Consider the following 121,896-nt stretch of genomic DNA (forward strand, 5'->3'; position numbering starts at 1 on the left):
AAAATTAATTCATTTGTAAAATAATGACGTATATTCAACAAGATTTCTTGACAAACCTTGTTGTTACAGTAAACCAGGACGAGTTCCTGTCCATCATGACTGGAGACTCCTGACCTCTGACCCTCTGTGACTGGAGGGAAGCGAGGACCGCCGACTGACCTTCTGCCTCGGTCGGTGTCTCCTGGGGATTCTGAGCGTTCCCTGGAGGAGGAGGAGTCCAAGTTCAGTTATCTGCTATGTCAATGTTTGAGTGTTCCATTTTGTACAAAAATAAACCAGGAAGTCTTTCCTTCACACTTTATTCCTCCGTGTTTTTGAGTCCGTTTGGACCCGAGCAGAGTTACCGGAGTCCGAGTTGGACACAAAGGGTCATGTGACACGTCATCGTTTATAGTTTCAGGGAGAACATCACAACGACTGATAGCTGGATCTTAATTTAATATTCATGGTCCCCTCAGGATGAAGCGTTGGAGACGTTCATCCCACTCAGGCTTTTTGTTGTTGGCAGGTTTGTTTTTTTTTGTTGTTTGTCTGGACATTAGAATTCTATTATTATTATATTGTTTTTTTGCAGTTTTTCAGACTATAAGTGTAGTGAAGATGATAAACGTATGTATGTCCTTCATGTCCTTCATGTTCTACAGTTCTTCATCAAAGCAGCAGAGGGAGCCTCAATGCGTCCTGATGTCCCCTCCAGCTGATCAGACAGCTGTTCTCCATCAAAGTGTCCACGTCGAGATTTATAATTTAGTTAAAAGTTACAGAAGTAATAACAACAAACAGGAGCACAAGGAGCACTTCAGTTTATCACGTTCCAACACATCTAGAGGTACGTGCTTTTCACTGTGTGTGTGTGTGTGTGTGTGTGTGTGTGTGTGTGTGTGTGTGTGTGTGTGTGTGTGTGTGTGTGTGTGTGTGTGTGTGTGTGTGTGTGTGTGTGTGTGTTTTTGCGCTGAAGGTCGTCGATGGTCAGGACCTGGATCTGGTCTGGGATCAGGGACAGACTTCTCTCTGGCAGATACTCAGCTGTCGGGTCTCTGGACCGGAGAGCCGCTCCAGAAATAACCCTGGCCCGGTTCCTCCCCAGTTACTACCCCCCCCTCCCCCCCCCACACACACACACACACACTAGCAGCAGACAGTGGAGGGAAGATTGAGAGCTTATATAAATATATGTAAATCTATCAGGAGGACTTTCATATCAAATACCTGCATTCTGTGCAGTGACCAGCAGGGGGCGACTCCTCTGCTCCCATAGACGTCTATGAGGAAATGACTCTACTTCTCTGTAGTGACCAGCAGGGGGCGACTCCTCTGCTCCCATAGACGTCTATGAGGAAATGACTCTACTTCTCTGTAGTGACCAGCAGGGGGCGACTCCTCTGCTCCCATAGACGTCTATGAGGAAATGACTCTACTTCTCTGTAGTGACCAGCAGGGGGCGACTCCTCTGCTCCCATAGACGTCTATGAGGAAATGACTCTACTTCTCTGTAGTGACCAGCAGGGGGCGACTCCTCTGCTCCCATAGACGTCTATGAGGAAATGACTCTACTTCTCTGTAGTGACCAGCAGGGGGCGACTCCTCTGCTCCCATAGACGTCTATGAGGAAATGACTCTACTTCTCTGTAGTGACCAGCAGGGGGCGACTCCTCTGCTCCCATAGACGTCTATGAGGAAATGACTCTACTTCTCTGTAGTGACCAGCAGGGGGCGACTCCTCTGCTCCCATAGACGTCTATGAGGAAATGACTCTACTTCTCTGTAGTGACCAGCAGGGGGCGACTCCTCTGCTCCCATAGACGTCTATGAGGAAATGACTCTACTTCTCTCTTGATTTATTCCCTCAGTAAACGTTGTAAACATGAGTTTATTTTCATTCATTGAAATTTAGTGACTTATGGTCCATTTAACGTCAAACAGACCATAAAGAGGAGACGCTTTAGGGCGGGGCTACACGCTGATTGACGGGTCTCTAACTGCTGTGTGAGTCTCGTTGGTAACAAGAGTCAGTGAGCGGCTCCTTGTCCACCTGTCCGTCAGTAGGCCGGCTATGCCGACCATGTGACGACACGGGGGGGCCGGGGGTCAGTCAGGTCTGTCCGGTCATCTCAGCCACAAGCTCTAAAAGCCTGTCATTATCTTTGGGTTCTCATTATTCCAATGGTCCTTGAACGCATCGTATGTGAAGAAGACCAAAAACAAGCAGCCAAAGCCAACTTAAAGTTATATTTCATTAAAAACATTTGATGTCTTATTAAAAGTGTCGCCTCAAATAAACCGTTTATGTGACCACGAATCAGAGAAGCTACGCGTGAACACCGAGCAGAGAGCGGCTGTTAATACGCAGATAGATTTAAATATGAAACATGACTTTTATCAAATAGTGTTGACACTTTTTATACCAATTTCAAATGTTGTAAATGATACAGCACTGGTTTCCATAGCAACAGGATGAGGAAGATGCCAGCGTTTCATGCCATCTTTGACCCCCCAGTGGGCGTGACCTCAGTCACAGTGGGAGGAGCCAGGTCGCCATAAACTCCTTAGAATCCAAATTCACCTCACGAAAATAAATAGAAAAGGCCAACAACATAAAACCTCATGAAGTAGTTCGTTGTTGTACTTTTACATATTATTACTCTCAAGAAGTAAAAAAAAACTCAACGTACATTTTTATTGTAGATTGTTGTTTGAAGTCACCAATAAAAGATGTGAACATTCTTTTAAATGTGAATATTTGGTTTGATTAATCTTCTATTTGAATCATGACATGTTTCAAACCACTTTGAGCTCGATCGTTCTGATGGAAACAAACAATTATGTGAATGTCAATAAACAGTGATTCTGATTAGAATCCATTCATAAGACTTTAAATCCATTTGGATTTAATTGTGGTGAAACATGAACTAGTTATTTCTTGAACATGAATATTCATGAACATTCAAAAAGAACATGAAGAATTGTTTAAAAAACATATCATAGACATAAAAATACTAATAATAATGTAAATAAGTATTGGACAAACCGTCTGATGTTCAATAGCAGGAATGTCCCCCCCCCATGTTACCCCCCCCCCGGCCAGCAGTTCACTGACTGAGGATCAGTTTACACTCACTCACGGATTTAAATGTAACCGCAACCAGTCCACATACATACTAGTTACTACATACTACTTTACTACATACTAGATACTACATACTGCTTACTACATACTACATTATATACTGTCTAATATATATATATACTACACTCGTGTACTTTCTTACACTATTTCTTCTCACACACACACAGTTATTTATAGTGTAAGTGACAGTGACAGGTGAGCGGCATGCTGGGACACGGGAGGTCACTGGGGGTGTGTGTGACACAGAGGGGGCGGGGTTTGAGCCTCAGGGTCCGGGGGTCGAACACTAACCTCCCCTCAGTGCGGCTGATCTCAGACCTGAACCCCTCTGAGCCAGCTGGTCTGGCTTCAGTCTCTTCTCTTTCTTCCTAAAGGAATCCTTGTTTGACACAAGTGACCCGGACCTCAGCTGGAGCTGGACCCTCCAGGTGAGTGCGGGGGGCTTATGATCCATATTCACGCTCGTATTTGCATTGATTCGAGTTTATCTCCGCTTCCTCCCACGGAAACGCCCGTGAAATCAATTATTACCAATCAGCAACCAGGAGGAGGAGCTTCTCCTCGAGGCTCCTCCTCCTGGTTCACTTCTATATGTAGATGTACTATTTAACACACCTGTTCAGGTGCTCTCTCAGAGTCACGTGGTTCTCTGTATCACCCGGAAGCTGTAACCCACCTTGCAGTGGCAGATTATTGATTATGAACTTCCGGTGTGATCCACTGGGGGGCGGCGCTGGACCGGATCTCCGGTTGATGTTTCCACAGTAAACTTTTGAAACAAAACAGATACAATTTAAATAAGTACTATTAAAGTATTATAATGAAGTATTTCTCATCCATTCACTTTGTTTCTTTTTTTCCTCAAAGTTTTTTTTTCTTTTCTTCTGTACGCGCGCGCGCGCGCGTGTGTGTGTGTGTGTGTGTAACGATGATGACGACGTCCAGGTGCGCGCTGACGAGCCCGAGGAGCGTGCGTGCCGCTGGTCGGAGTCACGCGCACAGGTGAGCTCGGCATCGTGCGTCCGGGACAGAGTGCGCGGGCTGTACGTGCGCGTGCGCGGCGCGGATCTCCTCCTCGCGGCCACACCGAGGAAGTCGTGTCCCGAACTTCTCCCCCTTTTTCTCCCCGTTTTCTCCCCGCTGCTTCCGGGCCGCTCGGCTGCGGAGCTCCACGAGGACCCGGTGCCCCGGAGACCGGCAGCTCCGCGCGGGAGAGAGAGCGCGTTTCCACGGCAACACGCGGTGAGAGGCTGAGACGTGTCATTATTATCATTATTATTAAAGTTAAGTTACTTTACTTCATTTAAAGTACATCTGTAAAGTCCGGGTGTGTTATGAGATATTTCCCTCTGAGCTCATTTATTCTAAGAAGTTATTGTGACTCATGAATGCACAGATGTCTCTGGATTACTTTAACAGTTCAAATGAAGAATCCTTCTGATGCCTCATGATCTGTGTAATATTAGTAATAATGGGGTGACTTTGCTATTGAACTACAGGAGGACAGAACTGCGTTTCTATGAAAGTAGCTGCTGTTCCTGATCAGTCCACTGGGGGCGCTGTGAGCGAGCGCATCAAGGCAACGCCGCCATATCGCCTGCTATCGAAATAAGTCCTGCTCAGTCCACTACGGGACCATACGGAACTCTTCCAGTCTTTAAGCTAAGCTAAGTTAGCTAGTTCCTCCCTCTGCTTCCAGCCTTTTAGCTGTGATGGGGGACCCTGACCCCTCCAGCCCCCCCTCCACAGAGAGGTCCAGTGTCCTGCCAAGGAGAGCAAGAGCACTGCCACCGAGAGAGAGACAGGGGGACAGAGAGACGGACAGAGAGAGACGGGGGGACAGAGAGAGATGGGGGGACAGAGAGACGGACAGACAGACAGACAGAGAGAGACAGGGGGACAGAGAGACGGGGGGACAGAGAGAGACAGGGGGACAGAGAGACAGACAGAGAGAGACAGGGGGGCAGAGAGACAGACAGAGACAGGGGGGCAGAGAGGTCTGGTCTCCATATTGTAGTTTGGGGGTGAAAAGTTCACTCTTATTTTTGGAATCTATAAATATCCTGGAGGAGGAGAGGAGGGAGCAGAGGAGGGAGGATAGGAGGGGGAGGTTTGTTCATGAAAGCGTTAATCCAGACGCATTTTTTCGCATTTTATGTGACGGTCCCTGAAGCCCTCCTGTTTTTTTTTGTGTTTTTCCTAAATTGAAACCTGCTTCTGTTTTTCTGTTTTAGAGTTTTGAATCACAGACTTCAGATGGTCACATGACGTGTTGGTCACATGACGTGATGGTCACATGACGTGATGGTCACATGACGTGACCTCAGGAGATCTCTGCTCATGTTCTCAGGCTCATTTAAATGAATAACTAAACTATGCTTATGTTAAGTAAAATATCCCAATTGGACTTATGTAGTTAAGTTATTTAATATAAATATACACATATTTATACTCATCCATTATATGTAAGACATGAGATGCACTAAAACTAATATATTTAGTTTTAAATCATGTGAATCTTTATTACACAGCTAACGATGATGAGGATGATGGTGATGATGACGGTGTTGATGATGATGGTGACGATGATGATGGTGACGATGATGATGGTGAAGGAGAAAAACTGCTCTTCCTCTCTTTAGCTTTGTGTTGCTTGCTCCTACATCTTCATCACGTCCAAAGTCCATCCTCCACTTCCTCTCACCAAGAAACCCTGCGTGTATATGCGTGTGCGTGTATATGCGTGTGCGTGTAAACGCGTGTGCGTGTAAACGCGTGTGCGTGTGACCCGAGCTCTTAAGCTTCGCTCAGCGAGCAGCACACGGGTCACGTGGTCCAGTTCTTCTGTTGGCCGCTCACGGAGAACGTCCTCCCGGCATTAGAGGGCTGAAGGGCTTTAGTGGCAACGGGTAAGAGGTCAAAGGTCAGAGACCTCGTATTAAAAGGTATTTCTTATGAACAGCTTTGGTCTGGACCAAGAGATGAAAGCTGTGAAGGTCCCGTTGCCCCTCAGAGCGTCAAACAAGAAACAAGAAGTAGCGTTTTGAGGTTCGCCATCTTTTCTTTTGCAACCAGAAGTGAAGAGAGGGGGTGGAGCTACTGAAACAACAACAGACATTGTGAAGAGACGGAGAAGGTGATGTTAGCATGAGTAGCTAACGTGTTAATGAACGTCATTAATCTAATTATGACCCGTATGCATGCACGTTGCTACTAGTAAACAGGAAGTGACCGTATAAGTAGACGCTGTATAGGTCTCTCGTAGGGACCTGTCAATCAGAGTGTAGCCCCGCCCTAAAGCATCCTCTGCTTTATGGTCTACATGGACCATCAGTCACTAAATGAACATCATGTTGTGTTGAAGAAGACTGAGACATAAACTCATGATTACAACGTTTACTGAGGGAATAACTCATAAACTCCCACAGAGGAAAATCCTCCAGATGTTTGAATATTTGCATTCTGACATCCGGTTAATTTAGTGAGTGTGAGATTGCTGCGTCCTCACGCTCGTGTTATTCGTGGGCTTTTTAAAGGAAGCGTTTGTGTGGACCAGAAACTCCAACCAAAGCACCACAGAAGAAGAAGAAGAAGTTTGCGTAGAAGCAGAAGAAGAAGCACAAACGGCAGGAAGCCAAGATGGGGAGGAAGAAGATCCAGATCGCACGAATCATGGACGAACGGAACAGACATGTAAGTGATCAGAGCCTGACGATGCCGTTGCTAGGCAACGTTGTGACGTCATCACCCCATATGACATCACATATGATGCTCATATTCAATCAGAATTAAGACATAAACTGTACATTTAACAAAACCGTCTGTAGATGCAGAAACGACCTCGTCCATCGGAATATGTATGACCATGTGGTTTGATTTTGAGAATCTGTGTTTTAATTTGAGAAACAAAACAACTCAAATTTTCTTTTCCTCCAAAGCCGTTTGAAAGTCACGTGTGTGTCACGCTGACACACACACACACAGACACACATCCACTTCCTGGAAGTGAGGTCACACGTGTCGGCGTTAATTTAAAACCAGATGAGGTGGTTTCCCTCTGAGGGGATCTTACCGGGCTGCAGGTTCAGCTCTGTGATTATGGAAGAAGTCCATTAAAACCCAAATCCTCTTCGTCCTCCGGGACCATGAATAGAAATGGTGTTCACACACATCAGCATCACACGGTACCAGATCCAGGTCCTCTGAGGACCACGAGTTCAACGGCGAAACCTTCAGTAATTATTGAAGCTGGAATATTCGGCGTCCCCCAGGTGACCTTCACCAAGCGTAAGTTCGGGCTGATGAAGAAGGCCTACGAGCTGAGCGTGCTGTGCGACTGTGAGATCGCCCTCATCATCTTCAACAGCACCAACAAGCTGTTCCAGTACGCCAACACCGACATGGACAAGGTGCTGCTCAAGTACACCGAGTACAACGAGCCGCACGAGAGCCGCACCAACGCCGACATCCTGGACGTGAGGGACGCACACACACACACACTACACGCACACACAACACACGCACACTACAACACACACTCAACACGCACACTACAACACACACACACTACAACACACACACTACAACACAGACACACACACACACACACACAGGGACATTGAATTATTCTGATTACCGACGGTGTGTGTGTGTTGTAGTGTGTGTGTATGTGTGTCTGTGTTGTAGTGTGTCTGTGTGTGTGTTTGTGTGTTGTAGTGTGTGTGTGTGTGTGTCTGTGTTGTAGTGTGTGTGTGTTGTAGTGTGTGTGTGTGTGTGTTGTAGTGTGTCTGTGTGTGTTGTAGTGTGTGTGTATGTGTGTCTGTGTTGTAGTGTGTCTGTGTGTGTGTTTGTGTGTTGTAGTGTGTGTGTGTGTGTGTGTCTGTGTTGTAGTGTGTCTGTGTGTGTGTTTGTGTGTTGTAGTGTGTGTGTGTGTGTCTGTGTTGTAGTGTGTGTGTGTGTGTGTTGTAGTGTGTGTGTGTGTGTGTGTGTTGTAGTGTGTGTGTGTTGTAGTGTGTGTGTGTGTGTGTTGTAGTGTGTGTGTGTTGTAGTGTGTGTGTGTGTGTTGTAGTGTGTGTGTGTGTTGTAGTGTGTGTGTGTGTGTGTGTTGTAGTGTGTCTGTGTGTGTGTGTTGTAGTGTGTGTGTGTGTGTGTTGTAGTGTGTGTGTGTTGTAGTGTGTCTGTGTGTGTGTGTTGTAGTGTGTCTGTGTGTGTGCGTATAGTGTGTGTGTGTTGTAGTGTGTGTGTGTGTGTGTGTGTGTTGTAGTGTGTCTGTGTGTGTGTGTTGTAGTGTGTCTGTGTGTGTGTGTTGTAGTGTGTGTGTGTTGTAGTGTGTCTGTGTGTGTGTGTTGTAGTGTGTCTGTGTGTGTGTGTTGTAGTGTGTCTGTGTGTCCTGACAACAGGGGGACGTGTCTCCGGTCACATGACCAGGGTCTCGGAGCGAGCGAGGTCATGTTAGAGGAGCACCTGTCACCTGTCAGTCAGGGACACACCTGAGCGGTTGGCCCCGGTCACATGACCCCTCAGCACCTGTAATCTCCCACAATCCCGTGTAGCTCGTTAGTTTAATCCGTCTTCTTCTCTGGATCATTTGCTGCTGAAGAGTCTTCCTCATGCAGAGTTCACAGAGGGATTGTGGGTAATGAATCCAAACATTCAACTGGTAGCATTTGAAACTCAAACATGCCGCTCCTCTGATTGGATTTTATGCTAAGCTAACTGCTACATACGAGATAGAAAGAACTCAAAGTAGATTCTTGTGACACAGAAAAATAAGAAAAAAGATGATGCATAGATTAAATAGTATTAACTACTACATTAATAATGACAATTGTTCAATAAGAGTAGTACAATAAGTAAACTGAATGACATACACGGTTAAAAGATTATTTCCAAAATGTTGATTGGCAGTTGGTTCATAATGTAAACGTGTGTAATTTTTATTCATACCTTTTTTTAAATTAATCTTGTTATTATTTTCTTATTGTCATAATATTGTGCAGCTGCTTCCTTTATTCAAACATACAATAAAAAGATATTCAGTTTATTATCACAATCATAAGAATATGTAAACGACAGACGGTTATTTTATTTATATTTAATTTCCTTTAGTCCTCATTTGTTCTCTGAAAACGATGTAACGTCGGTCTCAAATGTTTTGTACAGAAGATATTTGTCCATATTTGAAGATATTCTGTTTATTATCAAATCAAAACAACTTGCGTTCACTTTTATTATCGGTTTATTTTTAAATTTGTCATTTGCAAATAATCAGGTAATAACAATATAAATAACAATAATCGTCTGATGACTCGATGGTCTGAAATACAGATATTTCATCTTCCATCAGATAGAAAACAGTAAAATCTTCATAATCTGAGCAGAACAAAGACTTTTGAGCTGCTTTTACTACAATATTCCTCTTCTCTACTTTTAAAGTTGATATTTTGTTATTGGCACATTTTACTTTTCAGTCCGTCGATGAAAATTAAAGAAAAAAAAGAAAAAAAGAGTTTGTTGTTTTTCTGCTGAAAAATAAAAAGAGAGAAAGGAATTCAGCAGAAGAAGAAAGAATCCTTTGTTTTGCGCCTCTTTCCCTCATGTGGCGGGTTGGCAACGCTTCCTGTGTGTGTCTGTGTGCGTCTGTGCGACACACACACTCCTTTGTGCGGCTCAGATCCCTCCCAACTAAATGGCTGGAAACCGGTAGCGGTCTAAAAATAACTGGTACACAGCTAAGAATAGCCATGACGAGTGTGTGTGTGTGTGTGTGTGTGTGTGTGTGTGTGTGTGTGTGTGTGTGTGTGTGTGTGTGTGTGTGTGTGTGAGGAACATGGGGAGAAGCTACTTCACCACCAACCTCCTTCCTCTTCTCCTCCCTGAGCGGTCAGACCAGCAGAGTATTTCATTTTGAAAAAATAAATTTAACCCACTGATATTGGAGCGTCCTGCTTTAGTCTCATCACCATGTTTCAGCTGAAAGGCGACCAGGCGTCCTGCTTTAGTCTCATCACATGTTTCAGCTGAAAGGCGACCAGGCGTCCTGCTTTAGTCTCTTCACCATGTTTCAGCTGAAAGGCGACCAGGCGTCCTGCTTTAGTCTCATCACCATGTTTCAGCTGAAAGGCGACTAGGCGTCCTGCTTTAGTCTCATCACCATGTTTCAGTGAAAGGCGACCAGGCGTCCTGCTTTAGTCTCATCACCATGTTTCAGTGAAAGGCGACCAGGCGTCCTGCTTTAGTCTCATCACCATGTTTCAGCTGAAAGGCGACCAGGCGTCCTGCTTTAGTCTCATCACCATGTTTCAGTGAAAGGCGACCAGGCGTCCTGCTTTAGTCTCATCACCATGTTTCAGCTGAAAGGCGACCAGGCGTCCTGCTTTAGTCTCATCACATGTTTCAGCTGAAAGGCGACCAGGCGTCCTGCTTTAGTCTCATCACCATGTTTCAGCTGAAAGGCGACCAGGCGTCCTGCTTTAGTCTCATCACCATGTTTCAGCTGAAAGGCGACCAGGCGTCCTGCTTTAGTCTCATCACATGTTTCAGCTGAAAGGCGACCAGGCGTCCTGCTTTAGTCTCTTCACCATGTTTCAGCTGAAAGGCGACCAGGCGTCCTGCTTTAGTCTCATCACCATGTTTCAGCTGAAAGGCGACTAGGCGTCCTGCTTTAGTCTCATCACCATGTTTCAGTGAAAGGCGACCAGGCGTCCTGCTTTAGTCTCATCACCATGTTTCAGCTGAAAGGCGACCAGGCGTCCTGCTTTAGTCTCATCACATGTTTCAGCTGAAAGGCGACTAGGCGTCCTGCTTTAGTCTCTTCACCATGTTTCAGCTGAAAGGCGACCAGGCGTCCTGCTTTAGTCTCATCATCATGTTTCAGCTAAAAGGCGACCAGGCGTCCTGAAAGGCGACCAGGCGTCCTGCTTTAGTCTCATCACCATGTTTCAGCTGAAAGGCGACCAGGCGTCCTGCTTTAGTCTCATCACCATGTTTCAGCTGAAAGGCGACCAGGCGTCCTGCTTTAGTCTCATCACCATGTTTCAGTGAAAGGCGACCAGGCGTCCTGCTTTAGTCTCATCACCATGTTTCAGCTGAAAGGCGACCAGGCGTCCTGCTTTAGTCTCATCACATGTTTCAGCTGAAAGGCGACTAGGCGTCCTGCTTTAGTCTCTTCACCATGTTTCAGCTGAAAGGCGACCAGGCGTCCTGCTTTAGTCTCATCACATGTTTCAGCTGAAAGGCGACTAGGCGTCCTGCTTTAGTCTCATCACCATGTTTCAGTGAAAGGCGACCAGGCGTCCTGCTTTAGTCTCATCACCATGTTTCAGCTGAAAGGCGACCAGGCGTCCTGCTTTAGTCTCATCACATGTTTCAGCTGAAAGGCGACTAGGCGTCCTGCTTTAGTCTCTTCACCATGTTTCAGCTGAAAGGCGACCAGGCGTCCTGCTTTAGTCTCATCACATGTTTCAGCTGAAAGGCGACTAGGCGTCCTGCTTTAGTCCCATCACCATGTTTCAGCTGAAAGGCGACCAGGCGTCCTGCTTTAGTCTCATCACCATGTTTCAGCTGAAAGGCGACCAGGCGTCCTGCTTTAGTCTCATCACCATGTTTCAGTGAAAGGCGACCAGGCGTCCTGCTTTAGTCTCATCACCATGTTTCAGCTGAAAGGCGACCAGGCGTCCTGCTTTAGTCTCATCACATGTTTCAGCTGAAAGGCGACCAGGCGTCCTGCTTTAGTCTCTTCACCATGTTTCAGCTGAAAGGCGACCAGGCGTCCTGCTTTAGTCTCATCACCATGTTTCAGCTGAAAGGCGACTAGGCGTCCTGCTTTAGTCTCATCACCATGTTTCAGTGAAAGGCGACCAGGCGTCCTGCTTTAGTCTCATCACCATGTTTCAGCTGAAAGGCGACCAGGCGTCCTGCTTTAGTCTCATCACATGTTTCAGCTGAAAGGCGACTAGGCGTCCTGCTTTAGTCTCTTCACCATGTTTCAGCTGAAAGGCGACCAGGCGTCCTGCTTTAGTCTCATCATCATGTTTCAGCTAAAAGGCGACCAGGCGTCCTGAAAGGCGACCAGGCGTCCTGCTTTAGTCTCATCACCATGTTTCAGCTGAAAGGCGACCAGGCGTCCTGCTTTAGTCTCATCACCATGTTTCAGCTGAAAGGCGACCAGGCGTCCTGCTTTAGTCTCATCACCATGTTTCAGTGAAAGGCGACCAGGCGTCCTGCTTTAGTCTCATCACCATGTTTCAGCTGAAAGGCGACCAGGCGTCCTGCTTTAGTCTCATCACATGTTTCAGCTGAAAGGCGACTAGGCGTCCTGCTTTAGTCTCTTCACCATGTTTCAGCTGAAAGGCGACCAGGCGTCCTGCTTTAGTCTCATCACATGTTTCAGCTGAAAGGCGACTAGGCGTCCTGCTTTAGTCTCATCACCATGTTTCAGTGAAAGGCGACCAGGCGTCCTGCTTTAGTCTCATCACCATGTTTCAGCTGAAAGGCGACCAGGCGTCCTGCTTTAGTCTCATCACATGTTTCAGCTGAAAGGCGACTAGGCGTCCTGCTTTAGTCTCTTCACCATGTTTCAGCTGAAAGGCGACCAGGCGTCCTGCTTTAGTCTCATCACATGTTTCAGCTGAAAGGCGACTAGGCGTCCTGCTTTAGTCCCATCACCATGTTTCAGCTGAAAGGCGACCAGGCGTCCTGCTTTAGTCTCATCACCATGTTTCAGCTGAAAGGCGACCAGGCGTCCTGCTTTAGTCTCATCACCATGTTTCAGTGAAAGGCGACCAGGCGTCCTGCTTTAGTCTCATCACCATGTTTCAGCTGAAAGGCGACCAGGCGTCCTGCTTTAGTCTCATCACCATGTTTCAGTGAAAGGCGACCAGGCGTCCTGCTTTAGTCTCATCACCATGTTTCAGCTGAAAGGCGACCAGGCGTCCTGCTTTAGTCTCATCACATGTTTCAGCTGAAAGGCGACTAGGCGTCCTGCTTTAGTCTCTTCACCATGTTTCAGCTGAAAGGCGACCAGGCGTCCTGCTTTAGTCTCATCACATGTTTCAGCTGAAAGGCGACTAGGCGTCCTGCTTTAGTCTCATCACCATGTTTCAGTGAAAGGCGACCAGGCGTCCTGCTTTAGTCTCATCACCATGTTTCAGCTGAAAGGCGACCAGGCGTCCTGCTTTAGTCTCATCACATGTTTCAGCTGAAAGGCGACTAGGCGTCCTGCTTTAGTCTCTTCACCATGTTTCAGCTGAAAGGCGACCAGGCGTCCTGCTTTAGTCTCATCACATGTTTCAGCTGAAAGGCGACTAGGCGTCCTGCTTTAGTCCCATCACCATGTTTCAGCTGAAAGGCGACCAGGCGTCCTGCTTTAGTCTCATCACCATGTTTCAGCTGAAAGGCGACCAGGCGTCCTGCTTTAGTCTCATCACATGTTTCAGCTGAAAGGCGACTAGGCGTCCTGCTTTAGTCTCTTCACCATGTTTCAGCTGAAAGGCGACCAGGCGTCCTGCTTTAGTCTCATCACATGTTTCAGCTGAAAGGCGACTAGGCGTCCTGCTTTAGTCTCATCACCATGTTTCAGTGAAAGGCGACCAGGCGTCCTGCTTTAGTCTCATCACCATGTTTCAGCTGAAAGGCGACCAGGCGTCCTGCTTTAGTCTCATCACATGTTTCAGCTGAAAGGCGACTAGGCGTCCTGCTTTAGTCTCTTCACCATGTTTCAGCTGAAAGGCGACCAGGCGTCCTGCTTTAGTCTCATCACATGTTTCAGCTGAAAGGCGACTAGGCGTCCTGCTTTAGTCCCATCACCATGTTTCAGCTGAAAGGCGACCAGGCGTCCTGCTTTAGTCTCATCACCATGTTTCAGCTGAAAGGCGACCAGGCGTCCTGCTTTAGTCTCATCACCATGTTTCAGTGAAAGGCGACCAGGCGTCCTGCTTTAGTCTCATCACCATGTTTCAGCTGAAAGGCGACCAGGCGTCCTGCTTTAGTCTCATCACATGTTTCAGCTGAAAGGCGACTAGGCGTCCTGCTTTAGTCTCTTCACCATGTTTCAGCTGAAAGGCGACCAGGCGTCCTGCTTTAGTCTCATCACATGTTTCAGCTGAAAGGCGACCAGGCGTCCTGCTTTAGTCTCTTCACCATGTTTCAGCTGAAAGGCGACCAGGCGTCCTGCTTTAGTCTCTTCACCATGTTTCAGCTGAAAGGCGACCAGGCGTCCTGCTTTAGTCTCATCACCATGTTTCAGCTGAAAGGCGACCAGGCGTCCCGCTTTAGTCTCATCACCATGTTTCAGCTGAAAGGCGACCAGGCGTCCTGCTTTAGTCTCTTCACTATGTTTCAGCTGAAAGGCGACCAGGCGTCCTGCTTTAGTCTCATCACCATGTTTCAGCTGAAAGGCGACCAGGCGTCCTGCTTTAGTCTCATCACCATGTTTCAGCTGAAAGGCGACCAGGCGTCCTGCTTTAGTCTCTTCACCATGTTTCAGCTGAAAGGCGACCAGGCGTCCTGCTTTAGTCTCATCACCATGTTTCAGCTGAAAGGCGACCAGGCGTCCCGCTTTAGTCTCATCACCATGTTTCAGCTGAAAGGCGACCAGGCGTCCTGCTTTAGTCTCTTCACTATGTTTCAGCTGAAAGGCGACCAGGCGTCCTGCTTCAGTCTGATCACCATGTTTCAGCTGAAAGGCGACCAGGCGTCCTGCTTTAGTCTCTTCACCATGTTTCAGCTGAAAGGCGACCAGGCGTCCTGCTTTAGTCTCATCACCATGTTTCAGCTGAAAGGCGACCAGGCGTCCTGCTTTAGTCTCTTCACCATGTTTCAGCTGAAAGGCGACCAGGCGTCCTGCTTTAGTCTCATCACCATGTTTCAGCTGAAAGGCGACCAGGCGTCCCGCTTTAGTCTCATCACCATGTTTCAGCTGAAAGGCGACCAGGCGTCCTGCTTTAGTCTCTTCACTATGTTTCAGCTGAAAGGCGACCAGGCGTCCTGCTTCAGTCTGATCACCATGTTTCAGCTGAAAGGCGACCAGGCGTCCTGCTTTAGTCTCTTCACCATGTTTCAGCTGAAAGGCGACCAGGCGTCCTGCTTTAGTCTCTTCACCATGTTTCAGCTGAAAGGCGACCAGGCGTCCCGCTTTAGTCTCATCACCATGTTTCAGTGAAAGGCGACCAGGCGTCCTGCTTTAGTCTCATCACCATGTTTCAGCTGAAAGGCGACCAGGCGTCCTGCTTTAGTCTCATCACATGTTTCAGCTGAAAGGCGACTAGGCGTCCTGCTTTAGTCTCTTCACCATGTTTCAGCTGAAAGGCGACCAGGCGTCCTGCTTTAGTCTCATCACATGTTTCAGCTGAAAGGCGACTAGGCGTCCTGCTTTAGTCTCTTCACCACGTTTCAGCTGAAAGGCGACCAGGCGTCCTGCTTTAGTCTCATCACCACGTTTCAGTGAAAGGTGACCAGGCGTCCTGCTTTAGTCTCATCACCATGTTTCAGCTGAAAGGCGACCAGGCGTCCGGCTTTAGTCTCATCACCATGTTTCAGCTGAAAGGCGACCAGGCGTCCTGCTTTAGTCTCTTCACTATGTTTCAGCTGAAAGGCGACCAGGCGTCCTGCTTTAGTCTCATCACCATGTTTCAGCTGAAAGGCGACCAGGCGTCCTGCTTTAGTCTCTTCACTATGTTTCAGCTGAAAGGCGACCAGGCGTCCTGCTTTAGTCTCTTCACCATGTTTCAGCTGAAAGGCGACCAGGCGTCCTGCTTTAGTCTCATCACCATGTTTCAGCTGAAAGGCGACCAGGCGTCCTGCTTTAGTCTCATCACCATGTTTCAGCTGAAAGGCGACCAGGCGTCCCGCTTTAGTCTCTTCACTATGTTTCAGCTGAAAGGCGACCAGGCGTCCTGCTTTAGTCTCATCACCATGTTTCAGCTGAAAGGCGACCAGGCGTCCTGCTTTAGTCTCATCACCATGTTTCAGCTGAAAGGCGACCAGGCGTCCTGCTTTAGTCTCTTCACCATGTTTCAGCTGAAAGGCGACCAGGCGTCCTGCTTTAGTCTCATCACCATGTTTCAGCTGAAAGGCGACCAGGCGTCCCGCTTTAGTCTCATCACCATGTTTCAGCTGAAAGGCGACCAGGCGTCCTGCTTTAGTCTCTTCACTATGTTTCAGCTGAAAGGCGACCAGGCGTCCTGCTTCAGTCTGATCACCATGTTTCAGCTGAAAGGCGACCAGGCGTCCTGCTTTAGTCTCTTCACCATGTTTCAGCTGAAAGGCGACCAGGCGTCCTGTTTCAGTCTGATCACCATGTTTCAGCTGAAAGGCGACCAGGCGTCCTGCTTTAGTCTCTTCACCATGTTTCAGCTGAAAGGCGACCAGGCGTCCTGTTTCAGTCTGATCACCATGTTTCAGCTGAAAGGCGACCAGGCGTCCTGCTTCAGTCTCAGGTTTTCTCAATGAGAATCTGATCGGTGGAATCAGCTCATTTGACACATTCATGAAGGTTCTGTTGACTCAGTTTGAAGGTCACATTTACTCTGAATGAATCTCTGTAATGAGACGTGTGAAGAGTTTTGAAAGTTTGGTTTCAGTGTCGAATGTTTGTTAGCAATCGGAAAAAAACTAAACAATCGCAGCTTAGTTCAGGTTTCATCATTTTGATTCATTATTTAATGTTTTCTAAGAACAGAGAGAACATCGGACAATCATCAGGTCACCAGTCGCCATGACAACGAGTCACATGATGATCAGTCGTTTATTATAGTGTGTGTGTGTGTGTGTGTGTGTGTGTGTGTGTGTGTGTGTGAATAGACAAGTCAGATTTTGAGGCAGTGACAGAAAATGGTGCTGGAGCAAAATATATCCTTGTAGGGCATCGCTGGGGGAGCAGGGTGAGTATTGGTGGATGGACCCTCGTCCCCTCCTCCCCTCTGAAGCCAAACAGGTGGACATGACTGGGTTGAGTGGGATGTCTGCACTGGGCCAACCGCTGAGCCTTGTGTGTGTGTGCTACACACAGCGTGTGTTATACAGTGTGTGTGTGTGTGTGTGTGTGTTTTACTGTGTGTGTGTGTGTGTGTTTGGTTTCCCAAAAATACGTCCAGACGAATATTTGTACTTTTTCCTAAGTACTAGTTGTACTGTGCTTCCTGCCCGACGTCGCCCTCTGCTGGTGGAAACAGGAACACGACTGACAAGCGCACTGACTTTTTGATAATACATGATCTACATTAAGTACACAAAGTACTACATTACTACAAAGTAATACATGTGATACTATAGCGTCAAAGCTGTGCGCGTATGCACATATTTCATACGTGTTGTCTGTTGAAGGATGATATATGCAGTTAAAGCAGCGTCTCTCTCCCTGCAGACGCTGCGTAAGAAAGGCCTCAGCGGCGCCGACAGCCCCGACCTCGAGGCCGACGACTCGGCGGATCAAAGCGCCGAGGACGACGACAAGTACCGAAAAATCAGCGAGGACATCGACCTGATGATCGACAGGCAGAGGCTGTGTGTGAGTGACATCATCATGTACATACGTGTACTTATAAACGAGTCCTTGTACTTCTATATGAGCACATGTACTTGTGTACCAGCAGGGTCTGGTCCCCTCTGCATACGACCTGGGCCTCTCCGGCCCCCCCAGTGCTCTGCTGTACTCTCACCCTGGGATGGGGTGTGGTTTGCAGAGGGACGGGTCGTCCCCCCAGAGGCCGTCCAGCGCCGGGGACGCAGGTGACGCCCCTCATTTGTCCACTGATCCGCCTCAAAACCTCAACCTTACTGATTCATTCTAAAAACGCTTCCTGATTCATTTACATATGAGATGTTTGAGGTTAAACCTGTTTCATCATCGATCGGTAACTTTGACCTGTGATCAGATCAGCTGTTGTAAGAGACGGCTCAATAATAACAGCTGCAGACGGACACTATTATATAATCATTAGATCATATTCTGTCATCTCATAGTGTATTACATATATTCTATAGTATCAGATACTATGAAAAGCCTTTTACTTCACATTATAAATGTATTCAACCCCGTCCGCAGGAGACGGCGGCTACGGTAACCATGGTAACCACTGCTCGTCTCCGGGAGGCGGGGCCAGACACCTGCAGGAGAAGACTCCTCCCCCGATGAGCGTGAGCCGGAAGCCGGACCTCCGCACGCTGCTGCCCCCCCCCAACAAGTGCAGCAACCTGCCCCCCAGCGTGAGTCAGTGTGTCGTATATAATATTTATATTTATATTTATATAATAAGGGGCTGGACGTTGTGATCATTCATGGAGCATTAGATGCTTTACGTTTGGTTACAGTAACAGTTAATTAGAGACAAGTCAGGTGTATTGTAGCTCTACAGCACCTGTGCCCCCCCTCTCAGAACCACAGGCTCAGTCCCTCTCAGAGTCTGTCCTCGCCGGCCGTGTCCCTCTGCGCTCAGACGCTCCCGGGACAGCTGGTGGGGGGGTACCTGTCCTCCTCCTACGGGACAGGTGAGTACGACGAGCACAGGAGCTGTTACATATATATATATATATATAATATACATATATATATGTATATATGTATATATATATATATATATGTATAATGTGTGTACGTGTGTTTCCTCAGACTTCTCCCTCAGCGGCTTCGGAGGTTCTGGTCTCGGATCGGTAGCCAGCTGGCAGCAGCAGCAGAACCTCCAGCACTCGGCGCTCGGCCACATGGGGTGAGAGGCTTTGGGCGGGTCGGGGGGGTCGGGGGGGTCACAGAGATTTCGATGCCGAGTGTTTTCTTCGTGTTGCTGAACCGGCGCCTCCCTCTGGTCCCTCAGGACCTTCTGCCAGAACCCAAACCTGAACTCCGCTCCCCACCAGAACCTCCACATCAAGTCCGAGCCGGCCTCCCCCCCCCGGGACCGGGGGGGCCTCGCGGGGCTGGTCGGCGGGTGCGTGACCTTGGCCGGGTACTCGGTGGGCGCGGGTCGTTCCCCTGGCAACAGCGCCTCCAGCTGCGGGAGCTCGTACGAGGGCGGCGAGGATCACCACGGCAACTTCCTGCTCCAGCCGCCGGCCAATCACGAGGAGCGCCGCAGCCCGTCAGTCAAGCGCATGAGGCTATCGGAGGGGTGGGCCACATGATGGCGCCGCCCTGCAGCCGGAGGGGGGGCGCGTAGTGGTGTCGTGTTTTGAGTGGCTGTGTAGCGGTGATGGGAGGGACAGGGGGCGGAGCCTATCTGCTGAATAAGAACACAGTGGTTCAGATTCAGGGACATCAGGGAAGTATTCATCAAACTGCTGAGAGCTCCACCCAATGACACATATAATACATCATGTATGTGCTATATGAGACGTGACGGGGAAGAAGGTTCACACACATGGAAACACGTGATGGAAACACGTGATGGAAACACGTGATGGAAACGGGGAGAGAGCAAGTGGAGGAGATGGAGGAGATGGAGGAGCTGTGGTGGGCGGATGATGGATGAGGAAGTTATTTGCATAGAGAAGTTTCAGTCAGTGGATGAAAGATTAAAGCGTTGAGATCCGATCAGTGTTTGGTAACAACACTGAGAGATATTCACAAATATTTAGTATAAATATCCCTAAAAAATGATCAAATTCATTATAAATTATGAGGCATGAAAAACGACATGAGAAGAAATAAGGATTCTTAAATTCCACGTTTGAAAAACATCAAGATGCTCAAATTGGATTAAAAACTTGAATAAAATCAAATGTAGCAAAGTTAAATCCATTCATTTATTTAAGAGTTAAATTTCACAACCAGTCGACGAAAAGCAAACAAGCATCACGGCGTTTCTTCGTATATCTGAACCTCCGAGGACGCTAGCGGTTAGCTTAGCATAGTGGTCAGAGGGAGGGCCACATTAACAGGACAGCGATGCTCAGCTGTACAGCGGTTACATAGTGTTATATAATTGATATTCTTGTCTGCAGCTTTATTTAATACGATTACAGTAATATAATTAAAGGCTGGTGGTTTTCTATTTAACATTCAGGGAGATTTTAATTTAACTGGAAGTTTAAAACAATATTCCCATAAAAGGTCAAAGCTCAAAATCCGTCTCACAAAAGGACAAATTACTGTGGATTCTATAAAAGTGTTTTTGTTTCTTTCTGCCAGGGCGCAACTCTGCTGAAGTAAAAGTACAAGAAATGTAAAGAGAAAACTAAAAATCGATCTCAGTCTTTCATATCGTAGAGAAATATTTTAATTTAATAGAAGTTTAAAAGTAGCATAAAGTAGAAGTAGTAACGTAGTTGTACCTCAAAATGATTCAAGTACAGTACTTGAGTAAATGTACTTTCCACCAGTTGGGACATTTCAGATAATCCGTGCCTTGTACCTAAAACTGTCTCCACCACCCGCCACAATAAGAGCGTGGACAGAGCAGAGACGGTCGTTGACGTTTGAATATTTGGGTTTGATAGCTGTATATTTGGAGCTTGAACCTTCGGCCATTATGTTGTTTTATTCATGTCTCAGCTCATGAACAGGCAGTCGGTCCAGCTCGGGGGGGTCAGACCTGTGAATGTCCTGCACTGCACATGTTACATCTTCCCTCTTTGAACACGCTTCTAATAACCACGAGTCCAGTGTTGTAGAAGAGACGGTTTTAGCGGCATAAGCGGGTCTTTGTCGCCGCCCGGGGACGATGTTCCTCAGGGGACGTCAGAGGAACATCGTCCTTCACCGAAACATGTTTGTATTTTGCAGAAAAATATACAAAAATAAAAAACAGGCTCCGTTACCTCGAGTGTTTTTTCTTCTCCTTGTTGAAACAGAATTAGGACAGAACGTTCTGAGAGGACAGAGGACGATGTCTCAGGATATGATGCGTTATGATTAAGTCACAGGATTGACATTGAAACTAAATATAAAACGTAAACAGCATAAAAGAAACAATAATCCATTCATCCATTTTCCTCTTAATGGGGCGGAGTCACGGTGGCAGCAGGGTCTTCCCCGACGTCTCCTACCGGTCAAAGGCAACCTGAGGCCGACCCCTGACCCCATCCTTAAGACTGACCCCTGACCCCATCCTTAAGACTGACCCCTGACACCATCTATAAGGCTGACCCCTGACCCCATCCTTAAGGCCGACCCCTGACCCCATCTTTAAGACTGACCCCTGACACCATCTATAAGGCTGACCCCTGACCCCATCTTTAAGGCCGAGCCACTACTGCCATGTCAGACTTCCACAGACTGACCACCAGGGGGCGCTACGTCCTTCAGTTGGACAAAAACGTTTGTTATTAATAAATATAGAAGGAATTATTCAGCATTACGTTACAATTATCAACATGATTCACAAAGAAGGAGTAAATCTTCAGAACCTAGAAGCTTAAAAGCCTGAAATTCTATCAATTAACTAATTACTTTATAGACCAATCAGATCAGCTGGATTGCTGGACAATTTAATTCAAATTATTCTTCAAACCCTCGACACTTTTATTAGCAGAAATCTACAATGTTTAAACAAATAAAAGCTGTTAAATGAATGAACTGTAATAAAGAGAACGAATCCAGCGAGGTGATGTCATGTGATGACGGGTGATGCCAGGTGATGACAGGTGATGCCATGTGATGCCAGGTGATGACAGGTGATGACAGGTGATGACAGGTGATGACAGGTGATGACAGGTGATGCCATGTGATGACAGGTGATGTCATGTAATTCAGTGGTCCCCAACCTTTTTTACCTCACGGACCGTTTTCATGTCAGACAATATTCTGCGGCCCGGTCGAGAAGGTCCGGCAGAATAACGGGGGGGGTAATGACCGATGGGGGGGGGGGGGGGGGGGGTAGTAGTCGTGCGCTCTGTGTTCGCGGTAAGAGGACAATTGTAAACGTGAAGAACAACGGCTGGTGACGCGTGGGGAATCTGTCAGAGGGACGAGCGCACGTAATTAGGAGAAAATCCGGTCAATTTTCAAAATAAAACATTTTTCAGAAAAAAACAATATATTCTTTCTGTGGTGCGGCCCGGTACAAACGGCCCACTGCTTTGTAATGTATCAGCGTTTGGGCCAGAGGGAGACGCCTGCAGCACCGAGGGACCGTTGGCGTCTCACTCCTCCCTGCAGGACATCCACGACACCTGCCTCCCCCGCAGAGACCCCAGCCCCCCCACCGTCCATCAGCCTCCTGCACCACCAAACACACCACGTGTCAATAATACTCATGTTTATTCTATTTATCTGTACTCACTTTGACCCTCGAGCACCGTAAACGTGCTCCGTTAGATTCCACCACAAAGCCCCGAGATGTGTGTGTGTGTGTGTGTGTGTGTGTGTGTGTGCGTGTGCGTGTGTGTGTGTGTGTGTGTGTGCGTGTGTGTGTGTGTGGGGGGGGGGGGGCATCAAGGACATCCTGAGCAGAGGAACTGCCCTAAACTAACTTCAATGCACGTGTTCAACTCAATTTAAGAATCCAACAAAGAAGAAAACGAATTGTTGCTCTTTCAGAACCAGGAAGCCGTCTGAAGACGCGATGTCCATCTGTCCGTCTCTCATCCAGTTCAGACCAGTTTCTGTTTATCAGCCCGCTTGGTCGAAGCCAAAACATCAGTCATGTGACCTCGGGCCTTGTTTCCTCAGAACCCGCAGGAACCAGCAGGAACCCGCAGGAACCCGCAGGAACCAGCAGGAACCCGCAGGAACCCGCATGCCACCCTAAAGTGGAACTTCACCCACTGCGTCTGGAAAATGTTACGTTCTATAAGCATTAACATTCAAACAAGTTAAAGTAAATAAGTTATTAAAAGAAAAGCAGCATTTCTTCAAATTCGGGGAACTAATAGAGACAATTTCTTCATATGAAAAAGTACAAATAGTTGCTTACTGTATTTTGTGATTTGATTCATATTTCAAGCTGTTGACCTTTTGTGTAGTTAACACAACTCTGGTGTCACAACGACAAAAACACTACGAATGTCCCATTATTTTATAAAATAAAACTTTATTTTATCAAAAGATTGATCATGACAGCAAGAACATCATGATACTGATGCAGAGAAATGGAATAAACAGCAACAGACTATATGAAAAAAACAGGGCAAAAAAAAAGAAATCACAAATACAAAAATATATTGCACTTTGAAGTTTTAGGTGGAAGCTGTTTGAACAACATTCTCGATTTGATAATTTCATCTGTAAACATTTGTATCTTTTTTTATGGTTTGTCTTTTTATTTCGTCAGAACAAAGTTTTTAAAACGTTTGAAAAGAAATAATAATAATAATAATAATAATAATCTACAGCAAGAGAAGCTTTAGTTCAGAGCAGAAACCGACAGGCGACTTGTGGTATTTTATCTTGGTTGAGTTGTGCTTATTGACACACACACACACACACACACACACACACACACACACACACACACACACACACACACACACACGATCGACCTCAGGAATAAATAAAAAAGGCCGACCGGCTGCAGAATAGAAAAAAACACCGAAAGGAAAAACAGTGAAGACGGTTTGTGCAAAATTCCCTGTGGAGGTTCCACACGGCCCAGAACCCCCCGGTCGATTACGCCAACGGGCGCCGAATACTCCCTCAGCCGACCCCCCACCGGGGTCAGGGAGGGTCTTAGTGCGGGTACATCATCTGGCCCTGGGCCGGTCCTCAGCGGGACGGACATGTGTCTGGTCTCCTGACCTCCCCGGGGTCAGGGTAGGGGTCCACCTGGGGGGGCAGAGGGTCTTCACTCGAGGGACTACAGCAGAACACAAGAACCCTGTATTTTGAATGGTTTTAACTCTCAATAATAATAATAATAAAAGTTGATCAGTAGTAAATTCAGCTCTGTTGCAGACAGATGTTCAGGTTGATACTACTCTCACATCTGCACAGCTCAAGAGTAGCCGGTTAGCTTAGCTTAGCAAAGACTGGAAATGGAGGGGACCAGCTAGCATGGCTAAACAAAGACCTGCTATTAATCAGAACAAATCAAACTAGAGCTGTTTGACTTCCAACATCAAGTATTCTAGAGAAATACTGTATATTCTGTGTACTGTTATACTGCATCCTAACTGGATACTTTGTGTACTCTTGCTGTACGTGTGTGTGTACCGACTGTACCTCGCAGTAGAGTGGGGGGGGCAGATATCTGAACTCGGCGATGTAAGTGAGCAGAGACCCCCTGTCCGCCCCCCCGTCGCACCCGTCACAGCCCCGCAGACACTCCCTCCTGTGGGACTCCGATATCTCCAGATCGCCGTAACTCGGCGGCGCTGCGACCGACAGACGAGCAGGTTAGCGAGTCCGTGTGCGGCGACAGGAGAACAGGCGTGTGCGTGTTGCTTCTCACCCTCGGGGGACAGACCCAGCCAGCTCGCCGTGCTGCAGCAGCTGCTCACGCTGGAGGAGCGCGAGGCGCCGGCGTGCAGGGGGATGGTCCCGATCACCAACGGCAACGAGAGGGACAAGTTCAACCCGCCAGGGACGTCCACGTACACCTGGGGGGGATGAGCATTTATATATATATATATATAATAGATATGAATATTACAACGCGGTACTTTTGAACAGGGAGTAGTTTTACTTTTGACACGATATTTGATGTCATGCTTTTACTATTAATACAGAAATACTCCCGTGATGCAACCTCAACTTAAGCAGAGGATCTACGTCCTTCTGGTCTTCACCCGGGTCCGATTCTACGCACAGCGACTCACCACGAGGGTGTACTCCACCCTGATGATGGGACAGTCCAGGATGGAGGGCGACACCGGGGGGATCTTCAGCAGCTTGCCCTCCCAGCTCTGGCTCTTGCCCTGCGGAAGGGGGTCGCCCCTCAGGTTGGACACCAGCTGCTGGATCTGCTTGCCCTTGCCCTTGGCATAGAAGGTCTGGGTCTGGTACAGGGCGGCCTTGGGCACCACCACCCGGGACGAACAGTTCTCCGTCTCGGCGAAGATTTGGATGGACTCGCCTTGGAGAGAAGGGACAAGGGATCAGTCTGCCGGACTGAGAGAGAAGTGAAATGAGTGGAAGAAGAGAAAGGAGGAAGCGGGAGGCGTCCGCAGGTCCTCACCTGGAGTGTAGCCCTTCCGCTCGATCTTGGCGCTGAGGGAGATTGGGCCCGATGCGCAGAACCAGCAGCACAGCGTCTTCTCCTTGGAGCCGGCCTGAGGAGCCTGAAGCACAGCGGCGTCCGTGTTAGCGCCTCCACCACGTCACAGACGCGTCGCCTCCTCAGACGAGCGCTTTGAGAGATGAGCCGGTTCGCTTTGTAGCCGAGAGCGAGAGGAGAAGATCGATACCACACACGGCCGTGTGCAGGCAGCACGACGCTGTGGCGGGTTAGCTTAGCATAAAGACCGGGAACGGGGGGGGGGGTCAGCTAGCCTAGCTTGACAGCCTCGGCCCATCAATATCTATCTATAGATAAATAGATAAACCCGACATATCATTTTTGTTGGATAAAGGTTGGAGCACCGCAAGCTACTTTTTAACATCGTGGCGTTTGTAATGAACTAAATGATCATAATAACAACGAGTAGTAGCGGTAAGCTAAGTGGTTAGCTTAGCATAAGGCGTCTCTCTCACCAGCAGCAGCGGCGTGTTGATGTCGATGTGCTCGAACACGATCAACTCTTTCTTGACTTTGAGTGGCAGCAGCCACGGCCGGTGAAGCTCCGCCTTCACCCAGTAGCGCACGCTGCCGTGCTTCCCCTCGAAGGAGGTGGCCAGGGCCCTGGGGGGGGGGGCAAGTAGTATTAGTGTACAAGTACCATGAAAAACAAGCTCACGGTACTACATCACCAGTCAAAGAGGACTAAAAGACTGCACGTTGTACTTGTACTAGAGTACGGTACTTGGAGTACTCACATGTGGGGCAGGTTGAAGCTGAAGGCGAACTCGTGGAGGCCGGCGTGCAGAACCGTGAGAGCTTCTTCTGATCCGTCTTCATCTGAAACAGAACCTGAATCAGTTTCTTGATCAAACACCTTCTGATGTTAAAAATCAAGATTTGTTTTTATATCCTTTCAGACAAAAAACAAAGTTGTTTATTGATAAAAACACAATGAAAAGACAAAGAAAGTTCACATTTTTAAGACTAATCGTGTCACTTTATTTCAGCAGAAAGGCATCAAGCCCAAACTCCACTTCCTCCTTTTATGTGTGTGCGTGTGTGATGGCTGTCATCAACAGCCCGTGTGTGTGTGTGTGTGTGTGTGTGTGTGTGTGTGTGTGTGTGTGTGTGTGTGTGTGTGTGTGTGTGTGTGTGTGTGTGTGTGTGTTCAGATCAGGAGCAGACCAGTATGAACCAGACTCAGCAGCCTCCTTCAGCTGCCTGCATCACAGCTCGCTCCCTATTGGAGGACAGCGCGGCACGCAGAGCATGCAGGGCTCCGATTGGTCGGCCTGGACAAGCCCCTGCCCACATGAGCTCAGCCTGTGGAGTGTGGCAGGAGGAGGAAGAGGAGGAAGAGGAGGAGGAGCAGTGAACTAACAGGTAGACCTGAAACTGAGCTTCATCCCGTTGACAGGTTCTGGTGCAGAGCTTCAGAAGAACCCAAGGAACCTTCTCACGAGACCCTTCAGAAGCTGTTCTGAAGCTTTCTGGTGAATCTCACGACGTTCCTCAGCTGAGGCTTCGTGAATTATTGGATTAAAACTACAAAACAATGTGTGAGACAATGAAAAAGCTGAAGCGGCAATTTTCAAAATCAAATAAAAATGGACAAAGAAAATATAAAAAAGAGGGAAAGAGGAGCAATAAACGAAGTTTAATCCCAAACAGATGACTTCTGTTATCTTGTCAGCTGAGGACGACCACGTGACCAAAGCTGAGGAATGTGCCCCCCCCCCCCCCCCCCCCCCCCCCCCCCCGTGTCCCAGTCACAACACTGGTCCCACTGGGAGCTTCCATCTCTCTCCCGTCCTGTTTGCATCAGTGAACAACAGGTGGAGGAGGAGCCCCCGGCCTCCCCCCTCCTCCCCCTCCCCCTCCTCCCCCTCCGTCAGTTCCTGAACAGGCTTGAACCGCTTCTAACAAAGGGAGTTGCTGCGGGATGTGACCAGAAAACGAGCCTTTATTATCTGATCGGTGATAAAAACGCGTCACTTCGTTTTGTTGGATTCATCATTTCTCTCTTTTTTCTCAACTTTGTTTCATCTTCTTCTTCTTCTTCTTCTTCTTCATCTTCTTCTTCCTGCACAAAATGAGCCGCGAAGCAACAAATACATTAAAAAGCACATCTGCACCCTCAGAGCGCCGCTCGCGCTCCTGAAGCCGCCAGCTGTTGCTCCCCGCCGCGCGGCCCCGGTGGAGGTTTCCAGCGGCTCTCCGTGTTAACAGTTTTCTTAAAGTTAGTAAAAATCACAGGAATCAGCTGTTGTCAAACACGGCTGGCGGTGTAAACAACAACAACAACAACAGCGGCGGCGGCTCACCTCGCTGCTGCCCGATCAGCGTGTCCTGGTGGCGCAGGTACTCCACCTCCTCGGTGTAGTTCTGCGTGTACGCCGTGTTGGCTCCGGCGTTGCGGGACTCGGTCCAGCGCACCTTGGCGACTCCCCGCGCGGTCACGTCCAGGCTCCTCACGCGCACGTCCCCGGTAACCTCCACCACCACGCGCCCGGACACCGGGTCCCCGCCGGAGAACGCCGGCAGGTCGGTCCGCTCGGAGCCGTCCAGGAGGACCGCGAGGGCCCGCACCTTGCCCCGCAGCATGGCGGCGACGCGCGGGGAAACGAGCCACGCGTCTGTGGGAGTCCGTGGGGGGGGGGCGGCGCGCTACCCGCGGGGGCCCAGCGGGGAGCCGGGTCCGCCGCCGCGGGGTCGGTTCATCCGGGTCAGACGGAGCCGCGCTGCCGCTCTGCTCCGCGGCGTCTCTCCGGTGACTCTGCGCCGCGCGAGCGCTCCACTGAGCATGCGCGCGCCGCAGTGCTGCCGGAGGAGGAACGTCGTGTTAAAGTGAATGTTCATCCACCTGGGCTCCACCCTGCACTGTGATCCAGTAGAATACAATAAGTACCTTAAGAGACATGAGGTACTATTACAGAGTGCAAAGTACTAGAAATAGTAAACAATGCAGTGACATAAAGTACTGTAATGAGGTACTTCCTTTGAGTGAGTATTTTATGATACTTTGTATACATCGCAGAGGGAAATAACACGCTTATGTCATAACGTTTGTAGCAGTTAAGAACTTTTTTTACTTTAATAAACCAACAAAGTCACAATTTCCACTGAGGCATTAAACACAAGTTGACCTTTGACCTTTGAGAGGCGATGCAGTAGATTTGGTTTCACACAGTGTTTACAGTACTAATGCTAAGCTAAGCTAACAGCCTGTGAAGGGTAGGACACAGCACCACCAACTGGTGAGGGAACCGTTCTGCAGAGGACCTGTGCACCATCAGGTTGCAGGTGGTGCAGAAGCAGGGTTACACGGGAAAGAGGTGAGAGGCAGCGAACTAACGGGTGGTGTTGATGGAGACGACATGATGATATAGATCTACTAATCAAGTTATTGACTGCTAGCTTCACCCGTGGACATCTTCTCCACCTCTGACCTCTGACCTCTGAACATCATCCTCTGGAAAACGGCATCGTTTGTAAATTTGTCATCTTGCACAAAATGACAAAAAATCTTTTGTGCAGATCCATAATGAATTAATAAAGCTAAACTCGTAAAAACATGATTGAAAAGGTTTGAGCTCCAAACCAGGAGACAATAATCATGTAGATATAAGAAATAGCTGCTGTGGATTCAATCGGATGCTTTGAGTTTGACTCTCGGACTTAAATAAACCTCCTTAAATTCTCTCAGAGAGAAAACCAGCGAATCGGCCTGAGAATCGTCTCGGTCTGAACATCAGAGGTTCCACCGCTGATCGATACATCGGCTCATTTCAAGACACTCGAGCGCACCGAATGTCGCCGGACACACGTCAGCAAGTCACGTAGGAACCGTTAACGAAGCGACTCGGCCTCCCAGAGCATCATGGGAACTGTAGTTCGCAGTAATACGCAGAAGTAATGGACCTGCACCACCACCCAGATGTTCTCCTCCTAATCTGAAGAACCGCCGGGCCGGTTTCATTTGGCGAGGAGGAAGATGAAGACGATGCTGTTCTGAAGGAGAATATATCGACTTAACCTGTGAAACCATCCGTTGTAGAATAAAAGCACACGCGTGGATCTGTGTACAAATATATTTTCTCAGACAAACACGGCACAAACTTCAGCAGCAAATACCCATAATGCAACAGGAGACCTTCCACCGGCCGTCACATGATGGATGCACTTTGCAAAAAATTCATGTTCAGTCATGCAAAAACACTGACGCACACAAGGTGGCATGCAGGACATCCCATAATGCACCGCGTTTGAAATACTGCAGATTATACAACGAAAAACAGGAAGTTAAGAAAATGAAAATATATTGTTAGCGGTGAGAAGTCGGCAACAACTAGATTCTAGGTAAAAGTATTCTGTCTGTTTTCATTAACTAAGTAACTCTGAACATGAACATTAAAAGTATGAATAATATAAACCCTTAAAGTGCTGACTAAATGCATCTTAACGTGGAGGAAGTATTCAGATCTCTAAAATACCACAAAACTCAGGTACAAGTATACGTTGTATTAAAAGTATAAAAATGGCCGCAGAGAACATTTTATATTGTTTCATTAGATTATAATCATTGATCATGCATTCAGGTTCATGCAGGAATCAATAGAGTGCATTAAAAAGACCATAGAAATAAAATAAATACACAGCTGAGATTAATATTCAGAGAAAAACCCAGAATATCAGAAATTACATTTGGTAAATTATTGAAAAATAACTTTGTATATTCTCTGAGATTAAAATAAAAAAGTAAAAATCATGTTTCTTGTCCCTGTTGTAAAAGTCGGATGAACCTTCATGATCTCACAAGTTAAAATCTATGTTTTAAAAAAGAGAAAGAAAGAAAAGAACGAAAAATCTCAAAGTATTTTTATGAGCATAATAATGAAATAACATGAATAAAGAGCTTCATGCAGCAGCATCCTCCGAGTTACAATCATAACACACATTGAATACGCAGGGGGGGCTAACTGGGGACGGTCCTCCGGCGTTTGTTGGGACTTTGTCCAGAGTCTGTCTTCAGCTCCCGGTACTGCATCTGTCTCACACACATATTAGAATTTAGTTTAAAAATCCTTGTTTTAAAACACTAACCAAAATGTAGCATAAGTGCAATTTGATGATTCACTTATTGTAAGTCGCTTTGGATAAAAGCGTCAGCTAAATGACATGTGATGTAATGTGATTATGTAATGTGATGTAATGATGTTATGTAATGTGATGTAATGATTAGTGCGATGTAATGTGATTTAATTATGTAATGTAATTTAATGATGTAATGTAATGTGATTTAATGATGTAATGCGATGTAATGTGATGATTAATGTAATGTGATTTAATGATGTGATTTAATGATGTAATGTGATGTAATGATGTAATGTGATTTAATGATGTGGTGTGATTTAATGATGTAATGTGATGTAATGTGATTTACTGATGTAATGTAATGTGATTTAATGATGTAATGTGATGTAATGTGATTTACTGATGTAATGTAATGTGATGTGATTTACTGATGTAATGTAATGTGATTTAATGATGTAATGTGATGTAATGTGATTTACTGATGTAATGTAATGTGATGTAATGGGTCTTCAAGGGTCACTCACCACTTGGACATCAGACGGGACCCGGGACAGGAAGTCCAGGAGCTCGTTGTTGTCGATCAGGTACGGATCTCGAAGCTTCTTGGTGAACTTGTTCACACCTGAGGAGGACAAGACACACTTGTACCCACACAGAGACAGTCTTGAGTACTTGAGTACATTTATGTACGTATAAGTACTGACCCCAGGCCAGCAGCAGGTAGCGCAGGGGGACGAGGTAGAGGAGCACGGTGGCCGAGGACAAGGCGGCGATGGCCAGCCAGCTGAGGAAAGGCACGGTCCAGGTGACGGTGCTGAAGACAAGAGACAACTTCAGAGACAGTTCTTAAATCTGAGAAAACAGATAAAAGCTTAATTCAATTCCATTTTACCAAAGAACCAAAGCGGAGGGACTTCCTGTGACACGCTGATGGTCACACGGTATTTGCATGTGCACTACAGAGAGCTCCGCCTCTCTTCTAGCTTTAGCCCCTCCCCCCCCCAGCCAGGATACCCACTTCTTCATCCTCTCTCCGTAGGACGCCACGTCGTCCAGCACGCTCTGGACGCTGATGAACACGTCCTGGATGGCGTACAGTTTGTCCATGAAGCCCTTTGGCTCCGCCTCCTGAAAGACACAATGGAAAAAGTCACATTGGAAACGGCGTGATGTGAATGCGTTTCCACGGCGACGCTACCTTGTCCTCTCCGTCCTCTTCTTCGTCCTCCCACTCAAACATGGCGTCCAGGGGCTGCAGTAGGGGGAAAGGAAAAGGTTAAAGTGTGTGAGGGGGACGGCGGCCGAGCCCTGGCGTCCTGGTCTGCTCACCGTCTCCGTGGTCCCTCTGATGGACGACGAGACGTAGTTCCAGACCAGCAGCATCAGCAGAGCCATCGGCAGCATGTAGACCTCAAAGTTCCACACGACCACTACGAAGAGCTGAGAGGAAGACACCTCAAGACCTAGTCCTCATCCTCCATGTGGACCAGGCTCACTTTAGTCCTCATCCTCTATGTGGACCAGGCTCACTTTAGTCCTGATCCTCTATGTGGACCAGGCTCACTTTAGTCCTGATCCTCTATGTGGACCAGGCTCACTTTAGTCCTGATCACTGTTGGAGGTCTATGTGTGTGTGTGTGTGTGTGTGTGTCTGTGTGTGTGTGTGTGTAGATGTGTGTGTGTCTGTGTGTGTGTGTGTGTGTGTGTGTAGATGAGTGTGTGTGTGTGTGTGTGTGTAGATGTGTGTGTGTGTAGATGAGTGAGTGTGTGTGTGTGTGTGTGTGTGTGTGTGTGTGTGTGTGTGTGTGTGTGTGCTTCACACCACAAAGGAGACGGTGCTCCTCTGTACAGACTCCCACTGGAAGCAGCTGTTGATAAAGGTCCCGTAGCTGATCAGGACCATGATGCACCTCTTCACGCGGTTAAAGTTCTGCTGCAGCAGCTGAGGGACGAAACGATGGTTACATGAACGGACATGTAGACTTTATAAAATATTAAAACACAGAAGACTTCATATCACCAGATATTTAAACATATATATTTATCTTTATTTTTGCCCAAACAAATAATAAATAATAATAATGCAGATGAAAAACCTGCTTGGAGACTTTGGGTTCCTCCTCGATGTATTTCTGCTCTGCAGGAACAACAGACCTCAGAGCAGCTTTAACCTGGAGAGGACGACAGCAGGTCATGTGACCCAGGACATGTACCTGAGAGACGCAGTAGCTAGTACTGAGGTACCTGAGGTACTGTGAGACGCAGTAGCTAGTGCTGAGGTACCTGAGGTACTGTGAGACGCAGTAGCTAGTACTGAGGTACCTGAGGTACTGTGAGACGCAGTAGCTAGTACTGAGGTACCTGAGGTACTGTGAGACGCAGTAGCTAGTGCTGAGGTACCTGAGGTACTGTGAGACGCAGTAGCTAGTACTGAGGTACCCGAGGTACTGTGAGACGCAGTAGCTAGTGCTGAGGTACCTGTGAGACGCAGTAGCTAGTACTGAGGTACCTGAGGTACTGTGAGACGCAGTAGCTAGTACTGAGGTACCTGAGGTACTGTGAGACGCAGTAGCTAGTGCTGAGGTACCTGTGAGACGCAGTAGCTAGTACTGAGGTACCTGAGGTACCGCTCTACTCACGGTGTTGTACACCACATCCATCTCCAGGTAGATGGTTCCCTTCGTTCTTCCTGTCAGCTCTTTGTTTTTCAACTCGTAACTCTTCTGCTCTCCGTTTGGGATCTGAAGTAAAGAAACCATTGCAGGTTGATCCGATCGTCGTCCCCGGTGCACCTGTGATAGTTTCCCGCCGTCTCCGTGTGCTCTTGCACCTGTAATAAGGGAATGGCCACTTTCCCCAGGAAGTCGGCGCTGCGGTCGCGGTCCTCATCGAACACCGTCACCTCCAGCACCGCGTGGATGTCTTTGACGTTGCTGAGGAGGGAGAGAAGATGCTGGGCTCATTTCACAAAACGGAGATCACCCCGGTAAAACCAGTGTCGTCATCGTCAGAGACCCCGTGGTGTGTTTGGGACGCTCTCTGTATCGGTGTTCTCCGGATGGTCAGACTGTCTGACACGGAACCAAAGCTGTGATCTACAAACACACCAGACTCCCTTGAAGAAAGCAGTGATTTACACAGCAGCTTGTTAGTTTGTGATGTGAGTGAGCAGCACCAAAATGTGAACACAGAACGAACAATACGCTGACATGAAGTATTCAGAGTAGTACTAGAGCTTAACAGGGTGAAGCTGCTCATGTACTCCGTGAAGTACTGGTAGTATTCCTGTGGACTCACAAGGTGAAGACTTTGTTCCACTCTGGGTTCAGGTTCTTGTACACGGTGTGAGTCTGCAGCCGGTCGTTATTCAGCTCCAGTACACAGAAGGGATCGCTCTTACCTACAAGTACACAACAGTATAAACCGATGTACAGGAGTATAAGGTATTACATAAAGTACAGTACAGAGTGTATATCGTACTAAAAGAGGAGGATAAACTACAGAAGAGGAGTAAAAAGTATTCACAGAGCGTTTAAGTACCTCATAGCAGTATAAAGTGGAGTACAGGCTGTATGGAGTACCATATAGTAGATAAAGTAAAGAGTACCTTGTAGTAGTATAAAGTACAGGAGGTATTTCTGATTACCTATTACGTCTGCTACCATGAGTCCTTCTGCTCTCATGACCTTCACCTGGACGATGCCGACGTCCTTGAGGTTGGAGAAGGACCTCAGCGCGCCCTGCAGGGGAGAAGACAGCCAGTACTTCATAGCGCTGTGTTCCTTCCCCGTTCGGACCCGACCGTCAGCCTCTAAGGGAGCCGCTCACGTAGCGCGCCAGAATCTGCCGGCGCTCCAGCGGGTCGTCGAGTGGCGTGAGCGAGAGGTCGGCGATGGACACGTGGGAGGAGGCGGTCAGCGTGACCAGCAGCACCAGGAGGCCCCGGGACTCCTCCAGGGGAAGGTCCAGGTGGTGGGTCCGCTCCTTGGGCAGCGTGGACAGGTCCAACTGGCAGCTGGAGGGTAAAAGTACACACAGAGTACACGTGATGTACACACAAGAAGCTCACGTGTGGTCAGAATGAAGTCATCAATTATTTATGAATAAACCCGCATCCACATTTTTATGTTGTTTATTCAATCCAATAAAGTCAAAGCAAATATAACGAAATATACAATGTACATTTAAACACTCGATGGCAAATTAATTACATACAACAATCACAATCTCATGAAATCCACAAGTATTAAAATGTTTAGCTTTGATTGACAGGTCATTTACACGTGAGTTGGTCATTTAGAAGATAATTTGCAACGTAGTTTTCTCTATGACTCCTTCAGGAGATGTAGTGAGCCTGTAGGAGGTTCTTCACACCCTTTGGAAAGTTCTGGTAATCATTGAGAAGGTCCTGGAGATCCTTAAGGATTGTATATGGGACGTCTGGGAGGTTTAGTGGTCAATGAGGAGGTTCTAAATCCTTTAAGAGGTCCAATCTAGGGTTCATTGAAAAGCCTTTAGTGGTCTTGGAACCCCGTAGCAGGTTTTGCTGACATTGGAAACGTTTTAAAGATCCTTAAGGATCTTTTGTGGCTCCTTTAACTGGTGATTGGACGGTTCTAGACATCTCAGAGGATGCCCTAAGAGTTCTGTTGGGGTCATTTAGGCTGCTCTGTGGGTCTTTGAGGAGGTTCTGTCCGAGGTTTGGATACCAAGGGATCATTGAAAAGGTTCTGGAGATCCTTTTGGAGGTCAATGAAAGATCCTTCTGGATGTTCTATGAGTCCTTTGGGAGGTTTGGTAACACTTAAAGTTCTAGGTTGGATCATTTCATAGGTTCTAGAGGTGGTTTAAGGTGCTCTACGAGAACAAACTGTAGGTGGTTACTTTTCTATCCGATGCTTCTTGTTTTTTAAGCTCTTGTGAGTTCAAATGAAAGGAATAAAACATATAAATGCAGACGAAGAGGGACGAGACCAACTGACCGTCCGAGGAAGTCGTCTCTCCTCCCGGTGTCTTTGTCCCACACCGTGATCTCCAGCACCCCGCCGGTCTCTTCGTACATGTGGAGGTCAAACTGCTCCCTCCATTGGGGACTCAGCGTCTTTGGCACCGTCTGCACACAAATGCATTGTGGGAAACGCGCTCTTGGTTTGAAGAAGCCCCGCGTTCGGAGACTGACCCGAGGTCGGCGGTACCTTGCTGCGGTACTTCTGGGGTCCCAGCCTGAACTTGACGTACGGGTCGCTCAGGCCGTTGGGGTCCATGGGGATCAGGTTCCGGCCTTCGATCAGCGCGATGCTGACGATGCCTCGCCAGAGCTGAGACTTACGATGGAGGTCTGAGAGACGCAGCGACTGCTGCTGCTGGTCCACACACACACACACACACACACACACACACACACACACAACTCCACTCATCAAATGTCAGGTAGAAGAAGCACAACATGCAGGAGCCTGTAGTTCATATGTGAGCTTGATATGAATGATGAGGCGAGGTTTAACGGTTTAAAGGTTTAAAGGTTTAACGGTTTAACAGAGAGATTAAACGGTTTCTCCCCGTCGGCAGTCGGGCTCTTCGACAGCGCCGGTCCCCCACTGACTGACTCTGACATCACACCGTCACTTTCTGTCATTCTGCACACGTCACTTCCTGTTCGCTGGTGCACAATTTTTTTTTATTTTTAAATATTTTTAACTTGAACTTTTATTCCTTTATTTTAAACTAATCGCCAAGTACATTCCTTGTATGTCTGACATATTATGGCAATAAATGTTTCCTGAGTCCTGATGCTGGCTTTTCACGTTAGCCTGATAGCATCATGTTAGCCTGATTATGTTAGCCTGATGGTATGGTGTTGGCTCAATAATCTTATTAACTGATATCAACATCAACTCAGTCTGACAGAAGGATGTTAGCCCGATAGCTCACATTAGCATTATAATATCACGCTAACCTAGTAACATACCATCGCGAAATCCCATTAGCCTGATATGAACCTGTTAACAGCACATTAGCTTGATAGCATAACATTAGACAGATCATATTAGCCTGATAACATCATGGCAGCCATAACGCAATGCCGTTAGCGGGATAAAGTTAGCCTAATGGCACACAGTATCCTGGTACCTTGAATTAACCAGATAACATCGCGTTAGCCGGGTCAGTCCGATAGCATCTTGTTAGCTTGATGGTAGCACGTTAGCCTGCATGTTAAACCGTATGAAGAACGGGGTCTCGTGTACAGCAGGAAATGAAAGCAGCTACAACACAAACTATGTTCCCATGCAAACTAATATTTGTATTATTGAGAACACAAAATATTATACATACATATACGTAGTATACTGTCCTTTTTCAAATACTTGTGCATGTAAACGTAGTAATGTATGGAGCAGAATACACAGCATGTTTGACGCCGATTTTAAATCGCCGTGAAAAACCTTCAACACAAACTTGGACATTAAAACAGGCAAAAGGAAACGATGTCAGGACGCGATGATGAAGACGCTGAGGATGATGACGATTTACCTTAGTGGATCTTTTCCAGGACCTCCTGAGCAGCATTGTCTGAATATACATTAAGACACATTAATTCAACTGAATCCGGTGGAAGGAGACGCTAGACGCTAGAAGCTTTCTGCAGAACCACTTCGAGCCACTAGGGGGGCGAGAGGACACGTTTATTTCTATCTGGAGACCAAACAAGTGATGGAGGAGGCGAGGCGGACTGCAACTTTACGCTCCTCCTTCACTTGATTAATTTACTGTACGTGACGAGTAAATCACACTTGACAAGTTGTGTTTAATGTCAACGCAACTCAATTTACCCTCCCATCTACGTTTGTACTTTAAACTGTGAACATTTGCACTTTAACGCCTCTTTGTTAAGATGTTTTTCTCTTTTTTTAATGTGAACGCTTACCTGAAAACAATAAACCCAAATTCCATTGAGCTTTGAACACAACATATTACAACCTTTCAAAGTGGGAATGTTGCTCTGTTTTGGGTCTCCACCACTAACGTCTCTCTCTTTAGCTGCTGAATGCTACGCTAATTCCACAGTTGCTTTAAACTAAATTGTTATGTATTTTCAGTATCAAAGTAGCATTCATTAGAAAATGGTTATTTTAAAACACTACAATTTATTTTTTTTAATCAGCTTTTGGGTACTTAATTATTAAAAAATATATAGATCAAATTCACTGAAAAGCCTCCTCTATCTAATAAAGATTTCTTGAGTTTTTAAGAAATACAGGATTTAATAACCTAGATTCAACCTTCAGTCGCCCTGGTAGCTGTTAATCATACGGACTCTGTCCTCTAGGGAGGAAGCTCCTCGCCGCTGGGGGAGGTGCAGGAGGAGGAGCCTAATCACCATCACTACACTCACTTTATTCACGTTCAGCCTCCAGCGATACGCCATCGTATAACTCTCGTCATCACGACTCGGGACTCGTCGTGTTCTCTCAGTGGATCAATGGATCGGAACATTGATTCCTCGTCGTTTAGAAAGAAGCGACACCAACCGGTGACTCTCCCTCAGTGGCTTCATTGATTTGATTTGTTTGAATTATTCTAAATTAAATATATTTACCAAGGAGAGCAGCAGAGAGAAAAGAAGAATATGGCTTCTCCATTAATGTATCGTTAGTCCCTAAAATTCCTCATTTTAAATTGTGGATTAATTCATTTATTAGTATATGAAAGCTGATTAAAGGTTTTAGTTCTTTACTGGCAGCAAAACTAAAATTTCTGGTTAAAGTCTTTTTTTATGCAGATTTTCACTTGAGATAAATACATATTTAATCAGCACAATGAAAGATTTAACAATCCGTTTGCTGTTTACGACATAAAGGGGTGTTGCATCTCGGGGTATTACAGCAACAAATATTATTGTGAAAAGCAACTTTAAACTAAAGTAAAGCTGATCTTGAATCATAAACACAAGAGAAATAGATCCAGATGTTTTCTCCGCTTCTCACTGCAGAGTTTCTGTATTAATCAATAAAAAATAAGTAGCTTGTCGTTAGCTGCAGCGTGCACTTATCGATAACGGACTCTTTGGATCGGAACGTACCGCAGAGTCCCGGCGCTCCTCCACCGGACTGTCTTTGGGGGTCAGGGTGACGGAGAGATCCAGGAAGCCCAGGTCTTCATCCAGGTGCTGAGGGTCCTTCAGCTCCAGAGTCACAGGTATCGTCCTGCAAGCACACAGGTGGGACTACTGGGTGAACCCGACACCTCAGGTGTGGTGTTTTAAAGCGTACATTAAACATCAGAGACTTTGAGTTTCACAATCACACGGGGGAGGAACTCTTTGCAAGAAGTGGACTCTCTGTTTGTTGATGTTCTGAAGCCCCGACTTCTGCATTAGATCTTGTTTTTTATCTAGTAGTAAACAGGAAGTGACCATATATCAACTAAGAACATAGAGCCGCTGTATTCCTCTCTGGTAGGGACCTGTCAATCAGCCTGTTGCCCCGCCCTAAAGCGTCTCCTCTTCATGGTCTGTTTGACTCTAAATGGACCATAATTCACTAAATGAACATCATGTTGTGTTGAAGAAGACTTGAAACTAGAGACTGAGACATAAACTCATGTTTACAATGTTTACTGAGGGAATAAATCAAGAGAGAAGTAGAGTCATTTCCTCGTAGACGTCTATGGGAGCAGAGGAGTCGCCCCCTGCTGGTCACTACAGAGAAGTAGAGTCATTTCCTCATAGACGTCTATGGGAGCAGAGGAGTCGCCCCCTGCTGGTCACTACAGAGAAGTAGAGTCATTTCCTCATAGACGTCTATGGGAGCAGAGGAGTCGCCCCCTGCTGGTCACTACAGAGAAGTAGAGTCATATCCAGAGACTGATGAAGACGAGGCTCGGTGGTCAATGCTGGTGGAGCTGAAGGCTTTGAGGAGAACGCCATACTCTCTTCCCAGGGTGAAACATACTTCATGACTCAACAGGGCCAGAGGCCACGTCCTCCACATCCTCACCTCACCAGTCTTTATTATTCAACGGGGAGACACAGGAAGTCTATACAAGTGTCAGGTCACATCAGTTTAAATGAGCCAGAGACAAGGAAGACGTCCCTGCGATCACATCTTTTAACTCTTGATGGTGCTTTGCTGCAGAAATACAGGCCGAACAAAACAGATGGAGGAGGGAGGTGCTGTCAGTCAACAGTGATGTCACTTCTGTTACTGCAAACTTCCCCATTTCAACACTATTTCACACCTGCTGCGTGAAATACCCAAAATAGTGAAATGTCGTTGTCATGGCGACACCGTCCTCTGCGCTCACCAGTCAGCGTCTGTCCTCTTCCTCTCGATCAGTATGTTGGAATCAATTTAACGCTCACACAGCCTTCACTATATATACTATACATAGTATATATACATAGTATATATATATATATATATATATATATATATATATATATATATATATATATATATATATGTGTGACTGGAGTGTAAGTGATTAGTTCAATCTGATGCTCGCAGTGTGTAGTTGTTGTGTGTTTGTAGGGGACACAATGATGGGAACACACCTGTGCGGCTCCAGAGACTCCAGGTGAAGGTACGCTGAGCCCATGAAGTCGTCCTGAAGGCCGAAGTCGTAGTCAAACACCTGCAGAGGAGCAGCAGACACCTCTTCATTCATAGCTCCTTCACGTGTGTGTGCGTGTGTGTGTGTGTGTGTGTGTGTGTGTGTGTGTGTGTGTGTGTGTGTGCGTGCCTACCTTCACATACAGAGGGTCACTCAGACAATCCAGGACCAGAGAGGTCCTCTCCTCCCACACGGGGTTGAGGTTTTTGTGGATGGTTTTGCTTCTGAACACTTCTTTACCCGCCAGCTTGAACTTGACATACGGATCGCTGCTGCCTGAAGGAAGAGACCAATCAAGAGGACGGGAAAGACGAGGGGGCGGAGCCTCGGAGCTACAGGACTCACCTCCTCGGTCTCTGACGGCCAGGTTGCGTCCTCTCTTCAGTTCCACCTCCAGCTTGTACATCCCCGAGCCGGGGGGGGCGACTCGCTGTGGAGAGAGGGGGGGGGGGGGGCAGGTTTGATATAGAAGCTGCACGGGGGTCACAGAACGAGAAGACTCCCTCAGAGGACATTAAACAAGAGCTGCAGACATGACTTCCTCTCTTGCGTAGTTCTTGCTCACTAGCACACGCTAACAGGAAATAACACGACAGCAGCATCCTCCCCTCCGGTCGCTGCTACGATGCTAACCCGCTAACCCGCTAACTCGCTTTGTTTTTTCATCCTTGTGTGACTCTCACTTTTACTGCTGCAGAAGCTGAGCTCACGCAGCCGACCTCCTCAGACCTCCTGAGATCTCCTCAGACCTCCTCAGACCTCCTGAGATCTCCTCAGACCTCCTCAGACCTCCTGAGATCTCCTCAGACCTCCTCAGACCTCCTCACCTCCTCAGATCTCCTCAGATCCCACGAGGAGACCCCACAGAGCTTCTAGGGACACTTCTTCATGTCAACTTAATTATGCTTTTCATCTCTGTGTTGCATAAAGACAATAAATGATCCTTGAATTATAATTCATATTTAGATTGGACACATCATCACAGTTAATTAATTTGTTTTTGCAATTCAAAAGATATTTTGTAATCTTACACTTTAATGGAATTAACAAGTTGAGTTTTTAGAGAGAATATAGTTGTATGAAGCCTATACAAGCAAATAATTATCTTTACACGTCATTAGTTCTTTGTTGAGCTGTAATGTAAGTTCTCCGTAAGCAACGAAAAACATGAAACATTAAAATCACCGTTCACCAGAAGACGATTCAGCTTCCTGCCAACAAACACGTCTCCAGAGATCCACACCAGGAACATGCAGACTCCACCTACCTACATCTGCTCTGGTTCTACCTACATCTGCTCTGGTTCTACCTACTTCTGTTCTGGATCTACCTACTTCTGTTCTGGATCTACCTACTTCTGGTCTGGATCTACCTACATCTGGTCTGGATCTACCTACATCTGGCTGGAGGAGTTGCCCCCTGGTGGTCAGGAGTGAGAATGCAGCTTTAAGACCATCAGCTGGTCTCTCTGCAGAAGACTTTCAGTCCACCTTCATTCCGCTGAGTCTCCCCTCATACAGCTGGAGAGACTTGGTTGCCGTAGCAACCTGGCAACCATGAGCGTCCACAGCTATCTGCTTTTCTCGATGTACTTACATCTAAGCACAGAGGAAGTGAGTGTGTGTGTGTGTGTGTGTGTGTGTGTGTGTGTGTTACACAAAGAATCTCAAATAAAGATATTGCTGCAGCTTCTTGTCCCCATAAGATCTGGAATGTGAAGTGATGCAGATGAATGCATGTAGAGACACAACTCCCCCCTCAGGAAAATAAAGGTATGTATTACCTGTGGTAGTTAAACCCCTGACTACACACACAAGTATTTGTACTCCACAGAATGCGTCAAAATCCATCTGCTGGGATAAATGGATCTTTATCTCACCATCTCTCACTAAGGCCACTTCCTCCCCCCTCCTCCCCCATCCTCCCCCCTCCTCTCCTGCCGTTTGTTAAGATCTTATCTTCTTCTCTGATTGGTTTTCTGCCTTCAGTGTCGATCCCCCCCATTGGGGTCCTGGCATTCTGGATCCCAGAGGTCACTATAGACACCAACAGCCCTTCAGCCTCCGTTTGTACAGAGGGACCAGGAGGGACCAGGAGGGACCAGGAGGGACCAGGAGGGACCAGGAGGGACCAGGGGGGGCCAGGAGGGGCGAGCAGGATCCAGCTCCATCAAACACGAGTGAAGATGAAGCACGCTCGTGTGTATTTACTTCCTCAGTAGTATGTGTGCATTCTGTCAGTTTGGTCTCCTGCGGGGAGTCAATAGAAGTGGTTACATAACCCGTATCGATCGCATTGACCGGTGTGAACTCACCGCCTCCTTCGCCGCGCCGCTCGGGGGCTCGGCCAGGTTCTCCAGGCACGCCGACCCGAGGGAGGAGCTCTTGTGGTGGGACTGCAGCACGTGCGCCTCGGCGGGCTCCTGCGGGCCGGCGGACCCGCGAGACGGCGGCTCCTCCCGCCCGGAGGCACCGCCGCACGGCGCAGCGGAGAAGAGCAGGTCGGGCTGCGAGGAGGAGATCACCCGGTCCAGGACGGCGAGCTCCCTCCGCTTCATCTTCTTGAAGATCCCGCCGCCTCTGTCCTTCTTGTCCTCGGGGTCCCTGGAGCCCAGCTTGGGGCTGAGCAGCGGCTTGGCTCGGGCCTGCAGCTGCCTCCAGACGGTGTTGTGCGGCGCCGACGCGCCGCTCTCCGCCTCCTGCGCGCCGCTCGGCTCCATCTGCGGTCCAGCGGGTCGCTGGTTCCGGGTCGCCCCCCCGGTTCCTCCCGGGGATGTTGAGAGCGGAGGGCGGGGGGAGATGACAGCGGAGCCCGCCTTCACCTGGCTGGTTGCAGCCCTCCGCACGCGTCTCCTTCTGTGCTGTGAGCGTGTTGCGGCCCCCTGCGGCCCCCTGCGGCCCCCTGCTGGCCCGCTGCGTTTGGACCAGAGCCCCGGATGTAGCCTCCGCTTACTGGTTATGAAACCACTTAATAGGAATTAGGAAGTTAAATAAAGACACCATTTACTGTCAAATACATCTCCCGGCATGCTCCACTTTTCTTCTTTATTTATTTAAAATAAACAGGTGACATAATGGACTTTGCGTAAAGTTTTTATAAAGTTTTGGACAGTAATAGAAAAAAAGGTTGTCTGGTATGTTTTTAAATGTAGTTTCAAAATGTGAGTCAAGTACTCTTTTCTTTCAGGAGTCTTTGTTTTTAATCAACATGTAAATATATTTTTTCTCGGGACGTTGGTCATCGTGGACAGACCAGATCCTCCAACAGACACCAGTCCACCGTGGACAGACCAGATGCTCCAACAGACACCAGTCCACCGTGGACAGACCAGATGCTCCAACAGACACCAGTCCACCATGGACAGACCAGATCCTCCAACTGAGACCAGTCCACCGTGCACAGACCAGATCCTCCAACTGAGACCAGTCCACCGTGGACAGACCAGATCCTCCAACTGAGACCAGTCCACCGTGGACAGACCAGATCCTCCAACTGAGACCAGTCCACCGTGGACAGATCAGATCCTCCAACTGAGACCAGTCCACCGTGGACAGACCAGATCCTCCAACTGAGACCAGTCCACCGTGGACAGACCAGATCCTCCAACTGAGACCAGTCCACCGTGGACAGACCAGATGCTCCAACTGAGACCAGTCCACCGTGGACAGACCAGATCCTCCAACTGAGACCAGTCCACCGTGGACAGACCAGATCCTCCAACTGAGACCAGTCCACCGTGGACAGACCAGATGCTCCAACTGAGACCAGTCCACCGTGGACAGACCAGATCCTCCAACTGAGACCAGTCCACCGTGGACAGACCAGATCCTCCAACAGACACCAGTCCACCGTGGACAGACCAGATCCTCCAACAGACACCAGTCCACCGTGGACAGACCAGATCCTCCAACAGAGACCAGTCCACCAGCTCCCGGCAGCAACATGTCCTCCTCCTTCTCCAGGAGCAGAGCTTCTCCACTCTGGAGACCCACCGGGAGGTACTGGAGCTGCTGGAGAGACAGGAGGCCTGGGAGAACCAGGTCTGAGGGTCAGACTGTGAGACCCTGCAGTGGAATGAGAGGTTTTGTAAAGGGACCCTGGTGGAGGAGACACGACCACGTGGGTCCACAGGGGGCGACAGAACCAACGCTCAGTAGAAGTTCCTTCTAGGAACTAAAATGATTTTAAAGAACAACCTTTTAAACGTTTATGTAGAAATACAAGTATTAATTAATTAGGAAACAGTGATGTAAGACGACGACACTTTTAGATGAAAAACATGATTTTAATTTTTTTTTAAGCCTCAGTTAATTGTCCTTTTTGTAACACATAACCAAATATCTTTATTGTAGTTATTGTTATATATGTAAAACATTTCTGCAAACATGTTCTCAGATGTAAAAGCTCGTGGTATTGATCATTATACGCAAACAAATACACATTGATTCATCGTGCTGAGGACTTGTTTCCTTCCCTCGTCTCCTCCTGATTGTAAACTTTAACACTTTGTTACAAGGATTCATCAGAGGATTTATTGATTTATTTATTCACTGATGATCCTGCAGAGCATGAACACACACACACACACACACACACACACACACACACACTAATAATAATAATAAAAGAAGTGGCATCAACTCGTCGGTTCCACACGTGCACATAAACTCGTCATTGATCGGAGGACGTGGTGAGTTAATCCCATGTAGTGTTTCACATGCGTGATCTACTCTAAACAGTCACGTTTCCCAGCATGCTGTTGGGCGGCGGTTCAGTTTTGATAATGGGGGGAAAGATTGTCCGTTAATATCTGAAGACGTCTTTGTCTGAAAACCTGTCAGATCATTTTTAGTCCCTTTGACTCTTTTTATTCATGAAACAAGCCTGAAAAGTAGAATAAGATTTAAAGATGTGTTTTAATGTTTTGTTTGATACATTTAAGTAATACTTTGTTTTATGTAATACTCATGTTCTAAAACGGATGCGTATTATTGTAATGTACTATGTGTACACATGTGTACACATAGTACATATGTAGTAGTGTGTACACATGTGTATAATACAGGAACAACCTTTTCCTTTCCCATGAACACAGACGTGTGAATATCTACATCAGTTTTCTCTTCTTGACCTCTCAGGGCTTCCTTCAGAGGTCAGAGGTCACAGGTCCTGCTCGTGCATCTGCTGCTGCATCTTCTGAAGCATCTGCTGCATCCGCCTCAGCTGCAGGGGGGGGGGGGGGCAGCCAATGAGGAGGCAGCTCACATAAACATATTACATATTCACACATCCTGCAGGATTCGTATTGTTTTAATTCCCACTCACTTCGTCGTCTTTCTTCTTGATGAGTTTCTCCGTCGCTGCGTCGGGGGTGGACAGCGGCGGGGGGGGCAGGGGGCTTTCCACCCGCCTGTCCGACTTCATCCTGCTGCCGGAGACACAACGAGAAGCATGAGGACAGGAAACCTTCTGACCCGAGTCAGTGTGACCAAAGGGAGTAAAAGAGGAGAAAACAATCTGTATGAATATAGATCTATAGATCTGCACCCGCTCAGCGTGTGGATGCACTGCGCTCTGTAGCTCTCGTAGTGGCCGTCGCTGGTGACGTCCTTCAGGTCGTGCATGTGGGTTCTGATCAGCATGGTCCTCAGCTTCACAAAGTCGCAGTGGGACGGGTTCTCCACTGCGTACAAGGAGGGGGGGGGGGTCAGGGTCGGTCCCTGGGGGGGTTGCGATGGATCTCTGAGGGTCTCTTACCCTCCACGATGCCCCACGGGTAGAGCCGCCCCCTCACCCTCTGACCTCGGGCCTCCACCACCGTGTTGCTGCCGATCACAGCGAAGGGAGAGCTCTCCTGCAGAGTACATCAAAAGTACTAGGATTACTACAAGTACATTACGCATACTTCCTCCTGTCTCCAGAACGGGGAAGTACTCTCCGCCGCGTGCACATAAAAGTACTCTGAAATACTTATATACTCATATACTCATTCAATCATTCAGGAAATAAACGTCCGTATGGACGTGAACACAAAGTTAGCATAGATGCTAACTGGCATCCGCTCACTGCTGATGAAGCTCTAGGAGGTCACATGACCAAAACCGTTAATCCCTGGACGGTACGGATCGGCGCGTGGAGTAGAGAGCTGCGCCGGCAGGTGGTTTGAAGCCCGGCTGCTCCATGTGCCCCTGAGCAAAGACACACAACGCCTACCTGCTCCGGGCGCCGTACGGCAGCGCGCCGCTCCCACCGGGTGGGACGGCTTTAAATCATGGGTTAAAAATGCATCGCAGGTCCCTTTGGATAAAAGCGTCAGCTAAACCACCTGTAATGTGAAGTACGTTCCATCATTAAGTTACATGGCAGGAACACAGTAAAAGTACAACGTACTACTTGTACTCTCTTCACCTTCAGCTCTCTGTCTTGACGCTTGAACTCGTCGTCCTCGTCCGAGTCGCAGTCCGGGAACTGGTAGATCTTTATCCCGTATTCATCGATTTCCTCCCTGAGCTGGAGGGACGACGCGCGCACACACACACACACACACACGTGATCAGCACACACACACACACACACACTGTATCCTGATGAAGATTTGCAGTCGAGATCAAAAGTCACTAATATGAATTTCAAATTTAGGTGAAAACTTCCTTCTCTTTGACTCTAAAGCAATTTTATTGGTTTATTTTTTATATTTTTTTAATTAAAAAATTGTCAGCTTTTTTTTCCTCATTCATTTTAATGAATTTGTGCTTATTTTATTATTCTTTTAACAAAATTCATTTGAAATAACCTTATAAAGTGTAATATTATAAAGTGTGCCGATGTTCCTATTCGTCCTCCGGGACGCCGTCCCTTCTCACCTGGAGCCTCCTGCAGCTGCACCGCATGCTTCATGACTACGTCATGTATGTAACGTGTTCCCGTCTCACCCTCTCTTTGAGCCTCTTCACCTCGGGGGGGGTCAGGCAGTCGGCTTTAGCGATGAGAGGCACCACGTTCACCTTCTCCTGCAGCGCCTTCATGAACTCCACGTCGACGGGGCGGAGCCTGCAGGGACCACATGACCTCCGCTGAGCGGTCGGTGCACGCGCGTGTGCACCGCGTGTACCGTGTGCGCTGCGTGCGCTCCTACCCGTGTCCGAAGGGGGGGATGAAGTAGAGGCAGCAGTGCACTCGGTGGTCCTGGATGTTCTTCCTGTTCAGGCCGCTCTCGTCTCTGAAGTAGAACTCAAACTGCTGCTCGATGTACTCGCTGACGGCCCTCCAGCTGCAGAAACACACCTGCGTGTACTTTTACCGCTGAATGTACTACGGACACAAGCACAACTCAGAGGGAGGCGGCTTTACTTTTCTTTGGAGGAGTGTGAAGTACCTGAAAGTACTGCGCAGACATGAGGTACATGTACTTTACTAAGTATTTCCTAATTGAAGGGAGGTTATTTTCCCTCCACTTATTATTTAGTTTTTTATATATACAGTATATTTATATAATTTCTCTTATATTGTAGTCAGTTCTATAGATGAAATTATTATTATTACTCTGAGAGTTTGAGTTCCTTACTTACTAAATGTATGTATTATATTGTTATTATTTTCATTATATTTTATGGTTATTGTTTATAATAACTCATTACTGTATAACTCACATTACAGGTCATTTAGCTGACGCTTTGATCCAAACGTTACATTGCTGGGGGGCAATAAGGGTTTGGGTGACACGGGGAAGCCGTCTCTCCTCCTGCGATGTATAATCATCACATACTGTCGTTGTTACATCACTGTTATAGTTTTACCTGTATCATTATATTACATTGTAATAACTACATATGCCGTTATTACCACTCGGTGTTGTTGACGGCGTCTCCGAAGCCCGGCGTGTCCACGATGGTCAGCTTGAGCTTCACGCCCTTCTCCTCGATGTCCACCGTGTGCCGGCTGATCTGCACCGTGCGAGCGATCCGCTCTGAGGCCACAGCAAGTATTCTGACTAGTACCAGCAGTACTACAGACGCACTTCCAGTAAAAGTACTGATACCACGTGGTGAAATCTGGTATAGTAAAAGTACTACTTAACAGTAAAACATCGTCTCTGACAGGTGAAAGTACAATTACTTTACAGTACAAAAAACAAACAAATGTATAAGTTAGAGTACCACATATTACAAATACTCAGTTGCAGTAGGAGTACTAATATCCCCTGCAGTACTTGTACTAATACACAAGACTCACCCTCTGCATTAAGCAGTTTTCTGTCTTTGTGGAGGTCTGTGAGGAACAAGCTGTTCACCAGGGTGGATTTACCCAAACCAGACTCACCTGGACACACAGGTACAGGAAGCGGTCACAGCCAATCACACGCAACTACACCACGACTTTCGTGAGGGATTCGACCCTCCCCCTTTTATTTTAATCTGATTCTAATATCAAAATGATTTTTTATTATGAAGATAATTGAATCCAGAGAAGCTCTCGTAACTTCTCCTTTGGAACATTTTTACAGCCTGAGAGATGTGAGACGTGTGAAGGAGGAAGCTGCTCCTCAGGGTCACAGTGAACACGAGCTGAGGAGCATCTAGGCTCCGCTAAGTTACATCATCGTCTACAACTCAGAGACATCTCTCATTTAGATCAATGTGAGGGTGCGTTTCATTTGGTCAGCTGACTGTGGCGTCGTATTAACTAACAGAAAGCTATATATCGCTAACAAGTTAGTGCACTAGCTAGTTACCACTGACAGCTTTTATGTTAGCCCTCTGTTAGCCTTCTGTTAGCCCTTGGTTAGCCTTCTATTAGCCTTCTGTTAGCCTCCTGTTAGCCCTCTATTAGCTCTCTGTTAGCCCCCTGTTAGCCCTCTGTTAGCCCTCTATTAGCCTCCTGTTAGCTCTCTGTTAGCCCTCTGTTAGCCCTTGGTTAGCCTCCTGTTAGCCTCCTGTTAGCCTGGCACACAGATGAGCTGACGTGGTTTCTCACCCGCCACCATGAGGGTGAAGTCGAATCCCTTCTTCACGGACTTCCTGTGCACCTGGTTGGGCAGCGTAGCGAAACCAACGTACTCTTTTTCCTACAAACAATAACGAAAGGAAACTAATTAGCGGATAAACGTTCAAACAAATGTCCTCATTTAAGAACATTTAATAGCGGCTTGTGGGCGTCGCCCAGCTATAATGCTATAATGCTATTTGTTAAGCTATATCAATATTAATAGGGAACTCTAAATAATACATCTAATCGTTAATAAGTAATAGTGCATAAGTATAAGTACCATACAGTCAGAATGCAGTAATACACGGTCTATGTGTACTAATACACATGGTGTAGTTTATATGTTCTAATACACAGCTGAAGTACAGATGTGTTTGGGGGATAAATGTAATTTATTCTATTTCTTCAGTGGGACGTTTTCCATGATTCCTCTCACGAGGCTCTGAGGTTCAACGAGGAAACTAGGTCACATGAAAGAACAGAACTCCCATCATGCATCAGGGTTTTACACGCCGACCTGCTCTATAAGTGGAGATGTGTGTGTGTGTGTGTGTGTGTGTGTGTGTGTGTGTGGAAGGGTTTGTTTGCTTCCATATATTGACGTTTTGTCTGTAGAGGCTCACACACACACACACTCACACACCGACACACACACACACACACTCACACACCGACACACACACACACACACACTCACAGAGACACACACTCACACATTCACACTCCCACACACACACACACACACATAAACACACACACACATACACACTCCCACACACACACAAACACACACTCCCACACACACACAGACACACACACACACACAGAGACACACACTCACACAGACACACACACACACACATAAACACACACACACTCACACACAGACACACACTCACACAGACACACTCACACACACACACTCCCATACACACACATACACACACACACACTCACACATTCACACTCCCACACACACACACACACACTCACACACACACTCACACAGACACACACTCCCACACACTCCCACACACACACACACACACACACACACACTCACACAGACACACAGACACACACTCACACTCACACTCCCACACACACACACACACACACACACACACTCACACTCACACACACACACACACACACACACTGACTCAGCAGCAGGACGATGAGAATAAAGATGATTCATCTTCTTGGTTGAGGATCTTAAGACAAACAACTAAACAAACACTTTTCTATATTTATGGTATAAAAATCATTTTAAAGCGGAATTGAAAACGTTTATACTTGTTTAATTTGAACGTTGATGTTTAAACCTTTGAGGATGAAAGTCTCAGACTGTGATTAAGTTTCATTACTGGATTATTGCTTCTAAATATATGTAAATAAGTCATTTTATCATGAAAACATCTAAATAAATACATCTAATATTTAATAAGAAATAAATATTCACTTCGCGTGATGAATAAAATCACGTTGCAGCAGAATCACTGAATGTTTGAACTAAACGAATCTGTCTTGTGATCGATTAATCGACTCTTCTCTGTCCAGATGTTTGTACACATGTTTCACTCAACAGAGGAAGTGACGACACCACAAATCAACCGACAGACAGCGAGCGCGGCAGAGGGATGACACGCACACGCGCACGCGCACGCGTCTTACCTGAGCGTCCTCTGCGGCGGAGGCGCGCGGGGGAAAGATGAAAGCACAGAGTGAGGCACCGACTCTGCGGATCGATAGTCGATCGCTTCGTGACGCAGTGATCGATTACCTGTCCGCGGCGCGCGGCCCCGGTGCCTGCTGCTCTCCGTCATCGGGACGAGGGGGGGGGGGGGGGGGGGGGGGCGCAGTCCCGGGAATAAAGAGGCGGATCGCGCACGAGCTTCTCGCCGCCGCTGAAAGAAAACGCGGGTCACGCGCGCACTGATGTTTTATAAATCATGCAAATGGGAACAAATAATCACCCAATGATCCTGATGAAGATGAAGAGGAGGCAGAAGATGATTTGGTCGTTTGAGACGCCGCAGCGCGCGCTGTCCGGTGCACGATGGGAGGCGCTTTATGAGTGACGCGTTCACACCACGTGGGGTCGCTGCAGCTCCGCTGAGCTCTACGTCACAGGTCACCTGCAGCTGGGCTTCATGTGAGGACGAAAACAATAATATCAGGAATATTAATACTGACAATAGTAGAAGTAATACTAATAACAACGATAAGAGTAAATCATAATGAATAATTATTCATATTAATAACAACTCTAATACAAATAATTGTTATAATAATGGCATTCAAACTAGCAACAATACTATAACACTAAATATATACTAGTACTATAATACTAACAATACTACAATGTCCATAGTAAAAAAAATGCAATAATAATAATCATTCATTTAGTTTTAGTTCATTAGTCAAAATGATAATACCAAAAGTAACAATAAGAGTTATTATAATAATACAAATGGGGATAGGAATGATGATAATAACGAAAGCTATATGGATGATGACAATAGTAATAACAGCAGTAATAGCAATGTTTATGCTAATAATATAAAAGTAACACAATGTAAATCTTGCATGCTGGATATTCATATTTCTACTGTATAATATGTAAACTGTACACGTAATAATACTGAAATAATCATTTTAAATACAACTTAAATCATTGTCTAAAATATGACATCATTAGATTAAATCAAACTATTAAAGAGATGAAGAGAAAGCGTAGAGAGTAAAAAGACGTCTTTTAAAAGCAGATAAAGTATTAATGTTTCAGTTAAAACACATATTATAACACATGTTAAATGATTGGATCAGTGTCAAAGGAAGATCTTGAAAATAATCATTTATTTATTTGCATATGAATGTTCACTTCCTGTCAGGAACTCTCTGTTTTCAGAGAAAATACCCTCCAACAATGCAGCATTGTGCCCCCCCCCACACCGCTGGGTGTGAACTCTGGCGTGCTGGTGTCACATGGAGGAGCCATGAGAGAGCAGGTTGTGACAGCGTGGGACTCCATCATGGGCCCCCTATCCTGCTGAGGGGGGCAGACAAAGAGGGACCCCCCCCCCCACCACGCCGGATCCCAGGGTCGCCTCTGTGTACTCGTGTATTTCAGCCGCTCGGCCCCCGGGACGAAGTGGAAGCATCGTATCCCAGAATGCACTCTGGTTTGAGAGGAGATTAGTCAGTGACGGGAAATGATGGTCACATGATGGACATTATTTCAACCATGAAGAGAAACAATATATATATATATATATATATATATATAATTATTAACAATTAACAATCATCAATTGTAGTTAATAGTGATTATATACATGATAGATATATATAGTAACAATAATAATAACTGATGATGATAATTGAGATAAGTTATTCATAAGGAGTCCAGTTGTGTGTCTGCTGCTCAAAACAGACAAAACCGCTCATATAGGTCAAACACACACACACACACACACACTGACGCACCTCGACAGGTGTGAGTAATAAAAGGTGGTCGATGTGGAAAAAAGAGGGGGAGGAAGGCGGGATACAGGAGAACAATAGAGTGGAGGGGAAGTGATAAGAGACAGGACATCCTCACAGAGACCCGCCCCCCCGTGCAGCTGTCCATCAAACCAACACGCAGACATGAAGTCGTCAAATCTGATTTCATTGACTCGTGTTGTGTTTCGTTATTGACTCCGAACATTGTGAATATTTGTTTAAATCAAAGGAAAATAGCAAAACGTAAAGTTACGTACAAAGAAAGAAAAGGAATATACAAAAGCTACAGGACAACTAAGTAAGCTGAAGTAAAGTAATTTAAAGCCAAATAAGGTAAAGTAAGATAACGAAAAGAAACATAAAATAAAGTAACATAAAGTACAGTAACATAAAGTAAAGTAACATAAAGTAGAGTAACATGAAGTAAAGTAACATAAGTAAAGTAACATAAAGTAAAGTAACATAAAGTAGAGTAACATAAAGTAAAGTAACATAAAGTAAAGTAACATAAAGTAGAGTAACATGAAGTAGAGTAACATGAAGTAAAGTAACATAAAGTAGAGTAACATAAAGTAGAGTAACATGAAGTAAAGTAACATAAGTAAAGTAACATAAAGTAACATGAAGTAAAGTAACATAAAGTAGAGTAACATAAAGTAGAGTAACATAAAGCAAAGTAACGTGAAGTAGAGTAACATAAAGTAAAGTAACATGAAGTAGAGTAACATGAAGTAAAGTAACATAAAGTAGAGTAACATGAAGTAAAGTAACATAAAGTAGAGTAACATAAAGTAGAGTAACATAAAGCAAAGTAACATGAAGTAGAGTAACATAAAGTAGAGTAACATGAAGTAGAGTAACATGAAGTAAAGTAACATAAAGTAGAGTAACATAAAGTAAAGTAACATAAAGTAGAGTAACATAAAGTAAAGTAACATAAAGTAGAGTAACATAAAGTAAAGTAACATAAAGTAACATAAAGTAGAGTAACATAAAGTAGAGTAACATGAAGTAAAGTAACATAAAGTAGAGTAACATAAAGTAAAGTAACATAAAGTAGAGTAACATAAAGTAAAGTAACATAAAGTAGAGTAACATAAAGTAAAGTAACATAAAGTAAAGTAACATAAAGTAGAGTAACATGAAGTAGAGTAACATAAAGTAAAGTAACATAAAGTAGAGTAACATAAAGTAGAGTAACATGAAGTAAAGTAACATAAGTAAAGTAACATAAAGTAGAGTAACATGAAGTAGAGTAACATAAAGTAAAGTAACATAAAGTAAAGTAACATAAAGTAGAGTAACATGAAGTAGAGTAACATAAAGTAAAGTAACATAAAGTAACATAAAGTAGAGTAACATAAAGTAGAGTAACATGAAGTAAAGTAACATAAGTAGAGTAACATAAAGTAGAGTAACATAAAGCAAAGTAACATGAAGTAGAGTAACATAAAGTAAAGTAACATGAAGTAGAGTAACATGAAGTAAAGTAACATAAAGTAGAGTAACATGAAGTAAAGTAACATAAAGTAGAGTAACATAAAGTAGAGTAACATAAAGCAAAGTAACATGAAGTAGAGTAACATAAAGTAAAGTAACATGAAGTAGAGTAACATGAAGTAAAGTAACATAAAGTAGAGTAACATAAAGTAGAGTAACATAAAGCAAAGTAACATGAAGTAGAGTAACATGAAGTAAAGTAACATAAAGTAGAGTAACATAAAGTAAAGTAACATAAAGTAGAGTAACATGAAGTAAAGTAACATAAAGTAGAGTAACATAAAGTAAAGTAACAAAGTAGAGTAACATAAAGTAGAGTAACATAAAGTAAAGTAACATAAAGTAGAGTCAATTCAAGAGAATAATGTAGAATAAGAAGTAGATTATGAGAATGACGTACATTTACATTTGTAATGTAGAGTAGAAGCTGGATTTGTGCAGAATTGTGTGATAAATGAATAGTAGATAATAGTAGATAATAGTAGATGATAGTAGATGAATAGTAGATAATAGTAGATGATAGTAGATGATAGTAGATGAATAGTAGATGATAGTAGATGAATAGTAGATGATAGTAGATGGTCATCGTGGCGCAGGGTAGAGAGGGTGAGCTGGGAACCGCAAGCTTGGTGGTTCGAGCTGCCCCATGTTGAAGTGTCCCTGAGCAAGACACTTAACCCCTCATTAAATTAACTAAATTAACTAAATCCCCCAGATAAAAATGTAAAAAGCCATGGGTTAAAATGTAATGTAAGTCACTTTGGATAAAAGCGTCTGCTAAATGACCTGTAATGTAGATGAATAGTAGATAATAGTAGATGATAGTTGGTGTTTGGAGCTGAGCTCAGCCTAGTGAGGAGAAGACAAAGTTCTTGTGTATCTGTAAACATTCAGGAGGAGGAAACATCTGGCCGTCTGACACACACACAGACACACACACGCACACACACCATTGTTTGAGCCTCTGTGCAGCCTGGGATGCAGACGAGGTGTTGTGCTGATTCTCGTGACCCGCTCACCTGCAGCACTGAGCAACGTCATAACATCCTGCTCCTTCCTTGTGTGTGTGTGTGTGTGTGTGTGTGCGTGTGTGTGCGTGTGTGTGTGTGTGTGCACACACGCCAATGACATGATGAGATTTCCAGGCCGAGACCCTGATGCTATTTTTCATGCATTCACCCTTATTCTGAAAACCCTGACGTCACGTCATCTAATCTGTAATCAATAAAACCGACAGAACAGCGTTTCACTTCACACACGTCTGCTTGTCTTATGGTTATTGTTAATAAATTTCCTTCCCAATTTATTACCTTTGTTTTGTTAAAATAAATACTATGACTCTCCAGTGGACTTCAGAATAAAGTACATACTCCATCCTGTAGGTGTAAGCTGATGATGCGTTACCATGACTACGTATGTCTCCACCTTTCCCTGGGAGCGTGTAAAAGGGCGGATTAGAACATGAGGGCTTTGCTTACTTCGACCTGTAACGTGATGACGTAACGTGACCTTTAGAGCCGTGAATCATCTCTGCAGCTGAACTTCCTCCAGGAGGACTCCAACCCGGTGACCCCCCCCCCCATTGTGTGTCAGAGATGCTGCGGGACCTCGCCTCCTCATTGGCTGAGACCAACAGGCACTCGGCTCCTGATTGGTCCGCACAGGTCTCTGACGGTCTTTAAATGAAAGGCACCGGAGCGCGAGCCCTCAGTGACCGGAGGAGAGGCCGAGGACACGCGCACAGCCGACCCTTACCCACCAGAGAAGAAGAAGCCCCCCCCCCCTCCCCGTCCGGATCATGCTGGCCGCGTGCCTGGAGCCGCTGGGCCTCGCGCTGGGCCTCGCGGGCTCCCTGCTGGTGATGGTCGCGTGCGCGCTGCCCACCTGGAAGGTGACGGCATTCGTGGACTCCAACATCGTGGTGGCGCAGAGCACGTGGGACGGGCTGTGGATGTCGTGCGTGGTGCAGAGCACGGGCCAGATGCAGTGCAAGGTGCACGACTCCGTGCTTGCGCTCGCGCGGGACCTGCAGACGGCGCGCGCGCTCACGGTGGCGTCCGCCGTGCTCGGCGCGGCGGCGCTCGCGGTGACGGTGGCGGGCGCGCAGTGCACCACGTGCATCGGCCACGAGCAGCTGAAGGCGCGCGTGGTGAACGCCGGCGGCGTGCTCTACATCGCGAGCGCGCTGTGCGTGCTCGTGCCACTGTGCTGGATGGCCAATAACATCATCGTGGACTTTCACGACCCGAATGTGCCGCCGTCCAAGAAACGCGAGATCGGCGCGGCCATCTACATCGGGTGGGCCGCGTGCGCGCTGCTGCTGCTCGGCGGCGCGCTGCTGTGCTGCACGTTCACGCGCGGCGCGCGGGGCGCGTACCCCGTCATGTACGCGCCCACCAAGAGCCTGGCGTCCACCGACCACCAGAAGCATTACGTCTGATCTCTGCTTCCCGCCTTCTGGTCTTCGTGTATTTAGAGGTTCACGTGTGCACGCGCACATCCAAGACTGAGCTCAGTTCAAGTCCTCTGATTGGTTGTAAATATGCTTCAGTGTTCTTTTCGGACCTGCTGGGGGGGTCGAGGGGGGCTACATGCAACTACATGCACTGCTTTTTTATACTTCCTGTCATGTTTTATACATCTTGAATAAAGACAACAATCAACAAACTGTCTGCCTGTTATTTACAGCCTGTTTACGTGTAAACAGAAATATGCACATTAATCATTCATATTTAATAAGGGTCTTATCGGTCTCGGACACGAAGCCATGACGCATCCCCACAGGACGCTGGACCAGGACATCTGATGGGACGAGAAGGACCAACACACGAAGAATCACCGCCTGCATCATTGTTCTCGTATACGGCGCCTCTACATCCGCCAGTCAGCATATGATCACTTCCTGTTCCTCATCCCGTGATTTGTCCGTCCTCATTCTTCCTCAATTATGTTATAGCAAGAGTTATATTTTGGATTTAGTTTGCTGCAGGACGCTGTGGTTAAAGAAACCAGAACCAGAAGATGTAACCAACATAAAAGTCACAGAGATACAATAGAAATAACAGCTGGGGGTCGTTTAAGTCTGATTTTCATTGTTTTCGGAGTTGATTTAATGTGGTTTCCTTAAGTGTCCATTAATGTATTTTCTCATTTAGAACCCGGGGTTTGGTGCTGTTGCTATGCTACATGCTACATGCTACAACAGCTCCGTCACCTGCTTCCCCATTTCAACGAAGATGCTCCAGAGAGAAACAGCCGTTTTAAATCCACAATGGTTCATTAAAACATTTCTGAAGTCTGACTTCGTTAATTAAACAGTTTATTATTGTTGTTTTACTGTTTGCTCTTTTCAAGATTAAAAAAAATAAGCAATCATAGTAAAGTCCTGTAATTCTTTTTAATTATCACACACACATATGTACAATTTAATGAGGCACAAGAGGACCCCCACCCGTCTTCACCTACAATCACTGGTTGGATAATAGTTTGTGGCTGAAGGACCTCCGTCGCCCTCTGCTGGTCACAGGAAGCCATCGGTTCAGAGTATTCACGTAAAGACAAACCGGCCCTGGATGACTGAAGAAAACATAAAAACAGAGATTCTTCTGCACCGTTTAGCTGTTGAGTTCCTCTCGTGGTTGAAGTACCAAAAGGTTAAAACCGTCATTCGCAGATTCTGACTATTAAAAGTGGGCAGAAGATTCTCATAGAAAACGCTGGAGGACTCTGATGAAACAGAACACGGCTCTGATCACAGCGATGACCCGAGTGAGTCTGCACTCCACCGGCCTTCTGACGCTTTAACCCGGACCGGCCTGGAGCCCCCCCCCCCCCCCCCCCCCCCTCCCCCCCTCAGGGCTGGTACTCCTTCAGCACCTGGCCAGCGATGACCAGCCTCTGGATCTCGCTGGTGCCCTCGTAGATCTCCGTGATGCGGGCGTCGCGGTAGTGCCGCTCGGCCGGCATGTCGGCCACGTAGCCCATCCCCCCCAGCACCTGGATCGCCTGGGGGAGCAAGAGGGACGGGTCTCAGCGTCTCACAGAGGAGGCTTAACGGGGGCGCTCACGGCGTCGTGGTTACCTGATGGGAGCAGAAGGTGGCGGCCTCGGAGGCGGCGAGCTTGGCCATGGCTGCTTCCTGCAGGAGGGGGGGGAGCGGCTGGTGAAACGAACCCTTTAAAGAGCGTTTAGGAAGCGGCGTTTAGGCCGGTGGAGGGGGGGTACCTTGGTGAAGGGCTTCCCCGAGTCTCTGAGGAGAGAAGCTCTCCAGATGAGCAGACGGCAGCTGTCGACGGCCACGGACATGTCGGCCAGCTTGAACTACAAGAAGGAGACCAAGAGACTTCAGGACAAAACTACAACTACCACAATGCATCTGAGCAAACAACCATTGCTGGAGAATGAGATGAAGAACTATGTGTATAAGTACGTGGAGTACACAGTGTACTGCATGGCCCTGTACCATGGGAAGTATCCAAAAGACCCAACATACTACAGTTTGTAAGCCAGAGCGTCTAGTGTGGTGCATCGTGGGAAATGTAGGCTCAGCATACAGGTGGGTGGCGTTCTGAGGCCGGGCTCACCTGCACGGCCTGCAGTTTGCCGATCGGCGCTCCGAAGGCGGTGCGTTTGTGGGCGTAGTCCGCGGCGACGTCCAGAGAAGCCTGAGCGATGCCGAGAGCTTGAGCCGCCACGCCGATACGCCCGCTGTCCAGGGTTTGCTGGGAAATAAACAGGCCCAAGGACAACATGTCCCCGTTAAGACACTTTAATACCCTGCAGCCATGGCAGCACCAGTCAGATCTCCTTCTGGAGACCAGCTGGAGTCATAAAGCTTCCTCATACAGAGATATTACGCAACTAACGGGAGGAATGTTTGTCGTCGGAGGCCAGAGACGACTTCCTGTTTTAAAGAGTTTTCTGAGAAACAACCGCTTTACTTCCTGAAACTCCTCCATTGTCCCACAGACCAGTAGGTCGATATTCAGGAAGTTACGCCTCCCTTTTGTGCTACTTTCGTCAGACATTCCCAGTTGCATTCAGCTCTTATTTTGAAAAGACGAGCAGAAACGTCACCATGGCGATCTTGAAGCCGGCGCCACGCGGCCCCAGCATGTTGCCCAGCGGGATCCTGCAGTCCTCCAGGATGACGTTGGCGGTGGACGAGGCTCTGATGCCCAGCTTGTCCTCCTTCTTCCCCAGCGAGAGGCCGGGGTGGGGCATCGGGACCAGGAAGGCGCTGATGCCCTGCGGACGACAAAGACGGGGACGCCGTTAGCTCGCCGCGGGAACCATGCGCTCTCTGCCATTAGCGGGGGATGAAACGTGCCTTGTGCTTGAGCTTCCTGTCCGTGGTGGCGAACACGACGGCGGCGGAGGCGTCCCAGCTGTTGGTGATCCAGGCTTTAGTCCCGTTCAGAACCCACTCGTCTCCGTCCTGCCGGGCCACGGTGGAGGCGGCACCGGCGTCACTGCCGTTACCTGGAGGAGAGAGCGAGAGAAATCAACCAATCAATCGATATAAACAAAGAGTGTGTGTGTGCCTACCTGGCTCGCTGAGGCAGAAGCAGCCCACCTTCTCCCCGGTGGTGAAGGGTGTGATCCACTGCTTCTTCTGCTCCTCTGTGCCGTTCTTCAGAATCGGCCCGATGTAGAGAGACTGAAAAGAGGAACCTCCGACCAATCAGACCTCCATCGCCTCCGACCAATCAGACCTCCATCTCCTCCGACCAATCAGACCTCCATCGCCTCCGACCAATCAGACCTCCATCGCCTCCGACCAATCAGACCTCCATCGCCTCCGACCAATCAGACCTCCATCTCCTCCGACCAATCAGACCTCCATCTCCTCCGACCAATCAGACCTCCATCTCCTCCGACCAATCAGACCTCCATCTCCTTCGACCAATCAGACCTCCATCCCCACCAGGACCTGGGAGGGCTGCACTCACGTTGTTCACGGACACCACCACCCCGGTGCTGGCGCAGCCTCTGCTGATCTCCTCCATGGCCAGGCTGTAGGCCAGGTAGTCCATCCCGGCCCCCCCCAGCTCCTCTGGGACCTCGATGGCCATCACCCCCATGGCCCCCAGCTCCTGGATCTGGTAGAAGGACGAGTTATAGACCAGACTTTAAGATACTGCTTGAAAAATGATTTGTTAATACAAGATGACCTGCATATTTAATTGTCTCTGGTGTGGGGGGGGGCTTAGACTGGGAGAGACCTGTCCATCGAAGCTTAAGCCCCGCCCCAGAGCATCCCCTGCTTTATGGTCTGTTTGGCTCTACGTGGACCATAATTGCTGAAGTGAAGAAGACACTTTAAGGACAGTGACAAATTAAAAATAAACGAGATCTAAAGTGGACTTCTCGGCACTTCTCATCCTGATAAACAGGAAAAACAGACTCAACTCGTGAGTCAGCGATCAGCGTACCTGCTTGGCGGGGTAGGTGTGCTCTCTGTCCAGCCTCCCCGCGATGGGGCTCAGCTCCCGGTCGGCGTAGTCTCTGCACGTCTGTCTCAGCAGCTGATGAGTCTCCGGCAGCTCGGCCAGCTGGGAAAAACTGCGATGAGCAGAGAGGCAGAAGCCCACGGCTACGGGGGGTAATAAAGGGGGGGGGGGGGGGGGGGGGGGTAATAATGTGGTCTTTTCAGAGTAATGAACGAGTACTTGTACCTTAATAAATATCATTCATGCGTCATTGCGGACGGTCACTTTGATGTCATTCTGCATCGACTACACAGAGTCTTTGAAGGCAGCACCAGCTAATTAGCATTATGCTAACTAGGTGAAAGGTGAGCCTCATCATCAGTCACCTTCCTCTCAGTCGCAGATTGAATAACCGGCTCGAATAATCGACTTCAGACGGTCAACTGTCCGGGAACAATAATGATCATCACTGGTAACGAGTTGGCACCAGTTATTGATCCCAGATAGCCGGCTAGCTTGTTAGCCAAATAGCTAACTGAGAGAAACAGGTCAAACGTTAGAATTTAGCTTATTTTCTTCTTTTGACAGCGACTGAAGCGGGTGAACATTTATGTTTCTACCACACGCGTATAAGTTGAGCCGTTGTATCATATTCCCACATTGATATAACAGTGGATGTGCCGGCTACACAGCCAGCTAACCGCAGGTCTGATAACACTGTGCCATTCACCGTGTCCGCGCCGGAGGCTAACGTGTGCTAACCCCGCTAGCCTCGCCTCCGGCTACAGGTACCGTCTGTCCTTGTGAAGCTCGCTGTGTTCTCACCTCTCTTTGCTCTGAACAGCGCGGCCATGACACCCGGTCCCCTTCACGCGCACCACTGTTATGAAGCACAGTGCCGCCTTCGCGTGCTGTCGGAATTACGGGCGCCGGCAGGTGGGGGCCAGATGTTACTCTTCTTCTGTGGGAATTTAATGCTGTTGGCGCACACAATGTTGCACCACTGCCACCCTGAGGCTTTATACTCGTGTTTACAGCCTTAAACATCTAAACGACTTTCTCCATCGAGACAATTTGTCCTAAGATGTTTTAGTGGTCATTGAGGAGGTTCTACTGGTCCCTAAAGAGGTTCTAGTGGTCATTTAGGAGGTTCTAGTGGTGCCTAGATGTTCTAGTGGTAATTGAGGAGGTTCTAGTGGAGCCTAAAGAGGTTCTAGTGGTCACTGAGGAGGTTCTAGTGGTGCCTAGATGTTCTAGTGGTAATTGAGGAGGTTCTAGTGGAGCCTAAAGAGGTTCTAGTGGTCACTGAGGAGGTTGTATTGGTTGCTAAAGCGGTTCTAGTGCTCATTGGGGAGGTTCTAGTGGTGCCTAAATAGGTTCTAGTGGTCACTGAGGAGGTTCTATTGGTGCCTAAAGAGGTTCTAATGGTCACTGAGGAGGTTCTAGTGGTGCCTAAATAGGTTTTAGTGGTCATTGAGGAGGTTCTATTGGTCCCTAAAGCGGTTCTAGTGGTCACCGAGGAGGTTCTAGTGGTCCCTAAAGAGGTTCTAGTGGTCATTGAGGAGCTTCTATTGGTCCCTAAAGAGGTTCTAGTGGTCATTGAGGAGGTTCTATTGGTCCCTAAAGCGGTTCTAGTGGTCATTGGGGAGGTTCTAGTGGTCCCTAAAGAGGTTCTAGTGGTCACTGAGGAGGTTATATTGGTTGCTAAAGCGGTTCTAGTGCTCATTGAGGAGGTTCTAGTGGTGCCTAAATAGTTTCTAGTGGTCACTGAGGAGGTTCTATTGGTGCCTAAAGAGGTTCTAGTGGTAATTGAGGAGGTTCTAGTGGTAGAGGAGGTTCTATGGGTCCTTAAAGAGGGTCCTGTGGTAATTTAGTGGTTTTAATAGTGTTGAAGAGGTGAGGTTCTAGTGGTCATTTGGGAGATGCTGTGTTCTTAACTGTCTGATATTCAATTACAACAGCTAAGATTATTCATATTTACTGTTTGATTATATTCATCACTTCTATTGTGCACAATTGGTACAAATATGCAAAAATACAACAGTAAATATTTACTATAATACTGTGTAGCTATTTTTAGTTTTAAATGATTATTTTGTTATCAGAGAGAAAATATCAAGAGCACAGCTGCATCATCAGGAACAAAGCAGCTGCCCAGCGTCAGCTCCTAGAGGAACACCACCCAAACACCTTCAGCACAAAGGACCACGGTACTCCAGCCGGCTTCAGGGTTCAACATGTTTATTTTGTTTTAGCACCATTAAAAAGTCAGTGGGCGTCCCAGTGTGCGTCTGTCTGCTGCTGCTGGACCACTCGGGGAGCGATTTGGGAGAAATAAAAAGCGGAGCGGGCTGCGTTGCCACGGAGCCCGGCGGGCCGGTGGGGGGGGCATCGCTCACTTGCTGGCGGAGGTGAAGGTGAAGCAGCCTCTCTGGTGGAACTGCATGTCCCGGATGCGGCGCATGGACTGGATCTGGGGCTGGAAGGCACTGAAGTCGTTGTAGTGTCTGTAGTCGCCGCACTCAAACAGGTACTGGTAGCCTCTGTATCCGGGGTACTGGTAGCCCACCCACCTGAGGGGACATGGAGGGGGCACTTTGAGAGGTTCTACTGGTCAATGATAAGATTATGGCAGGTTCTAGTGGTCAATAAGGAGGTTCTATGAGTTGTAGGGGGTTCTAGTGGTCATTGATAACATTCTAATCCCTCTGAAGGTCATAGGAAATGCTCCACGGCCTCCCCTTTGGTAGATTAGGGTTCCCTCCGTGTACTCACGCTCCTCCAGGGACCCTCACGCTGCCCACTCGGTCACAGAAGCCGTGCGCCCAGAGGGTGGGCACGTCGTCCTCCTGGATCTCCATCTTGTTGCCCTTGAAGTCAGAGAGCTCGTACAGGCAGATCTTGTGCTCCAGGCTGTCCTGCAGGGGGTAGTTGGGAGTTAGCGGCCATGCTAATCCCCGTCGGCCCGCTGCATTCTCAGATGAACGCTAACCAGATAAACAGTCAAAACCGCACGCAAACGGCCCGTCTGACGGAGCCCTGTGACTACACGCATGTAAACCCCGTGTGTGAGCCGTGTACCATGCGGATGGGCCTGAGGGACATGAGGCAGTCGCTGCGGTACGAGTTGCTCCAGGTGTCCCAGCGAGGATACTCTCCCTTCTCCAGGATGAACATCTCCCCGCGGAAGTTAGTCTGCTCGAAGGCAACGAAGCTGGAGAGGGGGGGTCGCCGGGCACGGGGGGGGCACAGGGGGTTGGAGAGAGTAGAGAAGAATTAGAGGAGAGGGCGGCGGTTGACCACGTGGTGATGTGTGTCCACTTACGGGCCGCACTCCACGATGATGCTGCGCACGCGGTCCAGGCCGCGCTCACACACGTTCATGCACTCGTTCTGGACCTCCATCATGCGGCCCTGGAAGTTCTCCTGGTCGAACATCATGATCTGCACAGAGACACGACCCGCGGTCAGGGGGGTACGGAGGTCTTCTCCTTCCACGCTACTCTACTGCGTCTCCTTTCAGAGGACACATCTACTCTACTGCGTCTCCTTTCAGAGGACACATCTACTCTACTGCGTCTCCTTTCAGAGGACACCATCTACTCTACTGCGTCTCCTTTCAGAGGACACATCTACTTCTACTGCGTCTCTTTTCAGAGGACACCTTTTACTTCTACTGTGTCTCCTTTCAGAGGACACCATCTACTTCTACTGCGTCTCCTTTCAGAGGACACCATCTACTTCTACTGCGTGTTCTTCAGAGGACACATCTACTTCTACTGCGTCTCCTTTCAGAGGACACCATCTACTTCTACTGCGTCTCCTTTCAGAGGACACAATCGTGTAGAGACTAATGCGTAACAAGCTGGGACGGGCTCCAGAACCTACGTCCTGGTCTCCAACATGCCCCCCCATCTGAAATGAAACCCGTTGGGCGACACTCACTTTGTAGGACCCCATGCCGGGCTCTCCGGTCTTGGTGGCCTTGCTGGTGGCGGCGGGGGCCGGGGCTCCCTTGTCCTTGGCATCGGTGCCCTGGCTGGAGGCGGACTTGGCGGTCTGAGACATGGCGAGGGTCTTCAGGAGAGTCTGGGTGTGGGGGGGGGGCAGGAAGCAGAAATGGTGCGTCAGTGTGTCAACGAGGAGTGGGTGGAGGTGTGGACGTGGCCGGCTGGGTGGGTGTGGACGTGGGGACTGGATGAAGGTGTGTGTGTGTGGGGGGGGGGGGCGTCCTCACCTGCGATGGCGTGTCTTGCTGTGCCGTGGGGGGAGGCTGGCTCGTGCTGGTGCCTTCAACACTCGACCCGAGCTTTTATACTCTGGCAAAGGCCGAACGTGGAGGCAGGGGGCACAAAGGAAACCCCCCCGTCATCACAGCCGGTCAGCGCTCCGCCTGGAAAGCGCCGCCGGGCCCGTAAGCATTTCTGTGTCAAAGGAAACCCCTGAGCGAGGCATTTTATCCCCCCGGGTCGGGTTGGGGGGGTATGTGGGGAGAGAGGAATGCGAAGGTTCAGAGGGCACAAAGAGGTAAATAAACTCAGCCGTCATCATCTGGAGTCCGATGAGAAGTGAGAACCGTGGTCATACATGACACACGTGGATGTTCAGAGCGCCTGTTGGATCACAGCGAGGATTCCGTGTGGATTAAATCACCTCTGCTGTGATTATTTCCTCTCTGGATGCAGTTGGGATTAAAATGTGTCTGATATGAACAGATTAGGTGTGAACTAATCCCGCGTGTAATCTGGTGACACCGAGGACTAGAAAACATCACTAAAGCTTCATCTTTAGCGCCGCTTGATTTAATACAATGGTTATTTATTTGATGTTTATTTATTTAGTTTACTTTATTTAAGTTCATTATTATCGTATCAATTGTTTTATTGTATAATCATTTGTACTGTTCCACAAGTGCTCCATTCTGTTGTTTTGCTCTTAGAGGTTTGAATAAATGAACTTCTATGATCTTCAGCAGCAGGAAGTTGTGTGATGGAGTCGGTGATGAAGATGATGATGATGATGAAGGACCAACTGTGAGGCTCATTAATGGGTTTTAATGGAGCCATAAGAGGAAGAAGAAATATGATTTCAGTGACATTATTTTGGTCAAATAACTAAACTCAAGAAGAAGAAAGCGCCCTTTGACCCCGTGCTCTCTGGTCTGTATTTCTGTCCCATCGATCTTCTTCTCTTTCATCTCATCCGTCCATCTGGGAGACATCGAGTGGACGTTTCTCTGGATTCCACACTCTATTTTATCATTTCTTACAGTTCAGCTTCAACGGGAAGAAGCTCTGAGATCCTGCTGACCCCGTGACCTCTGCCACCCATCGATTAGCCTCATTAGCCGCTAACCAGCTAACGAGGCTAACCGCTACAACGGGACATCGATCCCCATCACTGGTGATCTATAAAAACTCCTTTATGGCGTTTTCTTGTGTTTTTAGTGGTGGAAGAAGTACTTTGAATGAAGTAAAAGTAATACCTCTGGGTAGAAAGTACTCCATGTACCTCTGAGACATAGTACAGTACGAAGTACTCCATGTACCTATGAGATGTAGTACAGTACAAAGTACCCCATGTACATATGAGATGTAGTAGAGTACAAAGTACTCCATGTACCTGTGAGATGTAGTAGAGTACAAAGTACTCCATGTACCTGTGAGATGTAGTAGAGTACAAAGTACTCCATGTACCTGTGAGGTTCAGGTGAAATTAGTCAAATAATAATAAGTAATAAACTTTACATCACAGGAAGTACACACACACACACACACACATTTTTGATAGAGAAGTTTTTGTACTCATGTTGTATCGCTGCGTGGCTGAAGGGAGTATTTATGACTTCCTGTATCTCAGATAATACTCAAAATACCCTGAACTGATTGTGTGTTTTCATGAAGTTTGAGAAGCAGAATCCAGAGGCGATGATTGATGAGGGACTTGTGGTACACGGAGTACCCAGTACACGTTGATGAACACGGAGTACCCAGTACACGTTGATGAACACGGAGTACCCAGTACACGTTGATGAACACGGAGTACCCAGTACACGTTGATGAACACCGAGTACCCAGTACACGTTGATGAACACCGAGTACCCAGTACACGTTGATGAACACGGAGTACCCAGTACACGTTGATGAACACGGAGTACCCAGTACACGTTGATGAACACGGAGTACCCAGTACACGTTGATGAACACCGAGTACCCAGTACACGTTGATGAACACCGAGTACCCAGTACACGTTGATGAACACCGAGTACCCAGTACACGTTGATGAACACCGAGTACCCAGTACACGTTGATGAACACCGAGTACCCAGTACACGTTGATGAACACCGAGTACCCAGTACACGTTGATGAACACCGAGTACCCAGTACACGTTGATGAACACCGAGTACCCAGTACACGTTGATGAACACCGAGTACCCAGTACACGTTGATGAACACCGAGTACCCAGTACACGTTGATGAACACCGAGTACCCAGTACACGTTGATGAACACGGAGTACCCAGTACACGTTGATGAACACCGAGTACCCAGTACACGTTGATGAACACCGAGTACCCAGTACACGTTGATGAACACCGAGTACCCAGTACACGTTGATGAACACCGAGTACCCAGTACACGTTGATGACAGGTGGTGTTACGTGTTTTAAAGTCTGATAATCTTTCATCTTCAATCTGAAAGTTTCTTTTTGAAACGAATCGTCTGCCTCCTCCTCGTCTCCTCGTCTCCTCTGTCCTAGGCCCCCGTGCCTCTGTCCTCAGTGGGATAATGTGGTGTCTGCACTTCTGCCCCCGTCCACAGATTAACCACCTATTGTGGGGGGGCGGGCACAAAGAGAAGGGGGGGTTGCCCTCCCCCGCTGCTGAGCCGGGGCTTTCTGCGTGGCCCCCTGCCAGGGGAGGCTTTAAAAGGGTGGGGGCGCGAGGATCATCTCACTCTCACAGCAGGACACCACAGCGAGGTGAGTCTCACCCCCCGTCCCTCCGAGCCCCCTGGGGGTCCCGGGCCTGTACGGCCGTGGGAAACCACATCGAGACCCCCCCCCCTCATACACACACACAAACATGCCCCCAAAAACCAGAGAGGCCCAGAGGCCCAGAGATGGGGGGCACTGTTCACTTTCCTCACCGTTCCCCCCTGGGGGGCTTCTCTCTTCTCTCTGCAGACACCATGACTCACCACTGCACCAAGTTCTCCGGCCACTGGAAGGTGAGTGAAGAGGGTCATTATGACGGCGAACAGATGGGGATACTTACCCCCCCCTCCCCTCTCTCCCCCCCCCCCCCACAGATCATCGTCTTCGACGAGGAGTGCTTCCAGGGCCGCCGCCACGAGTTCACCTCCGAGTGCTGCAACGTGATGGAGTTTGGCTTCGAGACCGTGCGCTCCATGCGCGTGGAGAGCGGAGCGTGAGTTACACGCCGGGGGGGGGAGGGGGGGGGGAGGAGGGGAGGCCGGGGGGGTTGTTGTTGTCTAACGACAGCTGTGGTTGTTTGGGTTCCTGCCACAGCTGGGTGGGTTACGAGCACGCCTCCTACCAGGGGCAGCAGTTCGTGCTGGAGAGGGGCGAGTACCCCCAGTCCAGCGCCTTCGGGGGGAGCAACGCCTACCACATCGAGAGGATGACCTCCTTCAGGCCCATCGCCTGCGCCGTGAGTCCCGCTTCAGCCCCCGACGTCCCGCGTTTCCCCGATGGAAAGAGAGGAACTCATGAGCTTTGTCCCTCTGCCCCCCCCCCCCCCCCCTGCAGAACCACAGAGAGTGTCGTATGACCATCTTTGAGCGTGAGAACTTCCTGGGCCGTAAGGGCGAGCTCAGCGACGACTACCCCTCCCTGCAGGCCATGGGCTGGTGCAACAACGAAGTGGGCTCCCTGAGGATCCAGTCCGGAGCGTGAGTCCCCCCCCGTCCCACGTTTGTAATCTATATATATATGATAATAATGACCCCCCCCCCCTGCGCAGGTTCGTGTGCTACCAGTTCCCCGGTTACCGTGGATACCAGTACATCATGGAGTGTGACCGTCACTGTGGGGACTTCAAACACTTCAGGGAGTTTGGCTCCCACTGCCAGACCCCCCAGATCCAGTCCATCCGCCGCATTCAGCAGTAACACCCCCCCCTCACCAGCCCCCCTCCCACGCCACCCTTGACCCCCCCCCCCCTCCCGCTCCCCAGTACTGAATAAACTGTCTTTCTTAAACGCTACTGACCTCGTCCTCCTCGTCCTGATTTACGTCCTCTAACAGAAGAGAGTCTGAAACACGTGAACATCTGCAACGTGACATCTGCTTCATTCCTGTGGTTGCGTTGTAATTTCATACCGTCGGTCAGAAGTAACCAGACATTTGAAGAAGTCACTGTGTGAATATTTCTTCTAAAAAACAACCTTTTAGAGGTAATTTAACTAAAGACACAATAGATTAATGATAAATTGATATCAATGACGTCATGTGACCTTCTTACATCCAAGCAACGGATCAAAGAAGCGTACGAGAACATTAAGAATAAACCTGTTATTGGTAAGATATGAAACGTAGAGCCGGGCGATCAAGGTGAAGGCCTTTCCTTTGCAGAGCATTGAGAGCAGTACCTTCAGCGACCAGGACACGGCACCACGTCTCCACAGAAACACGCAGGCCTCCTGCAGGAAACCGGCACCCTGAGGTGCAACGGTCACCCTCACAAAGCCGTGACATAAGAGGAGCCCCTGCTGTGTGCTGCGGCGACGACGGTTCCTGTACAAACACAATAAACAAGTTCAGAAAGGCTGAACACGCACAGGCCGCTGTGCGTGCGTGAAACGGTGGCTCGCGTAGCAGCGAACACGCAACCGCGTATTTATCACTCAAAGATATGAAAATGCAGTTTTTGTAACGCGTAACATATAGATACAGAAGCCATTCTCCCCTCTGTCAACGCTCGAGAGTCCGGCTCAAAGCAACAAGACTCCGCTCCGGGTTTTACGAGCCTCCCCCTCCGCCGCAGTGGGAGGAAGTTGGACCCGCAAAGCAAGCAGTGGCGCTGTGCTACAAATATATATATACACACATATATGTATATATATACACACATATATATGTATTTATGTCTACAGATATACATCTATATACACAGAAAATACGCTACGGTAGAGGCAGTTGATCTGAAACAAACATGTGCCACATCGGAGCTGGAAAGCGGGCAGATTAACCGGAAGCGGAGCGGACGGGAGTTTCGCTCCGGGGAGGCAGCGGGCGGAGGACAGCTACTTATCCGGAACACGAGCTCTCCAGCGCGGATACCCCGGCCAGCCACGAGTCGCTAGATTCTCGACCTGCGGCGCCGTGTTTTTTTTGGTGTTGTGGTTATTGTTGTTTTTTTAAACACAACAACGCTTTAAACGTCTTGTCTTCAATATTCAACACGAGTAGAAGAGTTTTAACGAGATAAACGGACCTCGCCCCCCCCACCACCACCACCACCACCACCCCTCCTCCACCGACATCAGCGTCACCATCAGCCCGACCGCCAGTCGCTCTCTGCTGGGTCTCCAGACGAGGAGGGACCACCACCACGCCGCCGTGCTCCCGGGGCGACTCAGCGAGCGGACTAAGGATTATCGCCCGCCGGGACACACTTCGCTTCTGACGCCGTTTATGTGTTGATCTTTCGGGGTCTCTCTCGCGGAAAACCCGCTGCAAGACTTCCCCAAAATAACGAGCCCGACCCGCAGCCGTTAGCTCATTAACTAAATCCCGAATCGAGCCGTTAAGTCGGCTAAGCTAGCCGGGGCTGTTAGCTGCCGGCATCCGGGGCTTTTATCACAACACATCGGCCGAAGTGGAAGCCCCCGAGCGGGATCGGGTGTATCGATTAGTCACGGTTATTCGGTAGTTAGCCTAACTGGCTAGCAGGTTGTGCTAACTAGCTTTGGTGGCTAACTAGCAAAAACGAACCCAAAAAAATATCGATACCCACGCGACCCCCCCGAACCCCCCCCTCCTCCCGACGAGCGGATTAGCTTCGGCGGATTTGCCTCGCGGTTAATCGATTACACCCGTTAGCTGCAGCTAACGCACTTACGGTGGTTAATGACGTCTTTCGGGGTGTTTTACTCTAACGCGGGTGATTGATTGACACCGGAAGCAGCGACGGACGCAACAGTCCGGGCTCATCTCTGATCCGGAACGTCAGCATTTCTCTATCGATTGTTCGGGACCGTGAGGAGGAGGAGGGGGGGGGGCACCACCTCGATGATCAGAACCTCCACCTGCCGCCCCCCACCGTAAGCTCCCCGGGAAGCAGCGCGCGTGTGCTCCGTGTCTCACCCGCACCTCCCGCTCACCGACAGACAGGTGTTTACACCGCACGCGGGGTGGGGGGGTAAATAGACCTGCACGTGTCGGTTTTTTTGCGTGTGTGTGTGTGGTGAGGGGGGGGGGGGCACATTTCCAGGAGAGTCCCCCAGAGACGGCTGGTCTCCTGGCGAGACATCGCTTCATTTACTGGATTTTATCTCCTGTATTTATATATTGTATCTCATGGGATTACCCGCCCGCTGACCCAGCGCCCCCCGGGCCCTTCATCCCATGCCCCCCCCCTCTTCTGTCACAATGACGGTACTTTGAGGGCGGCGTGAGGCAGAGAGACAAGCCGGAGACAACGACCCTCTCCCCCGTCGATGGTCCGCTCACAGTCGGCCCCCCCGCCCCGCCTGTCGCCCGGTGGAGGACCCCGCTGTGCTTTTAATCCCCTGAAGCCGTAGAAGAAGAAGAAGGAGGAGGAGGAGGAGGAGGCCCGGTTGGTCGGATCGATCGGTCGCAGCAGGGCGGGAAGATGGCGGACCTGGAGGCGGTGCTGGCCGACGTCAGCTACCTGATGGCGATGGAGAAGAGCAAGTCGACCCCCGCGGCCCGCGCGAGCAAGAAGATCATCCTGCCGGAGCCCAGGTGAGCCCCTCCCTTCCCCCCTTTGTACGAGCGGTGACTGTGTGCGCGCGTAGCGGATCGATCCGTGCACGCCGTGTGCGGAGGCGCGCTTCCTCCTGCCCCCCAACCCCCCCCCCCGACTGAATATACGTCCTCTTCAGTTTGTGTTCACTAAAGAATCATTGCTGCCACTTCACGTGCACGCGCGGGCTTCATCGGCATGTTCTCACGCACACACACCAACCCCCCCCCCCCCCCCCCCCACAGATCAATAACCCGCCTTCTTTATCATGGTTCCATGTAACGACCCCCCCCCCCTTGATGCTGAACCCCTCATACACACATGGGTGTTTGAGAACCCAGCGTGGACCCCCCCCCCCCCATGTCACACCCTTTTGTCCCTGCAGCGCGTGTGTGTGTGTGTGTGTGTGTGTGTGTGTGTGTGTGTGTGTGTGTGTGTGTGTTCTGCAGCGTGCAGCTTGATTGAAGAGGATGTGGTTAAACATTTGGTTACTAACAGGTTTGCTTTACATGGGGGGGTCCGACACATTTGGGTTTCAGTCAAATGATCACCTTTGTGTGCGTGTGCGTGTTTGCGTGTGCTCTCCCCCTCGCTGTGTTTCCTTCTCCTTCCTGTTTATTAATCTCTTACCGACTCCTCCACACGCAGCGGCTCCACCTCTAAAGTGCTGATGTGGGTGGAACCTGCCTTTTTGGGGGGGGGCAGCGGTTCCCGGTTCCTCTGAGCCGTGAAGTCCGGCTGGTGGAAGATGAGTCCTGTGGCTGTAAGCTGTCAGTAGTAAAGAGTTGACTAACTAGTAACTAGTAACCGCCTTCCTCTGTTGGCGCATTGATCCGTGCGTTAGCCACGTTAGCGTAGCCCCCCCCCCCCCCTCTTGGTGTCCTCGTGTCTGGCTGCTGTGTTCGATGGGACCAGTTCTTTCTCTGTGCACAACCTAAAGTATGTTTGTGACCTCTGACCCCTGGAAGGCCTGCTGGTCCGTGTGTCACTGGACACGAGTCACACTTCCTGTGTGTAGTTACTCTGTGAATCGGTCCTTCGCTCCCAGCCCGCCTCACTCATCTGGAGACATCGCTGTTAGCCACGAGCTAACCCACCCTCTCACCTGACTCAGCAGAGCTTCTGCAGCCTTTTTTATGTGTGACCTGAAGTCCAACCGCCATGTGTACATCTGTACAAGCGTGTATATATTATATATACATTTTATATTCTAAGCACGTGTAAACAAAGACGAGAACGAGGTCACTGATGATGAAGATGAAGATGAGGTCGTTTTACCATAATCAGAATATTAGCTGCTTCCTGTGAACATCAATGAAATGTTTGTTTTATTGAGCACGTAAACAAGCTTATTAGGAGTATTGTTCTTTTCAGAATAAGAGCACAGAACCTATCTGGTGAAAGTAATGGTAGTCATTGTTTAACTGCTCAATTAATAGTTAATGAAATGATGCTTAGTGTTAAAACATGTTAAATCATTCTAACACCTGAACAAATAGTAGAGCTTCTCTACTAAACCTGTGTTCATTCCCCAAACACCAGCTGGTAGATTATGGGTTACTATTATTGATCAGTGTCCATCTCCTCACATCATTGATTACCACCTCCTCTGAGTAGTCAGCACTCAAGGGGCGTTTTAGCTCACGTTTTCTCTCCGAGGCTTTAATTTAGTGCCGCAGCTAACGATTATTTTGATAATCGATTTATCAGACGATTTTTTTTTTATTTAATGGGATAATAATAAAAAATGGCATTAAGAAAAAGCGTTTTATTCTAAAACAGAACTGACAGTACTGAACATAATATGAACATAGTAATTCATTAGGATTCTGTAGCAACTCGTCCTGCTGTTGAACACTTCTAAGTAATAAATATATATAATAAATGCAGTAGAGGCTGGTTTAATGGATCAGCCCCCCTCCTCATCTAGGACCCCATCGTCTGAGGTGCTGAGTCATCATGTGGTGCCCCCCCCCATGTTGACACACCTTTGCACCGTGTTTAACGTGAAACGCTTGCACACCGCGGACGTCGTCATGTGACCCTCAACCGCTGCTGCTGTTCCTGCAGCGTTTCCGTAGCAACACACGAGAAGTCATGTTTCTACACACGCTGTTTAGTGGAGATGTGTGAAAAGCTTCTGCAGAAAACTCGTCTTCCTGTTCGTCTCACACGCGGTGCGCTCGGCGTGCACGTGTTCACCGGTAGTGCACGTGAGAGGCCCTTCTTGAGATGGCGAGCTGCTGCCACATTCTCAGCAGAGAAGGTCGGAGGCGAGACGGCGAGAATTTGCTCCAATTCGCACTGGAGGGCGTTTGCCGGGGGGGGTCACACGGGGGAGAGGCGGAGTCCAGAGACGTGTGGCGTTCCACAGAGTCACAGATTCTCAGAACGCGATGTCCACTCGCACCTTCGGTGGGAGAATTTTCAAACACTGCAGAAACACACCTTCCCAGAATGCACCTCTTCTGCTTTTTAACTGATAATACCGAATGCCGAAGGGACATTTTTGGTGATTCTGTAAACAGGACTTGAGTTGTGTGGTGTTCGAGGACACTCTGTAAACGCCACGTTTGTTCCTGTGACTGTAAATGAAAACGCTGGTGCTTATTATTTGATGAATGGAATCCTTTGACTAAAGGAGATAGTGAAGTGGCGACAGAGCTGTCCTCGGATCAGTTTACTCATATGTGATATCTGAGTTATCACAAGCATTATTTCCACTAGTGAAACACTCGCGAGAATATGAGCCGATCAAAGTTCTAGTTGTTGATGTCACTTCAATAGCAAAAGATATAAATATTGTTTCTCAGAATGTTTCATGTTATTTGAAGGACTTTTTAACAGCAGTGTAAAACTGGTACTTTAACATGTACCCAGAAGTAGTAGTACTGCAGTTTCTGCGTATTTATAAGGAACTAGGAACTACTGTGCAGCTATTATTAGTTGTTAATAAATAATATTTCTGATTGATGTGGTCATTAGCTGGTTATTAATCATAATCAAGTTATCATAGTTTCACTGTAGGTCTCTTTTCCTCGATTTGACATCACACGTCATTTAGCTGAAGCTTTTATCCAAAGTACAACAAGTGCATTTAACCAGAAGGACACAAACTCCCAACAAGGAACAAGAAAGTGCAATTTCAGTACAACTCACTGTAGATAAGAACCATTATGAGTCCAATGTAAGTGCTACAGTTAGTTAGTGTGTTAGTGGAGGTAGAGTCTGAAGAGGTGTGTCTTTAGTCTGAAGATGTGAAGGCTCTCTGTGGTCCTGATGTCTTCAGAGACCTCCTTCCACCATTTAGGAGCAGGACAGCAAAGAGTGGAGATCTAGTCGAGTGTTTTGCTCTCAGTGAGGAGGAACAAGCAGTTTATCACATGCAGAGCGGAGAGGTCAGAGGTCGGGATGTCGGGTTGGACCAGGTCCTGGATGGAAGCTGGACCCCATCCATTCACAGCATGGTACCTTAGCACCATGTTTAGAACTGGATGAGCCACCGGTACCAGTGAAGAGAGCGGAGGAGTGGAGAAGTGAGGGAGAACTTAGGAAGGTTGAAGACCACTGGAGCTGCTGCATTCTGGATGAGCTGCAGAGGCTGAATGGTGGTAGCAGGAGACCTGCAGGAGAGAGTTACAGTAGTCCAGGAGGGCAGGTCTTAGCTTTTCTCTATGAAGCAATAGTATTTAATTATACACACACACATGTATATATTTATTTATTTATTCATTCTACTGTGTAGAGTTGATTCGCTGTGCTGAAGCCGTATCACCATGGTTACGAGGCCCTCCGTGTGTCACGAAAGTCGTAATACTTGTGTGGAGGTAATAAAGGTAGCGTGTGAATGTAATGTCGGCTGCTGTTTCCGAGAATGAAGAAAGAAACAAAACACATGAAAATATTTCTACTTGCTGCTCCTTTAACAAACCCCTGAAACCTGACAGCTGGTGCATTCAGGCGCCGAGCAGCAGCTGGAAAAACCAGTTTCAGAGTGGGGTAAGTTCCTCAGGTGAAGAGAGCGACGTGCGTGCAGAGGGGCGGACGAGGCGATGGAAGCGCTTGTTTTGTTGTGCCTGAGCTGGCGGACACAAAGCCGCTCACTGTCTCCCTCACAGGGGGACAAATACAGAAGTTAAATATGTTAAAGTAGCGATTAGAGAGAGCTAGCCACGTTAGCACCACTGCTAACAGCTACAGTGCCAATCAAAATGATTCAACCCCCCATTGCACATTAGGTTTATTGGCAAAATATACAATTTCTCAGCTGTTTGCAATAAACACAGAATTACACAATAATTGTTTTAGTTTAATGAAACTAATATTACAAAGGTTTTATCCAAATTCAACACAAAATGCTACTTTTAATGACTTTACTGCAGTCTCAAAATGATTCACCCCCTCATCCCCTCATGCCGAGCATCTTCAGTACTTAGAGCACCTTTGGCTGTGATGACCTGCTGCAAACGTGATGCACAGCCAGACAGCAGCTTCTGACAGCGTTCCTGAGGAATCTGAGCCCGTTCCTCGAGGTCTCCAGTTCACTAATATTCTTTAGTGTGTGTTATGCAACCGCCTTCTTCAAATCCCACCGGAGATCTTCGACGGGGTATAAGTCAGGCGACTGTGACGGCCACTCTAGAATCTTCCATTTTTTCTATTGAAACCAAGCCGTGGTGGACTTTGTGGTGTGCTTGGGATCATTGTCCTGTTGGAAGGTCCAATGACGCCCAAGTCTCAGCTTCATCACAGACGGCAGATTTCCTGATATTTGAGTCCATCGTGGCCTCCACACGCTGCAGGTTTCCAGAGCATCACTGATGCTTCACTGTAGGCAGCATATGCTTCATTCTTCTTCCTCCAGACAGAGCGCTGATCCACAGGCCCGAATAGTTCCAGTTTGGTCTCATCGCTCCACAGAACAGAATTCCAAAACATCGGTGGCTTATTTATGTGGTTTTCAGCACTTTTCTTGTGCTGTTGGGTCAGTAGAGGTGTGCGTCTTGGAGTCCGGGCGTGGAACCCTTCAGTGTTCAGTACGCGCCTTACTGTGCAAACTGAAACCTCAGTGCCTGCTGCCACCAAGTCTTGCTGCAGGTGTCTTGCTGCAGGTGTCTCGCTGCAGGTGTCTCGCTGCAGGTGTTCTGCAGTCACTCGAGGGTTTTTGACCAGTTGCCTCCTCAGGAATCTGGTGGCAGCCGCTGACAGCTTCCTCTTTCTGCCACGTCCAGGTCGCGTAGCCACTGGTCCTTCAACTTTCAACTTGCCAACTATGCTTCCAACTGTATTTCTAGGGACATCAGTGCTTTTGCCATCTTTGTGTATCCTTTTCCTTGTTTGTGCAACGATCTCTTCCCTGAACGTTTTGGTCAATTCTTTTGACTTGAGCATATTTCTAACATGCAATCAAACGTCACTCTGAACAAACCCGGATCAGACCAGGTGTTTATGTGTTCTATCTCAAGCACACCTGAACTAATGAAGCCCTTGTTAGTTGCACCAGGTGTGCTTGATACGGGGAGTTGAATCATTTCAAAGGTGCTCTGCTAAGTACTGAAGATGCTCGTCATGAAGGGGTGAATCATTTTGAGACTGCAGTAAATTCATTAAAGTCATGCACTGGACCTGGGGTGACAGGGAACGCCCCCCCCCCCCCCCCCCCCCATCCAGGCACCGTATCATCATTCAAACTCGCCTACACATGCTAACCCCTACACGAGTCTTCCTCCAGCTCTATTTTTATTATTATTTACCTTTTCTCGTTCTTGCCTGTCACTGTAAAGCGTCTTTGGCTTCCCAGAAAAGCGCTATAAAAATAAAAGTAGTATTATTATAAAGTGAACCTCCGTTCGTTAGCTGTTAGCTGCTAGCGTGACTGGCGCCTCCTGTCGATCTGAACCCTGATCACATGATCGGACACTAGAAAGACGGCTGCTACCATCGCTGATTCCACTGAATGTTTGAGTAAAGCTTTATTTACACTCGGATGGCTAACGGTACACGGGGTGGGGGGTCGGGGGTCGATACCAGTATGGCTCCCTGGAGAAACGTCCCGGTGAGGTCAGGAAACAAACCATGCATGGTCGGATGCAGGCGAGGGACCACAATGCACTGCACTCTCCCGTTGGCTGTGGTTACATAACTCCGCCTCCATTACATCTGCCTCAGCAGGAACCAGCTGTTACCTCCACAACAACAAGATGAGCACTATTACAAAGAGCCACGAGCTAACACTGGCCTCCATCTGGAAATAAAAGAACTCCCAGAAGCCACTGCTGCAATGACGGAGCAGCGGCCTGATGGTGGGAGACTCTGACCACGATCTTGGATTGATTTTATATACTTTGTTTCACTTACTACACCGACCAGGAAGCCTGTACATGATGCTCTGTGTGAACAAAGTACGTTCTTCTTCTAACATACTTCTATCGGAGCAAACACATCTTCTATTTTATTTGACGATGACTTCAGTCATTAAAAGTGTGTGTGAGCGAGAGACACTTTTACCACCTGCAACATTACAGTAACCAACACAAAGATTACTCCAATAATAGTGTAACAGTATAATATATTATAGTACTGTCAAATATATTGCAACGCAAGTAAATGTAAAAAAAAATTTAAAAAGGTATACTCGTAGCAGTATTTCTACACTGTGTTCTTGCTGCTTTCACATTGCTCAGTTTTGAGTAAATGTTTCACGTACTACTAGTATCAATAATGATAAAAATCCATAATTGATAGACTCCGGATTTGTATTTATAAACGTGTGTACCACAGAGCTGAGGTTTAGCAGTACATGTACCTGAAGGAGTACTCAAATAGTACTGAGTGTATTAACTTCTTGTAGTTTCCTTCAGCGTCGACCTCTGACCCCACGGCTTAAATATTTAACGTATTAACAGGAAGTCCCCGTAACCTCTGGGTCAGAGTCCCGGAGCCGACTAACGCCTAACGCACCTCGCGCCTGCTGTCTTTATTTCCTTTATGAAGAGACCACACATGCTCAGAGACGCCGACGCACTTCCTGTGTCTCAATATGCAGGAAATAAGAAGAAGAAGAAGTCAAAGTCATGGTTTGTTCCAGGAAAGTCACACAATTTGTTTCAGACTCCTTGTGTTTGGATCAGATCACAGATCAGATCACAGATCACAGATCACAGATCAGATCACAGATCACAGCACAGATCCCAGATCATAGATCTCAGATCATAGAGATCAGATCATAGATCATATGATCGGATCACGGATCAGACTCTATAGTCTATGCGTCCTTCCTGCGAAACCCTGGCGCCCTGCAGCCGATGACACCACATGCACCCCCCCCCTCCTCCAGAGGTCGTCTGCTCCCACAAGCTGAAGTGTGACGCCGTTGCCCACGGAAGTTTTTATTCGTGGGTGTGAGCGCTCACAACGAGGTCACCGCGTCATTGGCTGTTTTTAGAAAGACGTTCGAGAACTTGATGAGCGGAACATGTCTGTCTGTGCGCTCAACATGAGCTTCCCCCAGCTAACCGTAGCTTCCTGCCGCTAACCTTAGCTATCATCCGCTTCCTTCCACTAATACTAGCTTTCATTCGCTAACCTTGGCTATCATCAGCTTCCTTCCACTAATACTAGCTTTCATTCGCTAACCTTGGCTATCATCCGCTTCCTTCCACTAATACTAGCTTTCATTCGCTAACCTTGGCTATCATCAGCTTCCTTCCACTAATACTAGCTTTCATTCGCTAACCTTGGCTATCATCCGCTTCCTTCCACTAATACTAGCTTTCATTCGCTAACCTTGGCTATCATCAGCTTCCTTCCACTAATACTAGCTTTCATTCGCTAACCTTGGCTATCATCCGCTTCCTTCCACTAATACTAGCTTTCATTCGCTAACCTTGGCTATCATCAGCTTCCTTCCACTAATACTAGCTTTCATTCGCTAACCTTGGCTATCATCTGCTTCCTTCCACTAATACTAGCTTTCATTCGCTAACCTTAGCTATCATCCGCTTCCTTCCACTAATACTAGCTTTCATTCGCTAACCTTAGCTATCATCCGCTTCCTTCCACTAATACTAGCTTTCATTCGCTAACCTTAGCTATCATCCGCTTCCTTCCACTAATACTAGCTTTCATTCGCTAACCTTAGCTATCATCCGCTTCCTTCCACTAATACTAGCTTTCATTCGCTAACCTTAGCTATCATCCGCTTCCTTACACTAATACTAGCTTTCATTCGCTAACCTTAGCTATCATCCGCTTCCTTACACTAATACTAGCTTTCATTCGCTAACCTTAGCTATCATCCGCTTCCTTACACTAATACTAGCTTTCATTCGCTAACCTTAGCTATCATCCGCTTCCTTACACTAATACTAGCTTTCATTCGCTAACCTTTGCTATATTCGCTTCCTTACACTAAAACTAGCTTTCATTCGCTAACCTTAGCTATCATCCGCTTCCTTCCGCTAACCTTAGCTATCATCCGCTAACCTTAGCTATCATCCGCTTACTTTGACTGACTGTAGCTCAAGGTAACTTCCCTGACCTTAGCTTTCATTAGCTTCCCCTGCTAACCTTAGCTTTCATTAGCTTCCCTCCAACATTCAGCTGCTGATGATTCAGCGGCAGCCTCCTCTGAAAGAGGAAGTTTTAGCTTCTATAAATAGATGAATATGTAAACTGTAATGTTTGAAGTTGTATTCTAGATCACGGTGAGCTATATGACGCATATAAATCTATTGAGGCCCAATATGTTGCAGTTAAGCAGTCTGTCTGAAACACACATCGTTCCCACTGAGCTGTGTTTGGTGATGATAAATATTAGCAGCCGTGGATACTCTGACTAATGTCAAACATCCTTTAAATAAACTGGACTTCCTTCCTGGTTCAACTAAGTTGCTGCAGAGTGAAGCCGAAGCTTCACGCGTTAAAGCGCCATTCTGTGCAGTGACCACCAGGGGCGACTCCTCATAGGCGTCTGTTAGGAAAGAACTCTACTTGCTTGCTTTAGGGCGGGCCTACAAGCTGATTGACAGGTCTCTACCAGAGATGTATACAACGTGTTGTGGTGACTTCCTGTTCAGTGCGGTCAGGTCGCTTGTAAAACAAGAAAAAACTGAAGAGCTTGTTTTCCACTAACTGAGCACGTATAAAATATTGAGAAATGTCTTTAGTCTCATCTGTGTGATGTTTACATGAGTAGAGTCAAAGTCACAATATGCTCCAGTTAATGATGATGAACATCTGTACGAGCGTCGGTGAGACGTGATGCACATAAACCCTTTGGAGAACTTCTGATTTCCCACCGAGGAGCCCGGGGGGGTGAAGCCAGCACGAGTGCGTCATTACACGCTCCCTGGCGAGGCGTTCGCAGGTGAAGCAGGGCCTCCTCCCTCGGCGGGGCGGGGGCCCGCAGGGCGCTGGCGGAGTGTTAATGGGCCGCGTGGAGGAGGCACTAATTGATTCATGGTTCTTGACTGTGTGGTTAACAGCCCCCCCCCCGTCGGGGGACAGGGAGAGGCACAAGCCGAGGCCGGGATCACTCGCGGGAGCAGCCTGAGCTGGAAGCCAACCATATAAATGTGTGTGTACATGTGTGTGTTTGTGTAGTGACCCACGCCTTTTGTCCACAGCATCCGCAGCGTGATGCAGAAGTACCTGGAGGAGAGAGACGAACTGACTTTTGACAAAATCTTCAATCAGAAAATCGGTGAGTGGACGTTTTTCTCGTCACATTTTAGGAGACATGATCGTAGAGGAACACCCCGCCAAAATAAAACCATATTTTTGCAGACATTCTTAACAGAACTATTCATTTTTCCTCTGGACACATGCCTGCACATCGGCTGGATGTATTCATAACCAATGTTTGTGGATCCATTCGTGTTCCCCAGAGGATGAACCGTGCAGGCTTTGACATTTGTGATATTTATATTTACTAAGTCAAATGTCTCAACAGATGTTGGATGTTTCATCATTCTATGTTCCCCATAGGATGAATAATTATGTTTCATCTGAGCCGGTCCATTAGATGAACATTTAGTCAAACTCAAAATCTATCTGGAGTCGATATATCTCAACAAGTGCTTTATGTTAGAGATGTTTGGCACCGAAGCTCCGCCTTCAATATTTAGATCAGAAAGCATTTACTCCACTTCTGATATCTTCTGTGTCTCTCGCTCTGTCTTTGAGGTTTTGAGGTTTTGATTTTGCCGTTTTGTCCGTCGCCATCTTGTTTTCTTTTTGCAGCCAACAGTGACCATATTTGGAGACCTGTCAATCACTGATCAACATGGAGACATGTCTTTAAAGTAAAATAATAAGAGATGTCACTTTATGTAAAAGGATGGAATGCACTTATTGTAAGTCGCTTTGGATAAAAGCGTCATCTAAAGGACATGTAATGGAGGAGGTTCAGTGTGCACGTTTCGTAAATGCTACGCTAGCTGTGATGCTAACCACTGAGGGGGCAGTCTCGTCCTGTGCACATTTTAATGGTAAATATAGCTGTTTGCATGCGGCCCGTTTGAGCGCCGTCCGACTGTACAAACCGCACTGCGTGTGTTGAGCCGCTAACGGGGAGGAAAGCGGAGACCTGAAAGCGGAGCTGGCTGTTACTGACCCAGCATCACCCCCCTCCCTTGTTGCAGTTCCTCACAGCTGATTCGATTGCGGCTTTACAGATGTTGAAGCTCTTCTTTAGTTCTCCTAAAGTGCTTTTTGTCCATGAGCTCAATGAGCCGTCTTTGGGCGTCATGACAACCAGGTTGCATTATAAATAACAGCACGTCTTTAGTGACAGAAAGCTCCGTGTGACCGCTCCCTGTTGTCATTCTTCATCCCTCCCTTCTTCCTTCTTTCTCCCCCTTTTGGCATTCTCCCTCTCCGTCTGTCAGACTTCTGGAATGGATGATGGAGAGTTCTGCGTTGCCTGGCAACTGCCGGGGGGTTGCCATGGGAACCTGGGCCAGAACTGCTGCACTTGCTCGTCAACGGGGAGAAATGAAATTGATTAAAGTGGGGAATAAAAGAGGTGATAGAGAGAGAGATTTTTTTCCCCCCCGGCATCCCAGAATGCAGCGTTCTTTCCTCCCGGAGGCTGAGGCGCGTTTGTCAACACGGCGTCCACCCCTCTGGTTGTCCTCCTGTCTGTCCTGCTCTAAACCGTCGGGGCAAACAATACCAGCAGCAGGGAGGTGTACTGCGTCTACCTCCAGATGTTATGCCAGGTCGCCAACTGCAGTCTTTGTAGCAGGAGAGTCAATGTTTGTTTAGTATACGTCTCTGGTAGAGACCTGTCAATCACTGTGTAGCCCCGCCCTAAAGCGTCCCCTGCGTCATGGTCTGTGTGACTCTACATGGACCATAACTCACTAAATGAACATCATGTGTGTTGAAGAAGACTTGAGACTAGAGACTGAGACCATGAACATCTACAGATGGTGTGTGGTTCTGAGGGCTCTGGGGGTCTTCACCTCTCCCGGGTTCCTCTGGTCGCTGTGGCGTTGCTTGGTGGAGTTTAACGTGCTTGATTCGTGGTCACATGTCGTCTCACGTGGATCAGGGGTGACGTCAGCGTCATCGAGGAGCTCCGAGTTGCTTTGGAGGATCTGATGAAAGTGAAGTGTTTATTTGTTGTGAAAGTGACACGTAGAATACATGATGTGTTCAAAGACTATGGGAAAGACGGGACTGAGGATAATGATCATTTCCCTCCAGCTTCGCTGATTGTTGAAAGAACTGTTTAATCGGTGTTCATTTGGTTCACATGACGGTCCTCAATATGTCTGAGATGCTGTCAGCTCGGGGATGATGACGATGATGATGACGATGATGATGATGATGATGATGATGACGATGACGATGACGATCTCTTCACGATAATCTTTAAATAATAATAACTCCATAACGTCCACTCAGCCGCCTCCGATGCTTGTTGAGCTTCTTCCGCGTTGCTGCTTTAGCAAAATAGAGGAAGACATCCGGCCCGTCGGTGTGAACCGGAGCACAAACAGGCCCGGGGGGGGGGGGGGGGGGGTCTGCGCCTCACGCTGCTCTCCACACTTTCATCTCCACATCTTCATTTTTTCATTTATAACGCGATGATCTTTTCTGCACGTGACGTGCTAAAGATCCGTTGGAACGTCGGCGGTTTGAAGCTAAAGATGTTTAATAGATAAACTGAGATTATCGGAGACGCTCAAAGAAAACAAGCGTATACAATCGTTTGTCAGAAATATCAGAAAGTAAAACTTCATGCTGTGAGACTGCAGAGCAAGGAGGACACACACACACACACACACACACACAGTAAAGGTCAGTTCATGTTTAATGCATCACAGGGAAGCCGTTGCCCTCAGTAACAAATACGACCTTTTTTCTTTTTTTTCTCCATAAATTGAATTGAAACCAAATCAAATGTTTTCCGCTGGTTTCCGTCCCTGCAGGATGAACTCAAATCATATTAGCAGAAGATTTTCCAAATAGCTGCAGATGATCGTCCTGCCGACTGATTCTTTTAATCATATGTGTGTGTGTGTGTGTGTGTGTGTGTGTGTGTGTGTGTGTGTGTGTGTGTTGAATTAAATTAGCCAGGCCGTGTTGAAGTGTTCAGCGATTAAGGTTAATCCTCGAGTGGTGGTGATGTAACAGCTGTAGCGTGCGTGCCCCCCCCCCCTCACACCTTCCTGCTGTGGTTGTCAGCGGCGCCCATTCTACAAACAAGCGCGTCTTGTGTTAGACCGGGGGGGGGGGGGGAAATGATGCATCACGTCTGGAGCAGCGATAACGCCTGATGGGGAAGAGGAGCAGGATGGATGATGGAGGCAGAAAGGCCTCCTCCTTCTTCTTCTTCTCCTCTATAAAGTGGTTTCATATTGTGTAGTTGTGTATTTGATGTGTTGTGTACCCCGTAGCAGCTCACACAGACTCCTGATCCTCATGGAGCTCCTTAGCTTTCTATTTGTGCTAAAACCTAAAGCTAATCGGGTTAGCGCTGCGAGGGGACAGAACCGCAGTCTGTCCCCTCTGTCCTCTAGATGTCTTTGTTCCGTCCACAGTGAAGCGTGAAGTGGTGTCACACCACCAGCTGTATCTCTTTATCTCCACTGTGAACACACGCAGGCCAGGGAGGCAATTACCATGGCAACAGACCCCCCCCCTCGTCTTCTTCAGATAATGTTTCAGTGTGGTGAGATTTTCATCCATTGTTGGTGGGTTTGAGTCGTGTGCGTGTGTGTGTGTGTGTGTGTGTGTGTGTGTGTGTGTGTGTGTTGGCTGTGACAACCTCAGTAAATTATATATATATAATTTATATAAATGATTTGAATATCTTAAAACTCGTCACCGTCTGAAGGGTTCATCCTCTGGGGACTCTGGAAGTGTGACCATGTTGTTTAGTGTTGGCGTGTTGCGTGTCCTCACAGGCCTCACCCACCCTCCCACCCTCTCCCACCCTCTCCCCCCCCCCCCCCCCCCCCCCCCCCCCATACAGGCTTTCTCCTCTTCAAGGACTTCTGTATGACTGAGATTGACGAGGCCGTTCCTCAGCTCAAATTCTACGAGGAGGTGAGTGGATCAGACAGTGTCGCTCAGTGTGGCGTCGTGTGACTGTGTGTGACCGTGTGTGTGTGTGACCGTGTGTGTGTGTGTGTGTGTGTGTGTGTGACCATGTGTGTGTGTGATCTCAGATTAAGGACTACGAGAAGCTGGACTCGGAGGACGAGCGGCTGAGCCGCAGCCGGCAGATCTACGACGGATACATCATGAAGGAGCTGCTGTCCTGCTCCCACGTAAGGACGCACAACGCACACACACAGCGCACGCACACACACACACAGACACACACTTTACTGCTCTATGGTTTATGTGTCTCAGCCCTTTTCTAAGAAAGCCGTGGACCACGTGCAGAGCCACCTGACGAAGAAGCAGGTTCCCCCGACCCTCTTCCAGGTGACGACACACACGCTATCTACACAACGTGCGCACAACAACCACCCGCTGAATGGGATCCAATCCCAGCAGACCAGCAGACCACTGACGGCTGACGGATAATTAAAATATCAGAGACTTCACACCCGCGACACGTCTGAGGGTGTGAAGTACACACACAGAGACACACACACACACACACACAGCAGCCGTGGCCTCTTTTATCTACACCTGAACTTGAAGGTCTGTGGGTTGTTGGGAGAAACTGGAGCTCCAGGGTGGTGCTCTACTGTGGAGACGTGATTTCACTGCTCTGTGATTTAAAGCTTTAGTTCAGAACGACTAAAGACGCGCAAGCAGACACACACACACACACACACACGACCAGATGGCGACCTTTGACCTGAGATCTGAGAGGTGAAATGACTGATCAACGCATCGACGCAACGATCACAGATTACAGCTTCAGTTCCTCGTGTAGAACATCGTACAATCTGACCCAGAAGGTCCTTTTCCACCAAACATCTGGAGAGAAACAAGTTCAATCAAAAAGGTGGTTTCCCCTCTAAGGCGTCCTGCCACCGCCCCCAGTGGGGGGCTCCGAGTCTCTGGGACCCGGTCTGGCCCCGTCCCCTCTGGGACCCGGTCTGGCCCCGTCCCCTCTGGGACCCGGTCTGACCCCGTCCCCTCTGGGACCCGGTCTGACCCCGTCCCCTGTGTCTCGCTTCCCCTCAGCCGTACATCATGGAGATCTGCGACAGCCTGAGAGGGAAGATCTTCCAGAAGTTCATCGAGAGGTGAGGAGCGCGGAGAGGGAGGAAGAGGCGGAGCTTCACCTCTGTAACGCCCCCTTTGACCCCCCGCGTGTTTTTCTTCTTCCCCTTTCAGCGACAAGTTCACTCGCTTCTGCCAGTGGAAGAACGTGGAGCTGAACATCCACGTGAGTAGGAGGGACGGGGGGTGAACAGGAAGTGACATGTTTCCATGCTAGAGGGTTTCCTTCGGTCCGACCCTCAGACGCTTCTATTTGTTATTTTACACGCATAACACACGCGTGTGTGATGTCACTCTGCTCCGCCCCTCCTCAGCTCACCATGAACGACTTCAGCGTTCACCGGATCATCGGCCGCGGCGGCTTCGGGGAGGTGTACGGCTGCAGGAAGGCCGACACGGGAAAGATGTAAGGCCAATAAACGAACGAACGAACGAACAAATGAACGAACGAACGAACGAACGAACGAACAAATGAACGAACGAACGAACGAACGAACGAACAAATGAACGAACGAATGAACGAACGAATGAACGAACGAACGAACGAACGAACGAACGAACGAACGGGAGGAAATGACGCCGGCGCTGACGCCCCTCAGGTACGCCATGAAGTGTCTGGACAAGAAGAGGATCAAGATGAAGCAGGGCGAGACGCTGGCGCTCAACGAGAGGATCATGCTGTCGTTAGTCAGCACCGGGGTGAGACTAACGTCTGCACGGCGCTGGGATACCATGTACTTCAAGTACATGGAGCTCATACTTCCTGTGTACTTGGACCACAGCAGAGTATCTGGTACTGATCTGCTTCTCTTTAGGACTGCCCGTTCATCGTGTGCATGACCTACGCCTTCCACACCCCCGACAAGCTCTGCTTCATCCTGGACCTCATGAACGGTAGGCTGACCCCCGACCCCCGACCCCCCCCCCCCCCGACCCCCCCCCCCCACCTCCTCATCATCACCTCATCACACGGCTCCAGCTGTTCTATAAATACACCTCCTGTCCATCATCCATCGATTCATGGGGTGCTGTGAGGTCACACTGTGTGTGTGTGTGTGTGTGTGTGTGTGTGTGTGTGTGTGTGTGTCCAGGTGGCGACCTGCACTACCACTTGTCTCAGCACGGCGTCTTCAGCGAGAAGGAGATGCGTTTCTACGCCGCAGAGATCATCCTCGGTCTGGAGCACATGCACAACCGCTTCGTGGTCTACAGAGACCTCAAGGTGGGCTCTCCGGTTCCACGAGTGTGCGTCTGTGTCAAGTCCTCCTAGTTCTCCTCTGGTCTTCTTCTAGTCCTGCGCTGATCCTCCTTTAGTCCTATGGTCCCCTTCTGGTTCTCCAATAGTCCTCTAGTCCACTTGTTCTCTCCTGGTCTGTTTCTGATCCTCCTCTAGTCCCCCCCAGTCCTCTGGTTCTGCCCTGGTCCTCCTCTGGCCCCCCTGTAGTCCTCTGGTCCCCTGGTCTTCCTCTAGTCCTCTGGTCCCCCTGTAGTCCTCTGGTCCCCTGGTCTTCCTCTAGTCCTCTGGCCCCCCTGTAGTCCTCTGGTCTTCCTGTCTTCCTCTAGTCCCCTGGTCTTCCTCTAGTCCTCTGGTCCCCCTGTAGTCCTCTGGTCCCCTGGTCTTCCTCTGGTCCCCCTGTAGTCCTCTGGTCTTCCTGTCTTCCTCTAGTCCCCTGGTCTTCCTCTGGTCCCCCTGTAGTCCTCTGGTCTTCCTGTCTTCCTCTGGTCCTCTGGTCCCCCTGTAGTCCTCTGGTCTTCCTGTCTTCCTCTGGTCCCCTGGTCTTCCTCTAGTCCTCTGGTCCCCCGTAGTCCTCTGGTCTTCCTGTCTTCCTCTGGTCCCCTGGTCTTCCTCTAGTCCTCTTCCCCCCCTGTAGTCCTCTGGTCCCCTGGTCTTCCTCTAGTCCTCTGGCCCCCCTGTAGTCCTCTGGTCTTCCTGTCTTCCTCTGGTCCCCTGGTCTTCCTCTAGTCCCCTGGCCCCCCTGTAGTCCTCTGGTCTTCCTGTCTTCCTCTGGTCCCCTGGTCTTCCTCTAGTCCTCTGGCCCCCCTCTAGTCCTCTGGTCCCCCGTAGTCCTCTGGTCTTCCTGTCTTCCTCTGGTCCCCTGGTCTTCCTCTAGTCCTCTTCCCCCCCTGTAGTCCTCTGGTCCCCTGGTCTTCCTCTAGTCCTCTGGCCCCCCTGTAGTCCTCTGGTCTTCCTGTCTTCCTCTGGTCCCCTGGTCTTCCTCTAGTCCCCTGGCCCCCCTGTAGTCCTCTGGTCTTCCTGTCTTCCTCTGGTCCCCTGGTCTTCCTCTAGTCCTCTGGCCCCCCTCTAGTCCTCTGGCCCCCCTGTAGTCCTCTGGTCTTCCTGTCTTCCTCTGGTCCCCTGGTCTTCCTCTAGTCCTCTGGCCCCCCTGTAGTCCTCTGGTCTTCCTGTCTTCCTCCGTCCCCTCTTGTTTGGACTGGTTTCCATATCAACAGACATATTTCTGGGAGAGTTTTAGTGCTTCAATAAACAGAGTGGAACAATGCAGATAATACTTTGAGTGTTGAAGGGGGGCTGAGGGGCTGAGGGAGGGGGGGCCGAGGGGGGGGGTCTCAGTTTGGGCCAAACATCGGAGGAAAACCAGGACAGGAGGTTCTTTTTATTTTTTGTGTCCAGGCTGAATTCTTCTGCTGTGTAACGGAAACTAGAACTTAAGTTGTGAAACATTCACTTGATCTCTTCTGTCCTCCGTCAACGTCCCTCTAACTTTCTCCCCCTTCACCCCCCCCCCCCCTCCCCCCCCAGCCAGCTAATATCCTGCTGGATGAACACGGTCATGTTCGTATCTCTGACCTCGGCCTCGCCTGCGACTTCTCCAAGAAGAAACCTCACGCCAGCGTGTGAGTACCTCCCCCCCCCCACAGGTTACCGCTCCTAGGCTTTACAATATGTATCTGTTCAGAAAGAACAGCGATGACATCACAGCGAGGGAAGAGAGATGTCGTGTCCTACAGGATGTGAAACTTTTCCGTTGCAGGTGTTGATTCCATGACGTTAGCTGTCTAACATAAATACATCGAAGTGCCCAGAAGAACAGCGGTGGTGATAATAGTTGTTTATCGGCCTCCACAAATCTCGCGTGTGATAGGGTGACTCTGCTTTTATTTTGAAATAATGCTTTTATTTTGAAAGTAGCCACGGAAACAAACATCTGGTATTATTTCTGGAAGAAAAGAAGCAAACATTTGCATTCATCATTGACGCAGTTTATGGCCGCTATTGTTAGCCATGTTGCTACTAGTAGCCAGCGAGCTAACCTAGCTTTGTCGGCTAACGGTAGCAGACGGAGGCAAGGAGCTTTCTAAAGCAGAGAGAGCAAAGATAATAATAAGACTACAAGAGAAGCCCCGGGAGGGATGGAGGTCACATGCTGCTCCGCCCTGCTTCACCTCAGCGCCTCCAACTGTTACTACAGGAGAGGAGACGTTAATGCCGCGTGACCGGCGCTGCAGTTATTAAGCTGCTGTGCGTGCGTGTGTGTGTGTGTGTGTGTGTGTGTGTGTGTGCGTGTGTGTGTTCCAGGGGCACTCATGGCTACATGGCTCCAGAGGTCCTCCAGAAGGGGACGGCCTACGACAGCAGCGCCGACTGGTTCTCTTTAGGCTGCATGCTCTTCAAGCTCCTGCGAGGGTAACCACGCCTCCTCCTGAGAGCCCGCCTCCTCGTCTCCTGTCTCCTCGTCTCCTGTCTGCTTTTGAGCCTCCTCACTCTTTGGATCTGCTCCTCTTGTTCGCTTGCGTGTTTGATCTGAAGTTGTATGTGTAGTTTTAAGTCTCTGGACTACAGTTTGGGTTTCTGAATATTTGTTAAATTAAGTCTTTCATTTTTAATCAAAAAATGTTTAAAAATATATTAGGTCAAAATAACAAACTTCAAACAAAAGTCCAAATATGTACGTTCAAAAGATTTCATGGGGGAATAAAATGTGTTAAAGGAAAATCTGAGAAAAAATATAAGGTTAAAAAATATTTTTAATGGAAAAGTCAAAATATGTTTGGTTGGAAAATAATAAAAATAAAATAATAAAAATAAATGTTATTTTAAAAATAGTGAAATATGTTATTACCCTTCTCACTTATGTACATTTACTCGTTGATATATATTTTTCATACCTCATTCTACTGGTGTTTACACATAAATACTTTTACTGAAGCAAAGAATCTGAATGCTTTATTTTTATTAACAATAATGTCTCTCTGTCCTGTTCAGGCACAGTCCCTTCAGGCAGCACAAGACCAAAGACAAACATGAGATCGACCGCATGACGCTCACCATGGTAAGACACGCCCACACACACACATATATATATATATATATATATACACGCACACCCTGCCATGAAACATAAACATCTTATTTAATAAACTTGTATTTTTACTCTTTATTCTTGTGATTTGACACATGCAATAAGTGTGTTATTACTGTTTAGACGTTTCAGTGCCCAATAAAATACTAAGAAGCGGTAGAATAAGCAGTGCTTTAACCGTCCAGTCATCGGCAAGGACTCGACCACGTGTTCTTTAACACGCGTGATGTAAACACGGAGCCATTCAGGACGAGACACTGCAGGACGACATCACAGAGTCCTCAGAGCTGGATTTTAATACAAAAGAAAGAGTTAATGGAAAGAGGGAGGTCTACGGGGGGGGGGGGGGGGGGCTACAGCAACAGACGTGTGTGTGTGTGTGTGTCTCGGCGTGTGTGTGTGTGTGCGTGTGTTCTTTAGAAACAGCATCATCAGCACGCTTTTCTTGGCTCGTCAGTGGAACTCGTCCAAATCTCTTGAGTTCGTTGTGTTTCATCACGAGGCCGTCGACACACACACACACACACACGTGGGCTATTTGGCCTAATTGGACCTTTTAAACAGAGAGTCTGATCTTTCATATCACAATAAATCCAGATTATAATCGTAATCCGACCACTTGATCTGGTTTATCTCTGTAATGAGGGGGGGGGGGGGGTCACAGAGGGAGAGACGTGTTCACATAATCTGTCAAATCAATGGTGTTTAAACATGAATATAGATGAATTATAATCTGTAACTTCCTTACACATTATTGCATTAATAATACACATTGTTATGTAGTTGAAGAAGTGTTCTCACTCTCCTGCTCGGACCCCCAGAACGTGGAGCTGCCAGACTCCTTCACCGTGGAGCTGAAGGACCTGCTGGAGGGGCTCCTGCAGAGAGACGTCTCCAAGAGGCTGGGCTGCCAGGGCCGAGGGTACGACACACACACACACACACACACACACACTGACATGCACACACACTGACATGCACACACACACACACACGCACACGCACACACTGACATGCACACACACTGACACGCACACTGACACGCACACACACTGACACACACACGCTGACATGCACACACGCTGACACACACACACACACTGACATGCACACACACTGACATGCACACACACTGACACGCGCACACACACACACACACTGACATGCACACACGCTGACGCACACACACACACACTGACGCACACACACTGACATGCACACACACACACACACACGCACACGCACACACTGACATGCACACACACTGACACGCACACACTGACACACACACACTGACACACACACTGACACGCACACACACTGACACACACACGCTGACATGCACACACGCTGACACACACACGCTGACATGCACACACGCTGACACACACACACACACTGACATGCACACACACTGACATGCACACACACTGACACGCACACACACTGACACACACACACTGACACACACACACTGACACACACACACACACTGACATGCACACACACTGACACGCACACACACTGACACACACGCGCTGACATGCACACACGCTGACACGCACACACACTGACACACACACGCTGACATGCACACACGCTGACACACACTGACGCACACACACACACACACTGACATGCACACACGCTGACACACACACACACACACACACACACTGACATGCACACACTGACATGCACACACGCTGACATGCACACACGCAGACACACACACACACACACACACACACGCTGACATGCACACACGCTGACATGCACACACGCTGACATGCACACACGCAGACACACACACACACTGACATGCACATACGCTGACATGCACACACGCAGACACACACACACACACACACACACACACACGCTGACATGCACACACGCTGACATGCACACACGCAGACACACACACACACACACACGCTGACATGCACACACGCTGACGCACACACACACACACGCTGACGCACACACACACGCAGACACACACACACACTGGGCCCGTCGGGGGGAGTGTGGCGGTCGCGCCCCCTGCTGGTCACAGCGATGACTGACGCCTGTTTGTGTCTCAGAGCTCCGGAGGTGAAGGAGCATCAGTTCTTCAAAGGCATCGACTGGCAGCAGGTTTACCTGCAGAAGGTAAACACGCGTGTCTCCTCCTCCAGGCGTGTGTCAGCTCAGCCACTGATATAATGACACGTTCAGGCTGTTTTTAAAGGCCGTTTTGATCAGTCAGTAAATGAGAAGATTTACAGAAGTTGGTGAAGTTCTGGCTGTTTGTTTAAATCAAAGCCACAACAACAAATGTCACGTTTTTCTGTTAATAAGTTGACTGTTTGTTTTGTTATAATGAATCACCGGTCCGTTACCGACGCTGTTGCCATGGTTACGCCGTCGCTTGCGGGGCCGTGTGGCCTTGCTGTTGTAGCTCCTCCTCCCTGAAACTCTTCCCATGTCCCCCCCCCCCCCCCCTCCCTCCGCAGTACTCTCCTCCCTTGATTCCTCCCAGGGGGGAGGTGAACGCCGCCGACGCCTTCGACATCGGCTCCTTCGACGAGGAGGACACGAAGGGCATCAAGGTAACGAGGAGGAGATGAGATCTTCTCTCTTTGATGGACTGAACTGAACACAAGGCTCACTGATTCATGTGTGACTGTGTGAATCTGCAGCTGCTGGACAGCGACCAGGAGCTCTACAAGAACTTCCCTCTGGTCATATCGGAGCGCTGGCAGCAGGAAGTGGCCGAGACGGTCTACGAGGCCGTCAACTCGGACACGGACAAGAACGAGGCCCGCAAGAGGGCCAAGAACAAGCAGCTGGGCCACGAGGAGGGTGAGTCCCAGAGCTGGGGGGGCGGGGGGGTCTGAGACGACCTCTGTGTGCTGGAAGGTCATGACATCACCTGCAGCTTCCCCGATCAAGTCTGAGTTCATGTCATTTTCACTTCTGATCACTTTTAAAATGCTTGTTTTTTTTAATGGAGTCTGGTGAGGACGTGCTAGGCTACGCTAACGTGGTAGCATCCACGTCAACACAACGTCATAGTTCATTAGTTCTAATATTGTAGTTGGATACAAAATGTATTTCCTCCATTTCTGATTCAAGTCAGTGAGGAGAATCTGTGATTGGCCCTTAATATTAGTGTGTGTGTGTGTGTGTGCGCGTGTGTGTGTGTGCGTGTGTGCGTGTGCGTGTGTGCGTGTGTGTGTGTGTGTGCAGACTACGCCTTCGGGAAGGACTGCATCATGCACGGCTACATGCTGAAGCTGGGGAACCCCTTCCTCACCCAGTGGCAGCGCCGCTACTTCTACCTGTTCCCCAACCGGGTGGAGTGGAGGGGGGAGGGCGAGTCACGGGTGAGTGTCCCGAGGGGGGAGAGGACGCTCTGCTGTCTCTGTCCGTCTGGTTGAACGTTGTCTCTCTGTCTGTCCGTCCCGGCGCTGAAGGAGACGTGGCTCGCGTATTTTAAAATGCAGAGAGACGGGGTGAGTGTCCTCGAGGACCTTTGTGCTTCGTCCCAATAGATGATGAGAAAATAAAAGCCCCCCCTCCTCAAAGGCCCAGCGCGTCTCGGCTGTAAGAGGACGGCGTGGCGTTGTGGGCGTGGCCTCTGTGTAGAGCTGTAGTCCCGCTTCCGGCTGCGTAGTGAGGAGCAGCTTCCATGAGCCTCGTTGACCTCTGACCCCTGACGTCAGAGCTCTGACCCGATTAACGGCCGCGTTTTCTCCCCCAATATTCAGTAGAATCATTCGTTTTCTCTGATTTTAAACCACCGATCCGTGTCTCGATCAACAGGAGGAGGCGCTAGTAACGTTAGCAGCTAACGGCTAACTAACGTAGACACACACACACGTACACGAGGGTGAAATGTAGTACTGGGGATGAACACATGAATATAAAATGGATTATTGTTCTACTTTCATCACATTTCTTTACTTGGAACCTTTTTATTTAGTTTCATCTTCATGTGAAGGGAGAAGTGGGGAAAGTGACTTTGTCTGAGGAGACCTCAGGTGCATCTTCATCATCCTCATCTTCATCCTTTGATCCTTTTCGTTCTTCAGCAAAACCTGCTGACGATGGAGCAGATCGTCACGGTGGAGGAGACGCAGATTAAAGACAAGAAGTGCATCCTGCTGCGCATCAAAGGAGGGAAGCAGTTTGTGCTGCAGTGTGAGGTACGGCCCCCCGAGACCCCCGATGAACACGTGATCCCCCTGAGCTTCATTACCATCCTAGTGCCTGTCTGTCTGTGTCTGTCTGTGTGCGTGCGCAGAGCGACCCGGAGTTCGTGCAGTGGAAGAAGGAGCTGACGGAGGCCTTCACCGAGGCCCAGAAGCTGCTGCGCCGAGCCCCCAAAGTCATCGGCAAGGGGCGGGCCGGGGGGGTGGAGCTATCCAAGCCGCCACTCACACACCGCAACAGCAACGGCCTGTGAACGCACACGCAGACCTACACACACACGCACACACACGCACACACGCACACACACACACACACACACACACACACACTCTCACTCTCGACCAATTGCAGGTGTGCCATCCTTTTTTTGCGTCTACCATGTGACCTCGCCAGTAGACGGGGAGGAGCCAGGAGGTGTCGGCATGTGAAGCACCTCCGCATGAATGTGACGAGGACCCCCCCCCCCCCTCACCCCTCCCCCCCGATGACGAGGCGTCTTTAGCGGGGATGTTTTTTTGCAAAGAAGTAACAAAAAGGAACCGTTGCTCGTGAAGTGCCAACAGCAGACATTTACTCGAGGGGGGGGTCATCATTCCGGTGCAGGAAGCACAAGGAGCCGCAGACTCGTTCCCGATTGGCTCTCGTACAGCCGGTTGCCATGGAGACAGAGATCCCGTTGGCGGAGGTGGCAGGCGGTTGCCGTGGGAACAGCGAAGGACTCGTGTACCTGGTGATGAGTAACCACGGACAACGGTGTAACTCCTGTGTGAAGACACTTGCCGATAAGGGGGGGGGGGACTCTGAGTGTATTGAAACCCCCCCTCTGAGTATGTTCTGCTTCAGGAGGAGGGGCTTGTTGTCCTGCTGGGGGGGGCTGCGTCACTGAACACGTGGAGACCAGAAAACCTCTTTAAAGGAAGCCGCTGCCTTTCTGGGGGGCGTCAGTGTTGGAATGTAGTCCAGGGTTCCTGGTGATGAACTACATCTCCCAGAATGCCTCTGCACCAACTGAGGACCCAACCAGAATTCCCCTTAAGGACCCCGATGTGTTTTGTGTGTAGCGTCCCCCCCCCCCCCCCCAGACGATGCTGAAGCTAATTAAAGGAGAAGTCCGCCCTTAAACTCTCGATCATCTCGACGTTTGAGGCCTTTCAGGTGTTTTCATCACGAAGGTTTTTTGCATGTAGTCCTGCAACGGGGAGATTTCCCAGAATGCTTCTGGTTGAACCATTATTTCTATCTGATAATGTGCTTGATAAAACACCAGAGGGGATCTTTTTTTAATTTTTTTTTTTTTTTATATCTCCAAAATTTATTCCGCTTCCTCTCACCCGTCACAATAAAAGCATCAAATAGTTTCTTCTGCTGTCATCGAGTTTCAGGGTGGCGGTTTTCCTCAAAGTAGGATTTGACCTTTTCTCTTAAATGTTGCACACGGTTTTAAGTCGGAGATTCTTCTTTTTATTTCTCACGCAGATCTCGTCGATGCGATTTCAGGGTTTTGACGTGGCGCCGGGGGGGCGTGTCCAGAGCTGTGGTGACGTGTGACGTCTCGGAGCAGCGTTGCGATGTCTCGGTTGCTTTTTTTTTTTCTTCGTAGCCTTCAAACCAGTCGAGTAGAGAAACCGTCTTAGAGAGGAAGTCTGTCTTTTATTTTTGTAAAACAAAATGTTCTTTTTTTCGTTACGTTGTTGCACCTTTTTAGCCCAAATGTGTTACTTAATAGTTGTTAAATGTGCCAAATAACTGTTGCTGATTGAGGGGAACCAATGGGAAGCCTCCTTTTTTTATTTTATACACACACACACACACACACACACACACACACACACACCAACGTGGTGGTGGAGGGTTTATAAAAGAGAAACTGTGAGCAAACATTTTCATGGAGAGCGCCTGCGCCACGTTGCCATGGAGACGCTCCATCCTGCTCGATGTCGTCACGCACCCTCTGTCCGTTGGCGCTTCGCCGTCTCTCTGTGCGCTTTTATTTTTATTTTTTTCAGGTCACACGCGGATTCTCAAAAACAAGACAATTAAAGAAAATAATAATTAAAAGAAAATTAAAACAAGGATGGCATATAGGAGAAAAATTCAAAAGTATATATGAATATATGTGTATATGAAATGAGGAAATGCTTTAGGTTTATTTAAAAGATTTAATGTAGAGAAAAGAAAAAATGGTCGGGGTGTTTTTCTTTTTTCTTCTACGTGAGTTTTAATCGTTTCGTGACTTTGGCTCAAATCTTTGCACATAAAGACTTTAGATATTGTACCTGCGAGTTCCAGATGATTATTTTTGTTTGAATACAGGACTCTTTGCTCTTTCATATTTATTGTGTGGGTTTTTTCGGGGAGCTTAGGAAAGAAAACCCTCCGGCTCGCACACATCAAACTCACAGACGGACTCAAGTACTACTGGCAGTTCTATAATGATATTATTCAATGACTATTATGAGACGTTTGTTATATCCATGATTTTATTTTCTTTTTTTTTGGAGACTGGTAGGAAAGTTGGACTGCTTGTAAAAACAGTTCCTGAATAAAAATCCTTTTTCCGTGTCGAGTCTTGTCAAGTTTGCTTTGATTCCACAAACATCAAATATTGCTTTGATATTTTAATAATGTCACATTAAAGTTGTTGTGAATTGTTCCGTGTTTGTTATTCAGAGGTAACACAGTAGGGGAGCGCGCGGTTGGTCACTTTCTGAATTGCCCCCGTCATCATGAAATGTAAAAAACAACTAATTATATATATTTATATATATATATAAAGCACAAAGACAACGGGAAAAACAGTTGTTATAAAGTCATTGTGTAAAAGAAAAATACTGAGGAGCGAAACATTTCTCTTTGACATGGAGACAAAAAGTCTTTTCACCTGGACGCTCTGTCTCTCTTCAGAGACTCTACGTGCTGATTGTAATTACAGACAAATCCGCATCAACATGTGAGATGGAAATGACATGAACGTGGAGCTGTCGTGTGCTTCTGGAGTATTTTGGTTTTTGCTAAATGACACAACACATTATTTATTAATTCATTAACAATCTAAAGAGATAAAAGCAACAACAGTTAGTAAATAATAATTATAACAATTATTTAGGTATCCTGTACAATGTGTGAGTTCTACTCTGATACTTGAAGTATGTTTTTATGGTAATACTTTTGAACCGAAGTATAACTGCATGAATTTTATTTTTATACTGTAGTATTACTACTTTTTACTCCTGAGAATAAGATGAATTACACCTCTGCGGTTAGCATGTGCAGTTAGCACGTGGAGAAGCTAACAAGCTAAACTTTAATGACTAATAGTTTGTCAAACTGTCGGATTTGTCAAATTATTATCAGAAGAGATTGTAATATTTTACACAATTACAAAGTGGCATCAATCAGCCTTCGTACAAAAGTTGACCTCCAACCTTTGATCCCAACCGATCAGAATATAGGAAGAAAGCTCCAGATGTTTCCTACGTGATCAAAGAGAAGAAGTGAAGCTCCGCCCCGCGGGTGAAGAAGGGGGAGGGTCACGGTAAATATATCTTATTTAGTTAAGTTCCGAGAGCCGCCGAGGCTCATGGGAAACGTCTGCAGCTCAGCTTCAGTGTGAGATGGAGTCAACCACAAACCAAATACAACGCTGAGGTTGGGAGGAGAGACGAAGACGTCTTCATGTTGATGCTTCGTGAATCGTCCCCGCGGTCGTCCTCTGGGGAACATGAACGTCCACCACCAGATCAGTGTTCAATAAAAGAAAATATTTCTATATTTCTTCTCCTCAAATGCTAAGATTTGTGTGAATGAATGTTTTTTTTCTGCTGGCTCCTCCTCTTCCGCCCCCCCCCCCCCCCCAGCTGGAGCTGTCAATCCAACTGGACAGCTGATGCTTTGCAGATCTGCATGTGTCATGTCCCCCTCCTCTATTTATAGCCTGTTATCCCCGTGTGGGATTGGATGCAGACCCCCCCCCCCACCACCACCATGTTATTTCTGCACCCCGTCCCTCGGTGTCTCTGCGGCTCCGAGCTGGAGTTTGTTTGTGGGTCTCAGGATTTTAACCCTCCAGATCTTTTACTCTCTGAAGGTGAGTCTCTGGTTTGTGTGTTAATGGTGATCATGATGTCTGTACTTCAGGGGGGGGGGGCGACAGGTGGGGGGGGTCCGTGTCTTCTTTATGTCTCTGTAGTTTATCATTGGAGGATATTTCTGCTGGTCTGAACGTGTCGGCCATGTTCTGCTTCGGCTCACAATGACTTCTGCTCTCAGTCAGGAAACCAAGAAGAAGAAGTAAAACATGTTAGTGGCGTCATGGTTGAGTTTTGAAATTATTACAACACAAATACTTCAATCCAAACTCTGGGCTGAAAGACGAGAAGCGGAAAGTTAAAAGCATGTGTTTTTAAAAAGGATTATTTATACTTCATGTGGATATGAGAGCAAAGGAAAAAGAGACTCACGAGAGAACGTCAACTCCAATCTGTATGAACTTGATGATGATTTAAAATGAGAAAACATCATTCATGATCAAAGTTCATAGTTCTTGTGCAGATTATTTCATTTGTGATTTAACTGACCAGAATCTAAATACATTGTTTGCTTGTATTTGTGCATTGGAATGAAACCATAGACGGTTGCTTTCTGTTAGCTTAGAGTTTTGTTGATAATTAGCTGCTCGCTGAGCTCATTTCACTTATATTTATTGCAATAAAGTCATCCAGGACTTTATATCATAAGAGAACAGATGTACAGACACATGGATGAGTAATGAACTAATAACTTGACCCAGAGGAAACCGGTGGAGGACCCAGAATGGAGCCCTGTGGGACTCCTCAGGTAATCAATGCACGCTTAGATGAGGCTATCGATTAATATTAACAATCAGGGGTCTTCAGTGTGTCAAAGGAGCACGATACATCTGTAAATAATAGAATAACCAGCATCTGGATTCAAGCGTGTAAAACGAGAACCACAACTCTGGAACCACTGAGAAGCTTTTCATTGGACTTCATCTTTCTTTCATTTAACTTTAGAAGGTTTTTTTACTTTTCAAAAGACGAGGAGGAGTTTAAACGGCACAGCTCATAAAGGATGAAGGTGACTGATGACAGCGTGATGATGTCACATGATGTCACATTAGATTGTGTGTAGCTGAAGGACGAGGAGCTGTTTTAATAAAAAAGAATAAAGATGGAAACAAACATTTGATCTGAAAGAATGAAAAGTTTTCACCATTTTCATCCTCTGAAGCTTCACTTGCATCTGTTGTCTCCTTTGGCAGGTTGTTTTCTCCCCTCACACACACACACACACACACACACACACACACACACACACACACACACACACACACACACACACACACACACACACACACACACGCTGACATCACCTCTGGCTGTGACCCCCCCACACTCACCCACCTCCCCGTTGAAACCATGGCGCTGTCTTCACGTTTGAAACTGTGGGAGAAGAAGGGAGGTGCAGAGATGCTGCATGCTGTGTGTGTGTGTGTGTGTGTGTGTGTGTGTGTGTGTGTGTGTGAGACACAAATATCTGTGTTTGTATTCCATCAAAAATAATAACTTTGAAAAAGGGAGATGTTTGAGATGTTTGAGGTGCTAAATAATTTACTATATAAAAGGTAAAAGTATTATCAGCTGGATGAACTTAAGGAATAAAAGTACACACTTTGTGGTAAAATGTCACTTGTGACAATTTAATAATTTAACTATTTGACTATTTCTACACAAAATTACCTAAATGTAAAACGAAAATCTAGGCTGGTAAAATGCTGTGTAAAAAGAGCAAGATTAACACAGTATAAAATGGTAAAACTGGCGTTTGTGTTAATTAGGATACAATTCAACGATTCATTATTTTCTTAGATAAATATTATTAATATTTTTAACAAACTAGAAAGTTGATAAACTCACTACAGGTGAAAGCTCAAAATGAACAGATAGATCAACACGAAACTTCATCACTGCATTAAGAGCAGCATTTATTGAATTAATCAGCGAGAAACTTCACCAGTTAAATATTTAAATTAAAAAGTGTATTAAGAACATTCTTCTTTAGAGTCTTTCAAAATAAAACTAACAACAACTAACAACAACTAACAACAACTAACCCTAAATCCAAAAGAAACTGTTGTTTATCGATTCTCTAAAATGTGAAATATTTGTTATAAATATGTAAACAAAACAAAAAACCTCTTTAAGGAGGATTTATTAAGGAGTTTAAATGAGTGTTTGGAAACGATGTGTGACGTGAACAAAGTTAACAACCTTCACGTGTATGTTGAATCCTCCCCTTAGCATGTAGCACGGAGCTAACGGCCTCCTCCCCCACAGTGACGTGGTGTCTCTCCCTCCTCCCCCACAGATAAAGGAGGAAAAGACGCTGGTGGCCGCCGCCGCCGAGCCGCCCCCCCCGCCCCTCTCCGCCCTGCCGGGCGGCTTCCTCAAGCAGCTGGTCCGCGACTCGGAGAAGGAGACCAAGCAGAAGGAGCCGGAGGTCAAGGACGAGCGGCCGGTGAGCACGTCGCTTTCTAAATGGGGCTGATTGGCCTGTGGGCCAATGAGGAGAGAGAACCCGCCCCCCGGGGGGAGGAGTTACCGCTCTTTTCTTTCATTAGAGTACATTTCAAAACCTTCAGATGTTTAAACGGTTTTAACAGAATGTTTGTTGGATCCCGCTCTCACACTTCGCTGGATGCTAAACTGCTAATGCTAATTCACAGCTGGTTTTGTTAGCTTCTCCCTCTGAACCCCACAGAGCCAAACAAATGGAGGAAGTAGCCTCCTCGCTCTCGTCAGCTAGGCTAGCACTTTCCCCCTGCTTGCAGTCTTTATGCTAAGCTAACTGGGAAGCACAAATGAATGGACTCAAACTTCTGCTCCGTCAGCCGAACAAACTGAGCGGCGACCTGGTGCAGCAGTTCCTGCTCCCGGATGAGACCCCCCCGATCCTGGAGGCAGAGATGTCGCTCCGGGCCGAGCAGCTCGTCAACAACAACAACAACAGCAAGCAGCCCCCCGACCCCCCCCAGCCCCCCCAGCCCCCCCAGCCCGGGGACGGGCCGGAACCCAGACAGGAAGTGGACGTGAAGACGCAGTGGAGCAAGAAGAAGGAAAGGAGGGAGGAGGGTCAGCAGGTGGAGAAAAGGAAGGAGGGAGGGATGGAGGAGAGGCAGGTGGAGAGAAGGAAGGAGGGAGGGATGGAGGAGAGGCAGGTGGAGAGAAGGAAGGAGGGAGGGATGGAGGAGAGGCAGGTGGAGAGAAGGAAGGAGGGAGGGATGGAGGAGAGGCAGGTGGAGAGAAGGAAGGAGGGAGGGATGGAGGAGAGGCAGGTGGAGGGAAGGAAGGAGGGAGGGATGGAGGAGAGGCAGGTGGAGGGAAGGAAGGAGGGAGGGATGGAGGGTCAGCAGGTGGAGGGAAGGAAGGAGGGAGGGATGGAGGAGAGGCAGGTGGAGGGAAGGAAGGAGGGAGGGATGGAGGGTCAGCAGGTGGAGGGAAGGAAGGAGGGAGGGATGGAGGAGAGGCAGGTGGAGGGAAGGAAGGAGGGAGGGATGGAGGAGAGGCAGGAGCCGGAGGGGAGGCCAGCAGAGACGAGTGTAACGGAGGTTTGTCTTTTTTATTTTTGTTTATTTTTATCAGTGATTAATTAATAAGCATCAAGTCATAATGATGGCAAAGATTCTTTCTTAATTTTGAGATTTAAAAAAAGTAATTTTAATTTAAATTGAATTTTTTTATGTTATTTACTTAGTTACTCACTGTTTACTTAGTTTATTTGCTTTGTTTCAGCTGAGAGATGTTTGGTATGAAGCAGGAACCGTGTGGTTCGTCCACAAGGATGGATTCACTCTGGGTGAGTCATTAAACACACAGCATTTCCACATTTACCTCCACTATATTGTCATTTTATGTTTTTACTCTATTTTATTTTTTTGTCATAATTTTTTATTTATATATAACTAAAAAATTTAAAAAAATGGAATTTATTTCCTTATCTTCTAGTTGTATATTTTATCATATTTTATTGTCTTACTACTATTATTATTAAATGGTATTTTAGCTTGGCTAAACTAACTAACTGTATATTATTAGTCTTTTAAATATTGATGCTTCAGTGTTAACAATACAATAATGTCACATAGAATCACACATCAGTCACAACGAGTACTTTTAATGCTTTAGACACATTTGACTCATAATACTTGTGTTGAATTATGAATGTGAGGCGGTTTTGTAAAGGCGATGGAGGCACTTCCACCCCGAGCCACAGGGGGCGCCACAATCACCGCCAAGAAGTCAACAGCAGCCGTTGTCAGTGGAGTTTGATTGATGCTCTTTGATTGGCCGGTGGGAACTTGTTTTCAGCCACTCAGCTGAAGCCGGACGAAGGCACGCCCGATCTCCCAGAAGGCCGAGCGAGAGTCCGGCTGCAGACGGACGGGTCGCTGCACGACGTGTCCGAGTACGAGATCGAGAAGGTACTTTAGGTCTTTTACACGTCAGGAGATATCCGGGGTTGGGTTTTATTTTTGTGACTCTGAACCCCCCCCTTGCCCCCCTCCCCCCTCCGTCTCCTCCGGCCCCCCCCCCCCCCCCCATCCCTTTCCTGCCCCCCCGCAGTGCAACCCGGCGGAGCTGGACCTGTGCGAGGACCTCAGCGACCTGCAGAGCGTCAACGAGTGCGGCGTCCTGCACACTCTGACCAGCCGGGCCAGAGCCGGCATGGCGCTCACACACGCCGGCCCCCACCTGGTGAACCTGTGGCCCCCGATGGAGGCGCACAGCAAGGTGGGGCCACGCACCCGGGGGCTCAATGGCTCCGACCTTCTCACAACACCTGCTCGCGTTCTGAAACATCAGCTCCTTAGATGCTGCAAACGATATATACGTATGTGTGTCCCTCCTCCTCCTCCATCTTCTTCCTCAGACCCCGAAGTCTCGGCGGGGGGAGTCGGCGTGGGACGCCCCCCCGGCTCTGGCCGCCGTGGTGCGGCGGGTGTACGAGTCCACGGTGGGCAGCAGGAGGGACCACAGCGTGTGCTCGGTGGGGCGCAGCGGCGCCGGCAAGACGGCGGCGTGCCGGGCCTTCACGCTCGCCCTGCTGCGCCAGGCCGGCGCCGAGGGGGACAAGATCAGCGGTGAGTCCACCGACATTCAAATCAATGGCCCCATTGAGTAATGAGGGTTAGTACCGTACCTGTGTGGTTCACTGCGTGCTGGTCCTGCCCCCCCCTCACACCCCCCCCCCCTCATACCCCCCCACTCTCCCCCCCCTCATACCCCCCCTCATACCCCCCCTCATACCCCCCCTCTCCCCCCCAGTGGAGCGCGTCCAGGCCATGTTCACCATCCTGAGGTCCTTCGGCTGCGTGAGCTCGCCGCACAGCGACGCCTCGTCTCGCTTCGCCACCGTCTTCTCTCTGGACTTTAACCACGCCGGGCGAACCGCCGGCGGGCACCTGCAGGCACGAAGCGCACACACACACACACACACACACACACACACACTGAACACACACTCACACTCACACTCACACACACTGAACACACACTCACACTCACACTCACACACACTCACACACACACACACACACACTCACACTCACACTCACACACACTGAACACACACTCACACTCACACACACTCACACTCACACTCACACACACTCACACACACACACTCACACACACACACACACACGTTAACACACACACTCACACACACATTAACCCCCCTCCCCACACACACACACACACTAATACACACACACACACACACACACACACACACTCACACATTAACACACACACGTTCTGGTGCTCCTCCAGACGCTGATGCTGGACAGGTGGAAGGTGTGTCAGAAGACCTCCGGTGAGAGCAACTTCCTGGTCTTCTCTCAGATGTTGGCAGGAGTCGACTCAGCGATGAGGTGACGTGTGTTTGTTACTTTAGACTCTCCGCTCTGATTGGAGGACGGAGACATTTCATAAATGGGTCAAACCACTGCGTCCACAAACAATAGTTCACAAGCAATGAAATAGTAACAAAGAGTAGCTTAGTTTCTTCTTCATCTGGTGACCCTCTGAAGGGCCCCGACCTCTATGTTGGGAACCACGGGACCAAACTATCTGACGCTATATAAAGTCTTTAAGTTTCTACAACAGCAACATGCTGCTCTAACATGAATACTTCAGTCGCGTACTTCAGTATTCTTGCAGTACTTTTGCTTGTACTATTTCTACATTGTCTCGTGTCGTCCTCCGTCAGGACGGAGCTGCAGCTGCACCAGCTTCCAGAGTCCAACTCCTTTGGGATCGTTCATCCCACCAAGGTAAGAGCCGGACGGTCTCACCTCTCGGGTGGGTCTTCATTCGGCGAGCGACATCCCACCCGAGCGCCTCTCGTCCCGCCAGGTGGAGGAGAAGCAGCGAGCCTCCGTCGCCTTCGCCAAGCTGCTGGCTGCCATGGAAACGCTGAGCTTCTCGGCCGGCGAGCAGAAGGCGATATGGCACGTCCTGGCCGGCATTTACCATCTGGGCGCCGCCGGGGCCTGCAAAGGTAACGCTGTTTAAAGAGAGGCTGTGTCGGTCGTTCAAGTTGGAATTAGCAGGCAGCACTTTTACTTCATGTGGTATCAGCTGTGCGTTCGTCCTCGTCCTCTAAACGTCCCCCCCCCCCCTCAGTGGGCAGGAGGCAGTTTGTGAACTTCGACAGCGCCCGGGTGGCCGGCGGCGTCCTGGGATGCGACGGCGAAGACCTGCACACCGCGGTCTTCAAGCATCACCTGAGGCAGCTGCTGCAGAGAGCCACCGGGGGCAGCAGAGAGCGGAGCGCCGAGGCCGAGGAGGGTGAGTCACACACACACACACACACAGGGGAGCTAACGTGCTAACGTGCTATGCAGGCATGTTTCTATCAGTGTCTTAAGTTCACTGGAGACGCCAACAACAGCAGCTGTCCCGTGTGAGGGACGAGTCCTCCCTCCCAGCGCTCAATGGCCCCATGGGAGGAGACGTTAGCATTCACATCTTGTGAGGTCGACGTTGGACCGTCTCCGCGTGTCTTCGTTAAAGGACGCCGTGTCTTCTTTCTGGTCTCTGCAGGTCCCAGAATGACGGCCGCTCAGTGCGTGGAGGGAATGGCCGCCGGACTCTACGAGGAGCTCTTCACCTCCGTCGTGTCGCTCATCAACAGGTCAGCCTGGTCTCCTGAGGCATTGTGGGGGATGCAGTCTTTAGTAGATGTTTGATGATGATTAAATCACCGATTATTAAACAGCTACAAGGTCCAACAGGCGATTAAGATGAACTGTTATTGGTCCTTGAAATAAAAATATGACGACAAATAAAACTATACGATGATCTATAATACAATAATATCTATTATTATTATTATTATATTTTGATTGTAATAGTTTTCAAACCAAAAGAGAAAAGTGTAACTCAGAATGGACCTGGAGGATTGGGGCTGATTGAAGACATTAACAAACCTGACAGACTTTTAAACATGTTACAAAGTGTCAATATTCACCAGCACGTTATAACGTCACTATAACATTACATTACATCACATTACATATCATTAAATCACATGTCATGACATTACATTACATGTCATTACATCACATTACATGTCATTACATTACATTACATGTCATTACATTACATGTCATTACATCACATGTCATTACATCACATTACATGTCATTACATGTCATTACATTACATTACATGTCATTACATTACATGTCATTACATTACATGTCATTACATCACATGTCATTACATCACATTACATGTCATTACATGTCATTACATCACATTACATTACATGTCATTACATCACATTACATGTGATTACATTACATACATGTCATTACATCACATTACATGTCATTACATCACATTACATTACATGTCATTTCTATAACTTTCTCTCCGCCGCTCATAATGACTTGTTGTTCTCGACCGTAAGAACAACGTTGGTTCTCCTCATCGCGGCCAGCTGCTGGCGTGTTCTACACACCCTGTGAACGCGTGTGTCTGTGTGTGTGTCTGTGTGTGTGTCTGTGTGTGTGTCTGTTGTGCAGGGCCCTCAGCAGTCCTCAGCTCACGCTGGCCTCGGTGATGGTGGTGGACCCGCCGGGCCTCCGGAACCCGAGGCACAGCGGAGGGGAGCGGGCCGCCGGCTGGTCCGAGTTCTGCCACAACTACCTGCAGGAGCGGCTGCTGCAGCGCCACCACGCGCACACCTTCACGCACGCGCTGCAGCGCTACGCGCAGGTCTGTGATGTCACTCGCCGGGTCGCTCGCCGCCGTCGGGTTTTCTGTCCCGCCGCCGTCTCCTTACGGGCCTCCCGGTGTCGTGTGTTGCAGGAGAAGATCCCGGTGGAGGTGGAGGGTCCGGAGAAGAGTCCGGACGAGGTGGCGTCCGCCATCGACCAGCCGCCGCCGCAGGTACACATCTCTTCTCCAACGCAGGTTACACCTCTACAGTCTGCTGCTCTTTTGTGGTGATGCTTTGTCCTGCGTGTGTGTGCGTGTGTGTGTGTGTGTGTGTGCGTGTGTGAAGGTCCGGGCGGCCGATGGAGACCCCAGAGGTCTGCTGTGGGTTCTGGACGAGGAGATGATGTCACCGGCCTCCAATGAGAGCGTCGCCCTGCAGAGGGTCTGCCAGTATTACAGCAACACGGGTACTTAAACGCCGTGTGTGTGTGTGTGTGTGTGTGTGTGTGTGTGTTGTAAGGAGGAGCTGCTGATATATGCATGTGTGTGTGTGTGTGTGTGTGTGTGTGTGTGTGTGTGTGTGTGTGTGTGCGTGTCCCTGCAGTGCGTCAGTGCGAGCAGCCCCTGCAGTGTGAGGTGAGCCACCTGATGGGCTGCGACCCGGTTCGCTACGACCTGAGCGGCTGGGTCGGTCTGATCCAGAACAACCCGTCGGCCCTGAACGCCAGCGGCGTGCTGCAGAACTCCAGCATGTGAGTGTGTGTCCGCACGTCCATCCATCTTCCATCTTCACGCGGTCTTTGCGTCCTGACGTTGCTCCTCTCCTGCTCGTCCTCAGCCCAGAGGTGAAGGCCATGTTCACCCAGAGGATCTCGCTGCCCCCCCTGTGTCGGGGCCTGGGGGGCCTGGAGGGCGGCAGCAGCCAGCGCTCTCTGCAGAGGAACGGCACCATCAGGAAGACCTTCAGCAGCGGGATGGCGGCCGTACGCCGCCACTCCCAGAGCATCGCCGTCAAGCTGCAGGCGGTGAGCCGGGGGCGAGCCTCACCTCACACGGGCTGTTACCTCCTCGTAACCCGGCCCCTCTGTCTCCGCCCCCGCAGGATGCGCTGGTGAACCTGATGCGCCGCGCCCGGCCCGTCTTCCTGCAGTGCGTGAGCGCCAAGGCGGACGGCGGCAGCTTCGACGTGGCGGCGCTCCGAGTCCAGCTGCACTCCACCCAGATCCTCCCGGCCCTGCAGCTCCACCGCACAGGTCCTCACTTCATCGTTACGCTCTTCGTCTTAAACAGCCGGCGTCCGGAGACGCAGGATGTGTACAGATCAATCAATCAATACTCAGAAAAGAAGCTCTGTGAATGATTGATGTAAACAACAGTATCCAACAATAACGGGTCTGAGCAACAGATCAAAATGTGTATTATGAGGATGAATTGTTGTTCCACAAAATATATGTTACTGGAATTAAAATATAAATAACAATTATTGAACGTATCGAACAGCATTGCAAAATAGAACATGATGGTAATGAGATTAATTCAAGTAAATAAAGTGCAACAGTTCCACCAAAATGGATAAAAGTTAAATAAAACAACAAAGAGTAAAAATAAGAAAACATAGAAACCACCACAGAAAACCAACACGGAGCTTTATGTTTTAAGACGTAATAATCAGCCGTATGTGGCGACTGATAATAATACGTGACTTCTCCCCCAGGTTATCCGGAGCACATGACTCTCAGCGACTTCCGCTGCCACTTCCAGGCGCTGTCGCCCCCCATCATGAAGCGCTACGCCTCCATGTTTGTCAGCCACGACGAGAGAAAGGTCAGAGGTCGCACGTAGCTCACGCTAACCCTAACCCTCCGACCTTCGGCCTGAGTGAGTTCCTGTGTGTGTGTCTCAGGCGGTGGAGGAGCTGCTGGTGGAGCTGGATCTGGACCGGAGGAGCATCGTGGTGGGCTCCAGCAGGGTGAGAGGACCCCCCCCCCCCCCCCCACTGGGGCATTGAACCCGCCTGTTGAGAGGCAAGTCACGGAATATCTTCTCCTCTCGGTCCCAGGTGTTCATGAAGCGAGGCGTGCTGCGCTACCTGGAGCAGCAGAGGGACCGGCAGGTCACCGGCTGGCTGCTCCACCTGCAGGCCGCCTGCATGGCTCACCTGGCCCGCCAGCGGTACCGCAGACTCAAGGTCAGTGGCCCCCCGGGGAGCTCCAACTGACCCAGGAGGCAATCTCTGCTTCTTTAGAGTCAAGTGAAGCTTCACGTGTTAAAGCTGCATTCTGTGTGGTGACCAGCAGGGGGCGACTCCTCTGCTCCCATAGACGTCTATGAGGAAATGACTCTACTTCTCTGTAGTGACCAGCAGGGGGCGACTCCTCTGCTCCCATAGACGTCTATGAGGAAATGACTCTACTTCTCTGTAGTGACCAGCAGGGGGCGACTCCTCTGCTCCCATAGACGTCTATGAGGAAATGACTCTACTTCTCTGTAGTGACCAGCAGGGGGCGACTCCTCTGCTCCCATAGACGTCTATGAGGAAATGACTCTACTTCTCTGTAGTGACCAGCAGGGGGCGACTCCTCTGCTGCCATAGACGTCTATGAGGAAATGACTCTACTTCTCTGTAGTGACCAGCAGGGGGCGACTCCTCTGCTCCCATAGACGTCTATGAGGAAATGACTCTACTTCTCTGTAGTGACCAGCAGGGGGCGACTCCTCTGCTCCCATAGACGTCTATGAGGAAATGACTCTACTTCTCTCTGGATTTATTCCCTCAGTAAACATTGTAAACATGAGTTTATGGTCTCAGTCTCTAGTTTCAAGTCTTCTTCAACACAGCGTGATGTTCATTTAGTGAATTATGGTCCATTTAAAGCAGGGGTCTCAAACTCGCGGCCCGCGGGCCAATTGCGGCCCTCGGGACAATATTTTGTGGCCCCCGCCTTCATATGAAAGTGTAATGTTAGTGCGGCCCGCGAGTTCTATATTGTAGCAACCTCGCTGTTAGCAGCCACTTACAACCTCCACCCCAGCGCCGACCGTTCCGTTCGCCGGTCGGACCGTCAGTGTCATCCCCCCGTCGGCCATAATGGTCTGGCCCGCGTTCGGTCGAGGTGGGCTGCATCTGGCCCGTACCTGACTTGAGTTTGAGACCCCTGATTTAGAGTCAAACAGACCATGAAGCAGGGGACGTTTTAGGGCGGGGCAACACAATGATTGACAGGTCTACCAGAGACGTATATGACGTCTCTACATCCTCCTCAGACCATGTGGTCACTTCCTGTTCAGTAGTTGCTAAAAAACAAATGGCAACAACATTTTGAATTCAAAGCTGTGTTTCTCTTATGGTGACTCTGTGTGTGTGTGTGTGTGTGTGTGTGTGTGTGTGCGTGTGTGACCAGGTGCAGCAGATGGCGGTCAGCTGTGTCCAGAGGAACCTGAGGGCTCTCTGGGTCGTGTCCAAGTGGAGCTGGTGGAAACTTTTCTGCAGAATTCGTCCTCAGCTCGACGTCAACATGGAAAACGAACGTCTCCGTGTGAAAGAGGTACACACACACGCACACACACACGCACACACACACGCACACACACACGCACACGCACACTGGTAGCAACAGTAGATAGAAGTTATCAGTAAACTTATTGATAACCACTACTGTGGAGGAGAGAACAGGCAGCTCTAGCTAGCCATGTTACCGCCCCTCACACCTGAACCCCCCGAGGACCCTCATCTACAGCTTCACACGTGCAGCGTTGCTATGAACAACCACTGTAGCAACACACACACGTACTGAGGTTCTGCTGCTCAGACATGTCACCTTCCTCTTCCTCTCCCTCCTCTTCCTCCTGTGAGGATGAGGTATCGGCTCTGAGACGTCGCCTGCAGAAATCCGAGCGCGAGAGGAACGAGCTGAGGCAGACCGCCGACGGCCTGGAGACCAAGGTGTGTGCCGCACACACACGCACACACACACACGCACACACACTCATGTTGTGTGTGTGTGTGTGTGCAGATCACCGCCGTGACCTCTGAGCTGAGCGATGAGCGTTTCCGTGGCGACGCGGCGGGCCAGGCTCTGGATGTGGAGAGGGCCGAGAGGATCCGGCTCGGCAGGGAGAACAAAGACCTGCAGGTAAAGCTATTGTGTATAAACACACACACATATATACACATATATATATATACATATATAATCTCTCTCCTCCCTCCGTGGTGACGTCAGGCTCGTCTGGACCAGTCTAAGGTCACCATGGAGACCCTGGAGAAGCAGCTGGAGGAGGAGAAACAGAAGGCTCAGGTGGCCGAGGGTCAGCGAGGACGGGCCTCAGGTGACACGTCCGTTACACACGTGAAAGCATCCCGTAATACGTTAAACGACGACTTGTGACTGAACGTAGTGACTTGGTGTCGTGGAGCGGGACTCATTCGGACCCCCGCGCGGGTTCCTAGCTGATCACGGTCTCGCACACAGACAGCGAGCTCGCCATGCAGCTGGAGTGCAGCCAGACGGAGGTGGAGTTCGTCCGCAGGCGGCTGAAGCAGACGGAGGAGAAGCTGGAGACGGAGAGACAGAGCCGACAGCAGCTGGACGCCAAGGTGAGGCGGAGCGCCATGGCAACGCCAACGGGACATCAAAGAGCCCCGAGGGTAACGCGTGTGCGTGCGTGTGTGTGTGTGCGTGTGTGTGTGTGTGTGCGTGCGTGTGTGTGTGTGCGTGTGTGTGTGTCTGTGTGTGTGTGTGTGTGTGTGTGTGTGTGTGTGTGTGTGTGTGTGTGCAGGTGGTCGCCCTGCAGGCCCTGCTGGAGCAGTCCAGGCGCAGCGTGACAGACCTGAAACGTCACTGTCGCCGGGTGACCTCCGACCTCCAGGACGCCCGCGTCCTCACCGACAGCCTCCAGAGCCGCATGCACGAGGTGGACCGCAAGCAGAGGAGGTGTGTGTGTGTGTGTGTGTGTCATGCACTAGACGTGGTCATTTCTTAGGGATAGTTTGAAGCCTTGTGTTCGACTGGCTGGTCGTCCATCTTGTTTTTGAGCAACTGATGAACAGGATCTGACCATATGTGTACTGAGGACGTGGAGACGCCAGATATGAAGTAGAGTCATTTCCTCATAGACGTCTATGGGAGCAGAGGAGTCGCCCCCTGCTGGTCACTACAGAGAAGTAGAGTCATTTCCTCATAGACGTCTATGGGAGCAGAGGAGTCGCCCCCTGCTGGTCACTACAGAGAAGTAGAGTCATTTCCTCATAGACGTCTATGGGAGCAGAGGAGTCGCCCCCTGCTGGTCACTACAGAGAAGTAGAGTCATTTCCTCATAGACGTCTATGGGAGCAGAGGAGTCGCCCCCTGCTGGTCACTACACAGAATGCAGCTTTATCACGTGAAGCTTATCAGGACTCTTTTGAGCGCTGAATGAAAGCTGTTTCTCTGCGTGTCTCTTTGTGTGTTCAGGTTCGACAGTGAGCTGAGCCAGGCTCTGGAGCAGGCCGCCCTGGAGAGGGAGCAGAAGGACAAGGCCTGCCAGGAGAGCACGGCTCTGGGGGCGGAGCTCTACGGTTTGCGCCGCAGCCTGCAGGTCAGTCAGTGCTCACACCAACGAAGAAGAGCAAAGGCAGGAGATTTATGTATGATCTCAGATTCAAGAATCCCAAGTGTGTGTGTGTGCGTGTGTGTGTGTGTGTGTGTGTGTGTGTGTGTGTGTGTGTGTGTGTGTGTGTGTGTGTGCAGGAGGGACAGGTGGAGGCGGCCCGTCTCCAGAAGCAGAAGGACGAGTTGTGCGCTCAGATCCGTGACCTCAGCCTGCCGGTGGATCTGGCCTCCGACTCGCTGCCCGACCTCAAGAAGAAGCTCCGCCTCCTGGAGGTGGAGGCCGGCGAGCGAGCGCACGAGGTCACCGAGCTCGCCAGCAAAATACAGCAGCAGCAACAAGTGCACATGCGCTCTGAGATGGAGATGGAGAGGATGAAGCAGATGCACCAGAAGGAGCTGGAGGACAAAGAGGAGGAGCTAGAGGACGTGCACAAGTCGTCCCAGAGACGGGTACGTGGCGTCTTTGAAGTACTAATGTGAGGTACTTGTACTTCAGTACTTTCCTCTCGGCTCACTTTCTACTTCTGCTGCTTTCATCTCAAAGCTTTTGTTACTTTAAAAATACACATTTCTGAGGTCAAAACTGAACAATTTGATCTTTTGAAAACTATTTTTAACAAACGTTTTGTTATTATTAATGTTTTGGGCCCATAAATGTAAATATGTGGTGCTTTTGTTTTAAATTGTTATAATAAGTATAATTTATATATATATATAAGATTATACGGAGCTGTTCATAGTTATAACCCCCCCCCCCCAGCATGGACGCCTTCTCGTACTTCATCAGACGGCCTTCGTCCAATGAAGGAAAATGATCCACTCAGTTTTTATGTTACGCAACCAGAGCATTACATCACTTCTGTGCAGGGACACACACACACGCACACACACACACGCACGCACGCACGCACGCACGCACACACACACACACACACACGCACGCACACACACACACACACACACACACACACACACACACACACACAGACACACACACACCACACACACACACACACACACACACACACACACACAATCAGTGTTGGGATGTTTGGTACGTTAAACGTGGTTTGACTGTGAGAGAAGAGCCCGGTCCAGTGTCTCTGTGTGTCTCTGTGTGACTCTGTGTGTCTCCCAGTGTCTTTGTAACTGTTTCATTATTTTTGTGTTCTTTACGTGTCTCCTTGCAGTAGTTGTGCGTCTCTTTGAGTGACACATCTGGAGGCTGCGACACTTTTCAGTGATTCTTGTTTCTCTGTTAATTTCCCCAGTGCTGAATAAAGTTTTATCTCTTTCAATAATAACACATCGTGATGTATCTCTAATCTGCAAAAACTACTGTATCTTACTCTGATGTGTATTGGAGTATATTATATGTGTGTGTGCGTGTGCGTGTGTGTGTGTGTGCAGCTCAGGCAGTTGGAGATGCAGCTGGAGCAGGAGTACGAGGAGAAACAGATGGTGATTCACGAGAAGCACGACTTGGAAGGACTCATAGCAACTCTGTGTGACCAGGTACACAACACACGCACACACACACACGCACACACGCACATACACACACACACACACTGAATGAAGAGCATCCAGCTCTCTGCCCTCATAGGTGTGAAGAATGTGGTTGTTTGTCCAGATAAGAAGCTTTTTGAGGGTTAAGCTCCTTTCATGTGCTGGAGGTTCTTCTGCTCCTCCAGAGTCCAGTAGATGGAGCAGAACAATCATTGTCAGCTTAGTTAAGTAATGTCTTCCCTATCATCTCCTTACCTTCATGACTACAACTGGACAGGAAGTGACCAAATACGGACTGATGAGAACGTAGAGACGTCATAAACGTCTCTGGTAGAGACCTGTCAATCTGTGTGACTCTTAATGGACCATAATCTACTAAATGAACATCATGCTGAAGAAGACTTGAAACTAGAGACTGAGACCATGAACTCATGTTTACAATGTTTACTGAGGGAATAAATCAAGAGAGAAGTAGAGTCATTTCCTCATAGACGTCTATGGGAGCAGAGGAGTCGCCCCCTGCTGGTCACTACAGAGAAGTAGAGTCATTTCCTCATAGACGTCTATGGGAGCAGAGGAGTCGCCCCCTGCTGGTCACTACAGAGAAGTAGAGTCATTTCCTCATAGACGTCTATGGGAGCAGAGGAGTCGCCCCCTGCTGGTCACTACAGAGAAGTAGAGTCATTTCCTCATAGACGTCTATGGGAGCAGAGGAGTCGCCCCCTGCTGGTCACTACACAGAATGCAGCTTTAACTCATGAAGCTCTGCAGAACCAGATGTGGTCTCCTGGTTGTTGTGGGACTAGATGACGGCTTCAGTCTGAAGACAAAGTAACTTGATCTCCTGCAGTAACGCGACAGAGAAGAACCTCATGCCTCCTCACTCCCCCCTCACACCTGCAGGTGGGCCACCGGGACTTCGACGTGGAGAAGAAGTTGAGGAGGGACCTGAAGAGGACCCATGCCCTGCTGGCCGACGCCCAGCTCCTCCTCTCCACCGTGGACAGCCCAGGGCAGCACCTCCCCGCCGGGGGCCGCGAGCAGATCGAGCGCCTGCACTGCCAGGTGCGCCCACGTGCACGCACCTGTCCAACGTGCACTCACCTGACCTTCCTCTGAGGACCCGTTGACTCTCTCTCTCTCTCTCTGGTCATCAGTTGGAGGAGAGCGAGGCGAGGAGGCTGGAGGTGGACGCCGATGTGGGGACTCTCTCCCAGGAGCTGGAGAACTCTCAGATTGAGCTGGAGAACATCTACAAGCAGAAGAGTGTGGTGAGTGTGCAGACAGGTGAGTGTGCAGACAGGTGAGGGTGGAGACAGGTGAGTTTGCAGACAGGTGAGGGTGCAGACAGGTGAGGGTGCAGACAGGTGAGGGTGCAGACAGGTGAGGGTGCAGACAGGTGAGTGTGCAGACAGGTAAGGGTGGAGACAGGTGAGGGTGCAGACAGGTGAGGGTGCAGACAGGTAAGGGTGCAGACAGGTGAGGGTGGAGACAGGTGAGGGTGGAGACAGGTGAGGGTGGAGACAGATGAGTGCAGAAAGGTGAGTGTGCACACAGGTGAGGGTGCAGACAGGTGAGTGTGCAGACAGATGAGTGCAGAAAGGTGAGTGTGCAGACAGGTGAGGGTGCAGACAGGTGAGGGTGGAGACAGGTGAGGGTGCAGACAGGTGAGGGTGCAGACAGGTGAGGGTGCAGACAGGTGAGGGTGCAGACAGGTGAGGGTGGAGACAGGTGAGGGTGCAGACAGGTGAGGGTGCAGACAGGTGAGGGTGCAGACAGGTGAGGGTGCAGACAGATGAGTGCAGAAAGGTGAGTGTGCAGACAGGTGAGGGTGGAGACAGGTGAGGGTGCAGACAGGTGAGGGTGCAGACAGGTGAGTGCAGAAAGGTGAGTGTGCAGACAGGTGAGGGTGCAGACAGGTGAGGGTGCAGACAGGTGAGGGTGCAGACAGGTGAGGGTGCAGACAGGTGAGTGTGCAGACAGATGAGTGCAGAAAGGTGAGGGTGCAGACAGGTGAACCCCCTTGGAGGGGAGGGGTTAGGGAGATACCTTCTGATGTTTGCATGTCTTTGTAAACAGAGAAAAGGCAGGAAGTGACATCATATAAAACATTACATATAAACACATAAGATAACACGTGTTTATATCTTTAACTGCATCCACCGAAGGGGTCAACGATAGATATTATAGCTTCCTCTATGGTGATCTGCACACACACACACACACACACACACACACACACACGTGCACCTGAGCTCTCTCTCTGCGTCCAGGTGGACGAGCAGGTGTCCCTGCTGCAGCACGAGAAGGTGGACCTGCTGAAGAGGCTAGAGGAGGACCAGGAGGACCTCAACGAGCTCATGAAGAAGCACAAGGCACTCATTGCTCAGGTCTCTACCCCCTCAGTTTCTGCCCCCCCCCCCCCCTCCACCCTGTTTCTGTCTAACCTCCCCCCGCACCACCCATCCAGTCCTCCAGTGACATCGCTCAGATCCGGGAGCTGCAGGTGGAGCTGGAGGAGGTGAAGAAGCAGAGGCACTCTCTGCAGGAGGAGGTGAGCGCGGGGTTTCTGGATCCCTGAACTTGTTGCAGGTCTTGAAAAGGCCCCACATTGCTCAACCTCTACCCCCCCCCCTCCCTCCTCTAACCCGCCCCCCCCCCTCACACCTCCGTCGCGATGCAGCTCCAGCAGAGTGCGTCCAGGGTGCAGTTCCTGGAGGCCTCCACCGTGGGGCGCAGCATCGTCAGCAAACAGGAGGCTCGCGTGTGTGACCTGGAAAGTAAACTGGAGTTTCAGAGGGGGCAAGTCAGGAGGTTTGAGGTGAGGTCACATGATCGTGATGGCTCGGTTTAACCTTTGAACCTCTGAAGCCTACAACCGGCTGTGGGATCGAACAGCAGGTTTTCTTTAAACAATTGACAAAAAACATAATTTATCCCCAAGAGATGCTAAAAACATTACTATCACCAGGTTTCCATGTTTACTACGGTCATTGAACGCACCCTGAGCTCAAAAAGCAAAAACAGGCTTATAATTGGGAATCTTCTCCTTCTGTTCTTTACTCTACATGTTTCCACCTGGGGGGTGTTTCTTTTAACTGTGGCCCCGCCCCCCTGCAGGTGCTGGTGTTGCGTTTGAGGGACAGCGTGGTCCGTCTGGGGGAGGAGCTGGAGCAGAGCGCCCAGGCCGAGGTCCGGGAGAGGGAGAACGCCCGGTACTACCGGCAGCGCCTGCAGGACACCCGGGTGGAGATGGAGGAGCTGGTCCAGAGGGAGCAGGACAGCGGGCGGAGGCGCATGGAGCTGGTAACACGCTTCAGTCATATTCAACCAGGTCTTGGGGGGGTCTCTGTTAGCTTAGATCAAAGAGACCTAGGCTAACGCTCTCTGAGCTAAGCTAACGCTCTCTGGGCATTAGCTTAGCTTAGCTTACCAAACACCAACTCTTTATTGGAGTTTAATAATCTGTGCAGGCGGCAAACTCCGGCTGATGTCTCTCTAGTGACCACCGGGGAGGCTTCTATGGTCCTATAGAAGTCTATGGGAAAATGACTAGAGACCTGTCAATCAGCGTGTAGCCCCGCCCCAAAGCCCCCATGCTGTATGTGCTGTTTGACTCTTAATAATTCTGCTCCTTCTTCTTCATATCTCAGAGTAAGCGTGAGTCTCTCTGTGGTCGTTGAGTGTCTCTTGAGACACGTCCTGGTGGGACGTGTCTCTTTATGGGACGTTTTTCTCAGTAGTCCACACATGTCATGGCTGTGTTCCCGGATCATTAAGACACAGATCAATTTCCATGCAGCTAAATAGATTTCATGTTTCTGTTCTTGATCACGGCAGATTTCTTCATGACCTCTGAACTTTTGTTCAAAAAGGAGCTTTGATAATTATTCAGTTATTAGCAAGAAAAACACACACACACACACACTCCGATGCCCTTTAACAACCTAACGCACACACACAGCCTGAGTGAATAGACACACTCACACAAACACTCTCCTCCTCCTCCATCGTTCTTAACGTCATCTCTCTTTCTCTCTCTGACTGTGATTAATCCTCATTGTCTCTTCAAGGTTATGGACACACACACATTCATACACGGTTATGTGTCTCTATGACACACACACATTCATACACGGTTATGTGTCTCTATGACACACACACATTCATACACGGTTATGTGTCTCTATGACAACCGCTGCAGCAACACCCGTCTCCTCAAAGCCAACGCAGCCAATAACTGGAACGCCTCAAAGCTTTTGTGTGTGTGGCAGGAGGCTAAAGAGGGAGAACAACATGAACAGAGAACGATTGGATGAATTAATAAATCACTCCTTTCTCTCGATGTCTGCACAGTATGTAACTGGGAGGGGGGGGGGGGCATTACTGAGGACGTCTGGGTCTTTGCAGGTTGTCGGGTAGGACGCGGCTCCTCGAAGGCTCCTCGGAAGCTTCACATGTTACATTCTCTGTAGTGACCAGCAGGGGGCGACTCCTCTGCTCCCATAGACGTCTATGAGGAAATGACTCTACTTCTCTGTAGTGACCAGCAGGGGGCGACTCCTCTGCTCCCATAGACGTCTATGAGGAAATGACTCTACTTCTCTGTAGTGACCAGCAGGGGGCGACTCCTCTGCTCCCATAGACGTCTATGAGGAAATGACTCTACTTCTCTGTAGTGACCAGCAGGGGGCGACTCCTCTGCTCCCATAGACGTCTATGAGGAAATGACTCTACTTCTCTGTAATGACCAGCAGGGGGCGACTCCTCTGCTCCCATAGACGTCTATGAGGAAATGACTCTACTTCTCTGTAGTGACCAGCAGGGGGCGACTCCTCTGCTCCCATAGACGTCTATGAGGAAATGACTCTACTTCTCTCTGTATTTATTGATTTATTTATTAACAAACTCAGCATCACAGTAACAAGTTCATCTGTAAAGACGTGCGACCCTACGATGTGGTGTCTTGATCCAAACATTGTGTAATTATTGTGTCATGTTTACATTGAAAATGGCACTTGATTCAAATAAAAGGTTGATACATTTGCCATTAATTGTTGTTTGCTTGTTTATAATATCCATAATTAATTTAAACCTGATTTCCTTACAAGAAACAACAGGAGTCTCAGAAACTTTGCCTGCACTGTCCAGTAAAGTTACTGAATCGATTTCAAGTCACTGAATTGATTCGATTCGAATCGTTGTTAAAATGAATCGTTACCCCCCCAGTTAAAACCCAAATGGCTGATCTTGAGGCTTGAAATGGTCCAGAAACCAGTTTGTTCCTTTTCTCAGGAGATGCAGGTGGAGGAGCTGAACGCCGTCCGTCAGGCGCTGCAGGCCGACCTGGAGACCTCCATCCGCCGCATCGTGGACCTGCAGGCCGCCCTGGAGGAGGTGGAGTCCAGCGACGAGAGCGACTCTGAAAGGTACGGCGCTCCAGCAGCGGGGGGCTTTTAAATGATCAGGCCCGTGTTTAACCCTTTCCCCACTCTGCCCTTCACTCCAGCGTTCAAACTGCTGTGGAGTCCTTGACTCAAAGGAGAGAGCAGTAAGAACCTCTCCAGTGTGTGTGTGTGTGTGTGTGCGTTTGAACTTGAATGTGAAAGAGGAACCGACCCGTTAACGGATCGTCTGTTAGTTTTATCGGTTACGATGAAAAAGATTGTTGCGATCTGACGGTTTGTTGTTAAAACTGACGAAATGAGGTCCGAAAGCACAAAAACCTCTAAGGCGACGCGCATGACTACTAACGGTCAACGAGTCACTGCTGCACCACCACAACCCCACCTTCAAAGTTACCTGTCCTCCAGCAGGGTCCCTTTAGAGAAGCTCTCCTTGGTGCAGCAGCCTCTCAGTTCTGGTTCCTCACAGTAACTTTTAGTCTAAAGCGTTTTACAGTAGATGCATCCAGAGGAACCAAGCGGATTATGAATGTTTCCATAATGAGACTTGCGGTGTGTCGAGCTGCAGCCTGTTCTGTGCTTGCATGCTCAGTAAGCCTATGATGGGGGGGTTATGGGGGGGGGTCTCCACAGCGGCGATGGTACAGTGTGACCTTTGCTCCGCAGTGACTCGGTGTCCAGTGTCGGGTCCATCGGGACGGAGGACGTGGGCGAGGGGATCCGTCATTGGCTGGGAGTGCCCAGTGGAAGGGGGGGCGGCAGTACCGCCGGCAGCCAGAGGGGGCGCCAGTCGGTCGCTGACACCATGAGCACCTACAGCTTCCGGTAAAACTCCTGGTTATTGTGACAGGAAATGAACCAGCTGCGGTCTTTGTGACCGTGTCCCGTCTCTTCTTCTACAGCTCCTGTGTGGACCCCGATGACGAGGGCTCCGAGGCCGCGGTGGCCGGCGCCCGGGGGCCCGGTCGCGCCCCGTCCTCCTCGGCTCTGTCCGAGCTGCTGGACGGACTCCGCAAACGGCGCGGCGGCGGCGGCGGCGGTGAGGCGGCGGCCGAAGGAGCCGGCAGCGCCGTCTCCCTGCCGGTGTATCAGACCACGGCGGCCTCCACCCTCAGGCGGAGGGCTTCGGCCCTCTCGCTCGGCCCCGGGGACCCCCAGGAGGCCCGGCCCGGCATCCTCAAGCCGCCCTCGCCACTCCTGCCCCGCGCCGCCAGTGCTCGCTCCGTGGGCGACGCGCTCCCCTCACTCCCCTCGCTGCCTCACCTCTCCTCATTGCCACCCGCCCTCGCCGCCCGCCATCGCCCCCCCTCCCTGACCATCCCGGAGGAGGACCCGGTAGAGCGCCTGCTCTCCCGGACGACCCCCTCGCCGCAAGCGCCGAGGCGCTGCCTGCTGGGAGGCCTCGCCGCGGGGGAGCGGGGCGAAGGCTCCCTGGGTTCAGAACCCTTGGTCTTCCAAAACCGCCGCCTGGTGGAGGACCGCGAGGACGCCGCCTCCGACATCCTGCCCGCCATCCGGAGAGCGCAGTCCACCAGCAGCCTGGCCGGCTCGGTGAGGGGGGGCCGCAGGGCGCTGAGCGTCCACTTCGGAGAGTTGCCCCCCTCCACCCGCGGCAGGAAGAGCTCCGAGACCGAGTCCTCCAGCTCGGAGGGTTCCGGGGGGAGTTCCCAGGGGGGCGGGTCCAGGCGCAGGTTTGAGGGTCCGCAGGGGGAAAGGCTGGAGGCCGAGGGCAGCGAGGGGGGGGACGTGGCCTCGGTCATGAAGAGGTACCTGAAGAAGGAGACGGACTGAGGCGGACGAGGTGAGTGGACTTGAAGGTTCTTCTCCTTCACACAAAACCCCCACTGAGAAGGTCTAAACAGAACCCTTCTATGGGGCCTCCACCCTTGAATGCCCTGTCTCAAACCTAAGTGTGCTAACAAGAACCCATCCTGGGGTTCTACCAAGAACCCTTCATGTATTACAAGGGTCTCATCTAGAACCACTACTGACTTGCAATAGAAAATGAAGCCAGAGCGACTTCAGGAAGCCTCCTTCCTCCTGTTTTCTGGTCGTGAAGGTTCTGGTGATCTTCTGGTGATGGAGAACCCGTCTGGCTGCTGTTGTGACGTCTTGTCTTCTCTTGTCTTCCATCAGCGCCTCGACGTGTCCTCGTCTTCAGACTGAAGAAGCACGTCTGCAGTCAACAAGGAGCTTTTTATTTTGACTCTTTGTAAACAAATAAACACATTTCATCTGAACGTTTTGTCTTCACACAGTTCTGTTTGTTACATGAAGAAAGTTTATATATATAAACATATAATAATATGTTTATTTTGATATTTAATATATTTTAACACTAACTTGGAGTATTTCCACAACGTGTTATATAACTTTAAAGTAATAAGTGTAGAAAGTATACTGTGTCAAAGTACATTTAAGCCCTGATGTACTTTACTTATGCTGCTTTATTTATATATACAAGTAATGTAACAGCAATATTTAAACCTACTACATTAATGTTTTATCTACAGAACACACTTCTTACTTCTTCTACAGACTATGAAGCCTAGAACGTGTACTGTGTACTGTGAACGTGTACTGTGAACGTGTACTGTGGTCGTCTCATTGGTCGGGGACTATTTTC

The 121,896-nt window shown here is 48.8% G+C and overlaps 11 protein-coding genes across 46 annotated transcripts in view; 6 read left to right on the forward strand and 5 right to left on the reverse strand.

Annotated features, from left to right (window-relative positions):
• The window catches only part of cetn3 (centrin 3), a 2,515-nt gene extending 2,214 nt beyond the window's left edge, over positions 1-301 (forward strand). Inside the window, exon 5 of the mRNA XM_040197535.2 lies at positions 70-301. Coding sequence (XP_040053469.1) covers positions 70-113 — 44 coding nt within the window. The 3' untranslated portion in view covers positions 114-301. The remainder of the gene's footprint in view (positions 1-69) is intronic.
• A 3,086-nt stretch (positions 302-3,387) lies between these two features.
• mef2ca (myocyte enhancer factor 2ca) lies at positions 3,388-20,877 on the forward strand. Of its 13 annotated transcripts, none has more exons than XM_078088587.1 (11): positions 3,413-3,555; positions 4,073-4,369; positions 6,090-6,263; positions 6,664-6,820; positions 7,399-7,602; positions 17,490-17,633; positions 17,716-17,854; positions 18,171-18,331; positions 18,502-18,613; positions 18,735-18,831; positions 18,937-20,877. In XM_078088587.1, exons 4-11 carry the CDS (start codon positions 6,767-6,769, stop codon positions 19,241-19,243), a joined length of 1,218 nt encoding a protein of 405 aa, XP_077944713.1. In that variant the 5' UTR covers positions 3,413-3,555; positions 4,073-4,369; positions 6,090-6,263; positions 6,664-6,766; the 3' UTR covers positions 19,244-20,877. The 13 variants fall into 13 exon arrangements, with proteins under 13 accessions (XP_077944722.1, XP_077944713.1, XP_077944720.1 ...); XM_078088594.1 differs by having other exon boundaries at positions 17,719-17,854; XM_078088586.1 differs by having other exon boundaries at positions 6,203-6,263.
• A 2,194-nt stretch (positions 20,878-23,071) lies between these two features.
• On the reverse strand, positions 23,072-28,044 carry LOC120831847 (arrestin domain-containing protein 3). Of its 2 annotated transcripts, none has more exons than XM_040197651.2 (8): positions 27,540-28,044; positions 25,971-26,052; positions 25,689-25,836; positions 25,174-25,276; positions 24,815-25,071; positions 24,448-24,595; positions 24,219-24,370; positions 23,072-23,822 (listed from the first exon to the last, which is right to left on the reverse strand). In XM_040197651.2, exons 1-8 carry the CDS (start codon positions 27,817-27,819, stop codon positions 23,763-23,765), a joined length of 1,230 nt encoding a protein of 409 aa, XP_040053585.2. In that variant the 5' UTR covers positions 27,820-28,044; the 3' UTR covers positions 23,072-23,762. The 2 variants fall into 2 exon arrangements, with proteins under 2 accessions (XP_040053585.2, XP_077944740.1); XM_078088614.1 differs by having other exon boundaries at positions 23,072-23,853; positions 27,540-28,035.
• Positions 28,045-29,292: 1,248 nt separating this feature from the next.
• On the reverse strand, positions 29,293-42,832 carry mctp1b (multiple C2 domains, transmembrane 1b). 14 transcript variants are annotated; one of them, XM_078088603.1, is made up of 23 exons: positions 41,107-41,212; positions 40,749-40,836; positions 40,605-40,680; positions 40,267-40,351; positions 40,055-40,197; positions 39,863-39,942; positions 38,390-38,513; positions 36,841-36,879; positions 35,505-35,672; positions 35,292-35,422; positions 34,138-34,324; positions 33,956-34,049; positions 33,607-33,709; positions 33,140-33,242; positions 32,949-33,050; positions 32,406-32,480; positions 32,132-32,251; positions 31,639-31,749; positions 31,508-31,561; positions 31,328-31,437; positions 31,014-31,123; positions 30,834-30,931; positions 29,293-30,262 (listed from the first exon to the last, which is right to left on the reverse strand). In XM_078088603.1, exons 4-23 carry the CDS (start codon positions 40,325-40,327, stop codon positions 30,191-30,193), a joined length of 2,085 nt encoding a protein of 694 aa, XP_077944729.1. In that variant the 5' UTR covers positions 40,328-40,351; positions 40,605-40,680; positions 40,749-40,836; positions 41,107-41,212; the 3' UTR covers positions 29,293-30,190. The 14 variants fall into 14 exon arrangements, with proteins under 14 accessions (XP_077944729.1, XP_077944732.1, XP_077944733.1 ...); XM_078088606.1 differs by having other exon boundaries at positions 40,605-40,660; positions 40,731-40,836; XM_078088607.1 differs by lacking the exon at positions 40,605-40,680.
• Positions 42,833-44,185: 1,353 nt separating this feature from the next.
• On the reverse strand, positions 44,186-51,050 carry septin5b (septin 5b). Of its 7 annotated transcripts, none has more exons than XM_078088619.1 (13): positions 50,883-51,050; positions 50,690-50,813; positions 50,581-50,591; positions 48,895-48,985; positions 48,154-48,240; positions 47,764-47,887; positions 47,057-47,191; positions 46,854-46,971; positions 46,330-46,431; positions 45,679-45,775; positions 45,469-45,604; positions 45,247-45,346; positions 44,186-45,144 (listed from the first exon to the last, which is right to left on the reverse strand). In XM_078088619.1, the coding sequence occupies exons 2-13, from the start codon at positions 50,730-50,732 to the stop codon at positions 45,082-45,084; spliced, it is 1,107 nt and encodes a 368-aa protein (XP_077944745.1). In that variant the 5' UTR covers positions 50,733-50,813; positions 50,883-51,050; the 3' UTR covers positions 44,186-45,081. The 7 variants fall into 7 exon arrangements, with proteins under 7 accessions (XP_077944745.1, XP_077944744.1, XP_077944743.1 ...); XM_078088618.1 differs by having other exon boundaries at positions 45,247-45,349; XM_078088617.1 differs by having other exon boundaries at positions 46,312-46,431.
• Positions 51,051-55,532: 4,482 nt separating this feature from the next.
• On the forward strand, positions 55,533-56,580 carry cldn5b (claudin 5b). Its single transcript, XM_078088625.1, has one exon. The coding sequence runs from the start codon at positions 55,712-55,714 to the stop codon at positions 56,351-56,353; it is 642 nt and encodes a 213-aa protein (XP_077944751.1). The 5' UTR covers positions 55,533-55,711; the 3' UTR covers positions 56,354-56,580.
• A 711-nt stretch (positions 56,581-57,291) lies between these two features.
• acads (acyl-CoA dehydrogenase short chain) lies at positions 57,292-61,425 on the reverse strand. The gene is made up of 10 exons (XM_078088615.1): positions 61,170-61,425; positions 60,348-60,508; positions 59,865-60,014; positions 59,461-59,572; positions 59,243-59,394; positions 58,990-59,160; positions 58,497-58,634; positions 58,138-58,233; positions 57,995-58,051; positions 57,292-57,918 (listed from the first exon to the last, which is right to left on the reverse strand). The coding sequence occupies exons 1-10, from the start codon at positions 61,195-61,197 to the stop codon at positions 57,766-57,768; spliced, it is 1,218 nt and encodes a 405-aa protein (XP_077944741.1). The 5' UTR covers positions 61,198-61,425; the 3' UTR covers positions 57,292-57,765.
• Positions 61,426-62,568: 1,143 nt separating this feature from the next.
• Positions 62,569-69,104, reverse strand: crybb1 (crystallin, beta B1). The gene is made up of 7 exons (XM_078088624.1): positions 68,960-69,104; positions 64,582-64,737; positions 64,290-64,433; positions 63,670-63,788; positions 63,426-63,558; positions 63,120-63,262; positions 62,569-62,917 (listed from the first exon to the last, which is right to left on the reverse strand). Exons 3-7 carry the CDS (start codon positions 64,410-64,412, stop codon positions 62,740-62,742), a joined length of 696 nt encoding a protein of 231 aa, XP_077944750.1. The 5' UTR covers positions 64,413-64,433; positions 64,582-64,737; positions 68,960-69,104; the 3' UTR covers positions 62,569-62,739.
• Positions 67,121-68,574, forward strand: cryba4 (crystallin, beta A4). The gene is made up of 6 exons (XM_078088623.1): positions 67,121-67,328; positions 67,533-67,576; positions 67,658-67,776; positions 67,878-68,019; positions 68,118-68,260; positions 68,332-68,574. The coding sequence occupies exons 1-6, from the start codon at positions 67,136-67,138 to the stop codon at positions 68,477-68,479; spliced, it is 789 nt and encodes a 262-aa protein (XP_077944749.1). The 5' UTR covers positions 67,121-67,135; the 3' UTR covers positions 68,480-68,574.
• Positions 69,105-69,345: 241 nt separating the features above from the next.
• grk3 (G protein-coupled receptor kinase 3) lies at positions 69,346-97,081 on the forward strand. The gene is made up of 21 exons (XM_078088613.1): positions 69,346-71,297; positions 80,925-81,001; positions 84,785-84,858; positions 84,981-85,082; positions 85,168-85,242; positions 85,957-86,018; positions 86,110-86,161; positions 86,310-86,401; positions 86,595-86,694; positions 86,811-86,889; positions 87,087-87,217; positions 88,757-88,851; positions 89,534-89,641; positions 90,221-90,287; positions 91,139-91,239; positions 92,405-92,471; positions 92,816-92,911; positions 93,002-93,164; positions 93,552-93,688; positions 94,397-94,510; positions 94,609-97,081. The coding sequence occupies exons 1-21, from the start codon at positions 71,185-71,187 to the stop codon at positions 94,768-94,770; spliced, it is 2,067 nt and encodes a 688-aa protein (XP_077944739.1). The 5' UTR covers positions 69,346-71,184; the 3' UTR covers positions 94,771-97,081.
• A 1,034-nt stretch (positions 97,082-98,115) lies between these two features.
• Positions 98,116-121,510, forward strand: myo18b (myosin XVIIIB). 4 transcript variants are annotated; one of them, XM_078088626.1, is made up of 43 exons: positions 98,117-98,260; positions 98,375-98,604; positions 100,905-101,054; positions 101,428-102,144; positions 102,329-102,392; positions 102,905-103,017; positions 103,160-103,327; positions 103,467-103,677; positions 103,862-104,004; positions 104,369-104,469; positions 104,808-104,871; positions 104,954-105,098; positions 105,224-105,388; positions 105,644-105,734; positions 106,630-106,822; positions 106,916-106,996; positions 107,112-107,232; positions 107,370-107,517; positions 107,604-107,790; positions 107,868-108,018; positions 108,480-108,589; positions 108,669-108,734; positions 108,825-108,953; positions 110,167-110,310; positions 110,619-110,708; positions 110,779-110,898; positions 110,989-111,094; positions 111,238-111,362; positions 111,545-111,699; positions 112,219-112,342; positions 112,495-112,806; positions 113,767-113,871; positions 114,769-114,930; positions 115,023-115,136; positions 116,139-116,255; positions 116,336-116,419; positions 116,549-116,686; positions 116,986-117,171; positions 119,161-119,294; positions 119,375-119,416; positions 119,937-120,095; positions 120,173-121,071; positions 121,407-121,510. In XM_078088626.1, exons 1-42 carry the CDS (start codon positions 98,239-98,241, stop codon positions 121,059-121,061), a joined length of 6,876 nt encoding a protein of 2,291 aa, XP_077944752.1. In that variant the 5' UTR covers positions 98,117-98,238; the 3' UTR covers positions 121,062-121,071; positions 121,407-121,510. The 4 variants fall into 4 exon arrangements, with proteins under 4 accessions (XP_077944753.1, XP_077944752.1, XP_077944754.1 ...); XM_078088628.1 differs by lacking the exon at positions 98,117-98,260 and adding an exon at positions 99,799-99,998 and having other exon boundaries at positions 98,465-98,604; XM_078088627.1 differs by lacking the exon at positions 119,375-119,416 and having other exon boundaries at positions 98,116-98,260.
• Positions 121,511-121,896: the final 386 nt, after the last annotated feature.

This window comes from Gasterosteus aculeatus, chromosome 14 (assembly GCF_964276395.1).
Source record: "Gasterosteus aculeatus chromosome 14, fGasAcu3.hap1.1, whole genome shotgun sequence".
In the NCBI taxonomy this organism is placed as follows: domain Eukaryota; kingdom Metazoa; phylum Chordata; class Actinopteri; order Perciformes; family Gasterosteidae; genus Gasterosteus; species Gasterosteus aculeatus.

What these genes read in the sequence shown, in the direction of transcription:
- mef2ca (XM_078088587.1), top strand. Translation starts at nt 6,767, where the DNA reads ATGGGGAGGAAGAAGATCCAGATCGCACGAATCATGGACGAACGGAAC. An exon ending in CCAACGCCGACATCCTGGAC is followed by an intron (nt 7,603 to 17,489) that starts GTGAGGGACGCA and finishes CTCTCCCTGCAG; the next exon opens with ACGCTGCGTAAGAAAGGCCT. An exon ending in GCAGCAACCTGCCCCCCAGC is followed by an intron (nt 18,332 to 18,501) that starts GTGAGTCAGTGT and finishes CCCCCCTCTCAG; the next exon opens with AACCACAGGCTCAGTCCCTC.
- LOC120831847 (XM_040197651.2), bottom strand. Translation starts at nt 27,819, where the DNA reads ATGCTGCGGGGCAAGGTGCGGGCCCTCGCGGTCCTCCTGGACGGCTCC. An exon ending in AGCTTCAACCTGCCCCACAT is followed by an intron (nt 25,837 to 25,970) that starts GTGAGTACTCCA and finishes CCCCCCCCCCAG; the next exon opens with GGCCCTGGCCACCTCCTTCG. An exon ending in GGGTGGAGTACACCCTCGTG is followed by an intron (nt 24,596 to 24,814) that starts GTGAGTCGCTGT and finishes CATCCCCCCCAG; the next exon opens with GTGTACGTGGACGTCCCTGG.
- mctp1b (XM_078088602.1), bottom strand. Translation starts at nt 42,640, where the DNA reads ATGGAGCCGAGCGGCGCGCAGGAGGCGGAGAGCGGCGCGTCGGCGCCG. An exon ending in AGGAGCGCCGGGACTCTGCG is followed by an intron (nt 36,880 to 38,389) that starts GTACGTTCCGAT and finishes ATGTATATTCAG; the next exon opens with ACAATGCTGCTCAGGAGGTC. An exon ending in TCAGAGGGACCACGGAGACG is followed by an intron (nt 31,562 to 31,638) that starts GTGAGCAGACCA and finishes CCCCTACTGCAG; the next exon opens with CCCCTGGACGCCATGTTTGA.
- septin5b (XM_078088616.1), bottom strand. Translation starts at nt 50,732, where the DNA reads ATGACGGAGAGCAGCAGGCACCGGGGCCGCGCGCCGCGGACAG. An exon ending in CCCGTGGGGCATCGTGGAGG is followed by an intron (nt 45,605 to 45,678) that starts GTAAGAGACCCT and finishes CCTTGTACGCAG; the next exon opens with TGGAGAACCCGTCCCACTGC. An exon ending in TGCATCCACACGCTGAGCGG is followed by an intron (nt 45,350 to 45,468) that starts GTGCAGATCTAT and finishes TGTCTCCGGCAG; the next exon opens with CAGGATGAAGTCGGACAGGC.
- cldn5b (XM_078088625.1), top strand. Translation starts at nt 55,712, where the DNA reads ATGCTGGCCGCGTGCCTGGAGCCGCTGGGCCTCGCGCTGGGCCTCGCG.
- acads (XM_078088615.1), bottom strand. Translation starts at nt 61,197, where the DNA reads ATGGCCGCGCTGTTCAGAGCAAAGAGAG. An exon ending in TGGTGGTGTCCGTGAACAAC is followed by an intron (nt 59,573 to 59,864) that starts GTGAGTGCAGCC and finishes TCCTCTTTTCAG; the next exon opens with TCTCTCTACATCGGGCCGAT. An exon ending in CCACCTTCTGCTCCCATCAG is followed by an intron (nt 57,919 to 57,994) that starts GTAACCACGACG and finishes TTGCTCCCCCAG; the next exon opens with GCGATCCAGGTGCTGGGGGG.
- crybb1 (XM_078088624.1), bottom strand. Translation starts at nt 64,412, where the DNA reads ATGTCTCAGACCGCCAAGTCCGCCTCCAGCCAGGGCACCGATGCCAAG. An exon ending in CCGGCATGGGGTCCTACAAA is followed by an intron (nt 63,789 to 64,289) that starts GTGAGTGTCGCC and finishes GTCTCTGTGCAG; the next exon opens with ATCATGATGTTCGACCAGGA. An exon ending in ATCATCGTGGAGTGCGGCCC is followed by an intron (nt 63,559 to 63,669) that starts GTAAGTGGACAC and finishes CCCCCTCTCCAG; the next exon opens with CTTCGTTGCCTTCGAGCAGA.
- cryba4 (XM_078088623.1), top strand. Translation starts at nt 67,136, where the DNA reads ATGTGGTGTCTGCACTTCTGCCCCCGTCCACAGATTAACCACCTATTG. An exon ending in ATGCGCGTGGAGAGCGGAGC is followed by an intron (nt 67,777 to 67,877) that starts GTGAGTTACACG and finishes TTCCTGCCACAG; the next exon opens with CTGGGTGGGTTACGAGCACG. An exon ending in CTGAGGATCCAGTCCGGAGC is followed by an intron (nt 68,261 to 68,331) that starts GTGAGTCCCCCC and finishes CCCCCTGCGCAG; the next exon opens with GTTCGTGTGCTACCAGTTCC.
- grk3 (XM_078088613.1), top strand. Translation starts at nt 71,185, where the DNA reads ATGGCGGACCTGGAGGCGGTGCTGGCCGACGTCAGCTACCTGATGGCG. An exon ending in GGGGGGAGGGCGAGTCACGG is followed by an intron (nt 93,689 to 94,396) that starts GTGAGTGTCCCG and finishes TTCGTTCTTCAG; the next exon opens with CAAAACCTGCTGACGATGGA. An exon ending in AGTTTGTGCTGCAGTGTGAG is followed by an intron (nt 94,511 to 94,608) that starts GTACGGCCCCCC and finishes GTGCGTGCGCAG; the next exon opens with AGCGACCCGGAGTTCGTGCA.
- myo18b (XM_078088626.1), top strand. Translation starts at nt 98,239, where the DNA reads ATGAACGTCCACCACCAGATCA. An exon ending in GGAGTCGACTCAGCGATGAG is followed by an intron (nt 104,470 to 104,807) that starts GTGACGTGTGTT and finishes GTCCTCCGTCAG; the next exon opens with GACGGAGCTGCAGCTGCACC. An exon ending in CCTGCAGCTCCACCGCACAG is followed by an intron (nt 108,019 to 108,479) that starts GTCCTCACTTCA and finishes CTTCTCCCCCAG; the next exon opens with GTTATCCGGAGCACATGACT.